This window comes from Astyanax mexicanus, chromosome 15, assembly GCF_023375975.1.
Source record: "Astyanax mexicanus isolate ESR-SI-001 chromosome 15, AstMex3_surface, whole genome shotgun sequence".
Taxonomy (NCBI): domain Eukaryota; kingdom Metazoa; phylum Chordata; class Actinopteri; order Characiformes; family Acestrorhamphidae; genus Astyanax; species Astyanax mexicanus.
In genome coordinates this window covers 3,218,864-3,344,163 of record NC_064422.1, presented here as the reverse complement: position 1 = coordinate 3,344,163, position 125,300 = coordinate 3,218,864, and the positions used below count along the sequence as shown (strand labels likewise).

The window sequence follows — 125,300 nt, the reverse complement described above, 5'->3', positions numbered from 1 at the left end:
GATAGACATGTGAAACAATTAACAGGACAACCCCTATAAAGGAATGGTTCTGCCACAGACCTTTTCTCTGTTCTCATCCTTTCTGGCTGATTTTTTGTCCCTTGCATTTGGTCAGTTTTCTCATCATAGAGGTGTAGCATAGTAGGAGGGCAACAACCCAGCAGCAGGACTGCTACCTCCTCCTCCTTTCAAGGTGAACAGCAGAGGCCACAAATATCCATGTTTCTGCTCAACCTGTCAGAAACTGACTCCATAAGGATGGTATGAATGCCCAACGTCCACAAGTGGGGCTTGTGCTCACAGCCCAGCACCATGCTGGGCAATTGGCATTTGCCTGAGAACACCAAGATTGGCAGATTCGCAATAAGCAACTAATGCTGTAACATCCTCCAGCATGATCGGTTTGGTAGTGGGTCAGTAATAGTGTGGGGAGACATTGCTTTGGAGGGCCGTACAGACCTCCATGTTCTAGCCAGAGGTGCCCTGACTACCATTAGGTACAGAGATGAGATCATACACTGGTGCAGTGGGTCCTGGGTTCCTTCTGATGCAGGACAGTGCTAGACCTCATGTGGCTGAAGTGTGTCAGCAGTTCCTGCATGATGAAGGCACTGACGCTATGGACAGACCTAAATCCAATCCAGCACATCTGGGACATCATGTCCCGCTTCATCCACCAACGCCACACTGCACCACAGACTGTCCAGGAGTTGTTTGATGCTTTAATCCAGGTCTGTGAGGAGATTCCTCAGGAGAACACCCGCTGCCTCATCAGGAGCATGTAGGGAGGTCATACAGGCAGGTGGAGGCCACACACACTACTGAGCCTCTGAAGTTGGATCAGTGTGTCATTTGATTTTCCACCTTCATTTTGAGTTTGATTCCAAATCTAGACTTTTATGGGATAATAATTTTGATTTACATCATTTTCGTTATTTTTTTCTCACTATGTAATAAATAAAGATTTTGATCTGGAATGTTTTATTCACTAAGATCTAGGATGTGATGTGTTTTTTGAGCAGTGTAGTTGTTGGTGTGCTGCTTAGGTAGGCCTGGACTACACAGAACTACACTGGTTAGAGAAGAGGTGAGTTTCGCTAGAGCAGAGCATGGCCTGAAAGCACTCAACCCTAACAAACTGTTTTCTGTAGTTTTGTGATGGAACCGCTAGATGGCGCCACATCCCAATAAAATATTTCCATATATATTATATAGTGGCTTATACCCCCCTGAAACCTGCCAGTTTATTTCTGTTCCCTGTAGCAGACAATACGTAGGTCTGAGACCTAAACGCTGCATTTATGCGCTCTGAATCCCACTGGTCTGTCAAGAAAGATATTCTGGGCTGTGGAATGAGGGTTCAGGTGTGGGGTGTGGCCAGCAGTTTGCATCTCCTGGCCTTTCCTAATAATGTGATAACCTGTTAGGGTTATGGTTTTATTATATACCTGGCTTACACTACATGGTCTTTAAAATCTGAACTGATGTTTAAAGTGTGAGAGACCCACACATAATATTTATCACTGATTTGTCTGTTTTTAATGGGTTTTTATTATCAACCCTCCTACACTACACCATCTGCCCTGATTAAAACCTGCACACTTAATAAATATGTACTGTATTTGTGAACTGTTATATCCAGGAGATTACTGTAAATGTCCTAATGAATAAAATCATTTTTTGGTTCCCCAATGATTGAACTATCAACTGAGCTCATCAATAATATAATGTGTCAGTTTAAGGAAAAATAGAGAGACTTTACCAACTTCACCATAAAATAATAATATTAAATTATATTAATTATATTGAATAAATAAATCATAAAAATTTAATAAAGCTTTACACTAACTATTTAATTTAGCTTTCATCAGACAGTATTTTATTTTAGGTGCAGCAGAATAAAAAATTGCATCAAAGCTGATGTGCAATAAATAAAATACACAGATGTGGAGATACAATAAGTGCAATCAAAATTCAAAAACTACCTCACTTACTTAACTGTGTTAATATTTGCCTCATCTGTCTTTTAAAGCAGTAAACTGATTAATCCCCCACGGATGAGTTTCCTATTTAATTTATTAGCTGTTTGGTAGAGATATTACAATCCCGATGAGTTCAGTTCCACACCTTTGTCAGTAAGATAAAGCAACTTAAAATGTGCTCTAAGAAGAATTTGAGCCGAACATTAAAGGGTGAAGCAGCTGGTTTATGATCACATGTTGTTTCAGCAGGAACTGATGCTTTAAGGTACACCACTCCTCCAATGAGCCGACATGTTTAAAGTAGACACTGATGTTTGGATTACAGCAATCCAATATCTGCAGTGTTGGAGGAACTGCTGAAGCAGAAGGGGTCTACAAGAGGACCCTGGCAGAATTCATGAAGCAATAACAGCATTAGCATTTTTCTGAACCACTCTTTAGAATAGTCTTTATCATCTTGAGTCGATTCCTTTCTCCTTTTAATTGTGGTGCTATAAACGTCTCTTTAACAAACGAACTGCTCTGATACTGGTCAGTAATTTCTGCTGCAAGTCCATGCTGATTGAGGCTTTAAGAGAGGTGTAATAAATCAGTGTGTCTAAGCTAGTAGAAGTGTGTGTGTGTGTGTGTTTGGGTTCAGGCCGCCGTGAAGCAGGGCCTGTAGGATGGAGATAAGAGTTTCCTTCGTTTCTGAGGCCACCATCTCATCACTTCTCCAATAAAAGGCCCTGACCTTAAACCTTACACTCATGCGATCTTTACACCAATTGTGAAGCTGCTTTCGTTTAAGCCGTGCCGGTTGGGTTCTGCAGCAGCAGCTTCGGTTTCTGCTGCCGTTGCAAAATGAAATGGCTAAGCTTTCCTCTTCCAGCTTTCCAGCTTGACTTGCATTTGCTGCTAATAATGAAGTTGCTTCACATTTTAGATGAAACTGACAGTCCTGGAATAGCAATGCTAACCTAGCGAGTCCATGTCTCCATATCTTCTCTATATCGAGAAATATATAATATACACTCCTTGACAAATGTTTTAGAAGACCTCCAAGTTTTTTAGTTTACTTTTGACATTAAGCTCTTCGGATCCTGTAAATAACCTGAAATGATACAAAAGGAAATAAATACTGTAAAAACTGTAAAAATTGTAAAAATATTGTGAAAAAGAGTTTGATGCAAAAAAGGAGAATTTTAAAGCCTTTGTCTGTAGTAAAGCATAACCCTGTAACACTAAGTCTTTTCTTTAAAGAAAGTACAGATGAAGCAAGAGAGTAGTGAATACTGTTTATTACACCTTCAAAAGACTCTGGAAGACGTCTGGCTGACACATGGCAACGCTATAAACTCAGCTTAACATTGTAATAAGGCAGTTTCTCAATCTGCGTTCTTGTCTGTACTGTTCTATTTAGAAGTTTGCAGTTAGCCAAGTATACTACAAATACCGGGGTGTATTCTGCTCCTCTGCACCCCTGACACCATCAAGTACACAGCTGATCCAATTGTGTGCACTTGCAAATCTGTACTGGCACAGTCCTTACAGGCCAAGTACGATGATTCAAACTTCTGGAGTTTGTATTGAGAAATATCCTCCATCTCTGTTTCAGCAGTGAAGAGGAGAATTAGACGAACAGGTGAAGTGCAGTAATAAAGTCATTGATAAGATGATAAAAAAGCAGCTTGTCTGGGCTATACAGCACTGCTACTGTAAAACTAAGAAATGGGGTTGTTCTAAAACTTTGGACCAGTACTGTTTGTACAACACCCTTCATTATTTTTTTCAAGGACGCTATTATACAGTACCTTCCAAAAGTATTGAAACAGTGAGGTCAATCCCATAATTTCTGCTGTAATCATTTGCATTTGACATTAAAATATTAATATGAGACAAAACATTGTATTCAGCTTTTATTTCCAGGTATTTACATCTGGATCTGATACACAGTTCAGGAAATAGAACCTTCTCTCTGCCAGGCTGGAATTTTCCAAGAAGTACAAAGCAAAGCCTGTGAGCCAAAGACTAACATTTAGAAATGTGATGTAAAGGGTAAAGTGTGGGGAAAGAATTAAATAAAGATGAAACCAAACTTATTGAGAGATTCTTCATCATACAGCAAGAAAATGATCCAAAACACACTGCCTCGAAAAGCATCACAGAAGAAGAATGCAGAGGATGATTGATGTCAGTGGGTCAAAGACATAATGCAGTGGAACTGGCACTAATTTGTTAGTTAGTTAGCTAAGCTATGCTAAGATAACCTTCCAGAAGGGATTCTAGGCAACCAAGGAGAGCACCCTGCAAAACACACATTTTGTCTACGATTTGGGATTAAAAGCTGCAATCATCAGCTAAATGCTGAAATGGATAAGTTTTCTACTGGATAAAGGGGTGCTATTTTTTTGTGTAGCTATGCTACACATATTATCTAGAAGGAATTCTAGCTGACCAACTTAAGTTTAACATTTAGAAACGTGTACAGGATGTGTGCTGACTATCTAGCTAGCCAGTCTCTGATACTGTTCCCAAAATGGAAGCAATATAAAGTCTGGATGGTGTAGTTTAATCATGTCTAATTGGTTTGATTGGCACTGTATGTAACAATCTGGTCTGATTGAATTTTGTTGATTTTTTATTTAATAACTGTAGTGGTTCACACTGCTGATTAAAGAATATACACAGGCAGCTGTGAGAGTTTGTGGACGATTAACTGGTCTATTCCTGAATTGTTAATGGTGTAAAAAGTGAGATTTCTTAAGGTGCAAGTGTACCTTCTGCTGAAGACAACTTTTTTTTTTACATTCAGATGTTGTGGATTACCATGTCTATGGAGTAAGATCACAAAATGTGTACATAAACATATTTGGTGTATGCAAAAGTCTGTTTTCACATGTCCATATGCAATCAAATATGACTTCAGAAATCATGGTTATGAAGGTTTATGCATACGACTTTAAATATCTCAAGTATGTCTCTGTTATCTTGGGTGTGTGCTCTCCTTATGAATACAGATCAAACAAGTTAGCAAACACTGTCAAAAATACGTCATCCGGCTACTAAACTAAATACATCAAGTGGATGCACAATTGATTCGACTGCTGCTGTTTACACTCGGTGGATGCTGGTGGGCTGGTTAAAAGCTGAATGTGACACAGCGTCCCTCCGCCCTGCAGTAGGTGAACTGGAAACATGATTATTTTGAAACTTTCAGCTGGAAATAGGGGATCTACTGTATGTCACCAATACAGTAACACTAAAGTGGTCTAGATCATACATTTAATCATGATCAAATTCTGTTGTTTGTAAACTCTGAACTTTAAATTAGTGTAGATATGCAGATAGACCATGCTAACCTAAGTAAATAAAGTTAATTAATCATCACTATTTTAGAAAGAATTTCAAACACTAACAATACATAAATAAATAATAAATACAGGCAGACTGTGTGAAAGATACTACTGCATAAGCTGAGACAGCAACTTAGCTAAATGATAGCTACCTATTGCTCAGGGTGATTAGCTAGCTATCTTGCTAGTTAGCTGTGGGACTCGTGTACTGAGTAATTACAGACAAGAAACTACCTAGTTAGCTGTTTGTTTAGCAAGCTCTTACCTATTCACACTTTTCTGTGCTAGCGTGCTAGCCACTATTTAATCTATCTATATTACAGTTACTACAGTAAGGCTTCTCTCAGGCTGGTAACCAGCTCTAAATGCCTACCAGACACATAAGTAGTAAACACTCCCGTTAAATAAAGGAGCTATATTACAGTCACTATATGACTTAGAAGGTGAAAACAGACTTTTTCATACACCAAATATGTTTACTTACAAAATGAGATGAGCATTGACAGGTATTTTTTGACAGTGATCTTACTCCATACATATCACCATGTACATCTACATGCTGTTATAGCAACAATTAACTCTCCTGGAAACCTATAAATCAATTCACTCCAATGTTAAAACATCTATAAACTATTTATTAAAAAAATGTTTAACACATATTTTAGGAACAAACATGTTTATATTCTTTGTATAGTGACCACAGTTCCGAATTAGCACTAATTGTTGAATTAGGTCCTACAAAGAGGCGAGGAAAGAGTTAAAGGTCACCCAGAAAAATCTCAGTATAATGCTTGCCGATGTGGGTCTGTTAGCTGAACGAGACAAGGCAGTTAGTGTTCTCCTCCAAGTGGGTTCAGCTGTTCAGTGACAGACAAACCAAGTCTCCCTGAAGCTGCGGGAGTCTCCCGCATTTCGGTAGTGGCTCCCTGATGCCCGCGAGTCACATATAATCTCCCGGAATTCAGAACGAGTGCCCCAAACGCGCACACAGGCCACAGACTTTTTTTCTCGAATCGCGTGTGGGAAGGAGAGAGAAAACAGAGAGGGTTCTGATTGGCCTGTTCTCTGCAAAGAGCCTGTGAGACAGCCAATCAGTTTTTAGTGTGGGCGGGCAGTGTTTTTCCCCCTCCCGGACGGGATTTGTTCAGTGAGTGAGAGAAAGCAGATCATGGCGGAGGCAATATTAATAATTATTGTAATATGATATGAAATGTTTTAGATGTTTTTTGTGATATTGTAACTGTCAATTTTTGTCAAATAAAGGCTTTTTTTTACAAAAAAAAGGAAAGCAGAGGCAGGGCCATCCAAAAAGAAAAAAGATAAAACTCATTTCACCTCTGAATACTAATACTAAATTTAATTAAAAAATTTGGCAAAATTTGGCAACCTCCCCGAAATCAACTTTTGCAACTTGGGATGTCTGCAGTGATAGTGTAGCATTGTTGGCGTGTTGTGGTGCAGCTAAGAGACATAGAGTGTAGTTCATACCTGTAGTTGGTTTCTCTGGTCTGGATCAGTTAATTAGTTAATTTTGTTGATCCGTTTCTCCTTGGTTTGGTTTTACACAAGGTATATTTGATAGTCGGTTTGGATTGAGGTTGGATTATTTTCTCACCACAAACAAACTGTTCAGGAGTTGGTTTGGGACAGGGCCAAGACCAGCCCTTTAATGGGTCTCAGTGTGGTTGTTTTGGTCCACAACCTAGAGCGATGACTGTTTTTACACCTGCCCAAACAAACCACACCAGGATTGCAAATTACCAGATAGTGCTGGTTTGAAAACACCCTGATGTACAGCATATAGAATAGGAAGGGTAGTCTCCAGCACTGGCAGGCAGGAAATGGAAGTGACTAAATCTGGAAGAAAACTGAAAAAAAACGACTGTTATTACATGTTCTTACATAATGCTTCCTAACCACCAATTTGAATCAAAACTACACTTTTCAATGTCACTGAATTATTCACGGACACAAAGTCACAAAACACTCTTCAGAGTGACCCTGACTCTAAAGCATTGCAGAAACGGGCAGTGGAAAGAAACTGTTCTGCTCTGAAGTCACCAGCATGAGTCAGCTTCCTCTAACAACACCACATGAAGAATAGAAGGAGAAAATGTCTACTGCATCTGCTACACTGCAACACTGAGCTGTGAAGTCCAGGAGTTTGGCTCAAGGCTATTTAGGTGATTTTTCTGCTGGCTCTTCTAAATAAGAAGCACAAACACGTAGCCTGCAGGTGGGATTTGTGAAGGACGGCTGTGGATTACGCTGTTCGATGTGGTGTGTTTTATAAAAAGAGACATAACAGGGAGTTCAGGCCTCTATGCGTCAGCCAGGGATATATTTTAACCAACAGCAGTGTCATAGTAAACAGAAACAAACAGACATTTCTTAATGATGAAACACAGGGATATCTAAGAAGTGTCTTTAGTGTTAGACGTATCTTCCTTGAAAGTAGTCATACGTCACATATAACAACATACAAAAATCTTGCATCTAACAACTGAGGTTTTAGATAGAGCCCATTCTATTCCCCTATACTATACTCTGGTCGATACACTATTTGTATTCCCCAGCCATTTAGGCTAATAAACATTTCTTGCTAAGTATTCATTTGTCCAATATAAAAATTAAACCTCCCCCTTCCCTGTATATTCACCATTCACTATTATTTTGTACAGAAGGAAAATTATGAAAGTGAACTTCTAGTGAGTACAGGCCGTTCCTTGCTAAAGACTAATCAATTCATTCTCCGTTTGGCTGAGCGGTCGTCTCCCGGCTGCTGACAGTTCTAATCTGACTCTGATGTGTGTTGAAGGGAAAGAGAAAAAGGCACGTTGCCACAAGCTCATAATGTATTCTGCTTGCGTGGCCACAGGTGCGTCCGGCAGCATCATTGCTGCAGCATCGATCACATAAACTTATTCATAGCTCTTTGTTTATGGCCACAGCTTGATATAACCAAATGTAATCCCAACTACACTGTGTTTAATCTGGATGTAGACTGACAAAAACAACATTCTAACAATTCTAAAAAGCTATCAAATTCAAAAGAGCTCATACAATTTCTCATCCTGTAACCTCTTTGATTTTTAAGATTCAAGCTTCTTAAAATAGTACATCTGAATTCTGATAAAAATTGGAAGCACAATTAGACAGGTTCTAATGAAGTGGACAGGGTTCTAATGCAGCAGAAAAGGATCAGAAGCACAAGTAGGTTCTAATACAATGGAAAGGGATTGGAAACACAACTTTGGTGGTTCTAATATGATGGGTCAAAGTTTGGAAGCACAATGTTTGGAGTCTTATACAATGGACCAGGAATTGAAAGCACAATGGTGCGATTTTAATAATAAAAAAACAGAGGTTGGACAGTGGGATTGTAAAACAGTGGACAGGGACTATAAGCAAACGTTGGGGGTTCAAATACAGTGGAAAAAGATTGGATGTACCATGCTGGGGGTACTAATGCAATGGACAGGGACTGGAAGCACAAGGTTTGGGGTTCTAATTAAGTGGACAGGGACTGGAAGCACAAAGCTGGGGGTTCTAAGAAAGTGGGCTGGGATTGGAAGTGTGCTTAAATGTGACGTTCTAATAGGGTAGAACAGGGTGATGGGTTGTAAGACAGTGGAAATTGGAAGCACAATGTTGGGGGTTCTCATTAAGTAAACGTGGGTTGGAAGCACAGAGTGGGGGTTCTAATAAAGTGGACAGGGATTGTAAGCACAAGGACAGGTTTCTAGTACCATAGACAGAAATATTCCAAATATAGCCTGTCTGAATTGAAAGCACATTCTCCTATCATACCTCAGTCTTGTTTTTGCTCTGCTGCAAAGGATGGCCGTGAAATTTTGACAACCACAGCCTTTGATTTTGGATGCCGTTGTCATGACGATCCATGTGGGTCCGGCTCAAGCCACCTCGGCTTAATTTTTCCAGTAGTTTCTCTAATGGGATGAGGCAGGCTCTGACGTCTGGGCAGCTGCACGGAGCCGCAGAGCTCCTGTAGACGCATCATTCTCCTGTCAGCTTCACTCTCTGCTCTACAGACACATCTCAGAATATATGCCTGTCTCCTGTTCCAGTCTCATGAAAGAACTCTGGAGGCCTGCTGGACAGCACTGATTTATGAGGCCGTGACACTTTCAGCACACCTCAGAATCCTTAGCTCTATGCATAGCTGTACAATCTCACTGTGTTTATAGATGCAGTATTGTCTTATTTCTCAGTAATAGAATACACGCTCCATTACTGTTTAGAAGGAGGAAATTCCAAAACATCCACTATATTAAATATCTATTATGTCTTTACACAGTCCTCAATATCCTTTCATAAGATGTTTTTACAAGATTGTGTTAAATCTTTTATCTTTATGAACTGACAACAGATAGGATACGACCCATGACAGGGCTGATACTGTGACTCCAACCCTGTTCTCTAGTGTATTTAAAAAATAGTGTGGCCTATTGTATTGGTAGTTGCACTGAGGTCAAATATCACCAACAAGGTCACACAGCTTTCATACTACAACTATATGTTAAAATGTTTAATCTGTACTCACAAACTCACACTTTACTTAGAGAACTATAGTTCTATCAGGACTCCAGAGGCGAGCATTCAAAAAAATACTTTTAATGGAGTAAAAAATGTTTAGTGTTTGGAAACGGTATCAAATGTATAAGACTCTGATTTGGAGTCTTTGGCATGGCCTCGTCATTGGCCCAGGTCATCCCCACGCAACGGGTGGAGGGAAGGATGGAGGGGAAACATTAATTGATTGCTTCTAAAAAGCAGGAGGACGGGTGAGATTAAAGATCCTTTAAAGACAGGTAAAGGTGATGGAGCACCTGGCAGAATTATGAATTTTCCTGGTCTTTACATGCCTTTTCAAATATGGAGACCGATCATAGCAATTCAGGTAAGTTAGGTAAGGTTTCCAAAGCTAAATCTTCATGGTTTTAACACTTTACAATAAGAGTCACAGTGTTAAATGGTTAAGTAATGTCTCAACTAATTATTAATTGACACTAGTTAGGACATTTATTATTTACAGTATTCCTAGGAATTAAAATGTCCTAAATGTACTAACAAGTGTCAATTAATAATTAGTTGAAACTATTTGTCATATACTATTATGGAGTATTGGTAGTTGTACCAATATTAATAGCCATTATTGTTAAGGTTTACCTCTAAATTTAATTAACTTAAATTACTTTTATCAAGACATCAAACATATCCTCTTTTCCTGTCTTTTAAATGTTAAAAGCCAGCTGACTGGTTGTTGTGAGCTACAGTCCATTACCATGTGTGGATTTTTGTGCCAGAAAAAAAAATCTCTAAAATGCCATTTTTTATATTCAAGCTTTGAATATAATCTGTGTGAAATGCAGATGTGCCTGATGTTGGACACTGAACCAAAACCAATGCAAACCAAAGTCTAAGTGCCTTATAGAGCTCAGGTGACAGAACAGGAATGCAGTGGGGGAGAATGAGCAGGGAGCATAGATGGCCCCATGTCTTCACTGTGTAACTGAATTAATTAAATAGCCCTCTAATCTGGGGCCTTTGACTTGTTCTGTGCAGTGTAAGCCTTTACTAACAGGATTGCTTTAGGATGAAAGGTGTACGCCCTCAGCCCTGTGTGCTGTGGCTCCTACTTTTCAAATCTTTGCTATAATCCCATTTAACCTTTAACCTCCACTCAAAGCTACGTCATGCCCTCCTGACCTGCTTTTCTCTTCTTCGTCATTTCCCCAGCAATCATACGCAACCCATAACTGCACTGCTCCCTCAACTCAGGTCTTCTCTCAGAGGTACATCATCTCACAGCTAGCATTAGCTTATAGCTTGTTTAGCCTCACTTGCACACTCTCCAGAAGCCAACATGTAAAATATGTAAAAAAAAAAAAAGTCTTAATGAAACAAAAAAGTAAGAAATGGCTCATACTGTATATGGTTATTTAACCATTCCGTTTTTAAAGCACTTTCTCACCGTATGCCACCGTACATCTCACAAAAACGTATTAAAAAATAACACAACCTACCAGACCCGCTCCAGTGACTGGATCACTCTTCAGGTACCGAGAGTTTGAACTGATCTGAGAAAATCTGCTTTTAGCTACAGGGCACCAGTGAGCTGGAATTCACTACAGGAAACTCTAAAGCTCAGCTCACTGGTGTCACTAAATCATTTCAAACTCCTAGATTCTAACCACCTTCAGACAGCCTGCCACTGTTGTAGCTCATTTTAGTTTTTTTATGATCTTTGGTATGTTTTAAGTTTCTTTATTTATTTTTATTTATTTATTTTAGTTAACTTTTTAGTTTTTAATGTTGATTTGTTTTAGCTGTTTTTTTTACATTTATTTTTAGTTTCTTACTTTTCTTTTATTATTTATAGGTATTGCTTGTTTATATTTTACTTTTTTACGTGTTTAATTTTTATTTATTCATCTGTAGTTGAATTTTTATTAGTTCTATTACCTTTTTTACCTATGATTTTATAATTCCTACTCTTAAATTATTTTTTTTACCTTATTTGTTTTATATCTTAATATTTTTTAAATTATTATCCTTTTTTTAAATAATTCTTATACCTTATTATAATGCTGTTTTTTATGCTTTTTTATTACTTATTTTAATCTATCTATTTTTTTGTTGTTGTTGTTTCTGTCAATCGCTTCCCTATGTAAATGCTCGGCTGCATTGTAAATGAGGGCCACCCTCAATGTACTCCGAGTTTAAATAAAGGTTGATTAATTGATTGATTGATTGTTGTGCTGGAAAACAGTTCTACCAAGAGAGTCCAGAGACAACAATACAAAAAGAAAAGAAAAGTCTTCTTTTTGAAGTCTTTGGAATGGCCCCATCATCACCCCAGGTCTTGTGGAATCTGGACCCTTGAAGATGTGGTGTGTAAAAGGCAGGGGCAGAGCCAACGGCCCAGGCAGTTGGACTAGATCAACCTGGTTGCAATGGGGAGGATAGAGGAGAAACGTGAATCGGCCGCATCTGAAAGCAGGAGAACAGCGGTGATTTGAGATCTTTTAAAGACAAGTGGAAGCTGATGCTAATTTAAAAGTAAACTGACATAGCACGAGTCTCTACTGGAAGAACTACACTGATCTTACTTCTCTAGAAATACTCAAACCAAAAAAATGGAACTGAACTGAATTGAACTGGAGAACCCAGCAATAGATATTAGGGGAACAGATTCAGCAGCAGGAATTCAGAAGAATGTCAGTAGTTCAGTGATTAGTATGAGTACATAAAAATACTTCAGTCTTGCTGCTTCATTGACCACGCTCCCCTCTGTTTGTAATCTACCTCCAGCTGTTTTGTTTCGCTCTGTTTCTTGCACTTTTCTCTGCAGTGAGGTGGTTTAAAAGCCCCCCTGGTCTCACTTTGTGCTAACTTACTTGAGGTAAGCTTTCTAAATGTCTTCAATATTGCTTTAAAATGAGTTATCTAGTCCTTTATCTGTCTCTGGTACTGTCTCTTTTTTGGGTGGAGAGTGATTGAATAACAATCATATCAAATGTCGCATCAGATTTTATGGCTTGTATCTACACAGACTGGCTCTTAGGTTACGTAACAGCATATCTTTTCCATTAGCGATTTCCTTGCAGCTCTTAGGGTTTGAGTACACTTACAAAAGTGAAGAAAAAAATATTACATCACAAGAGTGGAGGAAAGAGGGGACGGCTTGCTCCTGTTGAAGCTTTTAACTCTTAGAGTTCAGAGAGTACTTTTAGAGGTCATTTAACTGTGCAAAGCAATATTATCTCATTTCTATTCTTCCATTTTTTTTTTTCTTTTTTTTAATTTTTGTGGAAAAACTCATACCAGTTTTTGAGATACAGACACAGTTCCTTCTTCAGTTTGTTCAGGGCTAAAAACTCCACCGCAAACCACCTGCAATACCAAAGCAACCACCAAGCAACACCCTTATGCCTGGTTCACACTACACCACAGGTTGTTGTTGTTGTAGTCTTCACACTACGTGACTGAAATAGGGTGGTAAAATAGGGTCACCAATTGCACAATTTTTCACCGTGAAAAATCACAGACATAATCTGGCTGTTCTCCAAAATCATGTTTTGTCATGAAAAGATGCAAGAATTAAATGCATGCCAGAACAAGTGATGCTATGCTAAAGGTACATTGGTTGGACACTTAAATCTCTCTCTATGTGATCCCATTGGATGTAGATAGTGACTGCACAGTCGCTAACTGGTCTAGCAGTCACCTAGCAAAAACTAGTTTCCCAATAGTGACCATTTAGCAATAGACGTTGAAGTAGGGACTTCATTTGTCCAGCCATCATTGTAAGTGTAAGAATCTGAACCACCATGACAAAAATCAAATAGAGATGGACAGACTGCGTCCGTATATTAACAAAACCTCAGGCAGACCTTGTGCAGACATCCCAAGTTGCAACATTTTTTTTTTCAGGGAGGTACCCCCGGACCTGGATTTGTAACTTTGAACCCCCACTCCACCCCAAAAAAACGTAATGTTACAATGCTAAAATCACTATTACAAACTGTACGAGGGGAAAACTTTAGTTTTTTACTTTAACCAGACATGGATATACTTTACAGAATTCAGAGGTTCATTGGAGCCATGATGCTCCTGAATGCATTCCGTCCAGGAGAAAAATGCGCTTCATGAATATTCAAACGAGGGGCGCTTTGTCTCCCTCTCTTTTCCACCCGCGATTGAGGAAAAAAAAGTCAGTGTCGCCTGTGTGCGTGTTTGTGTCTCATTCTAGATTCTGGGTGATTTTATCTGACTTACAGGCATCAGCAAGCCATTATTGATATGTGGTAGACTCCTGCAACTTCCAGGAGACTTGTGAAGTTTGCCTTGAGTGGTGTTATCTAGTGGACACCAACCAACCAAAAGTGCATCAGAAAGGACAACATGGCAGCCAGGGTTCAGGGATACTCAAGTCCATAACTTACAATATACAGAGCTTTAAGGATCTCCTGCTAACATCCTGGTGCCAGATTTTTGACTTTTCAGTTAGGTTTCAAATGTGCTGCCAACCACTGTACTGCGTTGTATGCTGTGGGAAAGCACTTTTCAGATGGTTTGGACTTTCTAACCAATTACAGGAAGTTGAGGCAAATTTGTTTGTGAATCATTAAACAACAGAAGAAGAAAAATAAGCAGTGAAGTACTCCTTTAATCTTGGTGAATGATAAGTAAGTAGAAGGAGAAGTCATGCAGAATCAATATCTATTAAAATGTAATGGAGTTTGTTCACACAGCACTGATCATCCTCAGGGGTCTCCTTCGTGTCAAGAGAAAGAGATGAGGAGGAAAGAATTCATTTTCAGGCCCCTGAGCTCCTAATGGAGATGAAGGGTGGTGCTACTGTGGAGGGAAAAAAGAGAGAGGGAGAGAGAGAGAGAGATACCAGGGTGTATAATTCTGCTTTTTATGCTTTTGAAGAGGTTTCAGTGACTTGTTTTTGTATACACAGCCATAACCCGTCCCCCTGCTCTGTCTCCCCTACAGCAGGGCACGGCCTCTCTGCTACTGGGAGATCGCAGATTTCATCACTTGTGACGCTTCAGTCATCTGTAGTTAAAAAGCCTCAGACAGCATAACTGATCAGATGCTATCTGAGTACACTGTAAAAGTATACTTTATAAAAGTATAAATTCTTTGAGGAAGTTTAAAACACCTAGAGCAGGGTTTTTTTTTAACCCTGGGCCGGGACACATGTTAACAGAAAAAAAGTAAAGAAACATGAGGTAACCCCCCCCTATCTGAGGCTTTATGTTATAAAATGCAGCTTCCCAGATGATATATCTATCCATCCATCCATCCATTCATCCATCTAATCATCATTTTGGAGCATTTTATTGGTCTATTCATCATGACCAACAGCAAGATTTACATTATATCAAAAAGTGAATAGAACAAATAAAAAATGGAGATACAAACAATATACATAATGTTATACATGATGATACACTGGCATGTCATAGGATTGCAGAATGTAACCATATTATGAGATGTTACGGGGTTATGCTGTTAGGTGTTATCTTGTGAGTGACAATTGAATTATGGGACTTGGAGTGAGTCCTCATAGTGAGTGCAGATAAATGGAAAGTTCCATTTCCACAGTGTCTTATGTGTACTGGGAAAACGTCTTAAAAGGCATTACCACCCACAGTGAAAAGCACAGTGGGTGGTAATGATCGTGACTGGTGATGTATGATTAGGACTGTCAATGTGAACAGACAAAGTGGAAATCACATCTACCCCAGGTAAATTCAGCTTTCTTTTTTCTTTTTTTTTATTATTTAATTTCTAACTGTGTTCAGATTTTCTCCCCAATTTACACAGCCAATTAGGACCTCCTCTATCACTAGTGATGCTCCAACGCCAGGAAGGTGAAGACCTGCACATGCCTATCCAACGAGCTTGGATGAAAAGAGCACCGAAGCGGTTCCGATACAGCATCTCACCGATGCTTTGTGCTGATCAACATCACCCTTTAGAGTGATGTGGGAAGAGAGAGCGCCATCTACCCACCCAGAGAGAGCAAGACCAATTGAGCTCTCTCAGGGCTCCAGTAGCCGATGGCAAACTACATGAACAGGATTCAAACCGGCGATGTCCTGATCATAGTGGTACTGCTGGACCATTTGGAGCCCCCCGACAGTTCAGCTTTATTTAGCTTTCATGGGAAAAATATGTTAATTTGTAATATGTAAATATGTAATATGTTTAGTAATGTTTATGAAATACGTATATCGTCGCTGTCCAATGAAAAACATATTTCTCCAAAACAGCAACTTCACAGGAGAGAGAAAAAAACCTTCTAAACCTTCAATAGAAGTCAATATAAGAAGAGTTTATTTCAGGTCATTTTGAAGCATCTGTATTGGTCCGTTTATCAAGAAATGTTGGCACAGTGTAAGGGACAGTTTGTCTGTTTAAATTATGTAGTAAACTAAAAATCGACAAAAATTTAGATCCTTTTTTTTCATTGGACAGCAACAATATAAATTGGAACACATGCCTACTGTCTCTATCTATAGTATTCTATCCAAATAAATTGCAATGTACTTTGCCATTAACTTGCTATGTGTTAGCTTGGGGCTAAGGTTTAGCTTGTGTTTAGAGCTTTAGTTCAGTACAATGCAAAGCTTTTTCTTTCTTTGTTTCAAACTTTGTACATTGTAGTGTTCTAATAAAATTATAATAAAACATTTAACAGACAACCTATAGAAATATTATCTCTCATCCAGCGTAAATTGATATTTATATTGTAATTATACTCCAATCTCACTGCCTGTTCGGGCTGTATATTTAGTGATCTTGTTCTGGGTTAAAAAATCCACAGCAGGAGAAAAGGCATTTGCACACAGTTCTGAAATTGCACTGCCTCACAGATGCTTCCTGAAGGTCAGCACATTGTCAACTGCGAGCATTCACAGCTCTCTCTCTTTTTCTCTTTAAATATCTCTCTCTCTCTCTCTCTCTGATAATGTAGATCACATTTAAGCACTGTGGTGCAAAAAAATCCACATTTCCATAATTCAACTAACAAAAGATATCACCCAAATCAAGATGCAGCTGGCCTATGGAAAACCTGTACCTGTGACCTATTGACCAGGTTCACTCTTTTTTGGATAAAAACACTCATCAAATCAAACAATCAAAAGAATCTACTTAATAAAACCAAATTTAATCTAGTGGGAAAATCGGCTTTGCTTCAGGAATTTTAAGCTCTGCTGTAATTTCAGTTTAGAAATTTGATCTGGGATGTGAGTAAATCTGGCATATTTTCCTCTACTGCTGAAGTTGAAACCACTGCTGAGGTTGACTCCATGTTTATATTCAGTCATTTGTTGCAGCTAAATAATTAAATAAAGCTAATTTGAAATTCTGTACAATTATCACTAGCCAATTTGCCACACTGACACAACTTTGTCACATTGCCACAGCTCTAAACTTATAAATATGATATTTCTTTACACCACATGAAGGCAGCATGAGTATGTTTCAAAGCAGCCTCTGAACATCAGATACTCTTCCATCTAATCCACACGGCAACATTTAGAGACTTTTAACAGAATGAACCCCTGACCTTCACTGTCCTGTCTTCTCAAACACCCTTTTTACTGTCTGTCAGGAAGGAACAGTACAGAAAAGTACAGATTACTGACATCAGTCTCCACACAGACTCACAGCAGGAAGGGACTGAGAGAAAGAGAGAGAGAGAGAGAGAGAGAAGTGTGGGTAAAGCTGGAGAGGTAAAGCTGAAAGGAGGGCTGATGGCAGCTGAAAAATTAATATGCCGGGATGCTCAAATCTAGCGTGACATGAGCTGCAGAAAGCCAAAAGAACTTGTCCTGTGGATTTAAGATCCTTCCCTCCGCCACTCTAATGGATTCCAACTCCGCTTGCAAGATTTTTATAGCCACACTGAATTCTAATGGATTTATGGAAGAGGCTGGAGCGCCATATAGAGAGGAAAAAACAGCCGACTGAAGAAAGAAGCAATCAGGTCTGCAGCAGAAGCACTCTGTACTAGAGGCAGTGTGTGCCATATAAAATCACTATTGTCACTGGTTAAACCAAGGGTCACCAGTTCTGCTCCTGGAGAGCTGCATTCCTAATATTGTGCACCTGATTCACCTGACCAAGCTCTCCTTAAGGCAGTAATTATGCTTGATGAGGGGTTGGATCTAATGTCAGCTAGTAGTAATGTATTCAGTCTTCCAGCCAAATCATTGAACTCAGGTTTCAATCATATTAGTGAAAGAAAGGGTCTCTCTGTGATAGAAACGGGCGCCGAGTGGTCCAGCGGTCTAAGCGCTGCCACTATGAGCAGGAGGTCGCCGGTTCGAACCCCAGCTCATGCAGCTTTACCATCAAGCTGCCGGCGTCAGAGGGAGCAAAATTGGCCCTGCTCCCTCTGGGTGGGTAGATGGCGCTCTCTCCCCACATCACTCCTATGGTGATGTCTGCAGCACAGGGCGTCTGTGAGCTGATGTACTGGAGCCGAGCCGCTGCGCTTTCCTCCAAGCGCGCTGGCTGCTCGGTAATGCTGCATCAGCAGCAGCTCGAAAAGAAGCGGTGGCTGACTTCACATGTATCGGAGGAAGCATGTGCTAGTCTTCACCCTCCTGGTGTGTTGAGGTATCACTAGTGATAGGGGGAGTCCTAATGAATGGGTTGGGTAATTGGCCGTGTAAATTGGGGAGAAAATGGGAAAAAATTAGAAATAAAATTAAAAAAAAAAAAAAAGTCATAAAATTGACTCACTACTAAATATTCCACAGCCAACTGTCAGTGCTATTATAAAACAGTGGAAGTAACTGGGAATTAAAGCAACTCACTCTGTCAGAGTAAAATAATAGAGCGGGGTCAGATGATGCTGAGATGCTGGGATATTTCGTTATTCACCTTTCCCAAATTATATTTAATAAAAAAGTATTTAAAAAAAAAATTAATTGGGGTCTAAGCCCACTTTAGCGGCTCAGCATTATTAGCAGTGGAGGAAAAGTAGATTTGATTTTTTAATCACATCAATCCTGTAGCTCCCCTAATCTACTTAGTTGTTGCTTACCTAAATAATTGAAAAATAATTCACTCTGAAGGTATTACTTACCCATTTTCTCAAGGTAAAGTTCACAATAGCATCATGTTAAAATGATAATGATGCCAATCAGCAAATGATCCTGGGGCATAATCTGTAAACTGTAAAATTTGATTCAAATGTATGGGGCCACAGAAGAGACCAGCACATACAAACGAACACCAACAAAAATTACTGCTGATAATGTTGACCTGACAATTCTACCCCTTAACCGGAGCATGAAGAATAGCCTGTAGTGGGGATCTGTTTCTACAGCGGATCAGTACACAACTTGAACCAGCAAATTGCTTCGAAGCATATTCACAGCATTGGAAAGAGATGAAAAGGTCAAGAGCCCTTGGAACCAGTGTAGTCTCGTTTCATTAGCTTAGTTCTGTGGGGTGCAGTGATAGGGATTAATCAGAAGGTTAATTGGAAGAAAGGCTGAACTAATTAAACCAGAACAACCTCCAGTTCCTTCCTCTGAGGAGAGGCAGGCTGCTGAAGACTGCTACAACACTCCCGGGAGATATCTTGTCTGTTAGTGAAGCACATCGCGCAACCTCCGCTAATTTAATATGTGATCACTAACCATGAAAACAGCTTGCGATGGTGTGATTATAAATTCACTGCATTCTCGTTCAGCTTTCAGTTTGCCTGGGGATTGTGGGTCTAATCCCTCTGAACTGAATTTTTAAGGCACTGTAGCACATTAAATTAGCAGATTTTGTGTGGAATATTCCTTTAAAGTGGGGCAGATCTCAGCAGCTGCTACAGGCTAACAACTGGTAGTGAAAGCACATTAGCACTATCAGCATTCCGGCCAGGACTGAAGAAGCCTTTCAGAGAAATGAGGAATATAAAGAAATTTGATATTCTACATGAGGCCCTGACTTCTCATCCCAATCTATCAGAGGAGTGCAGAACAACACCACATCACACTGTCTCTCTGACTGCTAAACACGGTGAAGATGAATCCGGGGAGGAATAAAATGACCCAATGATTTTTACAGCAGTTTCCAAGATGCACAGAAACTCATAATGCTGAGGGAAAAGTGGCCATTCCCCCATGTAATACTATACATTAATAACATTTCTTAAAACTAATGTTGCATTTATTAGATACACTGACATGCCATAAGTCATGTCAGTATGTAAAGGCATGTGTCCCACAAGCCCATATCTGTATAATTTGGGAGATTTTATCTTGTGAGTGAGGCTGAACATTGTTCAGTGTGCTCAATGTCCAGGCCAGGTGAATTATGGGAGTTGGAGTGAGGGCTGATAGTTGGGGGCAGGTGAATTATGGGAGTTGGAGTGAGGGCTGATAGTTGGGTGCAGGTGAATTATGGGAGTTGGAGTGAGGGCTGATAGTGGGTGCAGGTGAATTTTGGGAGTTTGAGTGAGGGCTGATAGTTGGGTGCAGGTGAATTATGGGAGTTGGAGTGAGGGCTGATAGTTGGGTGCAGGTGAATTATGGGAGTTGGAGTGAGGGCTGATAGTGGGTGCAGGTGAATTTTGGGAGTTGGAGTGAGGGCTGATAGTTGGGGGCAGGTGAATTATGGGAGTTGAAGTGAGGTCTGATAGTGGGTGCAGGTGAATTTTGGGAGTTGGAGTGAGGGCTGATAGTGGGTGCAGGTGAATTATGGGAGTTGTAGTGAGGTCTGATAGTGGGTGCAGGTGAATTTTGGGAGTTGTAGTGAGGTCTGATAGTGGGTGCAGGTGAATTTTGGGAGTTGTAGTGAGGTCTGATAGTGGGTGCAGGTGAATTATGGGAGTTGTAGTGAGGTCTGATAGTGGGTGCAGGTGAATTTTGGGAGTTGTAGTGAGGTCTGATAGTGGGTGCAGGTGAATTATGGGAGTTGTAGTGAGGGCTGATAGTGGGTGCAGGTGAATTATGGGAGTTGAAGTGAGGGCTGATAGTGGGTGCAGGTGAATTATGGGAGTTGGAGAGAAAGCTGATAGTGGGTGCAGGTGAATTATGGGAGTTGGAGTGAGGGCTGATAGTTGGGTGCAGGTGAATTATGGGAGTTGGAGTGAGGGCTGATAGTTGGGGGCAGGTGAATTATGGGAGTTGAAGTGAGGTCTGATAGTGGGTGCAGGTGAATTTTGGGAGTTGGAGTGAGGGCTGATAGTGGGTGCAGGTGAATTATGGGAGTTGTAGTGAGGTCTGATAGTGGGTGCAGGTGAATTTTGGGAGTTGTAGTGAGGTCTGATAGTGGGTGCAGGTGAATTTTGGGAGTTGTAGTGAGGTCTGATAGTGGGTGCAGGTGAATTATGGGAGTTGTAGTGAGGTCTGATAGTGGGTGCAGGTGAATTTTGGGAGTTGTAGTGAGGTCTGATAGTGGGTGCAGGTGAATTATGGGAGTTGTAGTGAGGGCTGATAGTGGGTGCAGGTGAATTATGGGAGTTGAAGTGAGGGCTGATAGTGGGTGCAGGTGAATTATGGGAGTTGGAGAGAAAGCTGATAGTGGGTGCAGGTGAATTATGGGAGTTGGAGTGAGGGCTGATAGTGGGTGCAGGTGAATTATGGGAGTTGGAGTGAGGTCTGATAGTGGGTGCAGGTGAATTATGGGAGTTGGAGTGAGGGCTGATAGTTGAGGGCAGGTGAATTATGGGAGTTGGAGTGAGGTCTGATAGAGGGTGCAGGTGAATTATGGGAGTTGGAGTGAGGGCTGATAGTGGGTGCAGGTGAATTATGGGAGTTGGAGTGAGGTCTGATAGTGGGTGCAGGTGAATTATGGGAGTTGGAGAGAAAGCTGATAGTGGGTGCAGGTGAATTATGGGAGTTGGAATGAGGGCTGATACTGGGTGCAGGTGAATTATGGGAGTTGGAGTGAGGTCTGATAGTGGGTGCAGGTGAATTATGGGAGTTGGAGTGAGGGCTGATAGTTGGGGCAGGTGAATTATGGGAGTTGGAGTGAGGTCTGATAGTGGATGCTGATGGATGGAACGTTCCCTTTTTTAAATGGTTGTCTGGGTATTTAACATTCCTAAAAAATAAAGCTAAACAAAATAAATAAGTAATTAAAATAAAACTAATATTATCACCTACAATAAACATTGCTGACTTCACAGCTCTGTGCTGGGAGCCTTATAGTGGGGTGGGACAAAATATTGATATTGCAATATATTGTATCACTACTTGGCATCAAATATGGATATTTATATTGAAATATAGGCACTCTAATTTTCTTAAGACTCTCCCCAAAATCTGACTTACTAAAATGACTGCTTTATTAGTCCACATGGGGGTGCAAATCAAATAAATAGAATAAACCTGCAGTCTAGAATATTGGTTGTAAAATTCTGTGAAACTGACACCAATAAATCCATAATTCTGGGTATTTGATTATTTAGGAGTAGAGAATATATATTAAGTATCACAGAATCACAGTTGATAATAATGTATTGTTAGATGCCCTGTGATTCCCACTGTCACTTTATATCCCTCTAACCCACGCCTGGCATTAGGCATGGTGCCAAAAGGGTCATCCTGTGAGAATCTTATTCTATTGGCAGTACTTCTCTGCAGGGACTAGATAAGCTGTGTGTTTTGTTTTTTGCACATCTGTGTCAGCAATGGGTACAACTTAAATTATTTATATTGTTAATGTATAGTGTGTCTAATCAATGGGATTATTTAGCATTTTGTATTATAAGGCACAACTTTTATGACAACTCAAAATAAGTCAAATCATTTAGAGAATTATATTATAAATGACAAACAAAACAAGAAAGGAATACTTGCATCATAAAATGCAGTTTATCTGGAGGAATTTTTATATAAAAAAACAACCTAATTTGTCCTATTGTTTGTTAGCCTCTGCTGTTCTTCAAGAAAGTACTTTTATTCTTATTACAGTACTTTTTTTTAAAAGAAAACATAAATAAGCATTTTACAAGCATTGCATGTTTAAAAGTATAAAAATATATATGTGAAATAATTGTTTTGATTATTTCATGTAGTTTAGTTGCACCCCCGCTTATAAATGTTTACCACCAGCCAGTACTGGTTTAGAGTGTTCTTGGGAACTGCACTGTAATCCAAAACAAATTACACATTTTAAAATACAATTTGGCACCCACTGGCACATTTAATACTATCCACATTTGAGGTGATTGAGTTGAGCAGATGCCAGCAATGCGAGAGCAGAAAGCAATGGGTTAACAAAGAGAATAAGAGCAGAGAGACTGTAGAGTCATGAGTCAGCTGGATGAGTGTCACTTCAGCTTTACCTTGGATAAACCAGCAGCACTGTCAGCAAGTTAGCTTACATTTATAATGTCTGAATGTAATCTCTCTCTCTCTCTCTCTCTCTCTATCCGACCTTTTATGCTCTATAAGAATACACCCACCTTGAGCTGATGCTGAGTTGATGTGTGTTTGTGTGTGAGTGTGTGTGTGTGTGTGTGTGGTTTAGAGCTCATGCTGTTTGTTAATAGTCATTAAAGAGGCACACAGAGTCTGCATGTTAAATCCCTGCTCCCCGGCTTTTGTCCCTGTTCCCCCAGGTGTCGCTTTGTGGAAAGTAAAGAAAGTTTTTTTGGCATAACACCTTCACTCTCACCCTGCTGGACATCTTCTGCAGAGCACACCCAGAGCCATGTCCGAAACATGCTCTTTCTCTTTCGTTACGTATCTGTTCAGGTTCATGTGAAACAGGTAAGGTTATCCGTATGTTCATCACTGTACTACAAAACAGCCTGTCTGCAATTTCCATTCTCTCCAACAAAGTACTTACCTGCTTCAGATTATCAACAACTTATTAATATAAAACCACAAAAAAAGAAGACTTTCAAAAGAACAAAACACTCTTAACAGTAACTGGTGATTAAGATTTGGTGTGTGTGATCAGTGTGTATCACATAGTTCACTGTGCAGTAGCTCACTATCACCAGCAGTCTCCTCTCTGCTCTGTTCATCATTAATGCTATAACTGGTTTAATCTACCTGGTGCTTTTAATCTCTGTAAAAGTGAGATAAACCAGTAAACTAGCATAACATTAAAGATATGTTGCTCTTTATTCATTTTTCTTCATATGTGACAATGTCTGTATATATATATACTATGTTTCAAAAATACCTTTTAAGAAGAAACATATATTTAAGTTGCTGTTTGTATTTGTTTGATGTATATATACATGTTTAAACATATATATATATATGTTTAAAATGTATACAGTATAATTCATATATTTTTATAGGCCAGACATATATGAGACACATATTTCTAAACCAGTTTTTCAAATATATAACCATGCATATTTTATGGGCTGAATATATATATCAATACAGTTCCAATTCTGAACTGGTTCCATATATGTTGCAAATATATGTACACATATGTTTTTAATTGATATGGCAATATATTTTATATACAGCTCTGGAACAAAATATTAGACTACTTTAAAATAATCATGTTTTTCTGATTTTGCTTTTTATAGGTATTTGTTTGAGTAAAATAAACATTGCGGTTTTATTCTATAAAACCACAACATTTCTCCCAAATTCCAAATAAAAATATTGTAATTTTGAGCATTTATTTACAGAAAAAGAGAAAAGGATGCATTGCTTTCCAACCTCAAATTATGCCAAGAAAACAAGTTCATATTTATTTAGAAACAACAATAACACTAAAGTTTTATCTAAGGAAGAGTTCAGAATCAATAATTAGTAGAATAACCCAATGGGGTTCAGGTCTGGAGATTGGGCTGGCCATGGTCTTGATCTGGTGGTCCTTCATCCACACCTTAAGCTGTGTGGAGTTGAGCATTGAGCTGCTGAAAGAAAACAGTCCTCAGAGTTGGGGAACATTACCAGAGCAGAAGGAAGCAAGTTTTCTTCCAGGATAACCTTGTATGCAGCTTAATTCAGGCGTCATATGCAAAAACCAAACTGCCCAATTCCAGCCTTGCTGAAGCATCTACAAAACGTCACTAATCTTCCACCAAATTTCACAGTGGGTGCAAGTACATCTCTGGAGGTCTCCATCTGAACATTTGATGACCAGGTGTTGAGCAAAGCTGAAAATTGGACTCATGAGAGAAGATGACCTTCCAGTTCTCTATGGTCCAATTCTTATGATCTTTTGCAAATTTCAGTCTGACTCTTCTTTGCTTCTCATTAAAGAAGGTCCTTTTTCTAGCAAGTCCTGCCTTTAAGAGATTGTTTTGAACTGTTATTTCCATGCACTTCACCCCAGCTGCCATTTGCCATTCTTTTTATAGGTCACTTGATGTCATCCTGTGGTTGCTGACCTGAACTGCATTAAAAAATTCTGAATGTAATTATGTCAGATGTAAGTTGCTCATAAGCCATCAAACAAATCTAAACTGCTTACATTTTTGTACCAGAAGTGGAATAATTCACCCAAAAGCAGTGTGAAAGACTGGTGGAGAGCATGCCAAGATGCATGAAAGCTGTGATTGAAAATCAGGGTAATTGCACCAAATATTGATTTCTGAACCCTAAAAAGCATAAGCATTGTTGTCTCTAAATGAATATGAACTTGTTTTCTTTGCATTATTTTGAAAGCACTGTACCTTTTTCATTATTCTGACCATTTCGCATTTTCTGCAAATAAATGTTTTAAATAACAATATTTTTATTTGTAACTTGGGAGAAATGTTGTCAGTTGTTTACAGAATAAAACCACAACATTTTACTCAAACATAAACCTAAAAATAGTTAAATCAGAGAAACTGATCATTTTAAAGTGGTCTTATTATTTTTTTTCCAGCGCTATATTTACATATAGTGCATTTCCATACATACACACCATATGCTGCTCAAGAGCTTGGCTGGTGACCCAGCTGGCCATGCTGTTTTCTCAGCAGGTATGTGCACAAATCTACATTTGGTGTACGTACAGTGGGTGACCTCCAGCACACACTCACTCACCAGCAGTTCTTGATGTGTTATTCCGCCTCACTGTGTACGTGTTTAAAACTGAAAGGACAGTAAAGCCTCTTGTATTTGAACTTGAACTCAGCCAGGCTTATGCACAGTGACAGGCCCAGGCTGACTAAACCCACACTGAAAATCAATTACATCACCTGGAGAGGGGCACGCCTCCCAGCACTCATCATCTTCAGACACTGAAGCCTTCTTCTTCAGACACAGCCACGATCACACCCTGTCATCTTCTGATTTCATTTACATAAGTGGAATGACTCCCGCTAAAACAAGTGCTAAAGTAACGCTGTGTTTACAGAATCAGTTTAGCCTCCTCCACCCTCAGGTTAATGGAATCTCAGCTGAACTCACTAGCTGTATATTCGTTTTTCCTGTTTTTACCGCTTTTCTGTGTAGAGAATGTCTTTTTAGGTGCCTTTATTGACTTTTTAAAATCTTTATTAACAAATTAACATACAGATCATAGATTATAAATTTACTAAGCTCAGGATATGCCCATAAATCTTTACATCACATTGTATAGCATTAGTTATTAGCACGTTGTTAGATACTGGTAATAATAATACATAGGGCCCTATTGTACACCGCGCGAGAGGCGTGTAGCTTGGCGCGTTGCCATCGTACACCCAGTCAACAGTCTATTTTTACGCTTTGCGCATGCGTCCTTAAAATAGCGTTGGACTTTTGGAATATATTAACGCCGCTGGGCGTGATGGTCCGGAAATTAGGTGCGTTCAGGTAAATTTCTGGTGTGTTTCAATGTTTCCGGTGGAAAAAAGCATTGCGAGACTTATCCTCTGAAAGGACGTCTATATTCAACTTTCTCTGGTGCACCCAAAACTGAATCACGATCGCCCCGCGCCCTGCGCTCCAAAATACCCCATACCATCATTTCTTTACCACAGAAAAATAAACCTCACCCCGAGCCTTCAGCAATTAACTATAAAAATAAAATATACTAAAAATCTGCACAGTAACTATAAATTATTATTAGCTATATATTTTTTTCCAACATTTATATGGATTTATATTTATGTTCAGTACACAGATTTAATAACTGTAGCTTAATATAACTGTTATATATTATATAATGCTGGAGTTTTAGAAATAAAAAATGAAAAGAGAAAAGAACTTTGACTGAACATACATTTATGTATTTCACTTTGCTATTATTTAAATAAAAAATCACTTTTATTATTATATTTAAATATCTGAAAAAATAAAGCACATTGTCAGCCTGGCGTCTGGTGCTGCCCATCAATTATATAAAACTTAAAACATCTGAAATACACAGAAATATACAGCTATATGTTAACTATTTAAGGAGGCTTCAATTGCAAACTTATCAAGACATGGCCGTCCACCCAAATGAACAGATTGGAGAAAAGTCATGCACTTCACAAATCTGGCCCTTATGGAAGAAAAAGGACAGAAGAAAGCCACTGTTGAAAGAAAGCCATAAGAAGTGCTGTTTGTACAGCAAACATGTGGAAGAAGTTTCTGTGGTCAGATGAGACCAAAGTTTAACTTTTTTGTCTAAACCCAAAGCGTTATATGTGGCAGAAAAGTAACACTGATCATCACCCTGAACACACCATCTCCAAAAGTAAAACATGGTGGTGGCAGCATATTTTTTCTTTAGCAGTCACAAAGAAGCTGGTCAGAGTTGATAGGAAGAAGGATAAATACAGGCCAATCCTGGAAGAAAACCTGGTGGAGGCTGCAAAAGACCTGAGACTAGAATGGAGATTCACCTTCCAACCTGAGCTACAGTGGAATGGTTTAGATTAAAGAATATACATGTGTTAGAATGTTAGAAATTCCATTGAGCTTCTGTAAGAAAGAGCTGTATGGGAGAGTGATGCAAAAGAAGCATCAAGCGAAAGCACAGTGACACCATCTGCAGCAAGATGATGCTGCAGCTCTTTGGAGGTGGTCTGTGGATTGTCCTTTACTGTTCTCACCATTCTTCTTCTCTGCCTTTCTGATATTTTTCTTGGCCTGCCACTTCTGGGCTTAACAAGAACTGTCCCTGTGCTCTTCCATTTCCTTACTATGTTCCTCACAGTGGAAACTGACAGGTTAAATCTCTGAGACAACTTTTTGTATCCTTCCCCTGAACAACTATGTTGAACAATCTTTGTATTTAGATCATTTGAGAGTTGTTTTGATGAGCCCATGATGCCACTCTTCAGAGGAGATTCAAATAGGAGAACAACTTGCAATTGGCCACCTTAAATACCTTTTCTCATGATTGGATACACCTGGCTATGAAGTTAAAAGCTCAATGAGGTTACCAAACCAATTTTGTGCTTCAGTAAGTCAGTAAAAAGTAGTTAGGAGTATTCAAATCAATAAAATGATAAGGGTGCCCATACTTTTGCACCGGTCAAATTTTGGTTTAATGCATATTGCGCATTTTTTGTTAGTACAATAAACCTCATTTCAATCCTGAAATATTACTGTGTCCATCAGTTATTAGAAATATCAAACTGAACTGGCTGTTGCGGACGAATTAAAAATGATTAAGATTAATAGGGGTGCCCAAACTTTTTCATATGACTGTACATTTAAGTTTGTGGTTGTAATGTAACAAAATATGAAAAAGTACTTTTACATGCCACTATATATATTGATATCATATTGTTAGAAATAGAAACCATCAGCAGTCACAATAAAACATCTGCATAACTGATAAGGTCTTCTACAAGCTTTAGATGTCTGTGTTTAATTTAGAACAGCCAATAAAAACAGTCATTAGCTTAGAACTAATTTACTACTAGAATTGTTTTAACATTCACAGCCTGAAATTAAAGCCGAGTTCTAATAATCTCAGTACACTACTTAACTTCAGGGGCCCTAAACCAGCTGCTTAGGGGTCACCAGCCCTGTCAGGCAGTAAGAGTCACCTCTATATGTGTGTACCTCCAAAAACCATACAAGCCATCTGCGGGTTTGGTGCTTGAAGATGTTTATTATGTATCTACACACTGAACAGTGTGTCTCTGAGCAGGAAATGTGTGTAGGTTCCTCCCGGCAGCCCTGCAGAACCTGTCATCTCTCCTCTACCCCCCTCCCACCGCTCTGCTAATATTTGCCTTTGATCAAAAGCAGCAGGCAGCAACACGAGGCTGAATCAAATGACGGCGGGACAAAGAAGGAGAGGCTGGCAGAGGAAGAAAAATGAAAAACTGTGAGAGGAGTGACGCCGTGTGAATGTGACTCGAGCGTTTGAGCCGCCTGGAGCTGCTCGTGTGGTCCTTTAGTAAATCTGACAAGTGTCGACTCCTTCACCTGCAGCTCGCTGGCTGGATTTGGACTATAGGTGCTGGAGTGAGCATGCTGAACACAGACAAGAGAGTCTTTTGTGAATCTATACAGCTAAAGATCAGCTGGCATTGGACTGATTTCTTCTGCTTATTCTTGCTTTGTGGTTTTACAGACAAAGTTGTTTATGGGAATTTGGTGTATTAGAAGGGGAAGAATTAATTAATACTTTTGTAATAAAGCTGTCATAAATGAGAAAATCTGAATCTGACATCTGAATATCTGAATGTGTTATTTCTGTATTTAAATAGGTTTTACTACTATGTGTACTTTTGGTGAACCTTAATTTTTACCGCATTTTATTTTTTTCTTTTCAATTCATTATTCAAAATAAAAAAAATAAAAAAGGCGTTTTAAATTTGTTTTGACCTTTTGAACACCAGTAACTGCCTAGTGCAACCATACAGTTCAATATTAGTGCAGCAGCCTAAAATCAGAAAGTACCTATGAGTTCATAAATTACGAAATATATGGAATATAGAAATGCAGAATAGTAAAGAAAAACGTGAACCTGTAAATAAAGCAAGTTATTTTTTTCTTTTTTATCAGTTTTTTTTCTATTTTATCCCATTTTCCCTTCTATTTAAAAGGTCTATTACTAAATAACAAATAACTCCACATAACACATTTTTTATGTTTCCAACACTAGGATGGAGACCAGCACATGCCTCCTCTGATACATGAAGTAGTTGAATCAGACTCTGCCTTTTTTGAGCTGCCACTGATGCAGCTAGCAAATGCACCAGAGGAAAGTGCCAGATCCCTAGCTCTGATAATTTGTTTTGATAATGTTTTTATTGTATATATTTATCTTTTTTTATAATATTTTACTACCAATTTGCACCCAAATTTACTATCAATTTACACCCAAACATTGCTTGGCCACTGCAACCAGGGTCTTTCTCTGTGGAGTTTGCACATTCCCCCCGTGTCTGCATAGGTTTCCTCCACATGCTCCTGTTTCCTCCAAATCAAAAAAATGCTGTTCAGGTGAATTAGAGGTGTCGACATTATACCTAGATGTGAGTGGCTGTGTCTGTGTGTCTCCCCTGCGATGGATTGGCGGCTTGTCCAGGGTGTGTCCTGCCTAGTGAATAGAAATCTTCTGTTTTGTGGGCAATGGAAAGGTTTCTTCTAATGACAGAACAGATGCAGTTTTTCTCTGCCCTCTGCCCTTTGCTTCAGACAGACTCCGCCTCCCTAAAAGGCTCTTTTTATACTCAGTCATTTGAGTTAGTTGCCTATTATGCCCAGCCCCAGTTGTGAACAAATATCTATTTGATTTGAAAACCGTTACCTTCCATTTTTTCATAGTAAACAAAGGTGATGTTCTTGGTAGTTATTGAATTGTCTCTCCAACACAGTTAGGCAAGACTGGCAGCGTTTTGTTTTACCATTATGTTTAATCTGCTCCACTTACCACTGTATTTCTCTCCCAAGCAGTTGCTTTCCTTGCAAAGTAGAACAGTCCAACACCTGTCTGATTAATCTTCCTTAAGGTCTTTTGCTGTCAATCAGAAATTCTACAGGCCCCCATATAGTCTACAGACTTTGTGGAATTCCCAAACCAGACAGTGATGCAGCTGCTCAGGATGCTGTATTCAGTTCCTCTGTAGAGTTTATGGGATCTGTGAATAGTTTCCCCATTTGTGAGCCCATATTACACCATTTCTGCACAGGTAGCAGAACAGCATTAAAAACATGTAATCAGATGAATTAGACCACAGCCTTTTATAACAGTCAGACCTCTGCAGTATCTCTGCTGAGAAACAGGCAGACAGAATCGAGCGGTGGGGAATTTAAACAGCCAACAAAGGACTCGCCGCGGCTGTATAACAGCCTGCCTCGTCTCAGTTGTGATAATGTTTTATTTGACATTTGAACAGAAAGAGCCGAGGGAGCGATTCTATATCTGACATTTGATGCTGCCACTGGCCCGCTCTCTCTAGAGACAAGAGAGGAAATGGTCAGATTTCTGGTGAAAACATGAGGTAAAGAAAGGCCTATCCAAACACTTGGCCTCTACAGAACTGACTGTGGCGAGTCAGTAGTGATAGTAAAACACAGAAAGGGAGGTTTGGGCTTGTGTAAAATATGCTAATGAAGCACGAGGAATTCTTTTAGTCACACAGGTTCACTGAGTTGTTTGCCCGTAATTAAGGAGTTGCTGCAGAGCTCAAGAGTCTCTGGAGTGATCTTCCCCTGATCTCTCCTGTCACTGGCATGGTAATGAACTGAGAACTGCAACTCATTTACACAGCAAGGCCTTTCATCTGCACTACAATACAGAGAGAGAAAGAGCGAGAGCGAGAGAGAGAGAGAGAGATTGTGATGAATGAGTGATACATATTGTGTCTGAGGTTTAGGTCAGAGGTCAGGAGATTGAGTGGACAGAGTGAGGAAAATGGAATATATGAATATCATCTTTACAGGCATGCTGATGAGCAGCAGCCCATAACCAGCGCTGCCTAGAGGCAGAACTTTTATATTAAAGCCATAGTGTTCACATCATAATGGTATCTACATGGGAATTGTTTAATGTTTTATCTGCTTAATTTCATGCATTAATATATGTCCATTCCTGCAATTCAGCCCTGAAACACATTCAAAGCAAAGTTGGGACAGAGGGAAATTTATGGTGAGTAATAAAGAAAATCAAAAACTAAATATTGATTTAAATTCATGCAAACAGGTGATTATAATCATAAGTTGAGCCACAAAAAGTTGAGCCGTTGATGAGTAAAGATGAGCAGAGGATCTCCAGTTTATTGCAAATTCATGAAAGGCTTAAAAACAAAGAAACACTTGAAGGCATATTTCTTCCTCTATACAGCCAATAACATCATTAAACCATTCGAAGACTAGGGAAGAATGACAGTGAGAAAGGGTTAAGAGTACAACTCTATGCTAAACCCCCGCATCTCCACTCCCTCAGATGCACTGTATCAAAAAACATCATTCAGCTATAGCTGATAGAACCACATGAACAAGAGATTACTTCACACACCTTACAGCTAGTCAGTTAATATGACCTGCTTGATAACCAGCCTAATCAAGTTAGTCCTGCTGATACAGGTTAGTTAATCAAATTAAACAGATGCTGTGCTGACCAAGCGCTGAACTGGTGCAGAGTTTAAGCAGCTGTTTTTACCAGCTGGTCATGAGCTGCATCTTTCAGCAGGGAGGTTTCATGGAAATAAAATTCAGGTTTCTGTTTTATGATGGTAATATGAGGTCTACCAGCTCGAGGCTAAAAATAAAGATGTCAGAGTTTATCACAGTCTAGTTTCACATATTTACACTTTATTTGGATGCAGATATTTGTATGAATTTGTGTTGAAAAGTTATTTTATCTTTTGCGTCAGGTTCTGCTGGTGTTCGGCTGAATTAAACTTGCTGCTTTACGCTGAAAACCTGAAGGGTGGGGACTGCTGGCTGACCCTGTTCTGTTAGACTGAATGGAAATGTGTGGTGAAGCGCTCCCCAGTGCAGTGGCACGGAGAGGTCAGGCCTGGGAATTATGCAGAGTGCTGATTGGATGACTGGGAGTTCTGTTGAATTATTGAGAAGCTTAAAGGTAAAAGTGTCCCTGTTGTCTGTGTGAGTGTCCTCAGCTCCCAGTCTGCCTCCAGCTCCTTCACTGCCAGTTAGTGTAATTAAAGACTAATGGCTTAATTAAGGTTCATTAAGACAGAGCAAACTCTGGCAGCTCAGCTGTGTCACCTTGCTGTAATTGATACCCCGTGGAAATGTTTTGAGCCATGTAGATGTGTCAGAACACAGTTTGAGGTGATCTGAGGTGATGATTATATTAAACCTCTCAAACACAGAGGTGGATAATAAATGATCACATTTGCATACATGCTAATCACCTGCATGGGCTTTCAGTGATTGGGTCATTTTCACTTGATCACCTGAGAGCACGTGCAGAACACACTGTGATTACAGTCAGACCTCCCCAGTCACATTCAGAATTGCCATTAGAATTACCAGTTTCTATTGCGTTTGTTAATTGGCATAAAGTGTGTCTGATTGGGAGGGGTGTTTGTGAACCTAAAGTCTATAATTTATCTTTGGAAAAACAGCTGAATACCTTACTGTATTCTTACTCTATTAAAAAGGAGTAAAATGAACCCTAATGTAGTTCATTAAAAAATACACACAAATACACACAAAACACATTTAATATTTGATAAAAATGTTTCTTAGCAAACAGTTATGTTTGGATATGTGACATCACTATACCATTTGTAAAATTAATTGTATATATTAGAGTTATGTTTATGAATGTTTACTATTTAAGTGTATTTAAAACAGTTTACCCAATTTAGTCAATTTTGTTGAGTTGTACTGACCTTAAATAGCTTAAAATAAGTTAAGACTAAATTGTAATTTCTAAGACAGCTTTTATTACCTAAGTTAATGTAACTATTGGTTTCTTGCATCATTTATTTGCACAATGGGTATGTAGCCCATGTCTGTCTTTTTTACAAGATCAACTTTCCTTTGGGTATTTAGTTAAAACAAAAGGATAGTCAGTATATATTTTTTGAAGCTGAAAAAGACTAACTGGTGCTTATTCTTGTTCCTTTACCCTCAGTTTCTTTAACAAGGCAGTGGTTGTCTTGTAAATATATGTATAAATATATAACCATTATCATTAATTTCAATATTTTTACTTTCTCTATCTGTGTCTATATCAGTACATCTGCATTAAAAAAATTAGATTAATCACAAGATAATTCTGAGATTAATTGCTACGTCTTTTAAGAGTTTAAATAATGGATATTTAATAATGGATATTTAAATGTAAATAAAATGAACAAGGTTAAATTCTCAAAATGGAAATATGCTAATTGTCACATCTGGCGCTGAAGACGCTACTGTCTCTCCCACACAGCTCTAACTGCCATCTTCAGCCAACGGACTACAATACCCAGAATGCACCTCACACTGACATGACTGCCTCACGCGATCACATGACACTGCACACTGCACTACTAGGAACTCAATAACCAGAATATTGATCACACCTGTTCACCTCCCCATAAATACACCTTCACTCCACTCACTCCTGACCCAGGATTGTAGGTTCTCCTCTTTACAAGGTGTTATCTCATTATCTCATTATCTGTCCCTTTTATCCTTTGCTTTATTTAATAAAGTATTTGATGCTCATCTGCGTGCTTTTCCAGCCATGAATATAATATTGTTGTGTCAACATTCTATAACAAGAAATAATAACATGCTGGTAATTCACAGTATTTTGGACGAGAGACAAAAATAATAGAGTGTAGTACCTAGCAAATACACTAAAGCCTTTTCTGTTTATTTTGTATTACATTCTCAGAGTAATTAACACAGGGCTTTTAACATTTAACAAAGATTTTGTGAAGTAAATATAGAAATGATAGTGTAGCTCCATATTCAACCTTTAAGAACCTGGAAAAAGGAAATGTGCCAACAGCTTTGTGTGTGTGTATGTGTGTGTGTGTGTGTTTTTTTGAGTGTGAAAGAGAGAGAGAGAGAGAGAGAGATTTCATTTTTGTATTAATATAAAAGTAATCTACATGACAGTATCAACACTGCTTGCTTTGCTAAATAAAGCAGCTAATACGTCTGTATAACAGTGAATTACGGGTGGGAGGAGGGGTCAAACTTGATTACGATAAAAATGAAATTTTTCTGATTAATTGCATGTGAAATGTTAACGTTGAAAATACTCTAATTTAAACTTGTTCTATTTTTACATTTTCTTTGCTATTTTTGTAATAAAATGCACAGAAATCTGAAGCGTAAATCTGAAGCATAGTGCTGCAGTGTTTATGTTTGAGCTGAGGATGTGCTGTGTCTCTCCTGCTGCTCCTGTGTTCTTTATGAAGTCAGAAGGAGTGAGACAGCTCGGGGGTACAGACTATTTTAGTATCTGGTGGTCAGTGCTGTGATGTTGCGGTGCCTCTCGCCAGGCCCAGGAGGCTGGAGCTGTTTGTGACGGTGGCGGGTGGAGCGCCGCGCTGCTTCCCGCTCTTGGACAGCAGCGCTGGAGGTCATGCTGCTTACTAAAATAGACTTTATCCCTTTATTACAGATGACACACGGATATTGTTTTATCAGCACAAACTAGGCTAGCTCTCCTGCTGTCTGAGGACGTTCTCCTGGGAAAACTGCGCAGAGCGGAGCAGCTCGACTTTGTCTGTTGCACAAGGTCACAACACCAATGCCCACTGGAGAGAACCTTCAGGTCCATTCCCCTCACGCAACCCTGAACTGGACCTGCAGTGCTGAGAGTCCTGAGACTACAGAACAGATCTAACAGCAGTATTATCCTCCAGAGAAACACTCTCTCTTAAAATAGTCTGCAGGCATATCCATGATTAATTACATCTTTTCTTCTTAAGACTTAAGAATAGAATAATAGTGGAAATTTCATTATAATTCCATTCATAATAGTGGTGTCATTGACTTAAAAAATAATTGTATTAATGACAAAAACATTTTTTTATTAATCACAAAAAATATATATATATCAAAGTGGCAGTCAGGTGTAATTCAGTTTTGAGCTGAAAGCAGAAGCATTTCTAAGTGTAGAAGGAATAAAATACTGTGTTTAATGGTACCAGTGTGCTGGAACGACCATCCCTGCTAAGCCTAATATATTCATTCTAAAAAGTGGGGTGTTGTATCAATTTTTACAGGAGTTCTTCTGGTCACGTCACATACGTACTTACGTCACACATACAGCCTGTAAAAGAGGATCTGGGTCAGTTTTACTGAACGCGAGCGGCTGGTGGAACAATGGAGACTTCAGATGGGGAAACTCAGAGATCAGTAGCTCATTCACTCATAGTAAAAGCAAATAAATGATAAAGTGAAGTTTCAGACTAAGCGTGCTCTCTCTCTCTAACTGAACATAACCTGGAATCACACCCACCCAGTTTAAAATGATTCTTCTGCGTGTTCGGTGCGATTACCCATTCTCACCAGAGAGGATCCTAAATCCTAAAGCTTAGGGACATCAGCTTTAAAAACGTTAATGTTACTTCCCTGAATTTTGGAAGGATCCACCAATAACAGATGAGAGACAGATGCTAGAGTCTTGGGTTCATATCTTAGTCCTTATCTAGGTGGAGTTTCTTAGTTCTACTCGATATTGATTGGCACTCTGTCCTGGGTCAGCTCCTCAGTGCCTGATGCTGTCCTCCAGGCGGACGTTTGTTTCTGGTTAAGAGTAAGCTGTATGAAACTGCTACTTCTCATTGGTATGTGTGTGTGTGCTTGAGTGCTGCATGTATTTGTTTGTGCATAAGTGTGATTGTAAATTGTAAATCTAGAAAGGTGCTGTATAAGTGTAACTTTATTATAGAAAGTGTTAATGTGTTAACACTGACAGCACTAGTTAGCTCTAACTTCAGTTCAAGCCACAAACATCAAAATACCAAAAATATTAGAAAAGCTGACCTGTACAATAATGCTCATTACTGCTAGCCCTCATATAGCATTAAATAATTATGTTAGCTAGGCTAATCTAGACCTTGAGTTCAGCCAACAAAATCAAAACTTCAAAAAAAGTTCTGCTTTTTATCATTTCACAAATTTAGTAACCAAAACCTACGTGAATTAAGACTAGTATTGAAACACTATATGTAAGCACTTTTCTTCATTTAAATGACGAAATAAGACCATTTTGTCTTGATTTTTAGGGTTTTGCTAGAGTATAGTGTTAATATTAGCTATACTAATACAGACTGTGCCAAGTGAAAATCTGCTTCATGAGTAAACTGTAACCAATTTCTGTACTTTTTACAGTAAAATCCTACAGTAAACAACAGATGATATGTGAAAATGTACAATACATTGCATCTTGGGATGCCCCATAAAAACAGATTTAATTTAATTTTACCCAACTGTAAAAAGATAAAACATAACACTATAGAATATACAATATATTTGATTTTCACTAAAGAAGCAAACATTTCTTAATGCATAATGGGTGTGTCCCTCCACTCCTAAGTCACCATCAGTGTGCAGTCTTGTCTATTTTTATAATGCTTTACTGCTGGCTGCAGTGTTGTAGGTGATTTTTGTAGGTCAATTTGCCATTTTCTTTAGTGCAAAGTGTGACTTCTTGTTTTATTCATTTATAGTAAAATTCTTTACAGTGTATGATTAGCTATAGTTTAACAGTAATATATTAGTAATCATTATTATTGTAATAATTTATTGGCAACAAAAAAACACAAACATTTAAATAACATGTGTTATGTGTTTATCATAAAGAATAATTACAGTTTTATAATATATTTATTGATGGCAAGGCATACTCTACAGTGCTGAAATACTCTTCTAATCATTTACAGTAAATTACTATTTGTATTATATAGTAATGTGCTGTAATATTTTTCAGTCCTTTATTGGCAACTTTTACTATGTTACTGTAAAATTTACGGAAAACCTTTTGCCGTGTAGAATTAATCCTTAGAATCAGTTTTACAGGTAAAGTGAGAAATACAGGAATCTATGCCTAGGCTTACTCCCCAACACTGAAGATAATATAATAAAGACCCATCATCCAACTTCTTATTTTCAGTATCTTTATTGAAATGTTTCAGGTGGATTCACATTCAGTGTTTACATGCACACAGGAGTGAGTGAGTGCTTGCTGATTTTTCTTTATTAAATTATTATTTATTTAAGTTTATTAAAAAGAGTTATCGATCACTTCTGACCAGGATTTCTGGCCTCAAACAAGAAAATCTGAACATACACCAGACTTTATTCTTCATGGATATATAGATATAGTCAAGGCTGTTCCTGTGTCCTTGCTGTGGAATGCTACATGTTAAATACTGTAATTATGTACAGTAAATAAACAGTATATTTCACTCCAATCTTAGCAAATTTCACACAGTGCTTTTCCACATGGGATTGTTTTGTTTGCAGAATCGTGTGCTTTGGGAATTTAAAACATGGTCATGTCAATTCCCACAGTGACAGAGTTTTTAAAAAAGCATTTTTATGCTAGACTGGCTTCTTCCACAACAAGAAAAGTATTATTGCTACGTTTCAGGAAGAGGACTGTATGCCAGGTGGACAGGTGTGCATAACTATACATACACTATATGTCTGATCATATCATAAGAACAAAACATGGACTTCCATTTCTCATCCAGTCCAGAATTGTTTTTTATTCTGAAGACAGAAAGTTTCCTCTTCGCTTTTCAGTGACTCAGCTGTTAAGAACATCCTAATGGCAATCGTTCATTCCTGACATTTGGCAGCAGCCGTACGGATTTCGTAAGCTTGCTGTTAATATGAATTGTAGGTTTCTCATGCTGTGAAGGCCAAAGCCATGCAAGTGCATTTGGCACTACTCATTAAATAGATGTGTTCTTCTCTCTACAGCTGCATTTCTCTGCCTGTTTTTAGATTCTAAAGTTGCTGGGTACATTTCTCATTTCAGATGCAGTAAAAGTGGATAATCCAGGTCCAGAAAGTACAAATTTGTCCTGTTTTTTTTTTCCAGCTACCTGGATGTTTGTACTGCAGCTAAATTAACTTTCTGGACCTGGATTAGGCTATGTCATGCATATTCATGCTTTGTGGGGGATTAATGGTTTTGTTCTCTGCTCCAGCTGCTCAGTTATACAATAACTGAATGTGCTGACTGCAGCCGAACTGCTCAGATGGGGCTGAAATGTGATAATCCACTGCAAAGTGCTTACAAGATCTTCCAGAATTAAAAAGCCAACTAAGAGCTATCTTTAGAGCGATTAAAAATAAACATATTAACCGTGCTTCCAATATTAGGCACGCAGTGTGGGACACAGGCTCAGTGCTGTGTTGTGTTTGCTCTGATTACTAGTTTGACAGACACTCTTACATTAGTGAATGTCTTTTTAGTACTGTAAATTGATTACATTCTCAGTTGGCAACAGTTTGCACTCTATGGCCCAGTCTCATTTCACCCCTTGGTCCTACCACTTAGGGTGTTCTGATTCTTGTCAGGATGGAGGGTGAAGTGTTAGAGCTGCATAACTCTTCAAAGTGGGATATTTTAGAGGTTCACTTAAAACAGAGTGCTGAGAATAACTGTTAAATTGACAATAAACGCAATATTAATGTATAATTTTAGCTAGCTAAATGTCCTATTCCACCTTAAATGGTGCAACAGAAGTTACTGAGGCAGCTGCATTTAAGGTGGAAAGGAAAAGTTCAAGCAAGAAGCAAGTAGCTAATTTCAGCTACCTTAGTGCTGAGAAATGATGGTGAATAACTGAAATTTAGGGCAGGTTGATGATCTTCAACGCTTCTCTGATAAAGCAACAGACTGGCAGGGTTGCCATACAGAGCACAGCTAGCTAGTAGTCTGATAATAAAGAAGTGTTCTACTTTATTTATTTATTTTGTCGATGTATCAGGTTCTTAAAGGGTTGTTCTAAGTAAAAGACTTCAGCCCCTTTTTAGTATAACTCAGTTTTGGGGTAGAAATGTGAAATGGGATTGGACCTATATGTCTGGCATGGATTGTCCATCATAAAAAATATATAAATATATTATAGGTAATATAATCATTAGTGTGTTTGGCTATACTCACCCCCTGTTATCTGTGGTACTACTGCCCTTTCAGCATGCACACACTTCTATAATTATTTACCAAAAAAAATGTTAATTGTATGGTAGGACCTGTAGTGATTACTCTTGACAATGTTAGATATTGCACTGTTAAATACCTAAAATAAATAGTGGATTATGGGTGGGTATGTGAATATCAAGAGAATATTACATGAAATAATATTAGCCAATGCAGTTTTTCTTTTAGATAATTCCTAATTTTATCTTATAAACTTCAACAATGTTTGTAATAAAAATATTACATTTAAAATTCAGTTGAAACTGTACCCAGCTCCTTTCAAACTCTGATTTATTCTACCAAATTCCACTGGGCCAAAGAATCAGGCTGGGCTATATGTTAAAAATATTGTATCATGATATTTAAAGAAATTGTTAATTGTTATTAAATATCTTTAAATATTTGTCTGCACCTGCCTCTATCAACAAACTAATACCCACAAAGTCAATTTCCCATAATGCTCCAGACTCTGGTCATGTGACACTATGCTTTTTTGTTTTTTTCTTCTCTCTGCCCGGTCGTGGCAGCATAAGTAGTGGGAGATTCTTAAAAACCTTATTAAATACTACAGTTATTTAAATACAGTAATGTTTCTTGAAATGTGCCGCAGTTCATCCAGTTAAACAGCACTCATTTACACTCTGCTGCTGATCGGCGGGTTTTTAAGCTCTGATGAAATCCATGATATACTCAGACATGCGTATCATTTATCATGATACAATAAAATATCATCATATTGCCCAGTTCTAGTAAAAAGGTCAGGGATGTTAGAATGCAGTCAGATTCTGTCTGAAACTGAAAATGGCTTCAAGAAATTGATCAGATTTATAGAGAAGGAGAATAAAGGAAACAGACAGATGAATAGAGGCTCTAATGCAGTCTCTAATGGAATGGCAGAAAGATACCTCTGTAATCTTTTAGAGAGAGAACATATTCCCACTAATGCACACATCAGTGTAAAAGCCCCTTTAAACAGAGCAACACAGAGACATAAAGACCTGATCTGACAAACGACCGCGACTCAATACGATGAAAGTGTAAATCACTGCTGTAAACTGAGATCATCACAAAACCCACATATTAAACTCCCACTGAACCTGCTCTCTGTCTGCTTTCCTACAAGTACAACTCATCAAAAAGGCTCATATAGAATTTACAGTTATATATTATACAGTGGCATGCAAAAGTTTTAGCACCCCAGATCAAAATATCTGTTACTGTGAAAATATCTGTTAGGGCTGCAGTGGTTAATCAACATAAACAACAATGTTGATTATATATATTGTATATGCACATGTTAGTGTAGCATATTTGTTAAATTGTAACTGCAGTGCACTACACATAGTGCTGGGAACAGAAACTCTTTTTTCAATCAAGAGAGTTTTTTCAGTACAGATTCATTTCCACCAAATGTGCCCAAAACCAACAGATTCTATCTGTTGGTATTAGACATTTTTTGTAGTTGTAATTTCTACCCTAACCTAACTCAGTTTTTAGGTGTTTATTTCTTTTGTGTGAGAAAAATATTGGTATTAATTTGTACTTATTTATTATTATTTTTTTTTCAGAAAGTTCTTCTATTCTGTTCTGTTTGTTTTGTTTTCTTTTGTGGACTCTTATTCCTAAGAACTCCTATGGACAAATCTTCCAAACATCAACAACAATCACACAATCTTCTTTACAGCTAAAGCAAATGTGGAATATTTCTTCCCTGCTTCATTTGAAAGGGTAGTTTAGGAGGTTTAGTATCTATTGGTGATTTATGGGTTTAGGGGTGGGGCAGAAGGGAGAGCTGATTGGCTGAGCCACAGCAGCAGTGCGCTTCTGATAGCGGTGAGAAGGGTTTAGTTTATTTTAAGGACTGTCTCAACCAGACATGAGAATTTTCCAGTTCTCTTTGGACGATACTTTTGGAAAATCTTAAAAGACTGGAGAAACGTATTTCTTTGTGTTATGTGCATTTATCAATGAAAAAGTTGTAGATTTTTAGTGGTTTTCATTTCAGTATTTTAGATTTTATTGAGTTTGGGGTTTATTAAAACATTTATTTACTCTTTAATGATGGAACCCTGATTATTGATAACATTTTTGAAAACGTGTTACAAACCCTAATCATTACAACATATTTACTTAATAAATATAATATATAATATAATAACATTTCACATTTAAAATCTTCTGGGCATTTGAAGGATATTTAAATCCCACGTTCACGTTCTCCACGTGCTGTTTCTATCGTTTGAAATAATAGAGAAAGCCATTCCAACAGGAAGCAGAGATGGAGGCAAAATGTTTGTTGATTTATCAGAAAAATTCTCAACAGATTAGTTGACTACCAAAATAATCATTAGTTGCAGCCCTACTGTGAATATTAGGGGAGTAGAAGATGAAATTATCTCCAAAAGGCATAAAGATCAAACATTCTCTTCAACATTTTAAACAAGATTTGTGCAGTATTTTTTTATGAACAATTTTAGAGAAAATAAAATGAAAGGAGCACCATCCATAAATCTGAGCTCAACAAGTAAAGAGCTGGACCTTTATTTTACAGTCATCGTTCTGAAAAGTCCAGGCCTTCACTGTGCCATCTTAGAAATCTGTTATTTGGTGAAATCTCTCGCTGCATGTTTTGAGCAGTTACTCAGGCTTCACTTCCCCCTCTCACACATCACATCAAATGTCAGCAGATCACAATAAAAATCAGATCGCTCCCGAAATCAGTCGGCAAACTTAGTTTAAAAAAACAGCTTAAATCACACAGTGTATGCCTTGCTTTAACTGCTAAAGATATAATTTATAATTTGTATAATATAATTTAAGATATAATTATGGCCACAAAGCGAGGGAATACTATAAAAAGTGTTTCCTCACTTTGTAACATAATAAAACTAAAAGCCGTTGACAAAGAAGAATAAAATTTCAATGAAAGCTTGTGAATGTTCTACCAGGAGACTACGTGCTACGGATTTTAATTTCCTAACCAATCATAAGATGCATTGTTGCTTTTTTTATATGTCCATATCAATTTGTAAATTTTATATACATTTTTACAAAAAATATTAATATTTTGCACCCTTGTCTCTGAAGTCGTTCTGGTAGAACTGAAGAAGACTCTACAGCTTTTACAAAATGTAAAGCGCTGATACTTGCTGAATAGATGGTGTTTCTTAATAGTGACGAAACCTTCACCTTTAATTCAGCTCTTTTTCCTTTATTATATTGAAACTGTATATAAATAGACTAATCTTGCTTAAACTACTGAAGCAATGTGTAACCTTTATGCCTTTTGCCCCAACTTTTGCATGAGACTGTATATTCACATTACACCTCTCGAGCATCTTTAACATCATCCAAAACTACCAACGCTGTTCATAATCAATGAAACAATCATGGAAATAAAATAGTTATATTGTCCTCCAGATTTCGTTCTATTACAGCCATGTTAGATTTTTGAAATAAAGCCCTGTTGAGAAAGGATTAGTTTTAGAGAAGGAGGTGGAGTAAAGTAGTTTCTCAATGATTGTAGTCTCTGTAAATTCTGGTTATTTTAACCTTTGTAAAACAAGCTGTGAAAATATTTATTAAAGCTGTATTATTTTAATCCTGTGCTTATCCACATGTGGGCTGAACAGTTCATCAGATCCTGCAGAAAAGCATGCTTCCTTCTGCTGACAACTTTTATGGCGATGCAGATTTCATTTTCCAGCAGGACTTGGCACACTGCCCACACTGCCAAAAGTACCGATTGGTCTTATATAATATTCAAATTTTCTGAGACACTGATTTTGGGTTTTCACATTTTGAACTGAATAACAGAAAAGAACTTCAATGATATTATGATTTTTTGTGAAGCACTAGTAGTGTAGTGAAAAAAGAAAGTTAGTTGTGTTTAAACTGTAAACATTATATAATAATTACCACATAAATGTCAAAATGTCAAATAAAAACACTGTAGAATTAACTCAATGCAAATTAAACATCATTAGCCTGAGACAACGCAGCTTCAGGTATCTGATTTAGACATCTCTAGCTAACCAGAGATACATTCTGAGATAAATTTCTTAGAAGAAAAAAAAGGTTGGTGACACTGCTCCCCGGAAAAAGCCCAAAAAGGCCATTATTCAGTGCCTACAAAAAAAGAAGGACTGGCATAAAAAAATGTAAAAAGTTTTGTTTCCTTGGGGCCCTAATGCTTCATCATTATGAACAGGTGGACAAAGGTTGAGATCCTCTGGTGTAGTCTGTAGTCTACCTATGTGAACATGGGATGGTGCCAAATTTATTTAAATCAAAAATGTAATATTTCTATCAGCAGATTAGATAAGAAGATTTGTTAGCCTCCCTTTGCCAGTGGTTACATGTTACAGCAGGGTAACTGAGGAGTCTGATACTCTTTATTTAGCTCACATACACAAGCTATATATTAGCCATGTGTTTTGGAGGAGATGGCAGTGGGTAAATCGAGTAGCTGCTCCCATCTCCTTTCATTTATGCTGAGATTTCTTATCCTATGCAAATTGTTTATACATTTTCCATTTGACAATCTGCAGTAAAATGAATTCACCCCACCTGTCCAGGAAAAACAAATCCTTTCCAAACAGAGCTTAGCCACATCTCTGTTAAACAGACGACAGCATTATGAAGACAGCCACTCACGCAGTGAACAGTATTACACTGATATTAGAAATATAGTCGTCTACAGTTGGCTATTCTGCTACAATAATGATTCTCCCAACTTAAATACAGCAGACTGGAATACAGATACAGTGCAATTGGTCCAACAGAGGTCATTCCGTTGGTGAGAGAGGTCAGAGGTCAGAGCAGCCGATCATATGCCAATACCTGGGCCTCCTAAAAGCCTCACCTGTCTACTTCATCTCTCCACTGTATCTACAATCCACACATCCAAAACGTCCACTCCAGGCTGAGACGCGTCCGCACTGAGCAGCATCCTTGTGCTCCCACTCTTCAGTGTATTTGCATTTGTGTGTGTGTACACAGGTAATTGTGTATGTTTGTGTTCATGTGTGTGTGTGTGTGTGTGGTGCGTCCCTGCCGTTGGGGTGTGAAAGGTGAGGAGGTGTGATTTCTCTGGACGTTCCTCAGTCTTGGTAGAGGAAGAAGAGTATGGTTCATATCTCCACTAGGCACTGCAGGGGCACCAGGCCACGCTTCTTTCCACTGGTCAACTTCAGAAAACCGTCTGTCTCTTCTGCTTTACCCACACAGATCTGAGACAAAAGAAAAAATATGTTTTTTTTTTTACAACCCTAACTCCAGTGAAGTTGGGATGTTGTGTAAAACATAAATAAAAACAGAATATGATGAATTGTAAATCATTTTCAACCTATATTCAATTGAATACACTACAAATATGAGATAATATGAGAATATTAATATTCAATCACATAAACGTTATTGTTTTTTTGCAAATATTCACTCAATTTTGAATTTGATGCTGCAACACGTTCCATAGAAGTTGGGACAGAGGAAACAAAAGATTGGGAAAGTGGGGGAATGCTCCTGTTTGAAACATTCCACAGGTGAACAGGTTAATTGGAAACAGGTGAGTGTTTTGGACTCTCTGCATGAGCAAATAGTCCAAGAACAACTTTTCTGAATAGCAAATGCAAAGAATTTAAAAAGTTCATCATGTATAATCTAATTATGATCCATAATCTAATAGAATTAATAAAACCAAAGAGGAAAAGGACTGTCCGGATTGTTATCAGCACAATGTCCAAAAGTAGCATCTCTGATGGTATGGGCGTGTTTTAGTGCACATGGCACGGGTAACTGTGATTGCACAATTAATGCTGAAAGGCACATACAGGTTTTGGAGCAACATATGCTGCCATCAAAGCAACGTCTTTTTAGGGACGTCCTGCTTATTTCAGCAAGACAATGCAGAGCCACATTCTGCATTTTTTTTTACAGCAGCATCACTTCATAGTAAGTGAGTGCGGGTACTAGGCTGGCCTGCCTGCAGTTCAGACCTGTCTCCCATTAAAAATGTGTAAAGCATAATGAAACGCAAAATAAGACAACAGAGACCCCGGACTGTTGAGCAACTGAAGCTGTACCTCAAGCAAGAATGACAAAGAATTCCACCGACAAAGCTTTAACAGTGTCCTCAGTTCCCAAACACTTAAAAGTAAAGGTGGTACAGTACAGTAGTAAACATGTTCCAATCCAAACATCTATGGAACATGTTGCAGCATCCTATTCAAAATGAGTGAATATTTGCAAAAAACAATAGTTTATCTGTTTGAACATGAAATATCTTGTCTTTGTAGTGTTTTCAATTGAATATAGGTTTTATAGGATTATATGATTTTCAAATATCGTAATCGGTTTTTATTTCTGTTTTACACAGCATCCCAACTTCACTGGAACTGGGGTTGAATAACATGGGCTGTCTCTTCATATCCCCAAACAGAGATAAAATGTAACCTCTACCTTTAACAATGGTAATGATTTATGGTTTCCCATCAGACACATCAGTCAGCAGTTTTACAAACACCACTGACAGTCCAATCCAGATTTATTTAGGTTGACTACAACAACTCACAGCATGTGTGTGAACTGAATGGTTGGTGCAGTCAGTGCACAGACAGTGCAGAGGTAGCGTCAGCCAATTACCATCTCACAATGTCCAGCTTCTGTCAACATATATTCTTTTGTTATATAAATAACTCTAAGCTACATTAAATGAATCCTACTTCAACTAACCAATTAAATCTCAGGAGTGATCTTTGCCTCGTTTACTTTAAGTAACAGTAGGTATTCTTTGTTATTGATCAGTTATTTGCAATATTTGCTCCCTTTTCAGAAAAAATGGACATGAGGAAATTAATTACAAAGAAGTCTCAATTTCCCCACAGGACAGATTTATTTTCCCAAAAGAAATATTAGTGCAGTTAGCTGGCTAGTCAATGTTAGGAGATCTATCAGCTAGCTTACTGACAGTTATCATTTTATCATATTCAATGATAACATAAAAAACTATGATTGATTTGTTTTGGACCAGAGACTGTAAAAAAAGATGGACGCTGTGTCGCTGTTCCCATTCATTCAATGAAAATGAAGCCAAAATCTTCCGCCATGTTGGCGATCCTGAAACCCGAGTCTGCACAGTAGAGACCAGAGGAGGGAGAAAGACTGCAGAGAGACAGCCTACTCATTTAAATAACCCCGCCCCTGAGGGCTGCCTCGCGGTCACAGACTGCAGAGCGGGGCGGAGCGGAGCTGACGGTCTGTTATTGGTCCCGCCCATAACCAGCCCTTTTACAATAACCACACCTTTTTTGAATAGAGCCGAATAACATTTTTAATAACGAATTCTGTGGGGATATAAAAATTGGACAATATAAGCAGAGGTTACACTAGCTGCTGCATTTAAATAATGGAGGTAGAATTACAGAATATTAGAAAACTGAACAGCAGGGGGCGCCCGACCTGTGGTGGCTTCACTTTTGAGAGACGATGCTCTGTCCAGCTTTACACAGTCTATGTTTTGGACAGTACGGTACTGTTCCGAGCTTTTAGCATTAGCTATGCCTATTATAGTGCACAGAGCGCCACCTGCTGGTATTCATGTTATCAGCAAGAATTAAATAACCCCATCAGAAAAGTTTAGTATTTTGAAGAATGTGAAGAATGTAAAAGTTTAGAACATTAGTCTCAAATGTTTAAAAGTTTTAGTTATTTAATTATTAGATTTAATGTCTGATCTTAAAGTACTGTTCGATTCTAAGTATGTCACATCACAATCCTCACATTTATTTACAAGGAGGATTTTTTTAGAGTTTTCTTTCACAGTCAATTCTAGCTCTTGTTCCACTTAAAAGTGGAAAAGGTAAAGTAAAATGGAGCATAAGGGCAACTTTACAAATAGATACATCAGAAAACAATGCAGACAATAAATAAGAGAAAATGATATTATATAATATTATAATATATATTTCAGGAAAATATTTAAAGACTGTTTTTAAATGTTTTGTAGGAATTGCATTTAAAAATGTTGGGCCTCATTCACCAGTTTAAACAAAAGAAGAAGAGGAGGCGTTTCATGCCTGAGCGTGGTGGAGACCTTGGGTTTTTATTGAAAGAGTAAAAAGAGGTGGCTTAAAAAATGGAAAATTAAATACATGTACTGTTAGAAATGTATGAGCCAGCATGAGTCAGATTTTAAGTCTGCATGAGTCATTTGTTCCTGTGTGTGTGTGTGTGTGTGTGTGTGTGTGCATCAAAATACCTGCAACTCTTTCACGGTCATTTGACCTTTCTCGCGGCTGCCGTGGTACATCTGAGTGACTCTCCACACTCTCTCTCCGGGACGAACCCTCTGCACGAAGTTTGCTGGGAAAAAGCCAACTTTATCACGACTTTTCCCCTGTAAAACACACACACACACACACACACACACACACACACTTACGTGTTAGTTGCCATAGCAACCCCAAAACAAAAAGAGGCTTTTCACTCAGGGCTATGTCGATTTATATGACTCACAAAAATACTGTCAAATGAAATATGAATCAAAGGTTCATCCAAAGATTATAAGAGCTTAACTGCTTATATTCCACTGTGATTGCATTATCGTTTTTTTATTATGTTCTTTTTTATGCACTGAAGTCTTCCGCTTGTTAACTGCCATGAAAACGTTTGAAAACCGTATTCACAGTCTTCATCAGGAAAAGGTCAGGTGATTTAATAAAGGTCAGGATGATGCTTTATAAACACTCCTCAAACCTCTTCCCAACAATCAGCAGCCATGGCTCCTCTAAGTAGACGCTGAGCACTCTGAACATTTCATGAAAAGAACTCCTCTCCAAATGTTAAGTACATGATAGATCAATTATGCTTTGGGCTTGTGTTACAGTCTGTGTCATGAGGAATCATTTTAGTGTTAAAAGAAAATTCTAAACAAATAAAAAAAAATACCAGCAAATTCAAAAAGCAAACATCACACAACGCTGAAGATCAAAAAGAGACTTGTGTTTTCACACCTGTATTTGGTTTCTCTGGTCTGAATCAGCTCATGAGTTTACTTGGAGAATTTTCCCCGTCAGTTTGGTTTGTTTTCACACAGGCACAAATCTAAATGCACCAAAATGCGCCCTAACAAACCAGGCAAGCTTGTTTTCTCCTGATTGGTTAGAGATGTCTGGTGTAAGAGCAAGAAAGTAAATGTAGTGAGAAAGTTCTGTGTTCCAGACCAGAGTGCTGTAGTATTTATCTGGGTAATAATTTAGGTTAAACTGCACTGGGAATGTACAGGGAAGTACATTTGATAGTTGAGTCACATTGAGGTCTGATCACATTCTCACCACAAACGTAACTGCTCTTGAGTTGGTTTGGGTCCAGACCAAGACCACCTTTTGTGAGTCTCGGTGCAGTTGCTTTGGTCCACACCCGAGTGTGATTACTGTTTTCTGCTGAAATGAACCACACAGAGAATGCAAACGTACCAGAGTCAGTTTTAATCAGACTAAATATCCAGAATCCAAAAAGGAACAACAGTAATGGAGAATGGTACTTATCTGACTGCATTGTGCCAAGTGTAAAGTTTGGTTAAGGGGTTAATTATGTGGGGTTTCTTTTCAGAAATTGGGCTTGGTCCTTTAGTTCCAGTTATTTGAATTTTTAATGCTTCAGCACATCAGTCTTTGGTCTTTCATGCTCCTATGTTTGCAGGAACACTTTGGGGACGGCCCTTTCTGTTTAAACATAACTGCGCATCAGTGCACAAAGCAAGCTCTATAAAGACATGGATGAGCGAATTTGGTGTGGAAGAACTTGACTGGTCTGCACAGAGTCCTGATCTCAACAGCTTTGTAGTAAATTAGAGAGCAGACTGTGAGCCAGGCCTTCTCACCAACAGCAGCGTCTGACCCCACAAATGCTCCTTTGAAAGAATGGTCAGTTATTTAACAGAAGAGTTAAAGCTGTTATAGCTGTAAACCCTAACATCATAATCACATGAAACCCTATGGATTAAGAATTGGAAGATCTTCCAGTATATATGTGTGACAGATAAGCGAATATGTTTGTTTAAATAGTGTAAGTATTTATTTAAATTACTCTCAACCTGATTGTGACGTAATGTGGATAAATTACTGTAAGGGCTGGTGGCCAACCGAGGCATCCTCCAGGGCATCGGAGGGCGCGCCAGGCCAGCGCCGAGGGTTGATTGGCTAATTACCAACACCTGCTTTGAGCTCTTTAAAAGCAACGCCAACCAACCACTCGGCGCTGGATCTTTGAAGCTCGTGGGAGCGAATCTATGCCGGTTTCTAGACCGAGCCTCTGCTCTTTTTTCCCTTCTCTTCCTGCTATCCCTTTGGAGAGAGTATGATCCAGCACCGCTGGCATACTCCTCCCGCATAAGTATTTTCCTCTATCCCTTTCCTCTCTCTCTCGAGTCTGGTGGAGCTGTGTGCTCTCTCCTGTGTGTGTGTGTGTAGCAGCCGCGAGGCGCGGATTGCTCACCTCTCTTTCCCCCCCGCTGTTCCTCCCCTCTCTGGTGGAACAGCATATAATCCATAAGAACCCCAGTTCACTTCTGTGTTTAGTTTGGAAGCTCTTTTGTTTTCACCTCGTTTTATAAGAGGTAGCCGTAGCTTCCGCGGCGAGACTTGTTTACAATTCTCCCCTTCTCTTTCACTCACGCTAGGCGTGAGGTTTTGTTTTCCACCCGTTTTTACTCTCCGCCCGTTTTCGTGGCTCCGCCCCTTTCGGCGGAGGCTCTTTAAAAGGCGATTAAAGCGGCCGCATCCCAATCCGCTCGCTGGTGCAGCGGTTAGAGCACTGGGCTGCGACCGCGACAGCCTGAGTTCAATCCCCGCGTGGAGCGGTGTTTAATAATAATAATAATTGTGTGTGTATATATATATATAAAATATTATTATATAATATTAATATATATATATTTACGATTATATATTAATTCTTCTTATTATTATTATTATTTATTATTATTATTTATTATTATTATTATTATTATTATTATTATTATTATTATTATTACTACTTTCCTTTTTCTTGGGTTTACCTGCTTTGAGATCCACTGCTCAGCACTTGGGTTCTAAAACCTTCTGGGCTGGAGAGCTACTGCTCCCAACCCATTACAGAAAGATCCAGCCCAAACATGGATCCAGCAGAGCAGTCGGATCTCGAGCAGGTAAAGCTCGCCCTGGGCAACCAGGGGGCTGTCATAGGGCGACATGAGCAGGTCCTGCAGCAGATCTTGGCCCAGCTGCAGGGCCTGACTGCTGTACTCGCTCCTAATCCCCCCCTACCTGTACAGCAAGCCCAGCCTGGGCCTGAGGTGGAACACCTGGCTGCTGCACCCTCGGTGGGGCCTCGAGTGGAGCCCCCACTACCAGCACCAGTGCGGTATGAGGGGGAGCCAGGAGGCTGCAGGGGGTTTCTTTTGCAGTGCTCCCTCGCGTTTGAGTTGCAGCCGTCCCGCTTCCAGTCAGAGCGTGCCAAAGTGGCGTACATTGTCTCCCTCCTCTCTGGAAGGGCGTTGGCATGGGCCACCCCTGTATGGCAACACCAACCGGACGTCTGCGCTACCGCTGAACTGTTTGCGGCAGCCCTCACGCGGACGTTCGACCTTCCAGTCCGAGGAGAGGAGGCAGGGACCCGCCTCCTGAACCTACGACAGGGTAGGAGGTCGTTGTCAGAGTACGCCATAGAATTTCGCACGTTCTCGGCTGAAAGCGGGTGGAACCCCAGCGCTCTGGCAAGCGCGTTCCACCATGGGCTCAATGAGGAACTCAAGGATGAGCTTGCTCATCGTGACACTCCAGCATCGCTTGATGACCTCATTGAGCTCACCCAGAGGTTGGACAACCGCTTGAGGGAGAGGCGCAGGGTGCGGGGCTCAGGTACCATCCCCCGGGGGCCCCGTGGCCACTTCTCGGGTAGTGGGCCATCAGGGGCCACTGAAGGCCCAACTGACCACGGGGTCCAGCCCATGCAGTTGGGGCACACTCGCCTTCCCCGTCAAGAGCGCGAGGCACGCATGCGTGAAGGGAGGTGCCTCTACTGCGGGGTTCCAGGGCACCAGCGTGCCTCCTGTCCCGAGCTGGCATTAAACGCCAACATCCGTTAGGGGAGGAGGGCCCCTTAACGGACCGGCCAGGGTCCCCTCACACTACGGGAGTGTTCCTGAATGCCACACTGGGGTGTGGGCATTCTGAGGTTCGCATCCCAGCTTTTCTGGACTCAGGAGCGGCAGGCAACTTCCTAGACGCAGCCTTGGCCAGGAGGCTTGCGTTGCCGCTGGTTCCCCTAGGGGCACCTTTACCAATAGCAGCAATCGACGGGCGCTCCCTGGAGCCAAGGGAGGTGACCCACCAAACACGCCCTGTCATGCTGCGAGTCGGGTCACATTCTGAGCAGATCACGCTGTACGTCATCAGTGCTCCTGACTTGCAGCTGATTTTGGGATTCCCTTGGCTCCAGAGACATAACCCCCATGTTGACTGGCTGTCTCGGTCGGTGGTAACATGGGGGCCCGCTTGTCGATCGTCCTGCCTCAAACCTCCCAGGGCTTTTCAGGGTGTGGATCCTGATCCCGGGGGCCCTGACCTTTCCCGGGTACCCTCCGACTACCTGGACCTCCGAGAGGTCTTTAGTAAGCAAAAGGCCCAAATCCTGCCCCCCCACCGCCCCTGTGACATGGCCATTGACCTTCTCCCTGGGACTAGTCCTCCCAGTGGAAGGTTGTTTTCTCTCTCTGGCCCTGAGCGCCCGGGCGATGGAGGAGTACATTCAGGAGGCCCTCGCCCTGGGATTCATCCGACCTTCTTCCTCCCCAGCTGGTGCCGGGTTCTTTTTTGTGGGCAAGAAGGATGGCGGGTTGAGGCCCTGCATAGACTATCGGGGTCTCAACAAAATAACGGTAAAGAACCGTTACCCCCTACCCCTGATGTCATCCGCCTTTGAGGCACTGCAGCAGGCTACCATTTTTACCAAACAGGACCTGCGCAGTGCCTACAACCTGGTTAGGATAAAGGCGGGTGACGAATGGAAGACGGCGTTCATCACCCCGTCCGGGCACTATGAATACCTGGTTATGCCGTTTGGGTTGATGAACGCCCCCTCAGTCTTCCAGGGGTATATCAACGAGGTGCTCCGGGAGGCGTTGGACCGGTACGTGTTCGTCTACCTAGACGACATTCTTATATACAGTCGCTCGGCAGATGAACACGTTACCCATGTCCGACGGGTTCTCCAACTACTCCTGGAGAACCACCTCTACGTCAAACTGGAGAAGTCCGAGTTCCATGCGCAGTCCATCTCGTTTTTGGGCTTTGTGGTGTCCCATAACACCCTGCGCATGGACCCCACCAAGGTCAAGGCAGTCGAGAACTGGCCCCGGCCCACATCTGTGCGCCTGGTCCAACGCTTTCTGGGCTTCGCTAACTTCTTCCGAAGGTTCGTCAGGAACTTCAGCACTGTGGCCGCCCCGCTAACCGCTCTGACGAGGAAGACGTCAGGGCGGTTCAGCTGGTCCACAGTAGCCCAGGAAGCGTTCGATGCTATCAAGCATCTACTGACCAGGGCTCCGGTTCTACGGCTGCCTGACCCCGGACTCCCGTTTGTCGTGGAGGTGGACGCATCGGAAGTAGGCGTGGGTGCGGTCTTGTCCCAGCGGGCGGGACCGGATGGCCGACTGCACCCATGCGCCTACTACTCCCACCGGCTAACCCCAGCGGAGCAGAGGTATGATGTGGGAGACCGAGAGCTCCTGGCAGTGAAGCTCGCCCTGGAGGAGTGGAGGCACTGGCTGGAGGGGGCAGAACATCCCTTTCTGGTCTGGACGGACCATAAAAATCTGGCGTACATTCAGCAGGCCAAGCGCCTGAACCCACGCCAGGCCAGATGGGGACTGTTCTTCACCCGGTTTGACTTTACCTTGTCATATCGTCCCGGGTCAAAAAATGTCAAACCGGATGCCCTCTCTCGACAGTGGGAGCCCCTCCCTCTTCCAGGCGATCCCTCCACCATCGTGCCTCCGGCCAGGATTCTGGCACCTCTCCGCTGGGGCCTCTTGGATGCTGTGAGGCAGGCCCAAGGGACTGATCCAGGTCCAGGAGACGGCCCTCTGGGCCGAGAGTTCGTACCCGCTCCCCTCAGGGGACGGGTACTTACCTGGGGGCATTCGTCACCCCAAGCTGCGCATCCAGGGGTCACACGGACCTTCGAGCTCCTGCGGCGTCAGTTCTGGTGGCCCCGCATGGAACAGGACGTGCGCAAACATGTCACCGCCTGCGCGATATGCACAAAAAACAAAGACCCCAGAACCAAACCCTCGGGCCTGCTGCACCCTCTGGCAGTCCCCTTGCGTCCCTGGTCCCACCTGTCCCTAGATTTTATCACGGGGCTGCCCCCGTCTCGGGGCAACACCGTGATACTAGTCATAGTGGACAGGTTCTCCAAGGCTGGGCGCTTTGTAGCCTTGCCCAAGCTCCCGAGCGCGCAGGGGACAGCCGAAGTGGTGCTCGACCAGGTGGTACGTGTCCACGGACTCCCTTCTGACATTGTGTCGGACCGTGGGGCACACTTCACCAGTCGGTTCTGGGGTGCTTTCTGTCGGTTGCTGGAGGCAGAAGCCAGTTTGTCCTCAGGGTTCCACCCCCAGTCCAACGGCCAGACAGAGAGGGTTAACCAGGACCTAGAACGTACCCTCCGCTGTCTGGCCTCTTCGGCTCCGTCCACCTGGTCCGAACAGCTAAAGTGGGCGGAGTATGCCCATAATACCCTCTGGTACCTGGGGCCTTTCAAGGTCCTTCGCCGAATCAATCCGGTGTCATACCGACTCGCCCTGCCACCTGCCCTTAAAAGGATCCACCCGACCTTTCACGTCTCCCGCCTTAGGCCCTACCTCTGTTCTGTGGGTCCTGCTGCTCCTCCGGGTCCCCGTACCATTGATGGTGCCCCCGCCTACACCGTCCGCCGGCTGCTGGACTCCCGAAGGGTACGCGGGGGTCTCCAGTATCTGGTAGACTGGGAGGGGTACGGGCCGGAGGAGCGGTCCTGGGTGCCCACTAGGCACATCCTGGACCCAGAACTGATCAGGGCTTTTCGGCGGGACCGTGCGGCGGGTTTGGGGCCGTCAGGTGCCGCCCCTCGGGGAGGGGGTCCTGTAAGGGCTGGTGGCCAACCGAGGCATCCTCCAGGGCATCGGAGGGCGCGCCAGGCCAGCGCCGAGGGTTGATTGGCTAATTACCAACACCTGCTTTGAGCTCTTTAAAAGCAACGCCAACCAACCACTCGGCGCTGGATCTTTGAAGCTCGTGGGAGCGAATCTATGCCGGTTTCTAGACCGAGCCTCTGCTCTTTTTTCCCTTCTCTTCCTGCTATCCCTTTGGAGAGAGTATGATCCAGCACCGCTGGCATACTCCTCCCGCATAAGTATTTTCCTCTATCCCTTTCCTCTCCCTCTCGAGTCTGGTGGAGCTGTGTGCTCTCTCCTGTGTGTGTGTGTGTAGCAGCCGCGAGGCGCGGATTGCTCACCTCTCTTTCCCCCCCGCTGTTCCTCCCCTCTCTGGTGGAACAGCATATAATCCATAAGAACCCCAGTTCACTTCTGTGTTTAGTTTGGAAGCTCTTTTGTTTTCACCTCGTTTTATAAGAGGTAGCCGTAGCTTCCGCGGCGAGACTTGTTTACAATTATCCCCTTCTCTTTCACTCACGCTAGGCGTGAGGTTTTGTTTTCCACCCGTTTTTACTCTCCGCCCGTTTTCGTGGCTCCGCCCCTTTCGGCGGAGGCTCTTTAAAAGGCGATTAAAGCGGCCGCATCCCAATCCGCTCGCTGGTGCAGCGGTTAGAGCACTGGGCTGCGACCGCGACAGCCTGAGTTCAATCCCCGCGTGGAGCTTGGGTTTAATAATAATAATAATTGTGTGTGTATATATATATATAAAATATTATTATATAATATTAATATATATATTTACGATTATATATTAATTCTTCTTCTTATTATTATTATTTATTATTATTATTATTATTATTTATTATTATTATTATTATTATTATTATTATTATTATTATTATTATTATTATTATTACTACTTTCCTTTTTCTTGGGTTTACCTGCTTTGAGATCCACTGCTCAGCACTTGGGTTCTAAAACCTTCTGGGCTGGAGAGCTACTGCTCCCAACCCATTACAATTACAAGATGTTAAGTATGAGATTGTGCCTAAAAGGGGTCCAGCGGGTGCAGTGCAGTGAGAAAGGATAGGATAGCTGTGAGTGTGTGTGTGTGTGTGTGTGTGTGTTTGTGTGTGTGTCCACAAGGCCGCACCACTTTTGAGTGGCCTACGTGCTACGTGCGTATTTGTTTATTCCGGAGAGTGAGTTGGCATTTGGTGTGATGCTGTTTCAGGGCCTCTTGTCCATTAGGGAAAGGAAAGCTGATTAATTTTTCATTAAGAGCCGTTTCCTCCTCGTCAAAGCTCTCCACCACGGCCATTGTGCTCTCCTACTGCAGACCAGCACTCTATGAATAGCAGTAGCAGCAAGTGCTTCAGCTGGAAGAATGAAAAACTGAGCTTCATACTGAGTAATGTCTGCGTTCAATAAGCACTCTGAAAGATGGAGATGGAAGGGAGGGTGGTGTAGACGGAGGAGAGAAACACAGGGAAGGAAGAACAAGGACAGTGACTGACTGACTAGCTCAGGAAAACTAAGAAAATGCAGATCATTTCCTTGAGGTTTATTCTGTCTGTTCCTTTCTTTCACTCTGAGAAGGACATGGTGGAGATCTATCCATTATTCTTAATTGGTGGAACTTCTTAGAAACAGAGATGTAGAAAGAATAAAAACAGCATCAAAGACTCTTTGAAGATTCAGAGAAGATTCCACATATCCACATGATGCTGTGAAAAAAGCTCTAAACCTCAAGAGATGCTAGTTTGCCACAGCAAACGTAAACATCATCAAAAATCTATGGACAGATGTAAAAAGGCAACTTAAGAATCCCACAGAATGTTTTTTGTTTGTTGTTTTTTGCAGGATGGTGTGAAAATGTGCCAAACAAAACCATTAACAAGCTTTGATTCTTCTCTAAAGCCAGGCGTCTTGTGTGCGTTTTTTTTTATCTGGTGCATTGTAAAAGGGTTTACACTGCACATTTGAATCGTTAGTTGTGTATGAACTGTGCCTGCTGATGAATTAAATATCCAGTATCAGTATGTAACGGTCAATGCAATCTTCAATACTGGTTTCCATCTTTATATTATATGCAGATGGATGATATGATTTTTGTGACCTGCTGTGAATATCATTTGTAGACTTCAGCAAAATAATAAAAAAAATATATATATATCCAAAAGCAAGATACCCATATGAGAGGAGAACGCCATCACTCCACAAGAAAGGCTTTTTATGGGTATATTTGCAGTAAATTTGGGGAAAAAAGGTTGTGTCAATAAGAAATCGTCTCGCAGTACAGCTCACACTGTGAGACAAGCAATCAAAATTTCTGGCATGTCAGAAATCCCTCCTCGCTTCTGTATGTCTACATGGGTGATGTTCCTTAGAATTAAGGGTGTAAAGATAATAAACAGCATTTAAAACAGCCTCATCTCACTGCAGAGACTATTCCTGAATAAGAGTAAAATAAATGATAGTGAGAAATTGAATTACATTTACTTGACCTTGCATACTCAGTGATGCCAGTATTGCATATGCCCGCATTGTGAGGGTGATGGTAAAAGGATATATTGTACATGATGAGAAGAACTGAACCATGGCAGCAGTGGAGGTGTAGGGAAAAAACACTGCTCTGTGTGTGTGTGTGTGTGTGTGTGTGTGTGTGTGTGTGTGTGTGTGTGTGTGTGTGTGTGTGTGTGTGTGCGTGTGTTCACTGCACGGATGAGATAAAGACGGAGGCCACATTCCATCTGTGTTCCAGCTCAAGTATGCTGAACATGATTCCTCTCACTCGAAATATAAAGGTGGTGAATCAGTTGCATTGCGTGTGCAAGTCTATATTATCTGAACTAAACATTCTTAATTTCAAGAATTTACTACTGAAATAAAATAAATGTTAAAGTTTTAAAGTTAATTATTTTAAACATTCAGTAGACATAAGAAAAATATTCTTTAAACTCACCAAGAGTCTGATTTTGTATTTTGTTACATTAAAATGTAATGAAATAAATTTTGTAATATACAAATAAAGAACTGTAGCAAAAAAAGGCCAAACTAAAATATTCAGAATATTTAGCACATGAAAATAAAGTGCAAACATAAATAATTATACAACAATAACCTTAAAACAGTAAAAAACAGACTGCTTTTAAGACTTTTAAGAATACTGATGTATGACCATATGGATGTTTTAAAATCACAAAATATTGTGTGTGATAAGATATATGACACTTATATTATTTACTGCAGAATCCTAATTAAACCTAATTAAACTAAAGCATTTTGTTTTATTATGGTGTTGCACTCACTCACCTTCCACCAGTCCTCGTTTGAGTCGTCCGTCACCTGAACACGGTCACCCGGCCTGAGACAGGAAGAAGCAGAAGCAGAGATCAGTGAGCAGGACTAATATCTTCATCATTATCTTCATCAGCTTTAACTATAAACTACAACTCATTTAAACAACAAACTGGCCCATATAATGTTCCAAATAAATGAATTAACAAATTGTCATTTCAAGACCATTTTTATGCCATTGATGATAATATAGTTGACAAATAATATATTTACCAGATATTTGCCAGATATTGAGAGTGAGATGCACAGGGATGCACAGTGAGGCACAGAGGTGCATTTACACATTACATTGTAATTGGAATATAACAAATGCTTAAATATCCAACACCACGGCTGATTCATGATAATTGGCTCAACATAACATTATTATATTAGCGAGCCCACGTTAAGTAATGGAGCAGTAACTTTAGTAAGTATAATTGGAGTGCCTAAATTTTAATAAAAAATCTTAATATTTGATGCCACATAAAGATGGGATTATGTACACTCAAAACAAGACATACTCCAAAGCTGGATGTGTTTGAGATGTAGCAATGAATCAGGAAGTCTGCAGAAATCTACTAAAGCTAAATTTAGTACTGTTTAGAGGCACAGCATATGTAGCTTAAAATGCAGTTGTCTTCACTAAAAGGTAAATCCAGAGCTGTAAAACAGACCAATTCCAAAATCCTAAAACTGTTACATAACAGACTTACTGGATTCCACTGTATGTTAAAAGCTATTACTATAAGAGTGGCTTTATCCATCTCTTTTCTTTATCGTCCGCTGGGGCTCATTCTTTTACTGAAAAATCAGGGCTGATCAGTTTATTGTTAAATATCAATTTACACAAAATAATTTAGACAATTTATTCAAAACTATTTTAAAAAATAAATATTTTTATATTAATGTAATGGGTAGTTCATGCCCTTAAAATTAAGTTCAATAGTAGTAAAAATTTAAATAGTAATAAATGTGGTGGTGGCCCATTTTTATGAACTATATTTTACAATATTTCTGCTGATGTTCTGCAACAGAAGCTGCAGACAGAAGCTGAACAGCCTGGTTCTGCCCTGCTGCACGGCGGCTCTGGTGGTCTGCATGCTGCACTGTGTTTTATTGTCCTGTGTTGCTTCACACTGCGGTGCGGACCCTGCTGCAGCCGCGCAGCATGAAACCCCCCGCTGCCCCCCGCAGCCTCAGCAGATGGTGTAAAGGAGCTTTTTGCTACAATGCTTCTTTGTCTTTATTCCACTCTTCTCCTTTTATCTCCCTCTCTCTCTCTGGTAAGGATATAGCCCCCTCACAACCCCTTCATCCACAGCCTTTCCACAAAAACACATATCTGCTCTTCTTTTTTCCTCTTTTCACTTTATCTCCTTTTCTCCTCCATTCTACTCTGTGCTCTGTCCAGCAGATCCAGAGCCAGGCTGCCTCTTCCCTGCATTTAATGCTCCTTTCAGAGACTGTCAGTTTAGTACATTTCACTTCAGCATGCCGGATCCTCTGCTCTGCCTGAAGCATTTCATAACTAGCGGAGACAAAGCCTGCAAAACAGACAGTAATTAGCAGAATATTCAAATCACATCCTTTGAGGGCCATGAACTGCAGATTTGCCACTCAATTTTTCATAGTCAAGAGTTTTTATAAAAGCTACAATAAAGGAAATGCTTATTACTGTACAGGCAATGACAAATAATACAACAATAACCAGCAAACTATTATTGTATTTTATTGTTTCAGAATCAAAACCAGGGAAAACACTGTTAAATTTAGCAAAAGCTTGGCCTGGTAGCTGGTTGTATATACTTTTATAGTATTTAGCTAAACACAATGGGCCCTTACATCCTGTCAACAGTCTATTTTCACACCTTACACCCACACCGTTAAAATAATGTAAGAGTTTAGGAATAAATCTACTTGCTTTTGAGATGGAAAACACAGGCGCTCCACTGACTGAAATGAACCTAGACAACAGTCAACCTTCATAGCCCTTTCCTATAGGTGCGTCCAGTGTGTATACACCCTAGTTAATAAAAAACACAAACATGGACGTGCTACAGAGTGCAAACCCCACTTTAAGAGAATTAGCACATGCCTTTTGCGCGTTTTGACCTGCGCAATACATATACCTTGCACCCTCAAGATACCAAAGACATACCAACACACCCTAAATAAAGTAATGCGATGCACAATTGACAGTTGCGCTATAGAACACTAAAATAGGGCCCACAATCTGCGTCAAAGGCTTTGGTCCAGAGAAGACAGCACCGTTTCTGGGTGTTGTTAACATGTGACTAATCCTCTGCACGATCCAGCCTGAGACCATGCAGTGATTTCCAGTACAGAATCAGAATCAGTACAGCCTGTTTTAATGCACTGCCACCTGAGGGCCTAAAGATCACCAGCATCCACCAGAATACTAATGCCGCCTCGGACAGGAGCTAACAGCGCTAGAAGTAACATGGCAATTTGTTCCTGTGTTATTTGATTACATTTGATTATCATATAACACATCAGCATTATATGCTTTGCCCAGTAATTCAGAACTAAGGAACAAATGATTAGAATTTGTCTGTGGAACACACCAGTGAAGTACAGTTGAGATAGGTAGGTGTATGTTTAAAACAGTTCTGTTTACACTAGTTAAAAGTAAAAATCCACCCCAAGGTTTTGATCTAACTGTCTGGGTCGCTCTACTGCGAGTCAGTCAACAAATCCCAGGGCTGGATTTTTGACATTGGAAAGACTGTTATTAGTGTAAAAAATATTTATTTTAAAACGTTTTTAACTGTTGTCCATCTCGTCCGTGCCTCCTGGTGTGACAGTGCTGTTAGCCAATCAGAGGCGAAATGTTTGCACATATGAATATTTATGAACAAGAGCCGAAATCCTATCATTTCTTACTGTCCACTCCTCCACCGGACTAAAGCAGTGTTATACCGGATCACCGGAGCACAAAAAACAGCTCACAGGGCATTTATTTATAGTAGAGACCACAACTAGACATTTAAATCAATGAAAAAAGAAAGGATTTAAATGTAAAAATATGGTAAAATGTCTCATTGTCAGCATCTGATATGCTCTATGTTATACTGTGAATAACAAATGGGTCTAAGAGACTTATTTCATAAAGCTTCTCAGCTTCTTGGAATTAGGCTTGTATAGTTAAACTGCTGAATTAACATCCAGTGTTTTTTAAACTCGAAAAGTACTCCGCGGCTAAAATGTAAAGTGGATAAATTAGAATCAGTGCAGTGGAACTGGACAATGGCTGCTCTTAATTAAGCAGCTTGAATGGCTCCAGCTATCTCTGAAAAACAGTAATTCCATCCGAAGCCCGAACCCTAGTGGTCCGATGCCTCGGTGCAGGGAGGCGCTGACATTGGGCTGCTCTTGAGACTCCGGGCATCAGCGTAAGAAACCCGCAGGATCCTCTAGGATTAGAGTTTGGTGTCAGTTTCTGCTTCCTCATCAGAATTTCACACCGCAGTGGGGACTGATTGTGACTGTGTGTGTGTGTGTGTGTGTGTACAAGTGGGTGAAAGGGTGCCTGCAAGGACAAAGATACAAACGTACACAGACAGACGAGTGTGACACTTACTGTAGTTCCAAGTCATTTTTCTCCTGAGGGAGGAACTTGTACAGTGCTACGTAAGTGTGAATAGAGTGAACTTCAATGCGTCTGGGGGCCTAGGAACACACACACACACACACACACGTACACACAAAAGTGTTAAAATCTCAATCTGGACAATTAAAAATATATATAATAAACTTCTATTTCTAATATTTCTATTTAGTCAGTTTAAAGGTGTCCTTTAGAGACCCTGTATCTATAATAAATAAGCCCAGTCTAACAGCATTACCCTTTACTCCTTTGTGCGCTGTTGGTTACGCAATAGTGCTTAGACCCCAAGTCTCACAGCAGATAGAACAGACCACTGAACAGCAACTTCATCTGAAAGCTAAACATTAACTGCTGCTCTTGGTTGAATCAGGGTAAGAGAGGACAGAGGAGGAGGGATGAAGATCCTGCTAGCAGGAGATACAAGAAACCGAGGACAGATGGAGAAGCAAAGAACATGAGGTGGAAGACGAGAGGAAAGTTGTGAAAAGGCTGTGAGCAACTGACAAAAGCAGAACATCAGAAAAAAGGATTAAAGGAGTAGAAAAATGTAGTACTCAGCCTGGACTAGGAATGGGCCATGTGTCACTAAAATAATATCACAATATATACGAGTATTTTTGCAATAATGATATTCTTGGTGGTATATAAAACATTGATTTGAAGAATGTACTTCTGCAAAAGTATAAAATAACAAAGAACATAAAAATGTAACATTTAACTAAAATAAAGTAATGTAACAATAAGGATCTTCCACAAAGCCTAAACGCAGCAAAGTAGTATGCATTTAAACTGTGAACAAAAAATGAAAGTAAACACAGTAAATAGATATATTTACAAAATAGACTGCTTATAATAAGTCAGGAGTTGTTTTATTATGTCCGTGCACATACTGCATATTTAGGTCACCTGAATATACAGGCACACAGACTGGTAATGTAATCATTACCAGAGTATCTCAGTAATTATAGTCTGAATTCACCATCCCCTTTACTGTTAACACACTGCCCACTCATGCACCTTTAAATGTTCCAGAGGCTTTTATCATCTTTAAAATGAGCTATAAAATAACAGCAGGTTACATTAATATGGTAATACTGTATCATGATAAATTATTTTTTTTTGCTCCCAGGCCTGTATTTAGTGCCCCCCCCCCTTCAAGGGAATATCATTTATTTATTTATTTATTTTTGGTAATGTCACAGTATCATCCTTTATACACAAACGCATGGAAATGCATTCTCTTACCTTTAAACTGACCCGGTCCTCTGTCTCACCCTTTTCACTATCTGCCAGAGACGCCACTAGAGAGAGGAATGTAGAAAAGATTTTAGCAGCTACAAACACGCACAAATAGATGGATAGATAGATGGATAGATGGATGGATCGATAGATCCATAAGTGGCTTCTGCTAATAGTGAAATGTGGTAAAACATCTTGCTCCAGATAATCTCTAGATATCCTTTAAATACCCGCTTGAAGGCGCTTTCACACTGTGTATGATTCGCTTCAGGCTCATTTGTTTGGACCGCAGCCAGTCGTCACAATTAAGGCTCTACTGCTCACTAGAGCTCAGCTCTGATTGGTTAGCTGGATTTTAATGCATAATGCATAAATTTGTGATAAAACAAAGAGAAGTAGTAGGTGGGAAGGCAATCTGTAAACTGGTTTACTGACCCTCAGATTCAGGAAGTGACTCCTCTTCAACAATCGGCTCATTTTCTAACTTCTCCTCTCCTCCATTACTCTGAAAAGAGAGAGTCACAAACAGAAACACTGCATTAGCTCATATACTGCACTTTAATCCCAGAACTACAAACAGACATTATGGTTAATGGTCAAACACTTACATGGCAAAAGTCATGGGACAGAGGAATCCAATCTAAATTAATCATGAACTATTACCTCAGGGGATGACTTGGGGACACCTTCTTAAAACACTAATACAACTCATAAAAAAGCAAAGTTGTGAAGTGAATCAGGTGAATTATGGGAGTTGGAGTGAGGGCTGATAGTGAGTGCAGGTGAATTATGGGAGTTGGAGTGAGGGCTGATAGTGGGTGCAGGTGAATTATGGGAGTTGGAGTGAAAGGCTGATAGTGAGTGCAGGTGAATTATGGGAGTTGGAGAGAAGGCTGATAGTGGGTGCAGGTGAATTATGGGAGTTGGAGTGAGGGCTGATAGTGGGTGCAGGTGAATTATGGGAGTTGGAGTGAGGTCTGATAGTGGGTGCAGGTGAATTATGGGAGTTGGAGTGAGGGTCTGATAGCGGGTGCAGGTGAATTATGGGAGTTGGAGTGAGGGCTGATAGTGAGTGCAGGCAAATTATGGGAGTTGGAGTGAGGTCTGATAGTGGGTGCAGGTGAATTATGGGAGTTGGAGTGAGGTCTGATAGTGGGTGCAAGCAAATTATGGGAGTTGGAGTGAGGTCTAATAGTGGGTGCAGGTGAATTATGGGAGTTGGAGTGAGGGCTGATAGTGGGTGCAGGTGAATTATGGGAGTTGGAGTGAGGTCTGATAGTGGGTGCAGGTGAATTATGGGAGTTGGAGTGAGGGCTGATAGTGGGTGCAGGTGAATTATGGGAGTTGTAGTGAGGGCTGATAGTGGGTGCAGGTGAATTATGGGAGTTAAAGTGAGGGCTGATAGTGGGTGCAGGTGAATTATGGGAGTTGGAATGAGGGCTGATAGTGGGTGCAGGTGAATTATGGGAGTTGGAGTGAGGGCTGATAGTGGGTGCAGGTGAATTATGGGAGTTGGAATGAGGGCTGATAGTGGGTGCAGGTGAATTATGGGAGTTGGAGTGAGGGCTGATAGTGGGTGCAGGTGAATTATGGGAGTTGTAGTGAGGGCTGATAGTGGGTGCAGGTGAATTATGGGAGTTAAAGTGAGGGCTGATAGTGGGTGCAGGTGAATTATGGGAGTTGGAGTGAGGGCTGATAGTGGGTGCAGGTGAATTATGGGAGTTGGAGTGAGGGCTGATAGTGGGTGCAGGTGAATTATGGGAGTTGGAATGAGGGCTGATAGTGGGTGCAGGTGAATTATGGGAGTTGGAATGAGGTCTGATAGTGGGTGCAGGCAAATTATGGGAGTTGGAGTGAGTGATCTTTCACAGCACAGATTATCTGCTGCCGTATTTTCATTAATCACTGGTCAGTTTATGCTGATATCATCTGAGCGACGGATTGCCCAGAGCAAAGAAATGACAATCACATGGCAGTTTTGTGTGTGTGTGAACAAATGGTGCTGATGTGAGTGTTGCTCTGTGGTCAAAAAAGGACTCTAATAAAAGGGCTCGTGATCAGAAACACAAAGTAGGGGTTTCTAATAATATCCAGTGAGGGTAGATGACAGTTGCACATCATGCAACAAGACTGTCCATTTATGATTCCTACTCTAGGCTTACTAAACTGATATTCTCTGTATTACCATAAGAGTTCACTCGCCTGCTCTCACACATATAAAATCTAGAGTGACTTTTTTCTCTTAATCCATAGGCTTCAATATCATGTTAGCCCACCCTTTACAGTAACAACAGCTTCAGCTCTTCTGAAAAGGCTTTCCACAAAGTTTAGGAGTGTGTTTATTCAAATTATTTACAATTCTTCCAGAAGCACATTTGTGGGGTCAGACACTGAAGTTGGGTGAGAAGGCCTGGCTCACAGTCTGCACTCTAATTCATCTAATTCATCACAATGGTGTTAAGGTCAGGACTCTGTGCAGGCCAATCAAGTTCTTCCATACCAAACTTGTTTATCCATGTCTTTATGGAACTTGCTTTGTACACTGATGCATAGTCATATTGTAAAAGCAAGTGGCCTTCTACAAATTCTCAGAAATCTCTTGGTATGCTGGAGCATTAAGAGTTCCTTTCATTGGAACTAGGGGGTCTAGCCTAACTCTTGACAAACAACCCCATACCATTATACCCCCTCCAACACACTTTACACTTGGCACCACTGCATTGGCCATTTTGCATTGTGTTTGGTGGTGTGAGGCTTGGATGGAGCTGCTGGAAATAAATCTCTCTACACTCTATTGTTCTTGAGCTAATCTAAAGCTACATGAAGTTTGGATGTTGGATTCTGCAGAAAGTTGGTGACTTCTGGGCTCCATGCTCCTCAGTATCAGCTGACACCACTCTGCTATTTTACGTGCTTTAACACGTTATGGCTGAGTTGCTGAGATTCCCAGTCGCTTCCACTTAAAATAGCACTGACAGTTGACTGTGGAATATTTAGTAGAGAGAAAATTTCACCATCATGGTACCACAATGGAATTCATTGAGTTCCTGAGAGCGACCAATTCTTTCACTAACGTTTTTTATACACTTGAGGCCATGGAAGTGATTGAAACCCCTTGGATTTGAATGGGTGAGTGAATACTTTTGGCAATATAGTGTATAATCATTAACACAGCTGCACTAAAGACAAATCACCACAGTTGTTCTGAATGAGGATTATGCTGCATTACCTGGTGGCACGGCGATTCTGTGATGCTGCCGAAACTGGTGCGGCTCATGTGTGCGAGAGATGTTCCGTATTTCAAGGCTTCATACACAGGATCCACTGCTTTCACTTGCTCTGCACACAAAAAGTAATATAAGATCATACAAGTGTACAGGGTGGAGCATTAAACTGCATGTGATGATGAGCCGATGAAGGTTAGAGGTCTGACAAAAAGGTAAAACACATCAAAGAGGTTCATTTATAGTAAACAGTGGTCAGGAATACAACCAAGATTAAAACCAAAGCAAGTAAAATTTCAATATAGCTTGTAAACATCAGGTCACCTCATTTTTTGGCGAATTAATCGATCTAATCACTATCACTAGCAATGCTCCCAACACTAGGAGGGTGAGGAAGAGGAGCACATGCCTTATCTGATGCTGTATATGTAAAGTTAGTCTCTTTTTAAACTACTGCCAATGCAGCATCACTGTGTGGAATCAAAACACACTCAGAGGAAATCACCGGATCCCCAGCTCTGATACATCAGCTAATTGTGTTGTATGTGAGTGAGAGCGCTGGCAGACTGATTATTTTTCATAAACACAAATCAAGCATTAAAATTCAAAACAAAAAAATCTAGGCTACTCTATTCTAGGCTAGCAATTTATTCAACTTAATATTTATACATGTGGTATATTTGTATATATGTTTACATATGTGTGCATTTATTGTGCATTTATTTCAGCGTCCTCTGAATATGAACATATCTGATATTCCCCTTTCTCTACTTTAAATCCATTCTAACTTCTACATGTGCAATAGCACACTTGTTAAGAGCACCAAGTTCCTTGGTGTCCACTTAGCAGATAACCTCACCTGGACCCTGAACACCAGCTCTACAGCCAAGAAAGCCCAGCAGCGTCTCTACTTCCTCCGGAAGCTGAGAAAGGCCCGTCTCCCTCCACCCATCCTCACACTCTTCTATAGAGGGACCATTGAGAGCATCCTGAGCAGCTGCATCACTGCCTGGTTTGGGACCTGCACCGTCTCTGACCGCAAGACCCTCCAGCGTATTGTGAGGACAGCTGAGAGGATCATCGGCGTCTCTCTCCCCTCCATCACGGACATTTACACCACCCGCAGCATCCGCAAAGCAACCAGCATTGTGAATGACCCCACTCATCCCTCACATGAACTGTTCTCCCTCCTGCCTTCGGGAAGAAGGTACCGCAGCATCCGGTCCAGCACGACCAGATTCTGCAACAGCTTCTACCCCCAAGCCATCAGACTCCTTAACTGCAGAGACTGAACTGATGGTTTTTCTGTACATGCACACACACTCTTACCCCACTTACCCCAGAAAATGGAAAGCACTAAAAACCCTACTACCTCACTGGACTCTATTGCACACTGTGTAATAGAGTAATTACTACCTCACCTGGTCTTTTTTGCACACTTTTTGCACACTGCATAATTTGCACACTGTCTTGTTATTTATTATTCTTTGTCTGTATTGTGTTGTATTGTCTGTCTGCACTTTTGTACTGTTGCACTATTGTTCTGTCTACACTGTGTTTATGTGCACCATGGTCCTTGGAGGAACGTTGTTTCGTTTCACTGTGTACTCTGTAAATAGCTGAAATGACAATAAAAAACACTTTGACTTTGAGCTGTGCATTCTCATTTCACTCACAGCTGGTTTAACTGTGTTTTGAAGAAAGGTGTCAAGCTTGCCCACAGCTGAAACACTGTGATTTTAGAAATTACAAAGCGGCTATTTTTATGTTCCACTTTAAATGGGTTTCAGACTGCAGCTTCTTTGTTAACCACTGAAAAGGTGCCTCACTGCTGCAGGTTGGGGATAGTGTGTGTGGGTCTGTATACAATATTCTTTCAGTAATCTGAGGCTTAATTTACGGTGTCTGTGTCTAATTTATTAGAAACTCCTCCTCTGTGGATGCACCTTTATTGTGTACAGTCCTACACTGCAGCTCAACTGCTGAAGGCCTTTGGGGGGGCTGGACCTATCGACTAAATAAATAAATAAATAAATAAATAAATAAATAAATAAACAAAACGACATTTAAGTGGAGCTTCTAATAATGCAGTTAGAGAAGATAAAAAAAGCCAACTAAACTCCAGCATATATTTCTGTTCCTTTTTCAGTCTCCTCCTGAAATAAACACAAGCTGATAACATGTTCTAAATCTAGACAGCATAGATTTTCTGATAACAGAATAGATTTGTGAATTATCGTAAAAAGTTTAAATGGTGAAATTTCATTGCTCTATAAAATATGCAGGAAATATAGTAAAAATCCCATATTTAACAATAATAATACTGAAATAAACGTTCAATAAAAAGTTTCTATAAATGTCTAGCAAATTGAAAACTGAACATTCTAAGTAAACACCATAATATCCAGATCCAATCTAAAGAGGCAGGTAAATGGGCTGGAAAATATAGAAGGTTTTGAAGCAACATCAAAGGCTGGTGATTAGGCTTATTATGATAATTATGTTATTGACTTACAATATATGAACATAACCTTCAACATTGCTGATGACCTCAGTAATGCCCATTATGTTTTTTTTAGCAAACACAGCACATTTATGCCATTGAGAGCCGGTACGTCGACTTAGTTTAAAAACAGTGGTTTTATTTAATTTACATTATTAGATTTTCTATATACAGTGCTATGAAAATGCCCCTTACAGATTTATTTTGCTTCTGCTTTTTATTAATTCTTACATTTCTCAGATTAACACACATCTTAATATCAGACAAAGATAACCTGAGTAAATATAAAAATCAGCTTTTAAATGTGCACTTTATTTTATTAAATAAAAAATCTATCCAAACCAAGCTGGCCCTGTGAAAAAGCAATTGTTCCAACATGAATGAACTGTGATTAACTACAATTAAATGTATCTAACCACAACCAGGTCAGATAACTGCCAGAACTGTAGAATTAAGAAATCTCTTAAATCTGTCAACAATATGTACAGCTCTGGAAAAAAAAGAGACCACTTAAAAATGATGGGTTTCTTTTATTTTAACAAATTGAAAACCTTTGGAATATAATCAAGAGGAAGATGGATGATCACAAATCATCAAACCACCAAACTGAACTGCTTGAATTTTTGCACCAGGAGTAAAGCAGCATAAAGTTATCCAAAAGCAGTGTGTAAGACTGGTGGAGGAGAACATGCCAAGATGCATGAAAACTGTGATTAAAAACCAGGGTTATTCCAGCAAATATTGATTTCTGAACTCTTATGAATATGAACTTAACCCTAACCCTAGCAAAATCAGAGAAACTGATTCAGAAGTGGTTCAGGAGCTGTATATCTATGCTTTCTGTTAACCTGGAGGTCCGTCCACTGGTGGTTAGGGCAACACAAGATTTCATAAATAATCTGTTGACTATTTTTATCTTTTCCTGTTTATAAAGATTTGGTGAGAGCTTTATGCCGCTCTGATTATGCAGTAAAGTAGTTTTGCTCGGCACACGCTTCGTTCACGTGACAAAGCAGATTTGTCTGTTTTCCCGCTGCAGCTCTGCATCCAGGTCTAGATTTCTTCAATATGTGAAATCGACACTTGCTGATGTATTCATTGTGTTCCAGAAAAATGACGATGGCTGTGCTATTACACTTGGCAATTTAATAGATATTTTCAAGTGCTATTTTCATGGCACTTTTGGGGTTACAAGTGGTCCAGCAATCTGCCACTATGAGCGGGAAATGGCTGGTTTGCTCGGTATCAGAACCGAGTCGCTGCGCTTTCCTCCGAGGGCACTGTGATGCTACTCAGCAATGCTGCATCAGCCGCAATATGAAAAGAGGCGGAGTCTGACTTCACATGTGTTGTAGGAGGCATGTGCTAGCCTTTACCCTCCTTATGTTGTGACATTACCAGTGATGGGGGATATACAGCTGAGTAACGGTTGTGTTTTTTTTCTGGCTGTACTTGTAGTAATTTGTCTCATATCTCTCTTTTGAGATTTTGGCAGCTGGGGTAATAGACCATGAACATAGTTCACTGAGCTTCTGGATGCTTGTCTAGCCTGTATCAGATTGCAGCGGTTGCTGCTCACGCAACCCTAAAGTGTAAATGATTGTGTGTTTAGATACTGTGCTTAGGTAGTGTGCTCAGTTTTATAAACAGTGACACTGCAAGTTGTGAGAGAGTGTCAGACTTTAATATTTTACATTTATTTTTAGTCTTCTAAAACTCATTTAGTGTAGTGTGGTGGGCATTAGACAACATTAAAGTTAATTCTCACCTTGGGGGGGTGGAGTCTCCTTAACGACCCCAAGCAGATCATTGGTGAGCAGAGGGGAGCTGAAGTTGCGTTTGAAAGCCCCTGACTGGAGAGTAACAGGAGGTGAGGGAAGGAGAGGGAGGAGAAGGTGGATAGAGATGGAAAGGGGAAGAGAGGCAGAGTTATAAGTCAGTGTGCAACAAGCCAAGAATAGCAACGGTAATAACAAAAGGGGGGGAGGGGGGCAACAACACAGAGGAAGAGGGAGGCTGGTGGAGGAGGGGTGCAAGAATTGACGGACGGATAAAAGGAAGAGAGGAGAGCAAAAGAGGAATTCATAAATAGATGCTTTCTACAAAGTCATTTCTGCTCCAGCTCTGAGGTGAAAAGTGCTGCAGTCTATTTTAAGACTCTTGTATAGAGGATGTGTAGAGTGTGTGTGTTTTGGGTGGAGTCTGGTTTTCTGGTGTGTTCTCTGCATGCTAAACGCTCAGGACGTCAGGCTGCGTGTGATTTTCTTATTGTTTACAGCCTGCAGTGACGGACGGTGTGTGTGTGCTGCTTACAAGCAGATCTTCTCCGTTTGACGAGCCATACAAATGACCAGGTCACCACTATTCACCAGTGATTATTACTGAAGCGATTACATTTTTATCTAATTAATTACATGCTCTGTGATTAATTCATCTGAATTAATTGCAACAGGCAACATACTGTAATTAGCAATAGTGTCATTTCCAGCTTAACTTTTTTAAATTCTGTTGATCACAGACCATCAAAACAAAACTGTCAAATTCAATTAAAGTCAAACAAGCAACAGTTTCTCAATTTAGACGTATTAACCAAAAGTGAACTTGTCTACATTCTCAAGGCTGAATCTACAGTGTATTCTGCCCAAGTGACTTTAATAATGCCTTCTTCTTTTAAAGTATGATACCTGCAATTAAGAAAAAAGGCCATTAATAGAAATTAATTGGACCAAGCAGAGCGGATTTATTCACCTCCATCATGTTACATTGACTGTAACTGTGGCACTGTGTAAAAAGGCACCAGAGAAGGGGGTTAAGACAAACCCACTGAAGGAAAAGCACATAGTATGTTGGTGCAGATGTAACATATAAAATTAATATGACATTTGTGATATAAATTAAAATGTGGAAGCACAAAGAAACTGTTGCAAACATAAAAATGTACTTTTTTGAAAATTGTATTTAAATAACTGGAACATTTAACAGGCCTACATAATATTTTATGTGTAAAATCCTGAATGTTGCACAACTTCCTCCTATTAAACAGTGATAAAACAGAAGTTCTCCTATTAGTCCCTAAAGCTGCAAGAAATAAATGATCAGATTTAATGTTAAATATGTCCGACTTCACCGTCACCCCTGGTCCAGCAGATAAAAATCTTACCGTTATCGTAGATTCAGATCTAGCATTTAATAAACACATATCTTCCTCCTTCAGCTCTGAGGGAGAGTTTCTGAGGTTCTGTTCTGGTTGTGTGTTTAATGTTTTGTCTGATTCTCTGTTCTGCTACAACATTTCTGTAAAGCTGCTTTAAGATGACATCAGTTGAAAAAAGCGCTATAAATAAATTTGATTTGATTTGTTCTCCCTGTGGCAGTGAATGAAGTCCTGCGTTTTCTCCCTGACAATATTAGAGTTGATATCTGTCATCTGGAGCCTTGTTTTTAAGATTTTAAAGAAGAATCATAATCTACCAGTGCACCAACAGTTCCACTGTGTTACAGTACATCTCTAACACCATTCTCTCAGATATAAACACTAATTTTCATGAAATAAATCAATTAAAACATATCCTCCCCATCCGCAGAAAACCAGCAGCAGCCTCCTTTGTTTTTATGAGTATTGGTGTTAACCATGCTGTATCCCAGAGGTTCTGAAACTGTGGGTCGTATGAGGACGAGTGGGTTGCAGGAAAGCTGCATCAAGACACATCGTTTCCCCCTCAAGCTTGAGAAGAGCTAAATAAAGCACATTTAAATCTGACATGGTAAAAGTGATCCTGCGTTTTACGGATGCAGGCGGTAAGCACGGCTAGAGTGGTGAATGTGGATGTTTTCTGGCTTAAAGATTATATTCAGTATAATTTTCTGCTTGATTTGAGCTACCTGCCCAGCCTGCACCTCTCATTCCTTTAAACAGACTTGTTTCATTTCCCGCGAGCAGAGAACAGAACTGATCTGCCAACAAGAGAACAAAACAGTACACTATACTGTAGACCTGTGCCTAATTCATTCCTTTTAGAATGGGATATTCACTATATTCAATATATATATATATTAGAATACTAATTAAACTGATTACATGTTAAACAGTAATCAGAAAGATAAAGGGCCTTTTTGTACTCAAAAGGAAAAAAAATGGTGGAGAATTCTCCCACCAGAGAGCCATACTCATTTGGTAAGCCTGCCTTTTTCTCCCATATCAGGAGTCCCAGAATGCCTTTCTTGAGTCCACAGTGCAGCCTAAAGAAGCAGAGCTTACCAGAGCAGAGCAGAGTTTCCTCAGTAAAAAGTTGTTGAAATAGTAAACAGTAAAATGCATTTTATTACCAAACTATCAGCATGCACCAGTGACCATTCGTAAAAGTATTCTGAAATATTGCGATATTATTTTAGGGCCATATCGCTCACCTCTACTCTAGGCTTGCTCTTAATCCTTGTGTTGTCTTGTGATCCGCTACCATGTTTAGCTTTAGAAAAAATACCTTAAACTATTTTTTTCCAACTTGAAATTTTATGAGTTTTCCTAAGGGCACCCCCTCATTAGAAAGAGTGATTCTTTGTTTTTGTTTATGTTTTCATATGGGCTGTACACCACTAGGGTACAAAGATTGTCTTATGTGTCATTTTTGACCCATGAATTATAAAAGCATGTTAACACCAGAAAAAAATGATAAAGGCCAAACACAAACTCTCCCTAATACACACACACACACACACACACTCTCTCTAATACACACAGCATCAAACATCAGAAGCATGACTCCAGGGCCAACAGTGTATTCAGCTGCCCATGTCCAGCACATTTCATCCCATCCACCTTTCTCCTGTTCAACACACCAGCCATCCAAAAAATCATCCTGGAGAAACCAATTTGGAGGATTTAAAATTGAATTAGGCTGCTTTATTTTGGGGTTTTGGTAGGGAGGGTCATTTTTGACCCGTAGGACAAGAGGAGTAAACAGAATGTTAAGATCAAACAAGGGTTAATACCTTACAACTGTGATCTCTCTGAATGAAATACTCTATTGACTGACAATTTTCATGCCATTCCATCCTGTCATGACTGATACTGCTTAAGAGGTGGGTGAAGTGCATAATCAGGACAGTAAAATGCGGCTGTTCATAATAAAACGGAGGGAGAATTTATGTGCTGAGCATTTTAAACAGATCTGTTCTCTTTCAGCTTCTAAGAAAAGATGCGGAGGAGATTGTTATTCTGTGACGTGTGATCTATGCTGGCCTAAACCCAGTTGTGACTTGATGAGAGAGGAGCGGTGTAACTGCATCACTTTTCATCCACTCACCGCTGCTGCATCTCCCTGCCAAGAGCAGAGGGTGGTCAATAAATGAAGGCTTTCTATTTGCTGAATGTGAGCTATAGGAGTAATTTCACTGCTCATTACCTCTGCAGCGCAGCCGAGTCCAGCACACAGCTGAGCTGCCTGCACTCTCCCCACTCACACTGCCTAATGTAACGACACAGACCACGTCCTGCTGAATCAAAACCTGTCCACTCACAGGACCATGAGTCAATTCAGGGTGGATAAACATCACAGAGGGGAGTTTTTGTTAGCGGCACACAAAGCTTTATAAACTTTAACTTTAACTACAGATACTGATCATTACACCATGTGGTGGCGCTAATCAAACGAACAGGGTAAACCTGCGGTGAAGAATACTGGTTGGTAAATTCTGTGAAACTGACACCAAAAAATCCATTTGTTTATTTAGGAGTATTTTATCCTCTTCAGTAACACAGATGTCACAAAGTATTGTAGAGAGTTGTCTTGTGATATATCAAGTATCACAATATATTGTGATAATATTGTATAGCATTCCGTGATGCATTCATGGTGTGTTTAAAATCATTATCCACCTGCAGAAGCCAAGATCTTCCCAATTTTAGTTCTTTAGATCTTAGATGGGCTGGTCTGTGCTCTGCCTTGCTGCTTGTGCTGCTAGCTTTGTGTTTGTTGTCTTTGTGCTTTTCTGCTTCTACTTCTTTGTCTGTGTAAGTCTTTAAATTCAACTGCACTCACTTGCTTCAGAGAAATTTGGGGTGTTCTGAGTTCTGCTAGGGTCTAAACTGTCTCCTTCTGTCAAACTCACTGCCAAAATGTACTCATGTGTTACACTGTCTCTGGTCGTTGAGCTTTTTTAGGCAGTGCTGAGGCTTTTAGGGCTGTGTAGAACATTATGCTGCTTCTTCTAAACCATAGCTGCAGCATACTGTTTGCCTGCTATTATGTTCTATACCTGGCAATCCAGAGCGTGGAACTGGTAGTGTGGAAGTCACAGATTACTGTAACATACCACACAGTTCAAAAAAGAACATACTGACCGAAGCTCTGCTGTCAGGAGAAGACAGTTCTCAAACTTAATTTTCTTATATATGAAATAATTGAGTTACTACAGACAATATAATCATCATTGGTCCTTTAAGTGTGTGTTCAAAAACATTTGGACATAGTGTATGTTATTTATACAATGTGATGACCTCTACAGCCGGTTCAGAAGGTTGATGACCAAGGATGCTGTGCTTTTCCTCAAGCTGCTATTCTCTCCAAACCTCTCACTTTACAAACCGCCAACTTGGCCATAGGGGACCTGATAAAAATGCACAGTGTCAAAAGTGGAGGTCAACAGTATCGGAACCATAGAACACGAAGGTCTCAGAATTGCTGAAATTGACAAAAAAGTGAATGAGGATGCAGCAGCTGGACCCCCGAGAGAAATCCTGGCTCTGTGATGAACTGGAACTTTTTCTTAACTGGCTCATTACATCGCTGACACACACACACACACACACACACACACACACACACACATAAGCATGCGTGAGAGTGTGAACAAGAACAAGTGCAGAATTCACACTGAAAGCTCTAAATAATGGATTCAAATTGGCAGAGAGCAACATCATTCTGAGAGAACCATCTCAACCCATTTCAGTCCAGCTCTTGCTAAACAGATTCACATTTGTATACATTTCCAGCATTCTTATCACCACATCCCTGAGAGCTGATTATCATCAAACACCAACACCTCACAGCTCTGCTGTAGCCATCAGTGCCTGGTGGACATTTGATGGCTGAAGCATATTGTTACTCTGTAGTTTTTACTTTAAGTATAAAAGTATAAAAACATAAAACTTTAATATAAAACTGTTTTTTTTTATTTAACAGGACATGACTTTAAAACTTATAAAACAAGTATTCAGTTTCAGGGAGATAATTCCAGAGTTAGGAATGACTTTAGGATGCACACAGGGAAAGGAGCCGTTCTCTTATAAAACTCCCCAACTCTAGAATAACCTTTCTGAAAACATTCTGAATTTTTTTTTAATTGTACTAATTTGGCACAGCCATTTACCCAACCCACTCATTAGGACTCCCTAGTAATGCCCCAACACACCAGGAGGGTGAAGACTAACACATGCCTTCTCTGATACATGTGAAGTCAGCCACCGCTTCTTTTCGAGCTGCTGCTGATGCAGCATTGCCGAGTACCATCACAGCGCACTCGGAGGAAAGCGCAGTGACTCGGTTCTGATACATCAGCTCACAGACGCCCTGTGCTGCAGGCGTCACCCTTTAGTGATGTGGGTGAGCGCCCTCTACCCACCCGGAGGGAGCAGGGCCAATTGTGCTCCCTCTGAGTGCCAGCAGCTTGATGGCAAAGCTGCATGAGCGGGGGTTCGAACCTGCGTACTTCCGCTCATAGTGGCAGCGCTTTAGACTGCTGGACCACTCGGTGCCCCATCAGACACAGTCTTAGTCTTTAAATCTAGACTGAATATGTACTCATGTTAATTAAGGAGGCTTTTTTGTCATTCATGAGGTAAATGAGGCGGAACAAAATTGAGATCTTAGCGTCCAGTTCCCCCAAAAAATATTTTCTAAGATGAGATCAAATAAAATAATGGATAAAACATAAAATAAAGAATAAATAGATGTAGACATAAATCTAAATAAAAGAGGTCCCAGTGCAGGTAAAGTGCCAAGTATCTAATTATCCTTGTAAAGTGAGTCTGGCTAGGTGGAGTTAATGTCTTACAGCTTTGGGAATTAAGCTGTTTTTCAGTTTGGTTGTTCTGCACTGAGGGTAGCAGCAGGATAAAATGAGTGTGCTGGGTTTGTGGGATCCTTCATGATGAAGGTGGTCCTCCTCCAGCATCTTAAGGAGTAGATGCTCATGGTGATGGGCAGTCTGACTAATTTTTCCTCTTAGATAAACGCTGCAGATCCAGGGGTTCATGGACATGGGCAATAGTGGGTACACTGAGACACTGCATTTGGAGATATGCAGATAATTTGTGACTGGAAACATGTACAGTATGGGTGAGATCCTGCATGATGTTTTTAAGTTGAGCTGGGTTGCAATGTGAGTTTTATCCGCTGTGAAGGAGGGGCTTGGTGGATGTTTCACCTGCTGCAACGCTGTAGCTGTGCTCCCTGTGATTGCTTCTATCAGCATCTCTCAAGGGAATAGAATAGCAGATCAGAATCTGAAGTGTAGAAGTAACTTGGCTGATATGCTTTACTAAAAAAAAACCTTTACAAAAAAGGAACCCTTAGTGCTTCAGCAGACCAACAGATTCTGGACAATTTCCTGATCCCAACATTGCGAGAACAGTTTGGGGATGGCAGCTTCCTCCTTCCAACATGACAAAGACATGAGTCTGATGAGTAAGCTTGATGTGGAAAAACTTGACTGGCCTGCACAGAGTCCTGACCTTAACCTGATAGAACATCTTTGTTAAGAATAAGAGTGGAGACTGTGGGCCAGACCTTCTATTCCAACATCAGTATTTGACCTCACAAATGTGCTTCTGGAAGAATGGTTAATAATTCCACTAAACACACTCCTAAACCTTGTGGAAAGCCTTCCCCGAAGAGTTGAGGCTGTTATAGCTGTAAAGGCCGACAATATATTAAACTCTATGGATAAAGAATGTGATGTCACTGAAGTTTATACGCTGGTGAATGCAGATGAGCGAATTCTTTTGTCAGTATAGTGTAATTAATTACCAGACACAAATTTAATAAAGTGTTGCAACTTCAACTGATTTGAGAGAAACTGACCGTCACGTTGGTTTCTGAAAGCGGTTTGTCCGAGGCTGACGAGGCTCAGCTGCTTCTCTGGACTCTGGCCACGGACGCCTCCTACTCTCCCTGAATTACACGCAGTATTGGACACACACTGTCTGCTCTGACAAGATATTGATTCGGTACTGTCTTTCTGGTGTGTGGCAAGGTTGGAGACACAAGGAGACGGAGAACAGAAAGAGACAGAGAGAAAAAGAAAAGGCAGATAAAAGGCCACTGACAGCGAGAGAGACACAGAGGAGGCAGGCTGCTCTTCAATCCCAAATTCAGACTCATCCTGAATAATTTTAGCTCTTTTTATCTCCTGCCTTCACTTGCTCTTTCCCATCCTCTGCCCTCCCTCCTTCTGCAGCATCTTCTTAATTCATTCTCCTCATTTGAACTCACATATCCTGATCACACACTGCAAAACACAATATTCTTAGCAATACATTTAATAATTACACTATATTGCCAAAACTATCCAGAGAACACATCTCTACTGCTCTGGATTCCAGTGGCGGCGTGCTTTACACCACTGCATCCAAAGCCTTGCATTGTGTTTGGTGATGAGAGGCTTGGATGAAGCTGCTCAGCCCCCATTGAACTCTGAAGCTACATGAAGTTTGGAGGTGTGTAGAGATGAACTCTGAAGCTACATGAAGTTTGGAGGTGTGTAGTGATGAACTCTGAAGCTACATGAAGTTTGGAGGTGCGTAGTGATGAACTCTGAAGCTACATGAAGTTTGGAGGTGTGTAGTGATGAACTCTGAAGCTACATGAAGTTTGGAGGTGTGTAGTGATGAACTCTGAAGCTACATGAAGTTTGGAGGTGTGTAGTGAAGAACTCTGAAGCTACATGAAGTTTGGAGGTGTGTAGTGATGAACTCTGAAGCTACATGAAGTTTGGAGGTGTGTAGTGATGAACTCTGAAGCTACATGAAGTTTGGAGGTGTGTAGTGAAGAACTCTGAAGCTACATGAAGTTTGGAGGTGTGTAGTGATGAACTCTGAAGCTACATGAAGTTTGGAGGTGTGTAGTGATGAACTCTGAAGCTACATGAAGTTTGGAGGTGTGTAGTGATGATGAACTCTGAAGCTACATGAAGTTTGGAGGTGTGTAGTGATGAACTCTGAAGCTACATGAAGTTTGGAGGTGTGTAGTGATGAACTCTGAAGCTACATGAAGTTTGGAGGTGTGTAGTGATGAACTCTGAAGCTACATGAAGTTTGGAGGTGTGTAGTGATGAACTCTGAAGCTACATGAAGTTTGGAGGTGTGTAGTGAAGAACTCTGAAGCTACATGAAGTTTGGAGGTGTGTAGTGATGAACTCTGAAGCTACATGAAGTTTGGAGGTGTGTAGTGATGAACTCTGAAGCTACATGAAGTTTGGAGGTGTGTAGTGAAGAACTCTGAAGCTACATGAAGTTTGGAGGTGTGTAGTGATGAACTCTGAAGCTACATGAAGTTTGGAGGTGTGTAGTGATGAACTCTGAAGCTACATGAAGTTTGGAGGTGTGTAGTGATGATGAACTCTGAAGCTACATGAAGTTTGGAGGTGTGTAGTGATGAACTCTGAAGCTACATGAAGTTTGGAGGTGTGTAGTGATGAACTCTGAAGCTACATGAAGTTCGGAGGTGTGTAGTGATGAACTCTGAAGCTACATGAAGTTTGGAGGTGTGTAGTGATGAACTCTGAAGCTACATGAAGTTTGGAGGTGTGTAGTGATGAACTCTGAAGCAACATGAAGTTTGGAGGTGTGTAGTGATGAACTCTGAAGCAACATGAAGTTTGGAGGTGTGTAGTGATGATGAACTCTGAAGCTACATGAAGTTTGGAGGTGTGTAGTGATGAACTCTGAAGCTACATGAAGTTTGGAGGTGTGTAGTGATGAACTCTGAAGCTACATGAAGTTTGGAGGTGTGTAGTGATGAACTCTGAAGCAACATGAAGTTTGGAGGTGTGTAGTGATGATGAACTCTGAAGCTACATGAAGTTTGGAGGTGTGTAGTGATGAACTCTGAAGCTACATGAAGTTTGGAGGTGTGTAGTGATGAACTCTGAAGCTACATGAAGTTTGGAGGTGTGTAGTGATGAACTCTGAAGCTACATGAAGTTTGGAGGTGTGTAGTGATGAACTCTGAAGCAACATGAAGTTTGGAGGTGTGTAGTGATGATGAACTCTGAAGCTACATGAAGTTTGGAGGTGTGTAGTGATGAACTCTGAAGCAACATGAAGTTTGGAGGTGTGTAGTGATGATGAACTATGAAGCTACATGAAGTTTGGAGGTGTGTAGTGATGATGAACTCTGAAGCTACATGAAGTTTGGAGGTGTGTAGTGATGATGAACTCTGAAGCTACATGAAGTTTGGAGGTGTGTAGTGATGATCTAATCTGAAGCTACATGAAGTTTGGAGGTGTGTAGTGATGATCTAATCTGAAGCTACATGAAGTTTGGAGGTGTGTAGTGATGAACTCTGAAGCTACATGAAGTTTGGAGGTGTGTAGTGATGAACTCTGAAGCTACATGAAGTTTGGAGGTGTGTAGTGATGAACTCTGAAGCTACATGAAGTTTGGAGGTGTGTAGTGATGAACTCTGAAGCTACATGAAGTTTGGAGGTGTGTAGTGATGAACTCCGAAGCTACATGAAGGTCAGAGGTGTGTAGTGATGAACTCTGAAGCTACATGAAGTTTGAAGGTGTGTAGTGATGAACTCTGAAGCTACATGAAGTTTGGAGGTGTGTAGTGATGAACTCTGAAGCTACATGAAGTTTGGAGGTGTGTAGTGATGAACTCTGAAGCTACATGAAGTTTGGAGGTGTGTAGTGATGAACTCTGAAGCTACATGAAGTTTGGCGGTGTGTAGTGATGAACTCTGAAGCTACATGAAGTTTGAAGGTGTGTAGTGATGAACTCTGAAGCTACATGAAGTTTGGAGGTGTGTAGTGATGATGAACTCTGAAGCTTCATGAAGTTTGGAGGTGTTTAGTGATGATGAACTCTGAAGCTACATGAAGTTTGGAGGTGTGTAGTGATGAACTCCGAAGCTACATGAAGGTCAGAGGTGTGTAGTGATGAACTCTGAAGCTACATGAAGTTTGAAGGTGTGTTGTGATGAACTCTGAAGCTACATGAAGTTTGGAGGTGTGTAGTGATGAACTCTGAAGCTACATGAAGTTTGGAGGTGTGTAGTGATGATGAACTCTGAAGCTACATGAAGTTTGGAGGTGTGTAGTGACGATGAACTCTGAAGCTACATGAAGTTTGGAGGTGTGTAATGATGATGAACTCTGAAGCTACATGAAGTTTGGAGGTGTGTAGTGATGATGAACTCTGAAGCTACATGCAGTTTGGAGGTGTGTAGTGATGAACTCTGAAGCTACATGGAGTTTGGAGGTGTGTAGTGATGAACTCTGAAGATACATGGAGTTTGGAGGTGTGTAGTGATGAACTCTGAAGCTACATGGAGTTTGGAGGTGTGTAGTGATGAACTCTGAAGCTACATGAAGTTTGGAGGTGTGTAGTGATGAACCCTGAAGCTACATGGAGTTTGGAGGTGTGTAGTGATGTAGTGACTCTGCAGAAAGTTGGTGAACTCTGTGCACTATGCTCCTTAGCATCTGCTGACCCCGCTCTGTTATTTTACATTGACAGAGCGAGTGGCTTTAGTTCCCAGTTGCTTCTTTAGTTACCAGTTTATTCCCATTTTCTCCCCAAGTTACACGGCCAATTACCCAACCCACTCATTAGGACTCCCCCATCACTAGTGATGCCCCAACACACCAGGAAGGTAAATTCTCCTCCTGGTAAGTCAGCCACTGCTTCTTTTACAGCTGCTGCTGGAGCATCATTGATGAGTAGCATCACAGCGCACTCGGAGGAAAGCGCAGCGACTCGGTTCTCATACATCAGCTCACAGACAACTTGTGTTGAATGACGTCACCCTTTTAAAGTGATGAGGAAAAAGAGCGCCATCTAACCACCCAGAGAGAGCAAGGCCAGTTGTGCTCTCTCAGGGCTCCGGTAGCCAAGGGCAAGCTACATAAACAGGATTTGAACCACCAGTCACTTCCATTTTCTTATAGTATCACTGAGAGTTAATAGTTATTGAGAATATTTAGTAGTGAAAAAAAAATCACGACTTGACTTGTTGCACAGGTGCTGCATCTAATCACAGTACCACGCTGTAGTCCACTGAGCTCCTGAGAGCCACCTATTCTTTCACTAATGTTAGCAGAAGCAGCCTGCATGATTAGATGCTTGGTTTTTACACCTGTGGCCATGGAAGTGATTGGAACATCTGAGTTGAATGATTTGGATGGAAGACTGATAACTGGCAATATTGTGTCTGCAGGCAATGTTTTATATGATTAAATTATTTGATTTGTCAACCAAATTCCTGTGCAGTAAGGTAACCTGAATTCATAAGATCACTTTATATAAGTTAAAGTGTCTAGAAATTGTTACATAACGCAGACATTAAAATGTATGAGCAATAAAAAAGTGACAAGTTCAGAAACTGGGATCCTGTAGTGAGCTCTGGCAGCACCTTTTCTTAGAAGAATCCTTTACAGTGATTTAACATGAAAAATCTGCTGCATTCTGACACTAAAAACAGCAAAGTAAAATATTACACATCATGTGTGCTGTACTGGCTGCATTATGGCAGATAGTTCTTAGACCTGATGACTGTCACTTGCAATACTATTTAAAGCCCCTGGGAATACATTTCCATACACTGCCTGGCCAAAAAGAATTCAACACCTGGATTTAAGTAAGTAAATGATGTGGGGTTGATGCTGCACTTGGTCAGGTCTAGGTTCAGCAACAGTATGTGCTGAAAGAATGAGGTCAGCTGACTACCTGAATATACTGAATATAGACCAGGTTATTCCATCAATGGATTTTTTCTTCCCTGTTGACATATTCAGTCATATTCCAAGATGATAATGTCAGGATTCATGGGGCTGGAATTGTGAAAGAGTGATTCACTTAGCATAAGATTATAATTTTCACACATGGATTGTTCACCACAGAGTCCAGACCTTAACCTCATTGAGAATCTTTGGCTTTGTGCAGCGGTTGGTCAGTCTCTACCATCATCAACGCTGCAAGATTTGATGAAAAATTAATGCAACACTGGATTGAAATAAATCGTGTGACATTAAAGAAGCTTATAAAACAATGCCACAGTGAATGGGTTCCATAATTAAAGCTAAGGGCACCAACCAAATATTAAAGTGTATGACCTTTTTTAGTGGCATTGTAATATAAGCATAATGCTAAACATGGGTGAAGTTTTAAGCAGTTTAAACAGAAAATACAAAGCAGAAATATGTTAAAACAGAGCTCAAAAATCACCTAAATGAACTCTTCAGAACCCTTTGAGACCTGTGTGGGTCTTGTCAGAATATTGTAATGAAAGTGCGTGACTAACAGCTGTCTATCACTGACTGTGTGAGTCATTAAAAAGACTGAATCACAACATATATCAAAAACATCAGCAACTCTCAAACATAAGCTCACTCACTCGATTAGAAACAGACAGAGTAAGAGTAATGATCCTGTTTAGGATTTAATCTGCGCTGGTAATCGCTCTGTTTCAAAATGTAATTACTACAAAAATGACTACATTCTTCACTTTTAACAGATTCCATCACATGTAATCCCTGCTCCTTAATTATCATTCATCATATATATCATGAATCCCTGATCATGCCAATTGCAATGTGATACATTCTAAAATAAAGGTCCTGAATATTCACTTCTCTCACATGAATGGTGCATTCATCTTTTAAAACGGCCTATTTCACCAACCGAAAGTGTGCACATCTCTGCATTAAACTCTATTAATACTCCTAACACACTCTGATAATGAGAAGATAAACGTATAGAGCGTGTCTAAGATGTTTTCACTTCATACGAGGCACTTCCTTTTCTCTCAGGCTAACTGCCGTTGGCCTCGTTGACCCAGTTTGCTGAAGTGAGATAATGGTGAAGAAGAGGCTGTTCAGTGTGTGAGGACCTAACACGGCTCATCACTGACTCACACGCTCATTATTATTATCGCTCTGAGGCACTGTCGACCCGATGACACCTAAAACACTACTGTGGTCAACTAACAGTGGGTTGTGGTAGGCGGTGCCCATCTGACGGGTGGTATTAATTGGGCTATTTCTAGAAAAGCTGGAATATCAACACAGAGGATCTATCTGGAGGGCAGGGTGTAAAACGGGCTTCATTATTTGTGTGTGTGTGTGTGTGTGTGTGTGTGTGTGTGTACAGAACAGGAACAGCTGATAATGTCACAGTTGTAATTGTGTGTGTGTAAGAGAGAGAGAGAGAGAGAGAGAGAGAGACTCACCTTGCCATTGCATACTTGCTGGGAAAGCTCAGAAGAACACCAGAGATGAGCTCCTAATTTACAGGTTTTGCAGCGTAAACCCTGTTTCGAGTTCCCTGAAGATATAAGAGAGCACAAGAATTAAAACATTTAAACAAGGGCATTATTTAATTTACATGCAGAAAACATATTAACATTGACAGCAATAGCGTTTTATTCTGAAGGAGTGACAAAATATTGGTATTGCAATATATTGTATTGTTTTCAATATATTATCGATACATAGCGCCAAATATTGATATTTTTACTGAAACATAAGAACTCTAAACTCCCTAAGACTCGCCCCCCAATCTGACAAATATGAATAAATAAATAAAACAATTGTTTTTTTAAACCAGGTTATACTCATGTTAGGATCAGCTATTACATGTGAATAATGTAATTATAGTATATGACAGACCTCACTACTTTAGTGGTCAGTTTTCTAATTGCAATTATCTTATAATTATTTATTCACTTCTTTATTTTTTAATTAATTAAAAATTCTTAATCATGGCTGTAGTCAGTATCTGTTGGGTCAGTCTGAGAGTAATAACAAGAGATTATAATTTAATCATTTAGTCTTGAGTAGAGTACATTAATAACTACTGACACATTTAAAAACTATTTTCTATAACAATCCTGACAAAAACATTTTTTTCTTGAAGTGTGTCTGTGTGTGTGTGTGTGTGTGTGTGTGTGTGTGTGTGTGGGAGGGTAGGTATACCTGTGATCACCTGCTTGCACTGCTGGCAGATGGTTGGTCGGCGAAACACGTATTCCTGGAAACAGTGTGTTTTCTGAGGGCGGGGCTGCGACTGGGGCGGGGCTTTCGAGTTGATGGAGAGGGAGGGGCTTACAGAGGGTGAACGAGAGGACAGCGAGGGATTAGGGCTGACTGATGGTGACAAAGATGGAGAACGGTCAAAGGTCAATGGGCGTTCCTGAAAGAAGGGTGGGGAGGGGCATTCCATCACAGGGGGCGGAGACTCAGCAATGAGGTCAGGAGGAGGTGGGGCTTCAATATTCGCCCGCTGGAAGAAGTTATCAACACTTTTACTTCGCATAACGGACTTGAAGGAAAGGGAACGCTTCAGTTTCTGCAGCTGGAAAAGAAAGAAAGAGAGAAAAAACACAAAATAATTCAATTAATCACGTGAAAACCTGGTACAGAACCTGGTGATGTACATTATCTCACAAAAGTGAGTACACTGGAACAACACTGAAGATATGACACATTGTAAAGTGGTCAGTGTACAGCTTATATAACAGTGTATATTTACTGTGCCCTCAAACACACAGCCATTAATGTCTAAACTGCTGACAACAAAAGTGAGTACACGTCTGAAAAAGGCCAAACTGTGTCCAAAGTGTCAGCACTTTGTGTGCCATTATTTTCCAGCACTGCCTTAACCCTATTGGTCATGGAATTCACTAGAGCTTCACAACATGTTTTACATTGTTTACATTACCATGGCAACGCACACAACCTTGAGATGGAGAAGCTGTGCAGTCTCTGGATTTTTATCTGTATCACTTGAATTGCGGTGCCTTTTTACACAAGATACGCAATTAAATAGCTTGGTGGATATTTAGATGGTTTGCTTGTTTGATCATTGAGGCCCCGTCCACACAAATCTTTTTAAAACAGAGGTTTTTGTCTTAGTTTTTGAAAATATCTTTATCCATACGAGCAGCATTTTTTAAGACTAGGAGGTGGAGAGTTTCTGTCCACACAGAAAAATGGCATACTGAAATGAAACTCATAACAGTTGTTTCCCCTTCGGTGCAAGGTGAAAGCATTTCACTCAAAGACATACAGGATTTCTATAGGCATTCGGAAAAATGTAAACAAAAGGCAGACATGCGCATTATTGCTGTGTGACGTCAGTGTTTTCCCCGTCCACACGGCTCCGCTGGTAGCAGAGTTTAAAAAGCTCTTTCTTGGAAGACGTTTTTTAAAAGCTCTGGAGGAAAAAAAACCTCTGTTTTTAAATATATCCGGATTCGTGTGGACGGGACCTAAGATGGTTGCTCAGACTCAAAGAGAGGGTGGAGCTTTGTTACACTTATGATTGGTGAGGGATCTGCTGACGTCAGCCTGACTCATTTTTAGCCCCGAACATTCTACAGCCAGAGGAGAGTGATAGAGGTGAAATACAGCAGAGATTTATTAGACTTTTACATGATGGGGAGCCAAATTTACCCAATTATAAATAAAACTCACATTCAGCTTCCAGTTGAGTTTTTGTCTATATACTGTACAATAGGGGTGTCACGATTCTCTAAATCCTTAATTCGATTTTATTTAGGGTCAAGATTTGATTCTTGTTTTTCTTTTTTTTTACAGCAGAGAGGCCTATGCCAGTTTTAGATTAGTCTATGTTCAGTCATTGGTTTGATTCATTAAATTTACAATATCCTATTTCAAAAGGTGGGCTTGATATAAGTGATGCAAAGTGATACAAGTGATCTGTAATACACCACATTAGGCACTAATGGTCAAATTTAAATAATTTAATTAAGATATATATTTAATGCCATCTAGTGGCTTTTTTTGGCAGCAGCAGTGTGTACTATTAAAACAGCAATGTGCAACATAACAAAATAAATAATAATAAAATACAGGAACAGTCATGTAAAAAAATAATAGAACAATTAGAGCCTTAACAAACTGAACTCTATCCTACTGTAACAGTTAAACATGAAAAATAAGACTCGGTCCCTGAGAATGACGAGTTTTTTTCTTTAATAAAGATATATTATTAACTTTATCTGAGAGAAAGATGATCCTTAAGGTACCAAAACTATTAACATATTTGAGGCTAGACAAAACAACTGTTATTTTTATATTTTCTAGTTTTTCTTTAAGAAGATGAGAATGTCCACACTCTCTGGAGAAAGAGCTGCTCTTTGAGCAGTCACAATATTGGCTACAGTGTGCTGCGCCATTTGCATAGCGTGTGCATGTTTGCGTAGCTTAGAGGGAGGCATCGTCGATCATCTTTATGACTTCGAGGCTCGAGACCATGACATAATTTCGATCGATTTCAATAAAATATCGAAATCGTGACACCCCTACTGTACAATAATATATTAAAGTAATTATTGTGACAGGCATAATTTACATAATTAGCTGAACATTTTTCCCAGTTACCTGCACTTGATATTTTAATCTCTGCCAGCAATGAAACATAAACAGTGAAACCTAATAAGATAAACATAAGAAGCTTGACAATGTAGCAAAATGCTTTAGAATTGACTCAATTAAAATAATTCAATTCATGGAATCCTTCTCTCTTCATATTTTAGACCTGAGAACAGATCAATACTCAATACTGTTTAAAATTCACCTGTAGTTACTTTTACTGAGCTTTACCTTCATGTGTTGCTTTAGGGCAAACTGATGCTTCTGAGCTCATAGATGCTTGATTTACTAGGCATGGTTACAGATTAGCACTTATAAGGTCTGTTTCACAGAAAAATACAAAAAAAAGAGTTATATACACATACATTAGGGCTGGATATTACTGCTGATTTCCCGAAATCGATTTGATTTGCTATTTAATTCAATATAAATGATTTAGAGATAGAACATCAGGTTTTGTTTGGATATAAAAAGATATTTCCATATTACTAATCCTGTAACTGTAGAAGAACACCCCACCTACCATTATTAAAAAATAAAAGTCAGTAAACGAGGGATAATTATTTTTCTCAATTTTTGCTTTTTTTTTTTTTTTTTTTACAAAAAAATAATAAAAGTCTTTAGCTGTGTTGAATTTCCCCCACCCTAGTCAGCACATTTTCTTAAAAAAGGCTAAACACAGTCATCCATGGCCTAGGTGCTCTCACTTAATGTGAAGGATGCCTATAGCCAAACCCGCTTTGTTACCTGTCTCACATTAGAGATTTTCCGTATCATTGCCATGACACATTTTCCCACAGGCAGACATGTAAAGTGTGGTGACAGCTGAAGGTGATACAGCAAAGGGAGAACACTGACTTTTATGTAGGACTGAAAACAACAATGCTGGAAATCTTTATGGTGGTGTAACTGTGCACTCACACTGCAACCAGCAGGGACAGGTTTTGCATCACTAATCTAACTCTGATATAATGGATTATCTAAAAATGTGCAGTGCATGATCTTCTGCGGATTAGAAGGTGCTGAACTACGTAGGTTGATTCAAGAACTGTTCTCCTGCTCCTTCCTCACCAACATTATCCGCACTGGGAACAAGAACTGACAGGTACTACACCTAGGTACAGTTTAGGAGCTGCTAATTCACTGCACACAGTGTCAAAGAGGCTACCTGCTAGCTGGGTCATCGTGTTGCTCCAGCTATATAGCTACTTATCCCCTTCTACCTGGTCATGGTTGTGGCAAATCCTTAGCTTGGACAATCCAATGACCTTGTGTATTTTTGGGAGGTGGAGGAAACCAAATTACCCAGTAGACCCACAAATGAAATGGAGGTATTTCATGGGATTTAGAGAATGTACTCTCTAGTCCTTACCTCTACTCAGGAATGGTACCATCATGTGACAGATTGGCAATGGGAAGCAAATCAGACAAAAAAATAACCTGCTATACAAAAAGTAGATCAAACACAAACTAAAGGTGTATGACAGACAAAACATATCATTTGTGATAACGCTGATGGAAAATTACCTCGCTCTACCTCACTCTGCCTCCAGTCTTGTAAAGTCACGTAAGCACAGTCTGCGGTGTGAAGAGCACCCTCTGTTGTTAATGCAGGTAATACAGTTTGAGTAATTTGACTTTGCTATTCACAACATTATGGCAGTTCTTGCAGTGTGTTTATTAAAAACACTCATATTGTAATAATCATAAAAATATGAATTTATTTCAGTTTTACTAGGAATTGAATAAAATATTTGACTGACCCGACAGAGATCCAGCCTACATCCTTCTCATGCTCTGATTTTTTAAACAGAAACTAAGAACACAAGGTGAACAAGTGATAAAGTTTTTTATTTACTGGACAAGGAAGATCATTTTTAATCTAGATGTTATGGCGTTCCTTTATGTTCCATGTTGAAATATCCACTGTGAGAAACGAGGTGTAAGATCCTGTGTGTCTGTGGTTTACTTTTCAAATGTATACATTTTAATTTTTAAAGGTGTTCCCAAAGAAACATTGAATATGGAGGTGTAGTTTGGAGACCGTTCAGCTGTATTTTGTTTAAAATAATGTTTGCCAACACAAACAAATACGTCAGTAAGCATAAGACGCAGCTAAAATAAATAAATAAATGAATTTAGCAATCACCCGAGTTTTTTTATTATGCAAATTACAACTAGTCAACTAGTTAAAAATACTAGTCGTGCAACCTCTACTCTGTACATTTTACTAAAATGTGACTTGAGAAGCACTGAGGTAAATTTATGACTAAAATACCACTCTTCAGGTAAATTTAGTAAAATTGGTGCTGAGATAAATGCGTGTCTAGAGTAAAAACACAGCAACATGTTTTACAGAAAGCTTGAAATGATTTTACTGGAAAAATCACACAATAAAGGAATTGTCGGTTTTCATTCTGTCACACCTCCCAGGCTACACTGGACCAGTGAGGAGAGTGAGTGTGAAACGAGGTAAAATCCTCAAACAGAAATCTGGAGAAGACAAGGTCCAGGGGGATACGGATTCTGACTGGCTGCCATCCTACACCCGAGCCTGTGTTTCTGCGAGTCCCTCAAGAACACTCATGGCTATTATTAGACAATGAGCCGAGGACCTCTCTTAAAGAGCGAAAACAAAGAAGAGACAGGCCGAGAAAGAGAGAGAGAGACACTGAGAGAGGGAGATAGAGAGAGGGAAAAAAAGAGAGAGAGAGGGAAAGGAACAGACTGAGAGGCTGAGAGCATCTTCTGCTCTCTTTATTGTTTCACAGAAAGCTTAGGCAGCATGAGCGTACATGCACCCAGACACACACTCACACACACACACACGGATGTGGTGGCCTTGTTACAGCAGCGTTTGAAGATGTGTCTATAAATAGTGTATCAGAGATGTGCAGATAAATTAATTATAAAGGCAGACACTTCCACTGTTTCTGGAAGACGCATTTAGTAAATGAATGTAGAATCAGATGAAATGCTGAAATGAACTGAAGCTTCCAGTAATCCGCTTTACCTCTCGCCTGCTGTGATCCTGCTGTCAGTAACACATCAACCCTGCTGTAAACATGGACGTACCACCTGGAGGACCAGCATTACGAATGTGTGCTCAAACTGGGAAATAACAGGTTTACTAAATGAGTAAGGGATGTCAAATACATAGTGGAGGTGGACGATGTAGGTTTGGCCTGATGCTGAAATATGATCAATACATCAATAAAATAAAGCATTCAAATAACATAAAAACAGTATTTTAAATAATTGATTTAGGGATCCAGGTGGTCAAAGGTGCTTCTACTATGATCCAAAGATCATTGGTTTGAATCCCGGGTCATGCTCCTTCTCCATCAGCAGCCAGAGTTTGAGAAAGCACAATGTAACAGGATCTCTTTGGGTGAGTAGAGGACTCTTTTTTGCAGTTTTTGCAGTTTCTAAATTAATGCAGGAAAGAGAATAGGGAAAATTTACCTCACTAACTGGATCTCACAGAGCAGCTTTCCGCCTATACAGCTAACAAACCCCACTAACCACACCAAACAGCACACGTTCAGAATACTGGAGCTTTACTGCTGCATAAACAGCTTTTTTGGCTCTGTTTTTACTTTAAGCTCCACAGTGTTGTATTTACAGGGATTCACAGCTTCCCAAAATCTCTCTCTGGAGCTTCAGTGTTTTTAATGTGGTTGATTGTTAAAGTAAAGCATACTTCATATTAAGAGACAATGCACAGCAGAAGAACCCCCTTCTTCAATTTTGCTTTATTAAAAAAAATATTTCCTATATTCCCGGATCAATCTATACATATATCTCTCCTGAAAATCATTTATTTGGGAGAGTAAAGCCCAGACTGTGGGTTTAGAAGTGGCCAAAATGACCAAATCTGCCCAGAAAGTGAATGTGGCATCCGGCCCCGCCCTCAATCACTATAGGTGATCGAGTTCAAAGACAATCTGTGATCAGCCCCAAACACTGATCTCTAATTTACACACACATCCCACATCTGTCCAAATCCAGTGACACATCAGCCTTGCCTGCATCATTACTTCATGAATAAAAATAGGATGGAAAAGGTAGGAATGTCAGTGAAATAGGTGAAGAGGTGAATTCGGGGCTTGGGAAATGATTGGATTTAGCCTAATTAAGTGTACTGGGTTTTCCCAGCTGTTTCAAAAACATTACATTTATGTAAAAATATATGTACCACATTTAACACTAAACAACATATCAACTTTGGGAGTGATGAGTAGAGAGCGTGCTCCATGCTGTCCCAGCCAGAGAGAGCATGACCAAATGTACTCTCACCTGAAGCTAATCACCCTGTTTTAAAGAGCATGTGATTATTGAGAATATCGGACATTGGAATTGAAGAAAATAAACTGCTTTAAAATAAAATCATTCATGTTAACGGGCTCTACTGAATAAAAAATGAAAGGGGTAGGGATGTGCCATATTGTATTGTACGCAATAATATCACCAACATTTCTGAATATCGTGAATGATATTATTATTATATTATTATTATATTATATCACCCAACCCTAATTATCACATCAAATGTTTTTGCTGTTTTTTTATCAAAAGAAAAATCCACACGGTTCTCATTTCCCATCATATATCTACTAGAGACAGATTATATCTGTCCAGTATCATTTATTTTACTTCAGTCCTGAATATATGAAGATATTTGGAGTGCATTATTAGTATATTACAAATCTGATAAAATTCTTGTATTGTTTAATATCTCAGTTAGGGGTAAGGGCCATATCATATCGTATGCAATAATAAAGTTTAATTTTCGTTTTTGTGTAGTAGTTTATTCTTGAAAAAAAAAATTCATTGTTTGTCATAGCACCAAGAGTATCGTTCTTGTGAAAATACCATAAAAAAATCATGATGTTATTTTAGGGCCATATCGTCCGTCCGTATTGAGCAGTTTAATTCAGTAACCCTGTTTTTATAAGGTCATTGTTTTGCAGTCTTTTGTTCCTTTTCCGATCAATATTATGTCATTATTATCTGTAATAAACCAATTTAGTGAACAATGTTAAAAAAAGTTATTATATCTTTTTTTTACTGGGAGCTCTACTGTTTGTCTGTATATATTGTAAAATATTGTGATATTATTTTTGGGACATACTGTCCACCCCTAACGAGCAATATTAAAGTCTGTATGAACCATCGGGGTCATGCTCATATAATGTACAATATAATATAGCAGATATAATTATGTATTATGTAATAGACACAATTATTGTGACAGGCCTAATTACACCTTTAACTATGAGCTGAAAATCAAGAGAAAACTGACAACTAACTTTAAAAAAATGTATCACAAATAATTTAATACAATTTAAATTAATACTTTAATTCTCAATACTTAATATTATTTACAGCATACTTCAAAAATAAAATTAAAATGTATCAATATTTAATAATTTCTTTTAATGTCTGTCAATTAATAATTAGTTGAGACATTTAACTATCTTTATTACTGTGGTAAAAACTGTTATTTAGGACCTTGTTCTTAAAATTTTCTTACAATAGGCCTGTCGCATTAATTACGTTATTAACTTATCATATGATTAATTAACGACATGGATCATTTGTTGTGAAACGCATTGCATTGTGGGGCATGTAGTGAATCTAGATTTTGTAGTCAGGTGCAGTAGTGGAGCAGCACATAACCTTCTCTCTTTCGCTTCTCTTATTTCTGTTTACATGGTGCTCTGGTTGTGTGTGTTTTGCACGAATGTTTCTGCAATAAATTCCCAGTATTTAACTGTCATTAATTTCTGATAATAAAAAGAACCAAGGTTTGGGTCTAAACCCAGAACAGTAAACTACAGAAGTATAAGAGGTAAAGTTTAGCTGGTTCTGTTCTTGGAGCAAGCGATGGAAAGAAGATCCCCTGAGGAAGAATAAAGATAAAGATAACAATTCAGTTAGTTCAGTTAACAGCACAAAATACTAGATTTTTATAGTAAACATAATCTGATCTCTGAGTCCAAAATCAGAATCCTTTCTCAAGAATTAAGTTTCCCAGTGATGTGATTGTGCTGGTGTGTCAGTTGTTTTTATTATATTTATTTGTATTTAAACGTTTTCAGTGGAATTAAATTAGTTTTAAATAACAGGAAACTTTGTTATATCACCTTCATCTCTCAATACTGTTTAAATGAGAATCAAATGTCTATGTTTAAATATGTTTAATATGGTAACCAAAATGACTTGGGGTGTCCTAACTCCAAGGACCTGCAAAAAACCTGCAAAGCATTCTATTTGCAGAGGCACTCGACAGTCTCCCCGGAGTGCTTAGTCTAATCCCTCCTCCGTCACTGCAATCAGATTCCCTGAAAGAGGAAGAGTGTGAAATGGAGGGAAAAGAGGGAACAAAAGAAAAGCAGATGAAACGTCACATGGCTGGAGGAGTGGAAGGTGGCGGCGAGTCTCTGTCTGTTCGCATCCTCTTAACATCCTGCTGCTAAAACCGCCTGGACATCCAAACCGCCAGCACGGAGCCACGGCCACAGCAGCACGACGGCTTTATAACACTGTTCCTCACTTCAAATACATTCATCTCCACCAATCACAGAACTATTACCACCAAAACCTTCCAGCCTCTACAACACGCTTCTAAACACAGAGATTACTCTGCTGTTTCCACTGAGATTCTTCAGCAGCACCAAACGGATCTAAACCCAGACATTTCATACACAGACTTTCTGCTTTCCTGTCAACCATAAAGAGTAAAACACAGAGCTGAGGAGACACAAGGCAAAAATGTTTTTTAAAATGTGATTTAGAAGCTAGATGCACATTTTTCCCTCAAATATTTAAAGCTGTAGTTTTGCTGTTCATTTAAGGTCTCAGAAATAATGCACATTAATGCCAGGAGGAAGGTTCAGAGAAATGCGTAAAGTCAACAAAAGAACATCTAGGGCAGCATTCAATGTAGCAATATTTTAAATAATGTTTTTTAGTACCTGGCAATTATTATTGAGTTGAAACACTACTTAACTATTTCACAGTGTTTATTGTGGTAAGACCTGTTATTTAGAACCTTATTTAGAATCTGAAATGCAAAAAAACATTTTTTAATACATTAATGCCAGAAGGGAGGGTCAGTAAAAGACCAAATAAGTAAAGCCAAGAAAAAACACTAGAACAGCATTCAACATCCTAATCAAAATCTGGAAAGCAAAAAAACATCTATCTCAGTACCAAGATAAAAATCTTCAACTCCAAATATATTAGATATATAGTAGTATATATGTCAAATATATACTGTTGCATAGATCCAAAACATAGAAAAACACCACTACAATCATAAACAAGCTGTAGACATTCATGAACCACTGACTGAGATGCATCCTTCTGATCTTCTGGCTAAACACAATTAACAACATCAAGCTGTGGGAATGCACCAACCACCAACCAATCAAAGTACAGACGAAACTGAGAAAGTGGATTTGGATTGGTCACACTCTCACAAGAAACAACAAAGCAATAACCAGACAGGTACTAACATGAAACCCACGAGACAAACAGAGAAGAGGTCAATCTAACAACACCTGGAGAAGAAGTACAGAGCAAGAGTTCAAGAAGATGGGGCTGAAGTGGAACAGCTGAAAAAGAAGGTTCGAGACAGGCAAGGGTGGAAGTGATTCATCAGCGGCTCATGTCCCGCAAAATATACAAAGGATACCAACTAAGTAACTAAATCACTAAAACCAGCCAGGTGAATCCAACACATCTAACTTTACCTAAACCTGTCACAATAATTACTTTATAGACTTATCGTACAGAATATAGACCACAGAACCTCAATCATTTTTCTTATCGAGGAGGACCCGTGAATGTGAATAAGCTGGTATGTCAACTTTGTTTAACCCCTTAACACACAGGCATTCATTTTTGCTTTCCGTTTTCTGACTGATATTAAACTCTAAATAGAAATCTTTAGGATTTCTATTCAAGCATTATATAAATTAGAATTTACTGAATTGAACCAAAATATACACCAATTGAACAGTCAAAATATAGTGAATAAAAGTCATAAAACTGGCACTTTCCTGAACTTTTAACGTTTAAAAATCTATATTTTAGGGGCGCCGAGTGGTCCAGCGGTCTAAAGCGCTGCCACTATAAGCAGGAGTTCGCAGGTTCGAACCCTCGCTCATGCAGCAAGCTGCCGGCGCTCAGAGGGAGCACAATTGGCCCTGCTCCCTCCCTCTCCCCACATCACTTCTAGGGTGATGTCCACAGCACAGGGCATCTGTGAGCTGATGTACCGGAACCGGTTTCCTCCAATGCTGCATCAGCAGCAGCTCGAAAAGAAGTGGTGGCTGACTTCACATGTATCAGAGGAAGCATTGGAGGAAGTATTTACTCTCCTGGTGTGTTGGGGCATCCGTGTAAATTGGGGAGAAAATGGGAAAAAAATTTAAATAAAATGAATTTTCCTAAATACAAATTAAACATTTCATGTCCTCCAAACCTTAAGCTTTCTTATGTTTGTCTAGCTTTATGTCTATTTTCAAAATATTTAGGGAATTTAGGGTTGATTCCTACTACATATGTAAAGTAATGAAGTGTCCTGTTGGAGTCTCCAAAGCACTCAAAGTTTTCAGAGAGCCTGTTAAGGAGTTAAAAACACACAAGATAGGCCTGTCACCACAATTACATTATCAAGTTAATGTACAGTATACAGACTTCTAATTTTTGCTGACTTTAATATTGCACATTAGTATTAATAGACAAAATATGAAGTGAGTATTCTGAATATTCGTAAGCATTTAAAGTTTATTACTTTTAAAACTATGCAACTGTACTATTATTTAATTAAATTATCATTATTTTAGTGGCATTAGATTTAAAGATGACAATAATATTGTTTATTGCAGTTATTTCTGGGATGATATATATCGTCCACAAAAAAGCCAGGGTTAACTTAAGCAATGACTACATGGTGTGTAAGAGTTAAGTTCATTTTTGAAGCCAGTAAGCCATGTTTCCTATTCAAATTACCATCTGAGATATTTCTGTACCTCAATGCTAATGTAGACCCAGTTTCAGTGATATTTCTGTGGGTGTAATGGTCGTTTATTCGTAGTGAATGGTTAGGGTACAGCAGGGTGCACACAGTCTTATGGAGAATACACAGTATGTGGTAAACTACAAACGAAGCTTCCAATCAAACAACAGCCTGAGAGTTGCACCTGACACCCCTGCATTACTGACTTCACCACTAATGTGATGGATCAGAACTGCAGCCCTAAAATAGTATTTTACCAAGAATAGAAATATCTATTACTAATATAACAAACAGCAGCCATTAAGTGTATTACAATTAAAGAGATGAACCCCCCCCCAAAAAAATAACTTGTGGATCCAAAAGATATGGGATGTTTCTCAGGTGTTTTGCTAAGAGATGGCCCTGTTGCAGATCTTACTACAGTAAGCATTTTTGATTATTAAAATATTTACTCACTAAATATCAGTACTTTCCACAGAAATAATTGTTGACTAATTAAAAAAATAATCATAAGATTACTTGACTAGCAAAATGATCATTATTTGCCCCAACTATATAGAACAGTTCATGCAAGTGTGTGACTTTATTCTGACTGTGAACCAGGTAAATTTATTCATCAACAGGTTTTCCTCTCAGACTGCAAAAGCTCAGGATAAATCATTTATGTCCTGCATTCTACACTTTCCTGCTTCATCTGTCCAAGCGGTTGCCAGATTCCCTCTCTCACCTCAGGGTGAATTTCCTGCTGGTGCGCTGGAAGACACAGACGGTGTCAGAACACAGATTTCTCACTGAATTTCTCACAGCTGTAGCTGTACAGCGGGTGTGCGCTTGTCTTGTTGTCACTTGCGTGTAGCTGGACTCTATGACCATTCAGCTGCGCTACATGTGCAGGACAGTTCCTCGTGTTCTCATTCTGAATGTTCCTGTCTAATCACTGCTTATTTGTGTGTCTGCCTCACTGCATTCAGGCTGTGTTATTATCTAATTAATTAGATTATATAATGGCATCTACTCTGCCACTACCTTAATGACCTAAGAGCTTAATGCATCAAAGCTCTAATGATGGACAAAAGCACTGAGTCTGGCTGCACTTCAAACTATAGAGGCGCTAAGACCTCGTTTACACAGCAAGTCAACGTGTCCCAAATCCCACTTTCTCACCAAATCCAACGTTTATTTCATGTTTATCTTTTCAGTATCTTTTCATGTTGTGCTGAGTAACTGATGCTCATGTTAAAAACAGCAATGATTCACATTAAGTTTCAGTGTCATCTTTGCCAGCATCACAGTGTTGGAGCTTATTATAAAAAAGCACAAATTCATAATTAAATATGCCAGTCACAGTAACTGCTTTAATAATGGACAATACACTGTCCCAGGAATTGTTGTTATAAACGATTTTGTTATTCTGTGTATTATACAGTGGCATCAAAAATATTGCCCCCCTACATTTTTCTTTTGTTCTTGCTTTTTTTTTGTCATACTAATATGTTTGTTCGATTGTCAAAAAACTTTAATGTCAGACAGATATAACCTGAGTAAATATAAAAAGCACTTTTTAAAGTATAATTTTATTTATTAAAGGCAAAATAACTATCCAAACCAATCTGGACCTGTTTGAAAAAGTTTTTCCCCCCTAAACCTAAAAACTTTTGTGCCATCCTTGGAGGCAACAACTGTAATCAAACTTTACTGATAACTGGCAATAATTCTTTCACATCTCTGTGGAGGAATTTTGTTCCAATCTTTTTTACAGAATCGTTTTAATTCAGACACATTGGAGGATTTTCCAGCATGAAGGTCCTGTTTAATGTCATGCCACAGCATCTCAATCAGACTTTGACTGGCCTCTCCAAAACCTTCATTTAGTTTTTTAAGTCATTCAGAGGTAGACTTGTTTGTGTGTTTTGGATCATTGTCCTGCTGCAGAACCCAAGTACTCCTGAGCTTGAGGTCATAAACAGATAGCCGGATATTCTCCTTCAGGATTTTCTGGTAAACAGCAGAATTCCTGGTTCTATCTATTACAGCAAGATTTCCAGATCCTGATGCAGCAAAACAGCCCCAGACCATCACACTACCACCACCATGTTTTACATTCAGGATTATTCAATTATGTGTTTGTTTTACGCCACATGTAACAGGACACACACCTTCCAAAAAGTTCCACTTTTGTCATACATTCCAAAGAATATATGGCAGTGCTGTTAGCCAATCAAAGACGATATGTCTGCATGTATGAATATTCAGAGCAGAAATCCTATCGTTTTTCTCCCCCCACTTCTCCACTGAACTGAAGCAGAATTATACCGGATCACCGGAGTACTTTTTTCACAAAAAAAAAACAGCTTACAGGACATTGATTTATACTAGAGACCACAACTAAACATTTAAAATAATTGAAAAAATTAGACCTTTAATAAATGAAATTATCATGTTTTTTATATTTTTTATAGTTTTTTATATTTACTCAGGTTACATTTATTTCATATTAAAGTTTTTTGATTATCTGAAAAATAATAAGTATGAAAAAAAATGCAAAAACAAAAGAAATCTGTAAGGGGGCAAATCCTTTTTACCCCACTGTATCTGTAATAGGGTGGTCAAAATATGTATACATTATCTTATGAGATAAGAAGAGATATCTTCGCCTCTCTGCTCCCAGTCTCTGTATAGCTTCACCCCGCCCCTCCCAACCCTGCCCCACCGCTGACTGAATGAAGATGCTTTTAATTGCAACGCGGAGCAAAATCAAACACGTGAAGCCCCGGAACATTCCCATGCCTCTTTTTATCGACCCAAAATAAGGCGTTATTATTGACGCGTGATTAACAGCTGTGAAATAATATATAACTAGTTAAATTGTACTGGTAAAACTGTGCTCTGTGTGTGTGGAGCTGACTCGTCCTTTCCTCACGTCAGAGAGCAGAGGAGGGTACAGATTATTGTGACTAGCTAAAATCAACATCTCTGCTAAAATACACACAAATAAAAACAATGTGCAATATCGAAGATGTTTTTTTGTGTTTTTGTAAGGACTTTTGTAAGAAAATCTAATTGCCAATAAAACAGCTGATAAATATATTTATACAACAAAATTGTTATCCTTACCAGTAGTCACCAGTAGTATAGGGTAGAATAGGGAGTATGTAAGAATATACTGTTGTATAGGGAGTACAGGGTAGTATAGTGTAGTACAGTGATTATATAGTAGTATAGGGTAGTATAGAAAAAATGTATAATAGTTTAGGGTAGTAGAGGGAGAATATGGTGGCATAGGGAGTATTTAGTAGTATAAAGTACTATAAAGAGAATATAAAAGTATTTGGCAGTAAATGGAGAATATGATAGTATAGGGTAGTATAGACTAGAATAGGGAGTATATAGTAATATAGGGTAGAATAGTAAGTATACAGTAGTATAAGGTAGAATATGGAGCATATAGTAATACATGGTAGAATAGGGAATATAGGTTAGTACAGGGTAAAACGGATAATATATATATATAGGGTAGTATAGGGTAGAATAGAGAGTATAGGGTAGTATAGGGTAGAATAGGGAGTATAGGGTAGAATAGGGAGTATAGGGTAGAATAGGGAGTATAGGGTAGAATAGGGAGTATAAGGAGTATATGGTAGTATAGGGTAGAATATGGAGTATAGGGTAGAATATGGAGTATAGGGTAGTATAGGGTAGAATAGAGAGTATAGGGTAGAATATGGAGTATATGGTAGTATAGGGTAGAATAGGGAGTATATGGTAGTATAGGGTAGAATAGAGAGTATAGGGTAGAATATGGAGTATATGGTAGTATAGGGTAGAATAGGGAGTGTATGGTAGTATAGGGTAGAATATGGAGTATATGGTAGTATAGGGTAGAATAGGGAGTATAGGGTAGAATATGGAGTATAGGGTAGTATAGGGTAGAATAGAGAGTATAGGGTAGAATATGGAGTATATGGTAGTATAGGGTAGAATAGGGAGTATATGGTAGTATAGGGTAGAATAGAGAGTATAGGGTAGAATATGGAGTATATGGTAGTATAGGGTAGAATAGGGAGTATAGGGTAGAATATGGAGTATATGGTAGTATAGGGTAGAATAGGGAGTATAAGGAGTATAGGGTAGTATAGGGTAGAATAGGGAGTATAGGGTAGAATATGGAGTATATGGTAGTATAGGGTAGAATAGGGAGTATAGGGTAGAATAGGGAGTATAAGGAGTATAGGGTAGTATAGGGTAGAATAGAGAGTATAGGGTAGAATATGGAGTATAGGGTAGAATAGGGAGTATAAGGAGTATATGGTAGTATAGGGTAGAATAGGGAGTATAGGGTAGTATAGGGTAGAATAGAGAGTATAGGGAGTATAGGGTAGTATAGGGTAGAATAGAGAGTATAGGGAGTATAGGGTAGTATAGGGTAGAATAGAGAGTATAGGGTAGAATATGGAGTATATGGTAGTATAGGGTAGAATAGGGAGTGTAGGGTAGAATATGGAGTATATGGTAGTATAGGGTAGAATAGGGAGTATAGGGTAGAATATGGAGTATATGGTAGTATAGGGTAGAATAGGGAGTATAGGGTAGAATATGGAGTATATGGTAGTATAGGGTAGAATAGGGAGTGTAGGGTAGAATATGGAGTATATGGTAGTATAGGGTAGAATAGGGAGTATAGGGTAGAATATGGAGTATATGGTAGTATAGGGTAGAATAGAGAGTATAGGGTAGAATATGGAGTATATGGTAGTATAGGGTAGAATAGGGAGTATAGGGTAGAATATGGAGTATATGGTAGTATAGGGTAGAATAGAGAGTATAGGGTAGTATAGGGAGTATAAGGAGTATAGGGTAGTATAGGGTAGAATAGAGAGTATAGGCTAGAATAGAGAGTATAGGGTAGAATAGGGTAGAATATGGAGTATATGGTAGTATAGGGTAGAATATGGAGTATATGGTAGTATAGGGTAGAATAGAGAGTATAGGGTAGAATATGGAGTATAGGGTAGAATAGGGAGTATAAGGAGTATAGGGTAGTATAGGGTAGAATAGGGAGTATAAGGAGTATAGGGTAGTATAGAGTAGAATAGAGAGTATAGGGTAGAATAGGGAGTATAAGGAGTATAGGGTAGTATAGGGTAGAATAGAGAGTATAGGGTAGAATAGGGAGTATAAGGAGTATAGGGTAGTATAGGGTAGAATAGGGAGTATAAGGAGTATAGGGTAGTATAGAGTAGAATAGGAATTTTTAGGGTAGGGTAAATATATCTGCTGCAGGTGTTGTGAATACTGTTGATAAATCTACTAATAAATACATTTACTATAACTGGTCACCCAGAGAACCATCAGATATTTGGACTGGATGCATCTGTTCCTCCTGACAGACATGCGAAGTCTACTAACATTTCATCATTTCAATCTCCTGCCCCCCTACTAGAGTCTCACAGCACTCACTGCCCCAAAAGCCATCAAACAACACCTAAACAGAAGGAAGAGTTTCAGTGGTTTTTCCTCAAAGATTTATAGAAGCTCCTCTGGCGTGTCAGCAGGAGTTCAGCGGGAGATGTGCTAGCTTGTCTGGTGAGAGAACCTGTGAGAAGACAAGGCCTGGTTTTATTCTGGCGCGTCTGCTGTCTCTGAGTTATAGCACATCCGCTGGGAAGATACGCACAGCATCTGTTACCTGATAGAGCCATCCATCTTCTGAACTGCACACACACATCGATTCACACAGACTGATACACAAATAAATGCACAGACACAACAACAGCCCAATCAGTTACTGAGAGTGCTCACATGCACATAAACAAAACACAGCTCAGCACAAACAAAGACAAGATTAACACACTCCACAATTAATAACTAACTACAAACACTTTCAGAAATTCATTCAACAGCTAGACTCTCCCTTCTGACCCATAGCGGTGGGCGATACAGACCTAAATTCATATCACGATAAATCAGGGTATTTTTGCAATAACAATATAAATGGTGATATGACAAAATGTTTTTTTTTTTATTAATTTCAAGAATACACCCCTGTAGTGTTTTATGTAGTATAAATAGAAGGTTTTTTTTTTAGTAAAACAAAAGATCTATAAGCGTTTGTCTATTTTGTAAACAGTAATTCACTGATTTTGTATTAAATAATAATGGTGTAACAATTTAACAAAAATAAAGCAATGTAGCCACAAAACTAAAAAGCAGCATATTTACTTGTCATGTCTGGTGCTGTAGGCACTTCCTGTCCTTCCACACTGGTCTCCAACGGAGGTTGTCAGCCTAACAACTACAATACCCAGAATGCACCACCCGCTGACAACACACACACTGCTGATCACGTGACACCTCACCTGCTCCGACCAGGAAGCCCTGAGTATTAGCATTAGTATAAAAGCACTGCTCAGACGCTCACCTGCGCCGCGTATTGCCTAGGTTTCGTCCGACATTACAAAGCGTTATTTCTGTGATTATTTTCTGTGTATGACCTTGCTTTTTGCTTTTTGACTACCGATTTTTGCCTTTGCCTTCGTTGTGGATTTTTTCGTGTATTACCCTGGACTGTTTATCGTTTATGTTTTTCGGATCACCTTTGATACTGCCTGCCTTGTATATGACCATTGGACTGTTTATCGTTTCTGTTTTTGGATTGCCTCTGATACTGCTTACTTCGTGTATGACCACTGGACTGCCTCACTATCCTGTTAAGCTCTCCGCTCCCAGGTATACCTTTACTGGTGTTTTGTTTCTACTGCTAATCTCATTCTCTGTACCCTGTGGGTTTTTAATAAAATCCTTGACTGGTTCCGCGAGTGTCTGTATTCTGTGCCCCATCATGACATTACTGCTGAATATAAATGGCAAACAAACAATTAAAGTAAATACAGTAAGTAGTAAAACAAACACAAAATAGACTGCACTCAAGAATATTACTATTATCACAATATGGAGTTTATATATGGTCTTAAATGTTTGCAATATTATTGTGAACGATACGCCCCCTGACACCTACAAGAGGATAACCTCAACAGCGCTACCATTAGCACTAGTTAGTTAGCACTAGGAACTAACTTTTACAATGCACTTCTTTATCAAACATATGTCCCCAATTAATTAAAAAGCTTTGTAGTAGAGATGGTAAGATTGGTTTTGACGATTTTCTGCCATTTTATTGGCACTAAGAAACTAACAAATCAAGTGGAGAAAAGAGAATAAAGGCTTTTAACACCACTAACTAGATACCCCTCTCCAGGCCAATACAGTGAGTAGCTATTAGCACAGCAACACAGCAGAGATAACAAACATCACTAACCACACAAACCAGCAAAAGCTGTAGATCACAATTATGTTTATAGAGATGGAGTTTTTAGAGCTGGATAAAGAGATCTCTTTGGTTGTGTTTAAACTCTGAGCTCCACAGTGCAAAAGGGGATGCGGTGAGACTAAAATTTAAGGACTAATTTACTTTTATGCTCTGTTAAATAATACTAAGTTATATCTGCAAATGACACTTGATTGTTGAACTTAGGACTTGTGACCTATAATAAACCTTTTAGCTATAGAACAGTAAGTTGTTTACTGGCTCTATTTAAAGAACACTGAAAAATCACTAACGCATCAGTGTTAGCAATAGTCCCTGTTCAATTGATCATCAGTGGTCCAGAGACGGTTCCTCTCCAGTAATGAACTCCCTGCATATAATGCACACAATATCTAATCTTTTAGTTAACTTTTTTCTTTTTTTTTACGTGCTAGAAAAACAGAAGCATTTTAAGATTTGTAGCAACAAGTTTATAGTTTCTGGACAGCTGATTGTTTTTATAATTCTGTGTATTTCCATGCAGGTTTTATGATTCTCAATTCAGTGATTCTGTTCGTGTTTTCTGCATCATGGAAATCACAGAGCCCTAAGCAGACTTCCCTTCTCCTGCATCTCTTCATGATCAGCAGCTTTTTTTATCCAATAAACAAAGCGAGATAAGAGAGTATGGATCTTTCAGTGCTACAGGCTGATGAAACTGATGTTAAAGGATTTAGGGTCAGAATAATAAACTGAAACCTGTTTGATTGATTTGGGATTTGTGGTAGTGCTACACTCTATTCTGTTCTAATCTACGAGTTTTAAAGCTCAGGCTGCAATTCTCTGCGCCTACATCATTAAAGCCGTTTTTTTGGCTGTTTAGAAAGAAAACATTGTAAAATATTTTAATAATTTATAAAATACAATTCTGCTACAAAATAAAATGTTAATGTTAAAAATTTTATTCCATGTAAGTATGACAGAAACACACAAAAAAAATCTTCTATTTTATAATCATGTTTTTTAACTTAGGAATCTTTTAGAAAGTGTACAGAATAAAAGAAAATACAAAATAAATAATGTAATATTACATTAACATAATATAGCAAAAATATCTACCACGGCACTAAAGTATAGAATATTTATTTATTTAATATATACAGCAAATGCACTTAAAGCTTCACTGTAAATATTAAACTGCTTTCAAGAAAGAATAACTGCTGTTATCTTTATATGCATTTTTTCAATCACGATAATACTGGTATATTGAGTATGATACCATACGGCACAACCCGAATCAAAAATGGAAAAAACAAAGCCTCTGAAGCAGAGATCATTTTAAACAATCTAGTTCATTAATGTAAAGAAATCAAAAAGCAATAAAGTTTCCTACCACAGATGCAAGAGACACAAAATCACTCTTAAATAAAGATACCCCACCAGCTCTATTCTTCTAGTTTCAGTCCATTTTAGAATGAGTCATTTATAAGCTCTGTCACTTTTATGCACAAAAGCTGTTGCCAGCCACACCATGTTTACACTGAATGTTTACCAAGTTAGTATTAGCTTGTGCTTAATGGCAAAACACGAACGAGCTAGTTTGTGCTTAACTGGGTATTTCATGCATAACTCATCATTTCAAAGTATTTACATCTCCCTCATCTGCTGACTTGTGACAGATAGTAGGTACAGATCCCTCCCTCAGATGAAGTCTGCTGGCTAATCCTGCTGTGTACTGTCTGAGGATCTCAACCAGCAGAACGAAATGGCAGATCTTCAACTGATTTTGGGGTGAGGCTCCATCAACGGATGGTTGATTTTTTTTTGTGGAGCAGTGTTAATAGGGGCAGTCGAGACCTAAACTGAAAAAACCCTGAAAAAGGAGAGTTTTGTTTAATATGTAATAAGTAATATACCTTCTGAATTTGCTGTATTCCTATCGCTAAATAAAACCACTAATGCATCACCAGGCTTTGAAAATGTTATCCTGTGATTAATTTGAGTTTAGAAAATGAATACCTTTCCATAGGTTTTATTTAAGTATTACTTGCATGTATTAAGACAACCCTTGTTAGTGTTTGATTGTCTTTTACAGTGTGTAATTGCATAATTATGCTATTTCTAATATTTTAAAATGCCAGTATAAAAGATGATGAAATCTGTAATCGATCTGGACGACAGCTCTCAGTGCTCTCAGTGTGTCAGCAGTGTACTCTGGCAGCTGGACAGCAGTGCAGTGCTCTGTTCTGACTTACCTTAGACTCAGGCTGGCCGCTCACTGTTCCTGGGGAACGCTGGAAGTCCCGCTGGTTCTGCGGCTCGTTCTCCTTCTCGCTGATCTCTGTCATCTTCTCCTCAAACAGAGACGAGCTGTGTCTGATAAACAACCACATGCATGATCACTTCACCAACAGCTGACACTAACTTCATCTCTCCTTTACATTTACCTCATCCACAGTTACTTTACACAGCATTTGGAGTTACCATGAAATCTAAATAAAAAAACTAAGTGAATAAACTAGATATTGATATAAAATGTGTTTGAATCTCAAAGATTGATTTATTTATTAATAAGTGGCTCCTCATTATTTAGTAATTGTGCAACTCACAATTAGCAATCAGTTGTTGGAAGCAATGTTTATTTTTGTGGTAAATTATGTTTGCAGAAGTTAAATTAGTAAATTAGTTAAGTTAGTATGTTGTAGATATATTTTTATTTTGTTTCTGATAACACCTAACGGCAGTTTGATAGCAGTATGGGGAAGGTTACAGGTACAGTTTTTCAGCTACACTTTTGGGGTACGTTTTTTGTCGTGGTTTTTAGGTGGGCAGTGTAACTGGAAGGACTGCTTTCTTGGATTCCTGAAAAATCAATTAAAAAAATTTACTGGTAGCACGTGCCGTTCACTGGATACAGACTCAAACAGCTGCTACCCTCATAGCCTTCTCCAGGTGTCTGCTATTACATGTTGTCACACACTAGAGTCAGTGACCGGTACGTCCTCTAGAGATGGTGTCAATAACTGCAGGTATTTAGAAAAATAAATAAAGTAAAAAGAGTAAATACAAAATTTAAACATGCCTACAACATACTAACTTATTTACAAAAAAAGGTAACATTAAAACACAGCTGAGAACAGTGTGAACTCCAGATGGTCACTTAGTAATTAGTAATTAGCTACATTAAACTCATGTGGCTGGTCAATAAAAGGCACTGGGATGCTGTCCCCTTAAAATGATCCAGAAAAGAAAGCTTTTAGACCAGGGGTGTCAAACTCATTTTGGCCGAGGGCCACATTGGCATATTGGCTGTCCTCTGAGGGCCAGATGTAACTTATAAATGTAAGAAAATGTAACCAGATGTAATATAAAATGAATGTAATTACTCCTTAATGTTAAATAACTCTCAATATATTATTTATTCAATCAAATATTACAGTTGCATGGGAAAAATGTTTGCTTGTTGCTCTATTAACATAAATCCTTTTAATTTGTCATGTTATGAAATCCAAAAACTCCATCAATCAAGGCTTAATAAATATAAAATCAAAAATTGTGAGCTGTTAAGAACGTGACAGATTTAGCATTTCCTCATCCAACCACTAGTCGGAGCTGCAGCAGCAGCACAAGCCCGCGGTCTTTACTTAGTCAGAGCTACAGCCCAGCCACGGGCTACAGGGCTCAGCTGAGCCAGTCTGGAGCGTTTTTAAAATTTTTAAAGTTCTTCTGTGTATGAAATAAATATTTTTAACCCCACTAACCGGATAATACAGCTCTCTACAGTTCATCTTTCAGCCCAAGCAGCTAACAGCAGCAGTTTAGAGCAGAGTCACGGAGTCACTGCTGGGATTACATTATAAACAGGTCAGTTAGCGCGCTGCTAACCTCAGGATGTTTATAACTACGGAGTTTAGTGGACACACCACGGCTGCAAGGTTAGACTGTTGAAGGCTACTGAAGACTATTAAAGGCTATTGGAGGTTATTGAAAGGGTTATTGGGGGCAGAAATAAAGTAAAGGCTGGTTAGATAAGTGATTCACGTCCTCGTACTTTGCTGTGGTGAAACTGTGACTAGCACTGTCACAGTGATGTTTATTAACGTCATTAAAATTTTGTCAGGTACTGTCTTATAAATATTTACACAGAACTTATATCTCTTCTAAAAAGCGTTTATTTTGGTCAGTAACACTCTTCGTAACACAAACGGCATACCGGTCTTTCGCCTTGAAGCACAGCCGTCCGTCTGCATCAACTTCTCTTTTTCTGGACATTATGGGATAAACATTTGTATGTCTCAAGTCCACCCGCGAAGTTACACCTTCCCTCCGGCAGGGTTTCCACATCAATGACTACACTGCCGTGTAGTGGCAGTAAGCCGTAACTTCGCAGGTAATACAATGGACAAGCATTGTGGGAAATGTAGTTTTTGGTCAAAGCACGCTTCTGACATATTTATTATAGACACTAAGATCTTACAAGCTCTCGCGGGCCACATAAAAGGACGTGGCGGGCCACATTTGGCCCGCGGGCCTTGTGTTTGACACATGTGTTTTAGACTGTCAGAAATGTGTAAATACCCAATCCGATTTATAGAGTCTACCCTCTTCCTATTTCCCCCTGATATATCAGAGGGGGGTATGGAGCTTGAAATAGTTCTTTAATGTTGGAAAGTAGAATAAAATATTTAGCTTAAAAAACTAAGAAAACTGACCTATATATTCAATTTTTTACAGTAAACAGGTTTTAGGCTGTAAACATGAATTACTGCTACCGACAGCAGATTGACTGGTTAATGAGCTATAATTGGGATCTTTAAAATTCTGTCTGTAGTACTGGAAGGTGGTATTGTTCTGTGTTGAGGAAATTAAAACATATTTTAGAATGAAACTTAATAAACATTTATAAACTTATTTTTCTTAATTGCTCCATATGAACCCATTCATTTTGGACTAACTCAGAAGTGCCCCTGGTGGCCCGAAAACCACAGACCACCTTCTTAAGCGGGTATTCTACTCTGTAGTCTCATAATTACTGTACAATATATTGTACAATCATTATGAAATTACAGTAAACCGTTTTTTTTTATTATTATGATAACCACTAGTTTAATGTGTGGTTTAATGGTTTATGACCATTTTCTTCATAAGAAGCATAAACAAACTGCTAGTAGTTTATCTTCGTTGCTAGCTAGCTTGCTAACTTTTCTGTTCCACCTTAAATGGTGCAACAGATGGCGCCAAGTGAAGGCCTGATGAGCATCTGTGCAACTGTGAAAACTATTGGTGAACAGGTGACCTGAGGCTGCTCTGTAATTTCACAGAACATACATGTATTTAGAAAGACTATAAGGTGCACGAAAAAAAAATACCAAAAAACTACAGTGCGCCTTATATCTTAGTGTGCCTTGTGTATAAATTTTACCAGGTTGTAAGGAGCAGTAAAGCCGCTGTGCAGAGTTTCAGTGAAGTTTCTTCAGCACTGAGACTGGAGCAGAATTAGCATTAGCCACTAACCTTTTGCCATTCAGAGATGTGTATATTGGACAGCTATGTGATGAACCGCTTGCTGTTAGCACCCTGGCTTACTGGTACACTCAGGATTCCTCAGTGTAGCACTGTTAGACAGAATTTATTAGTGCTAAGCACTGCTAACTGCGGCTAGTGCTGCTGCTAACTGCTGCTAACCACGGCTAGCGCTGCTGCTAACCACTCTAAAATTTTGGAAATCTAAGCTAACCGTAAATAAACAAAAGCACTTAACTCACCCAAATAAACAACTTATCAACATTAACTAAATTTAACATCTTTCTCACCAGCATTTACTCAATTTAACATCTAGCTCGCCAATATTTACTCCATTTAACATCTATCTCACCAATATTTACTAAATTTAACATAAATCTCACGAACATTTACTCCATTTAACATCTAGCTCACCAATATTTACTCCATTTAACATCTACCTTACCAATATTTATTCCATTTAACATCTATCTCACCAACATTTACTCCATTTAACATCTAGCTCACCAATATTTATTCCATTTAACATCTATCTCACCATTATTTATTCCATTTCACATTTATCTCACCAACATTTACTCCATTTAACATCTACCTTACCAATATTTATTCCATTTAACATCTATCTTTCCAATATTTACTCCATTTAAAATCTATCTCACCAATATTTACTCAATTTAACATCTATCTCACCAACATTTACTTCATTTAACATCTCTCACCAACATTTACTTCATAATATCAATCTGACCAACATTTACTCCATTAATATCAATCTCCCCAACATTTACCCTATTTAACATCTATCTCACCAACATTTACTCCATTATTATCAATCCCACCAACATTTACTTCATTCATATCTATCTCACCAACATTTACTCCAATAATATCTATCTCACCAACATTAACTCAATTTAACATCTATCTTACCAACATTTACTTCATTAATATCAATCTCACCAACATTTACTCCATTAATATCAATCTCACCAACATTTACTCTATTTAACATCTATCTCACCAACATTAACTCCATTATTATCAATCCCACAACATTTACTTCGTTAATATCTATCTCACCAACATTTACTCAATTTAACATCTATCTTACCAACATTTACTCCATTAATATCAATCTCACCAACATTTTTAGTCCATTTAACATTTTACTCCCTTCACTCCCTCACTTCTTTAACCTCATCAATCTCACCATTTACTCCATTTCACATCTTACCCCCATCAGTTCTCCTACTCACATCACTTCCTCACTCCCATCACTCCCTCTCTTCTCTTACTCCCATCACTCCCTCACGCCCATCACTCCCTCTCTTCTCTTACTCCCATCACTCCCTCACTTCTCTTACTCCCATCACTCCCTCACGCCCATCACTCCCTCTCTTCTATTACTCCCATCGCTCCCTCTCTCCTTTACTACCATTACAGCCTCATTCTTTATCGCACCATCACTCCCCATACTCCCATCCAGGGCCGCCGCTCTGCATACGCAGACAACGCAGCCAGCGTTAGGCCTCGACCATTTTGCAGTTGCAGGGAGCCAAATTGACTGAGAATGAAATGTGTTGAAATTATGACATTATTAAATTTAAAACCCAATGTGAATTATTTATGATACGCTCATCTTTTTTGTCTTTAAACATTGCATGGGGCACCTACTCTACTACTTAAAAGCGGCACGTTATTATTTTTGTGCATAATATAATGCCCCCACCTGAAATAATGCCCCACCGAGCCGTGCCTGAAATGGCACGGCTCGGTTTGCTCTGTTGGTTGTTGCCAGATGTGACATTTTCCAGTCAAATAAATAATCAAAAAATGCATGGAGGCGCTAAATCTTGCGCATGTTTAACCATTTTTAAAGTGTATGTGGCCATTCTATACAAAAACTTGTCCAGTGCAATATTTGTGTAAGTTAAAAACTTAAAATAAAATAAACAAATAGGATGAAAAATCGTAACTTATCTGGCAACCTTAGTCCTAACTAAAGTAGCAACGCTACTTGAGTTTGGCAGGAGACAAGTTCACCGCGCGAAGTTGCTACTAAATGGTAATTCAACTATGAAGCGACGGTTTGAGTCTGGAGCTGAGAAGAAGAAAAAGAAGCAGAAAGATGAGGCCCATGCATCCCTTTCTGGTGAGTAACTTCGATGATAAAGGTTTAAATAGTTTTGATTACTTCATGTTCAGTGGTGTTGCCTGAGTTACGTTGGCTTCGCTGATTTGGTAGCTTTAAACGCTTAACTAGAAACTAATCTGGGTATTGCAAGGCACGTGGCACGTTTGCAAATAGTAGTAGTGTAGTTTGAAGATTTTTAGTGACTTTATTAAAAAATTAATAAACAGAGTAGCCTACCTATTGACTAATGCCGTCAGTGCACTATCCAAATGGTCTGTATGACAGCAGGATCAGACAGCTCTATAGATTTTGACAGGCTGATATAAATACACCACGAATATAAACGATAATTTCATAACCTTTAAGGCTGGCTTGTGTAAATGACGTGTCCACTGCTTAAAATAGACATGCATCGTTTCATTTATTATTTATACATTATAAATAGTACTCTTGTGCTGTTCTTCACTGTTATTGGCCTTACTTATAACGTTGTAAATATTCACAGTTACATGTGTAATTTTAATAAATAGTAAAATTTTGCGTAAACCTTTTGTGTTTGTGTGTGTGTGTGTTTTTTTTTTTTTTTGGGGGGGGGGGGGGGGGGGGCCTCCCTGACCAGCTATGCTTAGGGCCTCCAAAACCTTAGCAGCGGCCCTGCTCCCATCACTCCTTTTACTCCAGTTACTCTATCATTTCCATCACTCCCTCGCTCCTCTTACTCCCATCACTCCCTCACTCCCCTTACTCCCATCACTCCCTCACTCCCCTTACTCCCATCACTCCCTCACTCCCCTTACTCCCATCACTCCCTCACTCCCCTTACTCCCATCACTCCCTCACTCCTCTTACTCCCATCACTCCCTCACTCCCCTTACTCCCATCACTCCCTCGCTCCTCTTACTCCAATCTCTCCTTCACTCCTCTTACTCCCATCACTCCCTCACTCCTCTTACTCCCATCACTCCCTCACTCCTCTTACTCCCATCACTCCCTCACTCTTCTTACTCCCATCACTCCCTCACTCCCCTTACTCCCATCACTCCCCTTACTCCCATCAATCCCTTACTCCCATTACTCCCTTACTCCTCTCACTCTCTGACTCTTTCTTACTCTCATAACTCTCTCACTTCCCCATCATTCCCCTCACTCCTTTCACTCCTTCATTCTTTTTTACTCTCATCACTATCTATCACTCTCCATCACTCACCTGTCTGAGTCTGAGCTGGTCCGGTTCTCGGGGGGATGAACAGTAAAGGGCGTTTAATCCTAAGAGCTGCTCCTCCGGTTAACCGTCGGTCTCATTAGAACCTCAGCCGGTCGGTTAGTTTCCTCCATTTAACGGTTAGACGTCGTTACCGTCCCCGCGCGCTCTCAGCTCGGCTGCCGGAGCACACTGCCGCGCTCTCGCGCTCTCACAACTTTGATTTGCTCAAACCACCTGCTCTGATTGGACAGAGCTCCGCCTCGCTGTCTGAGCGCGGCCACCGGATTGGGCCAGACTGATGACGTGTGTACGGTGGGCGGGATCACAGCGTGCTGCTGTTGTGGGATTAGGAGGGAGGAATCCGTTAGTAACGGCTCTAACTGCTCCAACGCGCTGTACACGTGGGTCTGTGAGCCCTGCTGTGTTTTTGAAAGCTTATAACGCTGATTATGTAACAATTCTGTACATATCATTATTATAATTCATATTTCTCCTTTTACACACAAATTCACACAACTGAGTAACTGTATAATAATGTTCAACACCAACAGGACCCACAGTAATAAAGGTTCACTACAGGATATTACACACATCTCCTCTATACAACACAGCAGGACCAGATCAACACTGTCAGACTCCCTGCACTGCACCAGATTACAGTAAATCACCTGAGCAAAAGTAATGCTGAATCAACTCTAATGCATTAAAACAAAGCTGATCTCCAACGTTAGAATTGATTTATTAGTGTACATCCATTACTTTATCTTGATTCAGCACTGATTTTACGTTATGGTTTATTATATACTGTTTGCCTTACGTTAAATTGGTATATCTTGTTTGAATTCTATTCATATAGCTAGTATTGTGTAAAAAGATTAAAAATCTTTAAATGAGAGTTCATTCCATTTCAGAATTTCATCACTAATGGTTGATGGCTGTTAGCAGTGTTAAATAAAGGTTGTTCAAAGGTTGTTTTTCTATCATCAACATTAAAAGATGTAATACAAAAAAAATAATAATATCAAGGTAGGTTGGGGAAGTTTTTGTCAATAATAGAATGGAGATTTTCCATTGAAAGGGAAATATAGTCTGAAAGTAGACTGGTTGTGCTGTTTAACCACTGTACTTTTTTTGGCTCATGGATGACCAGCTTTTTGTGATTCTTGTGATAATGTTTATGTCTTGTTCTATACTACAAGATTTTAGCCTAGTTCTTCAGTCGCTGGTGCAAATTGGCGATCGCTTAGCGCTCAGCATTTGAGTGAAGCTGTTTAGAAGCCATTCCACTCTAAAATAAAATGCTAAAGCTAAAATTATATGTGTATAAAGCTTAGTACTATTTCTGAAGGATGCTGTGTTTGGATTTGCTGCAATGGATACAGAGCTGGACAATATATCAATATTTTTATTGTATAGTGATCAATTTTCTTACTGTATCAACGATATGATTTGATAAGCATAGCGAGGATATAACCACTGCTTAAACAACACTGTGCATTTCAACAACCCAACTGTGCATTTCATTACAAAGAGTGTAAAAATCCTGTTAATTTGGACGATGTGCAGCACCACCTAAATAAAAATCATTGTACTGTGCATTACAAAAAGAATCTACCACTCAGCTGATTCATTTTCTCTGCATGCCAAAATATTGCAATAAATTGTGCATCAATGCGCAGCTCTGACAGTGCTTGGCTACATACACTACAGATGTTGGCTTTTATACTTTTTTATAATTCCAATTGATATTGGAATTATACTGTTTTAAGTGAAATATAGGAATATATTGTAATATAAACTTTGGCCTTATCGCCCAGCCCTAAGTGGAAGCAGATCAGAAACCTCTTTAATCAGATACAGGCCTTTCTTTAAAGTGCTCTGCATGCTGAGGATTAACAGGGGATTACAATAGATCAAGAGTGTGTAGATCCCAGTAGAGATTCCAACAGTGCTATTTTCACCTGTCCTCCTCACTGGCACGCGTACCAAGCTAATTCTGGAGCAATCACACTAAATGTTTGCTCTTGCAGCGTGCAGTCAGCACGGTGCTCGGATTTAAAATTCAGATCTTGTATATTGATTTGCCCTTTCCTAAAAGAGACAGAAAGAGCTGGGGCTGTGTGTGGTTTAAAGCCTCTAGAGACGACTGTTTTTAATTGTTTAAAAATAAAATATCAGCAGTTTATTTGTATTCTAATCTGCTTGGGCTCGGACTGCTGAGAGAACTGGCGGTGAACTCTCTGTTCTTACACCTTGATGGCTAATCTCACAGCAGGTCAGTGCAGTCTGGGTGAAAGGTCAAGTGGGGTTGAGCTACAGTTAAATAGAATGAATAGTGTTGAGCAGTTTGATGATTTTATATTTTGTTGTCTCAGTGTGAACACCGTAAATTAATGACATTATTGTGATACCCTATAGTCAGAACCAGACCACCCTATAAGCTCATTACACGTATTACATATGGCCCCCTGTGTCCCTTATCAATCAGAATATGAAGCACAGGAAGATATTTAAAGGTGTACAGCAGCTCTCTACAAACTTAAAAGCTTCACAGCACCACAGTAAACATACAGGGGTTGGACAATAATTTAGTTGTTGAGAGTTGAGGTGCACATTGAACCCTGCCGTGATTTGGGCAGCCGTGGTTTTATGTGTTTTGCATACAATCCGGGTTAGCACTTCTTTCGGACAGCTTCCTGTTGCGTCCACAGTTAATCCTGTTGGATGTGGCTCGTCCTTCTTGGTGGTACGCTGACATTACCCTGGATACCGTGGCTCTTGATACATCACAAAGACTCGCTGTCTTGGTCACAGATGCTCCAGCAAGACATGGGCCAACAATTTGTCCTCTTTTGAACTTTTGGTTTGTCACTCATAATGTTGTGTGCATTGCAATATTTAGAGCAGAACTGTGCTTTTACACTGCTAACTAAACCTTCACACTCTGCTCTTACTGGTGCAATGTGCAATTAATGAAGATTGGTCACCAGGCTGCTCCAATTCAGCCATAAAACCTCCCACACTAAAATGATAGGTGTTTCAGTTTCAATGTCCTATATATCAACTGATTTTTAAGCAAAAAAGTGAACACAGAACACATCCTGATAGTGTTATACTGCGTAGTACTGTTTTAACCTACAGAAATACACCAACACACACTAAAAGTTCCTTAATATTCCATTCCACCTTAAAAAAGTCAAGCAGTTTGCAGTTACTTCATAGTGCTAAGTTAAGTCCTTAAACAGTTCAGTTCCACCTCAAACCTAAACAGTGTGAAGCAGTTACAGGTGCCTGGGCAAAACTGCTGCACCATTTAAGATGATACAAAGCTCCACGCTGGTTTCCTTTTCTTCTAATCCAAGTGTTGCAGCTGTCATAGAATTAATTTCAGTGATTTTTCTTTTCCATCTTAAATAGTGGAGAAGTTAAATTCAACATTTGTTCATTCTTAAGCCAACAAAGGAGGGAGAACAGTAGTTCAGACTCTTGCTTAGGCACTTGCACTGGTAACAGGGAGTTTCTTGTGATACTTGTCAGCTAGCTTAGTTGTGTTGGTTGTGCTGGTCAATTTCTTTCTATAAATACATGCATACCGACTAGAGATGGGACCGATCCAATTCAATATTTGTAAATTGCATAGCAGATATTATACAAACAAGGCCAATAAACATATAACATATAAACCCACCGTTTTTCTTTTTTTCTGAGACCCATCACTGATCACAGTCCCACAGTCCTACATTTATACAACTTTTTTGGAGATATTTTAGTGTAGAAACACCAAACAGCAGCACAGTTACTTGTAATGTGAGTAAAGCAGGGCATGCTGAGGACTGGGAGTACAGCTGCATCATTAGGTTTAATTAAGTCTAATCAGTTTAATAAAGCACCTGCAATGGATTCACCTGAGAGTACACCAGGATACTAGCTATCCTGCTGCAGATTCGGTCAGTAACTATAAAGGTAGTAATATTTATCTGTTGATGTTTGCAAATCTGTAAATGCTGAAAGGGGTGGTGATATGCTTAAATCATAGAACACGCTTTCAAACAACTGCAGTGCATCTGGTTTCAGATGGGTTCTACAGCCTGTTGAAGCTCTTAAAGTCCAAACACAACATTAATAAATTATGTTGGAATGCATTTAAATGTATCTTATTTGTGTATTTTTTTGTAGATTAAAATATGTAAATTATGTTAAATAGGTAAATGCTATTGTATTTGAAGTGGAAATGTAAAAATGTTGATTGGTCCATCACTAATAAATCCATACATACACTATGGCTTGCACAGACTGATCGATTATAGTCGGAGGGAGAATTCTATTCTATTATCACCCTAAAGTACAGAACTAAACATGTGAGTATTTTCATACAGCTCAAAGCTCATAGATAGTGTCTCACTCTCTACTGATCTATAAACATCCAGCACTATACAGTATATTTGCTCACTACTGACTTATTTAACAGATCATTACAAAGTTTAATCAAGTTCTCTGTCAAACTGCATTTATAAATATCCACTGTGAGTAATGAGGTGTACAGTCAGGTACTGTTCAGTTTACTGAAAGTGGGAGTGTAACTTACAACTTAAAACTAGATTTAGCTGTTTTTTTTTAAATATGATTTGATGCATTCGTTGTTGTTATCAATCAGCATTAAACAGCATTAATAATTAAATATGTAAATGCATCTTAAACAAGGTACTGGTCTGTACGCTGTGACAATATTTCACTAGTAATGAAAAAAAAAAACAATTTACTTAAACACACAAAATTTCACCTGCCAATTAATTAATTTATTTACATTTGCATAATAAAATTGATTTACATTTAAAACAGTTTTTCCTTTAACTAAGATTTACAGACAAATGTAAAAATTCAGGATACGCTTCTACATTCTACTATAGTTAGAATGAGAATGACAATAGTATGATAATAGTAAATGTTCTACATTTCCCTGGATTTTATTACATTTGACTGAGCTGATCTGAATACTCAAGTGACTGAATATAAACATGCAGTGATCAGATTGATTATATGAAGATCAATGATAAAAAAAAAAGCACATATTAAACACACTCTTGTGCAGACACGGTGCAGTAACACATTATATTTTACAAAAAAATTATTGTTATTAAAATGCATTAGCTCAATAACATGTCAGTAACATTTTTACAGGCAGTTACATTTACAATAAAAAAAATCTGTGTTAGAATAGTACAGTTATGCCATGCCACACATTTTGTGTGATGTGACATTGCTATTGTGGTTACCACCCCTTACAACTGGCCTGAACTATCAACGACAAATATCACCCAACCTTAAGAACCAAACCAACTCCGGAGGGGCTCTGTTTGTAGTGAGAATGTGATCCGACCTCCATCCCACCAGACTATCAAATACACTCCTCTGGTTTGAGCTAAACGGCAGTTCAGGAGCAGTTTAATCTGATTTATTACCCAGATAATTACTACAGCTGCTAACTACTGCATCTCTCCTGCTGCTCCATGCTAAGCTGTTTCCACACTGAACAATGTGTGTGTGTGTGTGTGTGTGTGTGTGTGTGTGTTTATGTGTGTGTGTGTGTGTGTAAACTTATCAAACCAAGGGGAAAAACACCAAATACACAAACCCAAGAACAGAGTTCCAAGAGACAACCCACCTACTAGTTTATGCATACTGCATGTGATTTCTCTCTCTTTTTCTCTCTCTCTCTCTCTCTCTCTCTCTCTCTTTCTCTCTCTCTCGTTCTCTCTCTCTCGTTTTCTCTCTTTCTCGCTTTCGCTCTCTCTCTCTCTCTCTTTCTCTCTCTCTCGTTTTCTCTCTCTCTTTCTCTCTCTCTCTTTCTTTCTCTCTTTATGTCTAGGTCTCTCGCTTTCTATAAGATAGGAGTTTATCAGCTTAGAGAGAGAAAAGACTACTTAAATCTTAAATTATTTGTGAAGCACTTTGGGTGTGTTTTTTATCTGTCAGAGACTATATACTGTCACTGTGTGTGTGTGTATATATATATGTGTGTGTGTGTGTGTATATGTGTGTGTGTGTAGTAAAAGATGCAGGATTATGTTCTGAGCTGGTGGAGTCTGAGCATCCTGCTGAACCTTTGAAAACACCTGATCCTCATCCCAGCTGAATTTGCATACATCCTTCACTCTCACTCTCTCGCGCTCGTCTATCTCTCACTCTGTATTCTTCACTCCTTCCTCTCTGCTTCTCTCCATCCCCTCATCCCTCGTCTTTCTCTCAGGCGTTCTCGTTATATTTTTGTTTTGTTTCTGTCTGATTAACATTTTTATTTTTTACCTTTCTCCGTCTCCGTCGTTCTGTCCCCGTGCCGTCCTAATTCCTCTTTTATCCCTCCTTCATCTCTAAACCCTCTATTACCTAATGGTCTTTTATTCCTGTATCACTTGAATTAATGTGCCGTCTGCTCCTGCATTGTTTTTTCTGCATTTCCAATCCTGCAGCTCGCTCCTGCTCATCAGCATCCTTTTTAAGGACCTGCACATTGTTATTGTTTCCCTCTGATCAGCTTAACATTAAAACCACCTGCCTGGTATTGAGTAGGTCCCCAAACTGTTCTGACCAGTACAGGCATGAAGTACACAAGACCTCTGAATGTGTGAATGTGTTACAGAGATGTTTAAGTCTGTAAGAGTGTTTTTACATCTGCAGTTGTTTCTGGTCTGAATCAGTTAACGAGATTGTTTAGTTGAAGCTTTATTTTATTTGGTTTGGTTTAACAGATAAATCACAGGTGCAACAAAATGTGTCACAACAAACCATGTGAGTCTCCTCTAATTGGTCAGAGCTGTCAGGAATGATTGGTCAAAATAATATTATTTTAGCCATTCAGCTAATATTAGTGTATTTAGATGTGCATTATATATTACATTATATTACATTATATTTACTTAGTTGTAATTTTATGTTGGGACAGGCGCAACAAAACATTTAACATGTAATTGCAAAGAATTTATTCATCATCTACAGTCCATAATATCTGGAAAGGATTCAGAGAATCTGGAGAAATCACTGCTAGTTAGCGGCAAGGCAGAAACCCAACATTGAATGCCTGTGACCTTCAATCCCTCAGGCGGCACTGCATTAAAACCACATGAGCTCTCTGGCTTCTCTGGACCCGAGCTCATCTGAGACACACTGATGCGAAGTGGAAGGTGTCCTGTGGTCTGACGAGTCCACGTTTCAAATGTTTTTGGAAATCATGGATGTTGTGTCCTCCAGGCCAAAGAGAGCATTACTATCGGTGAAAAGTTAAAAGATGGTATAGGGGAGTGTTGTTGCCCATGGTATGGGTAACTTGCACATCTGTAAAGCACCATTAATGCTGAAAGATACATACAGGTTTTGGAGCAACATATGCTGCCATCCAGACATCGTCTTTTTCAGGGACCTGACCTGTGTCCCATTAAAAATGTATGGAGCACTATGAAGCACAAAAGATTCAATTCAATTCAATTCAATTTTCAATTCAATTTTATTTATATAGCGCTTTTTACAACAAAGGTTGTCACAAAGCCGCTTTACAGGAAAAACAGGTCCACGCCTCTTATGAGCAGCACCACAGAGATGCCAATTTTATGGTGACACAGTGGCAAGGAAAAACTCCCTTTAAGAGGAAGAAACCTTGGAAGGAACCAAGACTCAGTCCGAGGAACCCATCCTACTCGGGTTGACCCGCTCAGTACAAACAAACAACAAACAAATAACAGAACAAAACAGTACAGAGAATTAATGTGAACTATGGCTAATATAACAGGTACTAATTTATGAATATAAGAATGTGATGGGCACAAACTATAGAGCTATGGCTAATACAGAAACAGATACTGAGTGTGTTAATGTTAATCAGTGCAGGGTTGCAGAGCCGGACAACAACACAGCGGGCAGTGGAGAGCCAGGCTGGGAACATCAGGAACAGGGCATCTCCATACATGTAAAAGAGATAGATAGAGAAAACAGAAAGGAAAGGAAGAGAAAAAAAAAGCAGGAGTTAGAAGGGCTGTGTAATAACTCTGATGAGTAGAAGGACAGGGCTGATTCCTCAAAGCTGGAACCACAGACGGACACATCCAGGAAGACCGGCCGGCCAGGCGTCTCAGCACATGTGAGAAAGATAGAGATAGAGAACAGAGAGGGGAGGGAAGAGAAAGGGGTTAGAATGGTTTTATAAAACTCTGCTGGAGTGGGATGGGCACTGGTAGCAGCAGCTCAGGACATGGGGAGAGAAAGAGAAAGCAGATGATTAGGACAGGGTTTATATTTGCTGGATAAGCTGTAAGAGGAAGAAAATTGTAATGAGACATTACTCAAAAGCTTGAGCAAATAGAAATGTTTTGAGTCTAGATTTAAAGATTGAGAGTGTGTCTGAGTCCCGTATATTAATAGGGAGGCTATTCCAAAGTTGGGGAGCTTTATAAAAGAACGCTCTTCCTCCTGTATAGTTTTTTCTAATACGCGGGACTAATAACAGGCCAGCGTCTTGGGAGCGGAGTGAACGCGGCGGATTGTAAGGAGTAAGGAGTTCCTGTAGATAATGCGGGGCCAGACCATTAAGGGATTTATACGTCAGGAGAAGTATTTTATAATCTATACGAAATCTAACAGGTAGCCAGTGTAGGGATGAAAGAATAGGTGTAATGTGATCGAACTTTCTAGCTCTGGTAAGCACTCTTGCGGCTGCATTCTGAACTAGCTGGAGTTTATGGAGTAATTTATGTGGACTTCCAGCCAACAACGCGTTGCAGTAGTCCAGCCTGGAGGTTATGAATGCATGTACCAGCTTCTCAGCATCTTCCAGAGAGAGTATACTGCGGATTTTAGCTATATTTCTTAAGTGGAAGAATGCAGTTTTGACTATGCTACATATGTGAGCATCAAACGAAAGAATTGGGTCAAAGATGACCCCAAGGTTTCTCACAGTTTTACCAGGTATAATTAAGTGACCGTCTATGTCTACAGTATTAACATTTATGTTTTTATCAATATTAGGACCTAATAGAAGGACCTCAGTTTTATCAGAATTAAGTAAGAGAAAGTTGTGTGTCATCCAATTTTTAATGTCTTTAATACAGTCTGTTATTTGATTTGTACAGAGCTCCTCGTTGGGTTTAGCAGAGTAGCAGAGTTGTAAAGTTGCGTGTCATCAGCATAGCAGTGAAAGTTAATACCATGCCTACGGATAATTTTACCCAGTGGTAGCATATATAGAGTAAAGAGTAATGGACCCAGTATTGATCCTTGAGGGACACCATATTTTACTCTAGACTGATAAGAGCATTCGTTATTTAAGTAAACACACTGGAATCGATCTCTCAGATAAGATCTGAACCAGGTGAGGGCTGATCCTTTAATTCCTATAAGATTTTCTAACCTATCAAGTAGAATAGCGTGATCTATGGTGTCAAAGGCAGCACTTAGATCTAGCAGTACAAGGATGGCATTACTGCCCCTATCAAGAGCTGAAAGTAAATCATTAGTTACTCTAAGTAGAGTTGTTTCAGTACTATGGTTTTGTCTAAATCCAGATTGAAAAACCTCATGCATACTATTACTTTGTAGATACAAGCGCAGCTGGTTAAACACAATTTTTTCTAGGATTTTGGCTATAAAGGAAAGATTAGAAATTGGTCTATAATTAGCAAGCTCGCGGGGGTCCAGATTTGGCTTTTTGATAATGGGCTTAATGACCGCCAATTTAAGAGAATTGGGTACGTAGCCCATGCTAAGGGATGAATTTACTATTTCTAGTAATGATTTTCCCACCTTTGGCAGTGCCTGTTTCAATAATTGTGTGGGTACTGGATCTAATATACATGATGTTGATTTTGATGAGTTAATTACACTAAGTAAATCTTTTTCTGTAACCGGGCTGAAACACTCTAGGTGTGTCTCAGAGCTGGAGCAGCATTCATCGATATCTATAAGTAAATTTTGGGGGTGATACTGAATTTTTTGTCTAATGCTATTAATTTTATCATCAAAGAACTTCATGAAATCATTACTATTAATGTCGATGATTACAAAAATACCTGTTGAGCAACTGAAGCTCTACGTCCATCAACAACAGGAAAGAATTCCACCCACAAAGCTTCAACATTAGTGTCCTCAGTTCCCAAACACTTACTGAGTGTTGTTTACATGTGAAATGAGCCACCCAGATCCCCTACTTCCATCATTTTAAATAGGTAGTGATGGATCGGTGGTTAGAGTGATGAGTTATTGATCACAGATTTGTAGGTTTGATCCCCAGGTCTGCTAAGCCTTTAACCCTCTCTGTTCCTGAGGTGCTATAGACCGTGCACTCTTACTCCAGAAAGCGATTCATTTGTATTGTACAAGTGTCACAACATTAAATGATGTAGGCTTTTATCACAGGATAGCGAGTTTGATACCCTGCCACATTAGCTTCCACAGGACCCTCAACCTTCTCTGGTTTAGGGTTTACTGCAGCCTGGCTGCTCCTGGATTTCTGAGCTGGAATATGCAAAGACAGCTGTTTTGTTTTACTGCAATAAAGGTAATTGAATTAATATGATGAGTAAGCTGTGAGTGTGTATATGTGTGTGTGTGTACAAACAAGAGCTATAAACAATTAATTTGTATGTGTTACTTGAGGAAATTGAGCAAATTGAGGAAAGAAACAACAACAAAAACACCAAAAAGTTGACAGTTATGCATATATTTTTTATCTGTGAGAATATAATTATGATATATAAGAGAAATGATCCGTTTATTGGGGAAAACTGTTCTCTAACTAAAAGGAGGCTCTAAAACCCTGTTGGATTCTCTATCCTGGATACAAGATGAGATTGAGACGGTTGGTCATGGAGCTGTAGAGGTTCTGTATGGCATCCTGCTGAACATTTACACACAGATTTGCTACAGCTGGGCCTGTAGATCCTGCTCTACACTTGCAGGTTGCTGAAGCTGCATTCCAGCTGCCATGATAGACAGCAACACATATGTCTGCAGGATGTTCTGCACATCTCACTGAGCTGTTAATGTTCCTCGTATCACTACTAGGGGTGACTGAGTGTCGTATGTGATGCTCTTCCACCAGGATCATCAAATTAGCAGTTGGGGCAGTGTGTCGCTCCACAGGTAGCTTCAAGATAGATTGAAGTGTTACCATGATGCCTCTTTAGTCCTAAAACCTGGCTGATAGACGGTTTAGATGGCAGGAACAGTGAAACCAGGAGCAACAGCTAGATTTGGGTTCTGCATGGCTGAAAATGTCATTAAATCTGCATGTGCTGAGTAATTGCTTTCTCCCCGGTCAATTCAGTTCGTTCCACTACATGAAAGGAAAGTGAGAGAAAGCACTCAAGCCTCATTTATAAAACAACACGCTTTACAAAACAGTGGAGCTCGCACATTTTTTACTCACAGCTTTGAAGAATTTTTCATCTTCTGTCGTCATGGGAGCATGTGGCCCACTTCTGCTATTCAGTGTGCTGCAGTTAGTGAACTGAAAACGCTGGTTTTGTGTATGTGAGAATATTATTCTATATCAGGCATGGCTTACTGAATCTATGACTTACCATCTACTGTGTGTAATTGTATGCGGTACTGAAGGGTTGGAATTTGGTCAGATTAAAGTTAATCAGGGCTGGTCTTGGAAAATACATAAATAAACACAGTCCACTCAAAATATTATGACCACCTCTGAACCAACTCTAAACTCTCTACACTGTTCTTTAATACTCAGGACCACCACAGAGCAGGTATTATTATTATTATTATTATTATTATTATTATTATTATTATTATTATTTGGGTGGTGGGTCGTTATTATTCTCAGCACTGCACTGATCAGCATGGTGGTGGTGTATGAGGTGTTAGTGTGTGTTGTGCTGGTGCGAGTGGATCAGATTCAGCAGTGCTGCTGGAGTTTTTAAACACTGTGTTTAATCTCTCACTGTCCTCCACTCTACTACACACTCCTGCCTACAGCTGAAACACCTTGTAGATGTAAAGTCAGAGACAGAGACTCTGAATCTGCTGCTGCACAGTTTCTTCAGCACCCTCTAGTGCCTCATCAACGGGCACCTACAGGACACTGCCCACAGGACACTGCCCACAGGATGCAGCCCACAGGAAAATGCCCACAGGAAGCAGCCCACAGGACACAGCCCACAGGATGCAGCCCACAGGATGCCGCCCACAGAACACTGCCCACAGAATGCTGCCCACAGGACGCTGCCCACAGGATGCAGGTCACAGGAAGCAGCCCACAAGCCCCTGTCCATAAAATGCTGCCCACAGGAAGCTACCCATAGGACGCTGCCCACAAGATGCAGCCAACAGGACACTACCCACAGGACGCGGCTCACAGGGCGCTGCCCAAAAGACGCTCACAGGATGCTATCTACAGGATGCTGCTCACAGGATGCCGCCCACAGGTCACCGCCCACAGGACACAGGATCACAGCCTACAGGACACAACCCACAGGACACTAAATGCAGGATCAAGCCCACAGGACACAGCCCACAGGATGCAGCTTACAGGACAAGAATAATCAGAAAAAGGACAGACACAAATATATCAA

General features: G+C 39.6%; 1 protein-coding gene across 1 annotated transcript; it reads right to left on the bottom strand.

The window, feature by feature from the left end:
* Positions 1-40,847: 40,847 nt before the first annotated feature.
* Positions 40,848-112,948, bottom strand: LOC103038297 (SH3 and cysteine-rich domain-containing protein 2). Its single transcript, XM_049464810.1, has 12 exons — positions 112,732-112,948; positions 106,120-106,240; positions 85,110-85,488; positions 84,365-84,459; positions 70,682-70,766; positions 66,416-66,525; positions 63,622-63,691; positions 63,193-63,248; positions 61,921-62,009; positions 58,293-58,344; positions 48,060-48,197; positions 40,848-45,033 (listed from the first exon to the last, which is right to left on the bottom strand). The coding sequence occupies exons 2-12, from the start codon at positions 106,210-106,212 to the stop codon at positions 44,935-44,937; spliced, it is 1,266 nt and encodes a 421-aa protein (XP_049320767.1). The 5' UTR covers positions 106,213-106,240; positions 112,732-112,948; the 3' UTR covers positions 40,848-44,934.
* Between the last annotated feature and the right edge of the window lie 12,352 nt (positions 112,949-125,300).

Coding starts and splice junctions, on each gene's coding strand:
- LOC103038297 (XM_049464810.1), bottom strand. CDS start 106,212: ATGACAGAGATCAGCGAGAAGGAGAACGAGCCGCAGAACCAGCGGGAC. Junction 85,489..106,119: donor GCGGCCAGCCTGAGTCTAAG/GTAAGTCAGAAC, acceptor TTTCTTTTCCAG/CTGCAGAAACTGAAGCGTTC. Junction 62,010..63,192: donor AGGACCGGGTCAGTTTAAAG/GTAAGAGAATGC, acceptor GTGTGTTCCTAG/GCCCCCAGACGCATTGAAGT.